This window comes from Idiotropiscis lumnitzeri, chromosome 8 (genome assembly GCF_059441095.1).
Source record: "Idiotropiscis lumnitzeri isolate Australia: NSW breed Sydney's pygmy pipehorse chromosome 8, RoL_Ilum_1.0, whole genome shotgun sequence".
Classification (NCBI taxonomy): domain Eukaryota; kingdom Metazoa; phylum Chordata; class Actinopteri; order Syngnathiformes; family Syngnathidae; genus Idiotropiscis; species Idiotropiscis lumnitzeri.
The window spans coordinates 1,586,517-1,711,078 of NC_142398.1; the positions used below are offsets into that span (position 1 = coordinate 1,586,517).

Below are 124,562 nucleotides of genomic sequence, written 5' to 3' on the forward strand. Positions count from 1 at the left end.
TCCTTCTTCATCAGCTTCGGAGTCCTCCTACTCCCTGCACTAGGGGTGCCCCTGTCTCCTGCTAGCGCCGCCCCTGGCGCCAGCACGGGTGACTCCACACTCCCCTGCTGTTCTCCGCGCACTCTCTTTCTCTCATTCTTCACAGCCTGTTTAATCAACTGTATGGTCGCTGGCGCCATCAGTGAATCGTTATCTTCTACATCTAAAACCATTCTGCCCCCCAAGGTGACTATAGGAGCCATTACTGGGGCCGTTGGATACGGCGGCGGCTCAAACACATACTGTCGCGAGTCTGGCAACTGTGGATAAATGCCTCTCAGACATTCCGTCTTTTCTTCCACTTTTTCAATCACTTCATCCTCTTTCTATGGAACATTAATTGTTCCTTTCTCTTTTCTACACATTCTCTATCTTTCTTTTCATGTTTCTTTTCTTTTCTACACATTCTCTATGTTTCTTTCTTTCTTTCTTATTTCATCTCTACTTCATGTCTTTCTTCGCTTTTTTTTATGTTTCATTTTTATTAATTTATTCTTAATCTCCGACCAGACTTCAGTCCGTTCGTCTGAAGTGCCACACCCGAGACCCGAGACCACTATTATACGTCCTCTCCTTCGCCACCTTGAAATCCACCCGTGCGTGTCCCAACCACTTTTTACGCAGAACAAATTTAGCCTTCACACTCACACCGCTTCCACACTGATATGTAAATCCCAGATTTTAAACCGTATCGTAACCACGAATAGTTCCAAACTATTCTAGTAGGTAAATCCCAGATTATACTCTACTATCGTCCACACTGTTACACTTTTACTTTTACGCCGTTCCGCTCCTCCTTCCTCTTATAATTTAGCGTTGCCAATGTGCAGAATTTGAAAAGGTTCTGCTTACCTTGTTTCACTGTGGGCCTAAGAGGAAAGAAGGTCGGATGTGTGGCTCCTTTATCAGGTCGTCACCTGGTCTGGATGTGGGTCCCAGACCCGAGTCCCAGACTCTTGTGGTTTTTCCGAAGTCCCAGACTTCTTGAAGCCCCAGACTTCTTTTACCTCTCATGCATCACGTCAGGGTCACCATAAATTGTTGGAATTTAATTTTAAATCAATGTAAACTCAAATTAGCAATCTGACTCCAATTTGTGACCTTACCCAACTCTCACTCATCCAACAATATGCGCGCTCGTTCTGCAATAGAAAGGTATCAGGAAGCCGGCATTTTCACACACGAGTGGATTTATTCCTAACACATAAAACTACTACTACTACTCAATACAACTCTGTACGCCTCTGTTGCCACCAGCAGACGTACTCTACATGCCCAGTAACGATTCATACTATACAATATGCAAATGGAACAGCAACAAAGGCATCCTGGCATGATTCTATTGGCTATGTGTATCCTGCAGTTAACTTTAGCTTGCTCTTATTGGTCTTTCTTCCCCTGAAGAATCACATAGTGGCTCCTCCTGGTTGTGCTTGAGTCATCTCGTCTCCGCCCCCTCCTTGCGGTTATAATTATTTAAATTATTGTTTTCCTGGTAATACTGTGGATTGTTGATTTATTCTAGTAAAGTCTGCTGAGGAAACAACACTCAATACTGTTGTGATTATTTCTCCCTGTTTCAGATGATTTCAGGGGGTAACACGTACATGGCAGGGAGGCCAGGACCCCTCTTGATGTGGTGTTGTGTCCTCTGACGCTGAGTTGGTTGCAGGCCTCCAGAGAACTTTGCTAGCTCTGTGCTCCGGGGCTTGGACACAGCTTTCAGTAAAACACAGGAAAACAACAAAACAGAACTCCCAGAGACGGACGGGATCCCTGAAGGAGGAACATTACACCTTCTTCTGGCAAGGAAAAGACACAGTGGGAGTGAGGGAACACGGTGTTGGATTTGTAGTACGTCATACATTGCTTCGCATGATTGAACTTCCCAACAAACGGCACAGAAAGGATTTCAATGCTGCGCCCGTCATCCATGCAGGGTCCGGTCAACATTGTTTACATCTCTGCCCAAACACTGCAAGCTTCGGCTGAAGTAAAGGACCAATTAGTTGAGTCAATAGAAACTGTTATTAGCAAGATTGCATAAGCGGAGTATATTTACCTTCTTGGCGACTTCAACCCGTGAGTTGGTGACGACCAAAAATCATGGCCAAACGTTCTGGCAGATCCTGGCATAGGAAAGATGAATGAGAGCGGTCACAAACTCTACGTGTACCAACACCTAATTCCAGAACAAGGCATGTCACAAGGTTTCCTGGAAACATCCAAGGTCAAGGAAGAACACTGGCATCAGCTGGAACGGATCATCACCAAGTGTGATTCCCTCTAATCTCGTTGCACACTGAGTACAATGACAATAAAGGGCATTCTGATTCTAATTCTGATTCTTAACGTTTGCAACACGAGGTCGCATCAAAGTGCTGATTGCGACACTGATCACTCCTTTATTGTCACAAAGGTGAAACTGAAACCAAAGAAGTTGTCAGGGTTGAGGAAGGTGAGGACCCAAACGCAAGGAAGCAAGGCAGGGGTAACTTAAAGGGCATTTAATTAACAGAAAACAAAGGCAAACAGGGAACTTGGAAAAACTAGACAACGACAGGAAACTAATGATCGGGACAGGCGACAGGGACAGGCGACAGGGACAGGCAACAGGGACAAGCGACAGTGAAAATGACAATGAAGCAACAAGAACTGAAAGCAACCAGGGAACTAAATACACACAAATTGACGAGACAACGAGGAGCACCTGGACAAGACATGGAGGGTTGGAAGGACCGGATTGGTTAACACTAGGGCTTGGGTAAACGAGCACAGGTGGACACAATAGACAAGACGAGACAAGACACATGAACAAGGCCAAAACATGAAACCAAATACAAAACCAAAAATAACAAATACAAATCATGACAGAAGTTTCATCATTCAAAGAGAAAGGGTCAGCCCAAGATCAACATCAGCAAGATGGCTCACCCAGAAAAGAACCAAGAGTTCAACGAATAACTTCAGTAGACTTTCAACACAGTTTATAGAAATGTACAACAAAACGCAGATGACATCTGGAACTTTCTTCGAGACACTATTTACAGCACTGCAGTTCTAACGTACAGCAAAAAAGAGCAAGAACACTGATTGGTTTGAAGCCAGTATTACAGCGATGGAGGCAGTCATTGATGCCAAATGCAGCACACTTATCAGCTATAAGCATAACCCAAGTCAGAGAAGTCTGCGGGCATTGCGAGCTGCACGCAGCAAAGCACAGCAAACAGCACGAGGTTGCGCCAACAACTAGTGGTTTCAGTTGCAAGCGTTGGATTGTGGCAACATCAGGGGCATGTATCAGGGCATCAAACAAGCGACAGGCCAACCCACAAAGGAAACTGCACCTCTGAATTCAAAGACAAGGGAAGTCATCGCAGACAAGCAGATGGGAAGATGGGTAGAGCACTACCTGGAACTCTACGCCAGAGAATACTCCATCACCAGAGAAGCGTTAGATGCAATGGAAGAGCTGCTCTGGTTTGTGGCAGAGCACCTGGTGAAGACAGCATTCCACCTAAGATCATCATATGGGGAAAGCCAGGCTTCTCTGAACCACTCTTATGTCTCGACTGGAGAGTAGGTAAAGTACTTCAGGACATGCACGAAGCCGAGATTATCACCCATTGCAAAAACAATGAACACCACAGTGACTGTAATAACTGCAGGGGAATCTTTACGCGGGTTGTTCTTGCTCGACTGCAAGTCCTAGCCAAACGCATTTACCCAGAGTCGCAGTTTGGCTTCAGAGCCGAGAGGTTGACAGTGGAAATGATTTTCACAGTTTGTCAGCTGCATGAGAAATGCAGAGAACAGCAAATGTCCCTCTACATTGCGTTTAATGACCTGACAAAGGCTTTTGACCTTGTCCGCAGGAAGGGCCTTTTCCAGTTACTAAAGAAGATTGGCTTTCCCCTCAAGCAGTTCAGCGTCATTACCTCCTTCCACGACGACATGAAAAACGCCATCAGCTAACTCTCAAAAAGTTTTACAAAAAGTTTTGCTTACCTTAACCAGAATCACTTGTCGCATTGTTGCCAAAGCTACAATGCTGGTGAATTAAAATGCTTCCCAGTCCTTGTGCAGAACGTATTCAAAGCTCCTTTATTACCTCTGATTAATTAGTTGTTGTTTTTCCCAGCCCAACTCTTAATTCTCTCTTTGGTGCACACCACCACCTACTGTACATATATAGTCAATGCAGTCTACTCAAGTATGCCTGCCGTCAGTAGGAATACATGCAAGACATGCCTTGCGGGTTTCCATCAATCATCAGCAAAATAAGCAACCGTCAGTGATGGACTTTGAGGTCTGTTGTTAGTGACGATTACACTGATGGACGAAAACCCACTTCTGTACGTGTTCAGGCCGTCTTTTTAATTAATTCTTTTTTTTAAGTTTCCTGTCTATCATCTACTATCAGGAAAAAGGGACGGACTGACGGAATGCCGGAAAACCTCAGCTGTTAGTGATTGGATCGCCACTTCACACTTGATATTGGCTGTAGCCAAATGTGCACATTATTCCTTATATCAGGGTTCGCGGTTAACCGCTTCCCGAGGCCATATTTCACTTGCCCCGGGCAAGGTAAAATTATGGGCAACTTGCCCGAACAGGCAAGCATTTTTTAAAGCAGCCAAATATCTTTAATTCCGACGAAAACTGTGGCGTGATCTGTTTGTGTGCACTGTATGGTGATGGTTTAACCCAGACACCCCTTATGTTGTGGTATGGTCCATTGGCCTTATCGGGGGCAATGGGCGGGCGCTACGGGGATCAGTTAGTTCAGTGAATGTCGAGTTAAAGTGGACGTCAATAAATCCCGCAGTATTGGAACTCGCTGTAGTTGCATCCTCATTTGAAGTTTGAAAAACACAACAAAAACCTACGATATTTCGGCCGAAAATTGACAGCCGGAAGTTTTCTTACCTTCTGCGCATGTTTACAAGTGGCGACGAGTTCGTTCAAATCCGAACATTTCGGATTCCTCTGACATGACTAAAATAGCTCGAATATTTTTAAGTAGACAATTCAGTTGTGAGTAAGGAAGGGAGTAATATTTGATTATTGGCTGTTAATTCATTAGCTCCATGATGTTACCTGACATAGTGTCAGTGACTGTGTTCTGTTTATGCTATGAAACTTATGGAGGCAGCGCCACAGGCACTGGTCTTAAAGGAATACACAAATTTCCCACACTCATAATTTTAATTGTGTGAATTTACTCATGTGATTCCTCAATTAATACGCTCTCCTGGACTTAAATTGATCATCTGGTTTGCTGTAATATCATTTTCCCAATTTAACATGCAGATTTGTTAATTATTAAAACTACAATTAACATTTTCAATAACTGCACAGGATGATACATTTGCTGTTGTGAGTAGGGTTTCATGGTTGATGATAGTGATGGGTAGATGAGGCATCCTGTCTCGTTTCGACACAGTGACACAATGTATTGACACTGTGTTGACACTGTGTTGCTGAATCCTCTCTGCACTGAAGAGGCCGGTGTGCACAACGCCTGTGTGGCTGATATAAATAGGTGAGGGAACGTTGCCTCCATGGACTTCCAGTATAAGAGCGGGTCTTCCATACGTGCAACGTGTCCTGCTGACATATAGCGCTGCACCTCTGAGTGCGCATCAACAGTGACGTCTTCCATCTTGCGGATCTTTAACGCAAAGTAACGCGCCAATAACTCGATGCTTGTTTTGAGCGTCCATCCTGTTGACAGATGCGCTTCCTTATGAACACAGTTTGGTGCGCGACCGCTGTGTCGACACGATTCTGGTAGTGGTCACGTGACTTTCTCAAAGCAGTACGCGCACCGACACGGGGTTTGCCCTGGAAGCTCGGCGCGCGCATCGACGCCTCGGTGTCGTTGGACCCATCACTAGTTGATGATGAAAACAAGATTAATTTATGCTTTTCAGATTGTATGTTTATTTACATTTGTGGCGCACATTTTACAACCATAAACATTTTATTCTTAGATAAAAAAAATGGTCACTTGCCCAAGTCGGGCAAGTAATTTGGCCACTCGGGCAAGGCAAATTTTAGTGGCACTTGCCCTATGGGCAAGCAGTTTTTAAAGTTAACCGCGAACCCTGCTTATATACAGTGCGGATTGAGTGTTTGGGGACCCCAGATAAAAATTTGTATTTATGTTCACATAGAAGCTAAGCAAGGATGCAGAAATCTCCAAAAGGCATACAATTACTCATGAGAAGTTCTTTTAATTGTCAAAAAAGTTAGATGTTATTTCCATCTGTGACAGAGCGGCGTTAAATGACGTCACTCCCTTACAGCATCGGCCATTTTGTTTCCGCGGACCCGTGCAAGTCTGCGGTCATACTTTCCATAAAGACTGTGTCATCATTGCCTGGACAATTCATGAAACTCATTGCTGGTGTTGGGGGTGCACACTCGACACTCGCTCGACACGCACACAATGATACGAGGATGAGGCAATCAGAGATCACGAAGAAAAACATAGCAAGGACTGGTGATCTCGCCAGAAAGATGAGTCAGCATCGAGTAATTGTCTCTGGCCCCTTGCCTGAGCGAGGCAATGATGAGAGGTTTAGGAGATTCTTCTCACTTAATCAGTGGCTGGCTAGCTTTTGTAGAAAGTAGGGACTGCAGTTTGTAGATAATTGGCCGTCTTTCTGTGGCCGAACCGACCTGCTGAAGATGGACGGCCTTCACCCTATCTGGGAAGGTGCCATCACTCTTTCTAGAAACAGATTGTTTGAGCCTTCCATGACAGTTCACATCAGAGCAGGTCGGGTTGCAGGCGATGTGTGAGCCTGTAAGGATGGGTGTGGAGTCTGCAAGGCTAGAGCTAACTCACGGCATGCTAGACTCAGACAACGCATAGAGCTTTTCATTTTGTAGATTAGAGCGCTACACACCACACACTATTGCATCACATACTGATACAGTTTCTATTGAGGGGGCAGTATGTGATGGGGTTAAGTATACTTCTTCGCGTCGTATTGACAAGGCATTCTTTCAAAATAATAGCACTCGAAAGCCGACCAACAATCACATCCCTACCGTTGTAATTTCCCGCCGCGCTTTTAGTTGCGCGAGGTACAGACGACACAATCTTATTAATATTATGACTAGGAATCCTGTCATGTGGAATAATTTAGTTAAATCGATTTCATTGAAACTCAGTTTTATAAATATTAGATCGCCCTCATCAAAAACGCTGTTAGTTAATGACCTCATTAGAGACTATAATCTTAACATGATTGGTCTTTGCGAGATCTGGTTAAAACGATTTAGTTTTTACCGCTAAAAACAGTGTCAGGCCTCAGCTTTCCAAAGGGAGTGGTGCAGGCTATAAACTTCATGAGTTTGCACGTCGCGCACCCTCGTAAGAAAGGCGGGGGCGTAACCTTCATTTCCCTCGTTCTGAAGTTCTTATGCAATCTGCAGCCGCGTTGACGTTTTGTCTTGGAGTTCTTCACCATCCCTCTGGCTCGTACTCTGGCTTTTGAAACAATATGGCGATTAAAGATAAAGATAAAGATAAAGATGTCCTTTATTAGTCCCACAATGGGGAAATTTGAAGTGTTACAGCAGCAAAGATATAGATCACACAGAGTCGGCGGCGTAATGTAGCCGTTAATGTATAACATTAGCAGCAGACATTCATAAAAAGCATGCAAATATACACAGTATAAACGTATCTAAGTGTAAGGAAACACTCCTAATGCCTGTCCATTATACAGAGGGGGAAACACTGTAATGATAAAAACTACTGAATGATTGAAAATACTGCAATGATAAAGATATTACACTGATAAAAGTACTGTAATGGTGAGAGTACTGAAATGACAGGAAAGTACTGCAATGATAGAAAATACTGCAATGATAAAAATACTGTAATGGTAAAAGTACTGCAATGATAAAATATACTGCAATGATAAAAGTACTATAATGGTAGAAGTACTGCAACGATGGAAAAATACTGCAATGATGAAGTATTGTAATAGTAAAAGTACCGCAATGATAGGAAATACCGTAATTATAAAAGTACTGTAATGATAAAAGTACTGTAATAGTGAACATCCTGCAGTGGTAGAAATACTACAGTGATAGAAGTATTGTAATAAGAATACTGTAATGGTAAACAAAATACATCATTGGTCGATGTTTAAGTACACCCTTGGCTGAAAGTAAAGTAGTAGTGTATATTGCATTCTAGGACTGCACAATTGCACTAATGCCCTCCTGTTTGTAGGCCTGACCCAATGTTCTTGTTAAAAAGCCTGACAGCAGTCGGCAGGAAGGAGCGGCGAAATCTCTCTTTGATTACGTTCACGATGACTGCCATTTCTAAAAAAACATTACAAACAGAGGATATTGACGGCTGAAAATGCTTTGCCATCTTCTTTCTGCCTTATCACCTGCGTTGAGTCATTGTGTTTTTCAGTTTGTGTTCGAGACAACTGCTTAGAGGAACCCAAGGTACTGATCTTTGGGGCAAGGTCAGGTTAGTCTGACCGTTTCCAAAGCTTGAAGAATGATACCACCTAATGTTTCCAGATAACCCTAGAGAACGATTGATGACAGTGTCAGGCCTCAGCTTTCCAAAGGGAGTGTTGCAGGCTATAAACTCTGCAAGGTGCCCAAACCTCGCAGACACATTATTTGGTTTTCTGTTGTTTTGAAAGAGTAAATGATTGAAATAAAACGATTTTTTTTGGGGGGGGGTCGGACATATTATGAGAATGTCTCATCTGTAATGTGATGCCTTTTGGAGATTTTTTTTTTTGCCTTTCCTTGGCTTCTTTGTGCACATGAATACAATTTTTTACCTACTATTAAGGGGTTCCACCATTTTGTAGGGGTGACGAAGGTCCAGGGAGGAGAAATGTAGTGCATTCAAAATTACCCACAACGCACTTGTAAAGTCAAGTAAAATTTATTTGTATAGCCCTTAATCACAGAAAGTCTCAAAGGGCTTCACATACCCACAGTCAACATCCCCTGATCTTAACTCCCAGGATAAAAGATAAAACTCAAATCCCCAAAAGTGTGCATTTTGTTCACTCAGCAGGCTGATATAAAGAACAATGCACAGTGAACAGGAAAACAAAATGTCACAACTGTGAAATATGTACAGCAAAGGAAATAAAATATTTAAAATATACATGTATTTTTATTCACATCAACAGTTACAAATCTTAATGCGCCGGGGCATCATGACGGGCACAGTGGTCACATGGTATGCGATAAGGCAACAGTAGTTAGCTAGTTGTCCGAATCGCCAAACAGAATAAGGGGACTACTATAACATGATAAACTACTATAAATGATGGGTTAGGGAATAAGACATTCAGACATGGCCGCTGATGAATATTTTGTGATTTACGCCATATTTACAATTTCATATGCACTATGGATGAAATAGTAGGATAGTGATTTTGCCAACGGCATGCAAAGCTCGCCGGCAGCGTTAATCCTTTTTAGGGAGGTCACTCATTCATTTGGCCACCTCTTTGATTCATCCTCACGCTGCGGCATCTGAAGCCATACGTCGGCCATCCAAAGTCACCCTCACCAAGACGGGGGCAACGATTGGTCAGGGAGGAGGCTTGCTGCTGGAGACCTCTCATTCAAATCAATGGGACCCTGCAAGCAAGCAGTGCTTCACTTTTTTTTTTTTAACCATTAATCATCAAAAAAGCATTCATACATACACATGGAAATTTAAATATTGTTCAGATTTGTTGTCAAACACTATTATATTTATTGTATATACTGTAATTCTAAGACTATCCGGTGGGCAGCTCCTCTAAAACCGTGTTGATCATGCGCAGTGGAGTTCCTTGCTGCATTGCTGTTGGCCAACATTCATACATACACATGGAAATTTAAATATTGTTCAGATTTGTTGTCAAACACTATTATATTTATTGTATATACTGTAATTTTAAGACTATCCGGTGGGCAGCTCCTCTAAAACCGTGTTGACCATGCGCAGTGGAGTTCCTGGCTGCATTGCTGTTGGCCAATAAGATAACATTGACAACATGGCCCCGCTTAGAACCACATGAGATGGTTCTGAAAAGCGGTCCGGCCCAAAAACATAAAATGTGAAAAAGAGATTATCAGGGGCCAAGCCAGGCCATGTCAGTGTGGAGCGTGGCCAATGGAATCGTGCCTGCACTCCCAAGTAAGGTTGCTCGCAATGATTTTGGCAAGCAAGTCACAAATCCCAAAAATGGCAACTTGAGTCTGACTCAAGTCTTATGACAGAAATTCATCTCTGCTTAAAGCACCACAAACAACCTGAGACCTGAGTGTGGGTGATATGGGAATACATTAAACCAAATTAATATTAAAAGAATAATGATCTAAAATGTGAAATATAAATAAAAGGTCACAATAGTTGACAGAAATACAAGAGGGGGAAGCCATTTGTTTGAGAAGGGCAGCAGGAAAGGGTTGAAAAAAAAAGTGTGTGAAATTCAGAATCAGAATCAGAAATCCCTTTATTTTCATTGTACAGTGTGCAACGAGATTAGAGAGCTCCCCTCTCCAGTGCAATACAACAATAATTTAATCAAATATATAAATTACATAAATAAGAGAATAAATAATATGATGGAAAATAATACGAAATTGGATAAATAAAACACATTACGCCGCTGTTCTGCAAGGTAAGGGTGGTCGTGTGTGTGTGTGTGTGAGTTCAGAATGGTGATGGCTCTCGGAAAGAAACAGTTTTTCAGTCTATTAGTCTTTGATTTGATGCACTTGTAGCGCCTGCCAGAGGGCAACAGGTCAAACAGGTGTCAGTTCGGGTGAGTATTGTCTTTGACGATATTGAGAGCTCTGCTGAGGCACCGGGTGGTGTAGATGTCCGACAGGGAGGGGAGAGGGCAGCCTATAATCCTCTGCACCGTTTTGACTGTCCTCTGGAGCCTCATTCGGTCTGCCTCAGTGCAGCTGCTGTACCAGGTGGAGAGACAGTACGTCAGCAGGCTCTCGATGGACGAGTGGTAGAAGGCCAGCAGCAGATTCTTATCCAGGTTGAATTTCCTGAGGACCCTCAGGAAGTGCAGACGCTGGTGGACCTTCTTTACCACTGCTGTGGTGTTGTGTGTCCAGGAGAGGTCATCGGAGATCTGTACTCCCAGGAACTTGAATGTGTGGACCCTCTCTACACATTCACCTCTGATGCAGAGGGGGGGTGGTACAGTCTTGTTCCTCCGAAAGTCGATGACGATCTCCTTTGTTTTTGCAATGTTGAGTTGCAGTCTGTTGTACTCACACCAAGCCGTTAGTCTCTGGACCTCCTCCCTGTAGCCTGCCTCGTCACCTTTCGAGATCAGACGGACCACTGTCGTGTCGTCGGCAAATTTGACGATGCTGTTGTTACCGTGGGCCAGGCTGCAGTCAAAGGTGTATAGGCCGTGTAGAAGAGGGCTCAGCACGCATCCTTGAGGGGAACCGGTGCTCAGCGTTCGGGTGGAGGACGTGTAGTGGCCGAGCAACACAGTCTGGGGTCTGTTGGTCAGAAAGGGAGGCCGAGAATGTCCAGTTTGGAGATGAGGATGTCTGGTATGATTGTGTTGAATGCCGAGCTGTAGTCCACAAAGAGCATTTTGGCATAGCTCTGCTGTTGTTCCAGATGGCCCAGCACAACATGCAGAGCAGTGTCGATGGCGTCCTCAGTGGATCTGTTTGCTCGATATGCAAACTGGTAGGGGTCCAGTGTGGGAGGAAGGTAGTCCTTGATGTGCTGGAGAACCAGTCTCTCGAAGCACTTCATGATGACTGGCGTGAGAGCAACAGGACGGTAGTCATTCAGGAGGGCTGCAGGTGACTTTTTGGGGACAGGAATAATGGTGGATGTTTTCAAGCAGGAGGGGATGACTGCTTGAGCCAGGGAGCGGTTGAAGATCCTGCAAAAAACATGTGATAGTTGGTGGGCACATGCTCCGAGGACCTTGCCTGGTATTCCGTCGGGTCCAGCTTTTCTGGGATTAATAGCCAGGAGCACACGCCTCACATCGTTTTTCTCCATGGTGAGTGAGGGGGAGTTGAGGCATGGAGTGCGGGGGTGTGACGGTTGGGGTGAGTCAAAGCGAGAAGCAGTTTAGCTCCTCTGCTAGCGCCGCACTCGGGTCTACAGACGCATTAGACGGAAAAAGGAGCAGTATATAATTTTAAGTATATGGTGGTGGTACTCCATTTGCAGGTCTGCAAATTGGTCTTTCAGTTGGTGATTGAGAATTGGAGGAAGCAGACTTGGATGAATAATTATTACCACCACCACGATATGACGCTGGGTAGACTGCGGTATTGCTCTGGGGGTGGCTTCTTGTGTACTGGCCAAAAGCTGATCCTGGGTTTGGGGCAAAGAAAAATGACTGAGTTGGATAAGGGCAAGGGACTGAAGCCATAGGCTTGATTGGTGATCTGGGGGCAGTAAAGCTCCCGGCTGGAACAAAAGGTAAGGCTGCATATGACAGTACCTGTGATGAGGAAATGACTGGACCAGTGTCTGTTGCCATTAACGCAACTGCTGGGGGAGTGCAGGAAGGAGAGAAAGGACATTGGAGGTTGGGGACGCCACAAGAAGTGCCTGCAGATGGAATAAGAGGTTGGGAAAACTTGTAGTAGCTGGAGGTTGAGCATTTGGTGTGTTGCTGCTGAATATTTGCTGTTGTGATTCGTGGATTCCATTGATTAACTTGAGGGCCTTGGCTGATGCTTGGTGATGAAGTTCTAGCTGTGGGTTTATCCTCTCTTTTCTGGAGTATGTCCTTCTGAAACTTCTCTAGTCTCACACGTCTTTTGTGAGCAAGGGAACGTAGAACCAGGAAGCGGTCAAGGAAAGAGTCCAATGGTAGAGAGCCCTCCAGAAATACATCAGCGAGAACCTGTAGACGGACAAGTGACGTGAGTGAGTGACTTTTGACCTCAATTGAATAATTGAATATTTGTTTTCAAAGCTATTAATTATGCTTCAATCAATTCGAGACTCTACAACAAAGTGATAGCAATGTAAAATATACGTCAGGTAAATTCAGTGTTCCAAATAACCCCCCAATAGCTCTCTCTCTGGCTGTCAAAATTAAAGCCGCTAACTCAAGATTAGTATTTTTTTAAATTTACACGATTAAATATTTTAACTCAGTTAATTCAGTTTTATTTACTTCAAGAATCAATTTGCATATCTTATAAAGCCAAGTTGAAACACTGTACCACATTCGCTGTACAACTTTAGCATATAATCTCATGCCTGAAGCGGAAGAAGCTCCACCAAACTTCACGTCTAGCGTTTGGAAGTAATTTAGTTTTCAAGTATGCACCAGACGGAAAGTGTGTCGTGGACTACAACTTCAACAGTAGGTCGCAAGTGTCACACAATGCTAACTACGTCGGTGGAAGTACAACAAACATGGTCACATTTACGCCGACATCACTTCAATGTGAAAATGAGTGGAAGGTTCTACGGTTCCTGCGCGGACCCATTTCACCAATACTGCAATACCAATACTGATATTCCTGATTTGTACAACAAGACGAGAGTCAAAATAGCAGCGGCTTTGTCAGCAGCCCCCGCTGCGCCAGCTGACCGTTACGGCACTTAACGTCACTGCGGAGTGGGACATCAAATGCAATGTTATTCAGACACGGCTGCTCGAAAGTCATACGACTGATGATTTAACCAGAAAAGTCTGAAAGAATTTGCGGAGGATGGAAATTAGTGCGCCCAAACGCAACTATACCTGTTTTATTTTAATTTAAAATATTTTGTAGTTGTACAATACACTCCAATACATCTTTATTTTTTATACAAAGTACAGTGGTTTAAAAACATAATTTAAGGGATGAAGTGTTTATTTTCTGCCTATTCTGAAAATACAGTCAAGCACCCACGATGATACACTACTGCATTTGGATGAGTTTGTGTTACAATGATTCAAATTTTAAAAACAATGATGTTTCAAATTATATGATATTAAGGAAGATAATTGTTTTTTATGTATACTCGACTGATAAATATGAATTGCAGAAAAATATTTGTAATTTGATATATAAAATAAAGAAATGTTCGAATAAATATTTTATTATTTTTTTACATACCATATATAGCCTATATCTTTAACCCAAGAGTTTAAGTTCAAGGTCCTGTTTTTGTTTAATAAGTTAATGGTGCTGAATATATACTTCACAAGATAAGTATAGTCTAAATTGTATTTGTTAAGGAGCTGTTTATTTGCCAAATATATTGTGATCTGTTGCTTAAAATGCACCACAGAAGATGGGTCATTTCTTTCTCAGGTAAATTATTTTGTATTCGCACAATATTCTTATTTTTTTTCATGGTGCTGTTTTTTTTAATATGTTGCTAAGTACGCGCAGCAGAAACCGAGTCAGGTGTTGCTAAAATAGATTTAATTAAATGAAAAAATGCGTGCTTTGGAGTTTAAACAAATGTAAGTAGCTTCAATAAACTATAAATTTTAAAAAATTGCATCGTAAAAATATCGAACCGTGACACTAATGTATCGAACCGACCCGAACCGTGAATTTTGTGTATTGTTACACCCCTAATATATAATATATATATATATATATTAGGCGTGCAACGCTACCCCGAATATATATATTCCTCTATGGTGAGTGAGGGGGAGTTGAGGCATGGAGTGCGGGGGTGTGACGGTTGGGGTGAGTCAAAACGAGCAAAGAAGCAGTTTAGGTCCTCTGCCAGCGCCGCACTCCGGTCTACAGATGTCATGCTGCCCCCTTGGTAGTTGGTGATGCTCTGTAGACCCTTCCACACCCCCCGTGGTCTGTTGCTGGCAAAGTGGGACGGTATGGAAAAACTATTTATTATATAATATTCATTTATTTTATATATAAAATTTAAAATATTTTTCTGCAATTCATATTTATCAGTCAAGTATACATAAAAAACAATTATCTTCCTTAATATTGTATAATTTGTTCAGAACTGTATTTTCAGTATAGAGAAAATAAACACTTTATCCCTTAAATTATTTTTTTAAACCATTGTACTTTGTATACAAATAAAGATGTATTGGAGTTTATTGTACAACTCAATACAATACAATACAATACAACTTTATTAATATAGCGCATTTCACAACGGCTGGAGCTCTAACAAAGCGCTTTTTTTTTTTTTTACAGTGGTATGGTGCTCTGTATAGCGGCCCCTTGGATTTTCTAATAAGGACGCAGAGAGTTTCAAACGGGTGTCGATAATCTTTCATCTATGAACAAGCATGTTCAGCATTCTGCACCGTGAAAACTACAGAACAACAGAAGAACACAAATTGTAATTGTAGTTTCACAAATAATTCATATATCAATCATGTAGACACAACACTCCCCTAACAGCAGAAATACACTTTTCTCGTAGGCGCCGTTAGTCAGTGCGGGCAGTCGAAGGTTGTTCTGACTCGTCCGTAGCGGCACATCATTTTATTCACAGCTTTCACTTTCATTCAAGTACTCACACGGACCCAAAGAAACTCTTTCGTATTCTAGTATTTAAAGTTTCACAATTCAGTTTTCATTCAGTGTCTTTTCCTTCTTGAAGAGAAAACAAACACGCAGTGAGAAAGTATAAATATTTAAGAGCTTGGCCCCGGTGTCCAGGATTTGTATGAGCCAGATTCCAGTAGGACATGTTTGTTACAGTGCAATGGGGAAGTAACAGCTTTCAGGTTTGATTTTCCATTACGCAATGCACTCTAAAATGTGTGACGTGAGCAGCGCATGACCACATTGTGAGAGAGATTTTTATAACTTCATACAGAATGATTGAAAAATTCCACGAATTGCAATGAATTTCCAGAAGGTTGAGACCTTGCCTTCAAGCGTCAATGCTCTTATCTTGTCAGAGGAGTACATACTAACTGGAATGCTTCGTGACACAGAGATGGATTTTTCCCTTTTGATTTTTGGGGACGCCGCTTGGTATTAAAAATTAGATTTTCATGAAAAACAGGGAAGAAAATACTGGGAAATAAATAAATCCATTCATTCATTAATTAAATGAAGAAATTGAAGAAATAAAGCGAAGAGAACATGCTAATTAACAGGTGCCGAACTGCAAGTATGAAGTGGTACACTGTACTGAATTAACATGGAGGTAAATTCAGTTACAGTTTTTGTTATTGAAGTTAAACTCACGTGAAGTGACCAGTGTATATGAATAAGTTAGCACTTACCTCTGACTCAGCTTCTGTTTTTTTTCCCTCAGTCTGTAGTCGGGAGAAGAATGCTTCTGGAGAAGCCTGGCCAACAATCCGATCTGTCCAAGTGATCAAGGAAAAAACATGAGGAATTAAAACAAAAATTAGGAAATAGTAACATCTGTTGGCAATCAAAGAAAAGTGCATTTTTTAAAAATATCTGGAAAAAGTACCACTCTGTTGTGTTTTATTAGGATTTGGGTTGGCACCTAATCCAGATTTACAGGTGTGTACTTTTGCAGTGTTTTTGTTTCGTTGTTTCATTCAGTTTTTGCAAGTTTTCTTCCAACACTTTTCATTCCTAATGGATCAACCAAAGAAGCAACCATATTGTGTAGGTGGGGTTTACTAGATTTACTAGGCTCAACTGTAAAGGGTTACATGTCAGGGAACCTACTTAAGCATTACTTAGACCAAGGAGGACAACTTTATTGATATAGCGCACTTCACAACAGCTGGGACTGTAACAAGCTGCCTGGACTTTTTCATTGCTGGTGTCGACACTCGCTCGACACGCAGACACACACGACAAAACAGTCACCTGCATTCTGCTGCTTCGGTTGGACATGTCATTTGGACCAAACCGAGACAATTTCTTATTGTGCCTAAATTGGCAATCGCAGGCGGAAGAGGTCACCTGACTATGGACTGAACCATTTTAACCAATTATTTGTACTATTTCATATTCTGTGTGAATAACATGACAGCTCTGATGTGAAGACATTTTCAATACATTGTAGCTTATATTTATGTGATTTTTTTTTGGTACTATTTAGTTAACGGACATTGAAACGAGAATATAATTTTTATTAATATCCCAACAACCCCGATTATGGCCTCACTTCACTGGCTCAGAGTGCATTTTAGAGTTTATTTTATGATACTTCTACTTTTCTTCAAATCTTTAACTCAGTTAATCCCAGCGATTTTCACTAGAACAAAACACCTCAATCCCCATTTTCTAGATTTTGACAGATTTTCCAAGGCCCACAGAATCTTGTGTTCTAATACTATACGCCTACCAAAAGAAAGATCTCTCTTCTTTCATCAGAAAAAAAGTACATTTATATCTTATTCCGTTTTTTAGCTGACAGTGTTAAAATACAGATACATTTGGTCAAAATTACCATTCCTGACAAAAAAAAGGAGAAAGAGGTTTTTGACTTTGACTATTTTTTTCTTTTGAAACAGATCAAACATCTAAATAATGCTTTTCTTCTAAAAAGAGGACTTGACTGGTTGCCAGCCAATCGCAGGGCACACAAAGACAAACAACGATCTATGCTCACAATCACACCTCGGTGCAATTTAGAATGTTCAATTAACCTACCATGCATGTTTTTGGAATGTGGGAGGGAACTGGAGTACCCGGAGAAAACCCACGCAGGCACAGGTAGAACATGCAAACTCCACACAGGAAGGCCGGAGCTCGAGCTGAACCATGCATTTCTGTATTGTGAGGCCATCGTGTTAACCAGTCGGAAATCGTGCCACTCTTATGGACATATAAACAATTTCAACGAAAAGTAAGACAAAAGTTAGGGTCCCTTTCACCCTTCTACTTTCAACCCAGTAGACCTTGGCCCCCAAGCATCTTATCTCAAGCCAACAGTCTCGAACTTGGGTTTCAATTGGACAGTGATTTTTAATTAGGTTGGCAAATCAGTGCTGTTGATCGATCCAGCTTCTTTCATCTTAGGCAGCTTGGGAAAGTGAAGCTTTTTCTTTCTCAGCAGCCCTTAGAAACAGTAATCCATTCCTTTGTCATATCTTGGATATGTAATGCACTTTATTTTGAACTCAGCCATCCTCCCTCAAGCGCCATTTTTATTCTTTGGCTTTCGTCTCAATGTGAGACTGTCGTTGTTCTGCTGTTCTTCCGGTATCTACTGTATGTGTTTGTGTTTTAATTCGTGTTATATTCCATCCATTATCCACCGCTTATCTGGGGTCGGGTCGCGGAGGCAGCTGCTTCAGCAGGGCAGCCCAGACTTCCCTCTCCCCAGCCACGTCTTCTAGCTCTTCCGGAGGGATCCCCAGGCGTTCCCAGGCCATGCGGGAGACAGTCTCTCCAGCATGTCCTGGGTCGTCCTCGGGGCCTCCTGCCGATCGGACATGCCCGGAACATCTCACCAGGGATGCGTCCAAGAGGCATCCTAATCAGATGTCCGAGCCACCTCACTGGCTCCTCTCAATGCAGTGAAGCAGCGGCGCGACTCTGAGTCCCTCTCGGCTGGCCGAGCGCCTCACCCTAACTCTAAGGTAGAGCCCGGACACCATTTTTCTTCACGACCACCGACCGATACAGGGTCCGCATCACAGCAGACACTGCACCGATCCACCTGTCGATCTCACGCTCTATCCTCCCCTCACTCGGGAACAATACCCCAAGATACTTGAACTTCCGCTTGACCAGCCGGGACCTGTTAGCTGCCTCCGGATAGGACTCTTTCTTCAACTTGACAGCATCCCTTATCCCCAGTGTCCACCAGCGGGTTCCGGGATTACCACCACGACAGGCACCGACCATCTTACGGCCAATGGAGGCACGAAACATGGTCCATTTGAACTCGATGTCTCCTGCCTCCCCTGGGACGTGGGCAAAGCTGGCCAATACATTTGCTGCCTTTTTCACCAATCCAGCTCTTTTTCAGTCTACTACTGTCTCTCAAATTGAGCTTCTTGCAAATAAGTTACATGTGCATCAAGATAGCGTCAGTCAGGTATGGGCAAATGGGCCTTTTGTCATTCTGGTTAGGAAGTGTGTGGTGCTACGTGGCTCCCGAGTCTCAACGATAAAAAATTGCGTTAAATGTCATACAGTGCGGTGGTGTGTTCGGCAACCCTCTTGATCAAAATGTGGGAGCAAACCAGAGTACCCGGAGAAAACACACACATGCACGGGGAGAACATGCAAACTCCACACAGAAAGGCCACAGCCGGAATTGAACCCTGCATGAAATCAAACGTACACAATAATATTTGCACCACATAGTACAGAGTTTCGAGAGCTACACAATAATAGGTCTCAAAATTGTATTATTAAACAATTAGTTTTTCTAAGGGACAATGATTTTATTGACATATATATACAAAGAACATGTACATTAGTACTAAAGGATTTAATACATTTGACTATAAAGGATTTTATAAGATTGACTACAAGTTACATATATTCAGTTTAATGCAATAAAGATATTTGCTGATTGTGCTTTGATTTGATGTATGGTAGAAGGTCAGAGCAGGCTGTGTGAAATGCATCGGTGGCAGATGTTTTGTGCAGGATGAGCCGCACGTCTGAGAACTGGGTGTGCTGACGCAGAACGTTCCAGACATCAAGGACATCAAGGCGCTGTTGTGTGAGATGATCAGACGGTCGACCGTGAAAGCGGAATAACAGATCCAGTGGCTCATGGGCAGTTGAGCGCACAAACAACTGCCTTGGCGCGTGTACTGGCCTCACAGAACCTTTCTGCTAACCAGTTAGTTAAACACCTCCACACAATCAGTCACTGACGCCAGGATGGGTTTAGACCTTCTCTTTATATGGCAGGTGTGAAACTGAAACAAATACATCACAGCAATAAATAAAATGGCGGCACAGTCAGCAATGCAAATAGTTCACATCCTAATTTGCGATTTACAAACTCTACTAAATAACATCAATCAATGGTTAAATATTTGGAAAACACTTACAGGGAATGCCGTTTTATGGACTTAAGCATCAGACTCAACCTAACTGCTACTTGGCTTCGTGTATAACAGACTTTGTGTGAGCAGGAAGCGCTTGTTCTCGCGCTGACTCTTGACACTCTCTTAAAGGGACAGTGCACCACCAAACTGGGACTTAAAGGGGAATGGCATGCAACAGTCTCTTAACTATAAACAATTGAAAAAATAATAACGGCCAAAACACTCCCCGTCTGGTATCTTAAGGATACCACATAACTTAAGTACCACCCGAACATAGCAAGACCATCTCTGAAATTGGTCGAAAATAGTTTCTAACAGTCCCTTGGGAAGCAACTTTAACTTCAGCCTTCCGGATGATCCCATCTTCACTGGGAACAGTCTTTATTATTCCGCCCATTGGCCACTCATGTCTTCTTGTTTGTTTATCCTTGAGAAGAATGACATCTCCTTCCTTAATGTTGGTTGTTTTGTGATGCCATTTCTGCCTAGACTGGAGGCTGCTCAAATATTCCTTACGCCACCTGCTCCAAAAGTTGTCCGCAAGGAACTGAACACGTTTCCAATGGCTTTTCAACATGTCCTTCTCACCGACGTTATCACAGATCTGAGGAGCTGCCTGCGTTTTTTGTGTCAGCAGCATCGCAGGTGACAAGATGTGAGGATTTTCTGGGTCTGACGATACTGGCAACAAGGGGCGTGCATTTATGATGGCCATTACTTCTGCAAGAAATGTAGTTAGGATTTCATGAGTCAGTTGCACATGACCAGCCTGCATGAGCATGTTGTCAAGTATCCGGCGAGCCACTCCGATCATCCGTTCCCACGCTCCTCCCATATGGGACGAATGTGGTGCGTTAAATATCCACTTGCACCTTTGGTCTTGCAGATAATTTTGTATCTTTTCTTCCTCCGATGTTGTTGTCATTTCCTTGTGAGCACCAACAAAGTTCGTGCCGCAATCGGAACGTAACAGCTTTGCGGGTCCTCGCAATGCATTGATAAACTTGAAGAGCTTATTTCCTCCACGACTTCAATATGGACTGCCCTTGTACATACACATGTACAAGGGTACTGCCCATCTTTTACTATTCGCTTGGGTACAGAGACGCGCAGAGATGTAATGGTAGGAACCGAGCCCCAGACTTTGTACTAGATCTGCTGTTAGGAATAAATCCGCTCCTGTGTGAAATCGCCGGCGTCCTGGTCATTTCTCTTTCAGAACGAGCACGCATAATTGTTGGATGAATGTAAGTCGTGTTTGGTGAATGGAGTCAGATAATAGTTAAAATTCCAACAATTTTTGGTGACCCCGACGTGATGAGAGGGAAGACTTCGAGAGACCACAGACCACAGGAAAGAACCACAGAACCACAGGGTTTGGAACCCAGCGTCCACATCCACACCAGGTGATGACCTGCTAAAACGGACATTGCAAATTGGACCTGTTTTCCTCTGGTGTCCACATCTAACAGGTAAGCAGAATACCTGTTACTTAAAGTCTAAATTCTGCACAATTGAGGACTACTAAATTGAACGGAGGAAAACGGCGGTAATTTGGATGTTGTATAATAAATGTGTGGATGGTAGTAAGGTGTAAAATTTGGTATTTACTTACTACTGAAATAGGAAGGTTTTGGTACTATTTTGTGGACAGTAGTGAGATGTAAAATTTGGTATTTACTCACTACGTAAATAGTTTGGTACTATTTGGAATAGTTTGGTACTATTCGTGGTTCGGTAGGAAGGTGTAAAATTTGGTATTTACGTCTTACGCAAATAGTTTGGTACTATTTGGAATAGTTTGGTACTATTCGTGGTTCGGTAGTGAGGTGTAAAATTTGGTATTTACTCACTACGAAAATAGTTTGGTACTATTTGGAATAGTTTGGTACTCTTCGTGGTTCGGTAGGAAGGTGTAAAATTTGGTATTTACTTCCTACGCAAATAGTTTGGTACTATTTGGAATAGTTTGGTACTATTCGCGTGTAAGGAAAAGCAGTGAAGATGGAACTCTTTAACCGCGGACACAGGAGATGATGTGCTTAACAGAATATTTATTAACACAAAAATACTTACAGTACAAAAAGGCGCGGAGCCGACAAAGTCTAACATAAAACGCTGGAGGGAAAACCCGCTCCAGGAAGAAAGTAACAACGATAACGAAAAGCGCTTGCAAATGCAAGGGAAAAGAACCAGAACCAAAATCGCTTGCCGCGGAAGGGCAAGGGGAATCAATTGGGACGAGCAAAGGAATCCGAGAAGTACAAGGCACGAGACGTAGTCAATTGGCGAAGCAAGGGTCATAATACACGAGAATCGAGAAAACGAGGAATCAAGATAACACAGGCGTGGTACGTAGCGTGAGCAAGGAGGAAGGAATAATCATCAGCGTCGGTGGTTTAAATATACAGTAAACCCCCGGTTATCGCGGTTAATGGGGACCGAGACCACCCGCGAAAACTGAAAATCCGCGAAGTAGCGGCGCACCTTCAAAAAAAAAAATAAATAAATAAAATAAAATACTTATATATACTTCGCACATATATATATAGTGTAGTAGTGGCGCACCTTCGAAAATGCTTAAAAAAAATAAATAAATAAATATATATATATATATATATATATATACGGGTAGAGAGAGAGAGAGTGAAATTCATGTTATAACAAAAAAAAAAAATATTATTAAAACTTTTTTTTTTATTCCCTAGCCATTATTTTTGTATTTATTCAATTACCTCTTTTTGTACTTGTTTAATTACTTCGACTTTTACCTGCTGGTACGCCGTCCGGTGTGCCCTGTGAAATGAAAGGTGGCATTTTTCATTTATTTATTTATTCATTCATAACTGACAGCCTCGCGCTCCCCTCATGCCCGGGCGGAAGGTGTTCCTCTTCGGCTTAACTACCACGCACGCCGGCCCGTCTCCTCCGGAGCTCTCGCACGGTCCCGAACGAAACGAAATGTCGCCGCGCGAGTGCCCGGGCGGAAGTTGTTCCTCTTCGGCTTGACTACCACGCACGCCGGCCCGTCTCCTCCGGAGCTCTCGCACGGTCCCAAACTAAACGAAATGTCGCCGCGCGAGTGCCCGGGCGGAAGTTGTTCCTCTTCGGCTTACCTGCCACGCACGCCGGCCGGAGCTCTGGTACGGTCCGAACCGCGCGAAACGTCGCCCCCGATAGTGCCGGGGGGAACGTGCTCTTCTCCGTCCACTCTCTTCTTCGCCCACGCTCTTCTTCGGCGCACGCCGGCCGTCTAACCGCTCCAGCGCCCCGTCGTGCCGCTCGGCAAAACTACAATGCCCCCGAATATTTTTTAGACCCGCGAAGCACTGAACCCACGAAAGGTGAACCGCGAAGTAGCGGGGTTTCACTGTACAAGGTAATCATGGGATAACATGATTCAGCTGTGTGGCCGGTGGGCGTGTCTCTCCGGCCGTGAAAACATGACATGACGAGAGTGCCGGGAGGCACGCCCACGCGCCAGCTGCGACAACAAACAAAAGACACGTGGCGTGACAGAAACGGATCATGACATCGCGGTCCTGATACGGTGTAAAATTTGGTATTTACGTATTACGAAGTCGGTGTAGCAACAAAAAGTTAGATTTTGTATTTTAGAGTGTGAAAGTGGAAGCGGTGTGACTGGTGTGATACAAATTGGACTGTTTTGTTTGATATTTGGCCGGGACGCACGGGGGTGGATTGTTCAGGATGAGTTGAGATAGGTGTGATATGGGGCTCGGTTGCGACGAACCGTATGAAAGCGATGGTGTGTGGCAAGAAATTGATGGACATTATGTGAAGTTGAAGACGCAATTAATGAGTGGAATTGAGGAGAAAAAGATTAAAAAAAAGAACAAGAGAGGTATCGGAAGGTGTTTTTTAAATTACAAAAGGATGACCTGTTCCGCGGAGAACCGGGAACATGGGATATGATTAAGTTGGCTAAGCAGTTGCAAAAGAAAGAGGAAAATGTTGAATGACATCAAACAATTGAAAGAGGAAAAAGGTAAAGCCAAATGGATTCGGATAGGTAAAATGGAAAAATAATTGGCAATGGTAGAGGAGGACAGACGTAGTGTGCATCAATTGGCGACAGTCGCGACATCATTGGCAAACATAAAATTGGAAGAAAAGGTTGGGAAGGTTGTGAAAGCGGACAAGAAGGAGAGGCACGTGAGAAAAAGAAGATGTTGAATGTTGTGGAAAGTTGTGCAAGTGACAAGATTGGTAAAGGGTGATATTGAACTGGTTGTTGAACCTTTGGCGTATATTTGTGGTCAATCATGTATGTCAGGGGTTTCCCGGAAAAAAGAAAATGGCAAAAGTTATTCCAGTTTAGAAAAATGGGGATAAACATGATTTTTTTTTCAAAACTACAGGCCAATGGCTGTGATGTAAGATATTCGAGAAATTGTTTAAAATTAGGTCAGACAAATCTATAGACCGATACAATATTTAGAAGTACGCACTCCACATTGAGGGTACGTATGGAATAAACGGAAGGAATATCAACCTTGAAAGGCTTTTGATACCTTGGATTATAGTGTACTCCTTAAAAACAGAGCAAATATGGTTGCGGAAGAGTTGCATTCAAAGGGATTTTCAAGTTATTTAGAAAATAGGGAGCAACTGCTGGGGATAAATTATATTTTTATGTTTATTTTAATTTTGGGGGGAATATATCACGTGCTGAAGGGGTTGAAACAAGAATTTAAAAGAATAAAAATCAGGTTAGATTAAAATAAATTATCTAATTAATTAGTGTAATTTTAATTATTAATTCAAAAGAAATTTCATGTTATTCAGTAACAGTAGGAGAGACATGAGTGTTCAAATTGACATTTATGGTATTGATATTACTAGAGTAAGAGAAACTGCTTCTGGGTGTCATTCTTAATTAGAATCTGTGTTGGAAACCACATCTATCGAGTACAAAGTAAAAACGATCAAAAAACAATAGCTCTGTTATGCAGAGTAAAAGATACACAGGATAAGAAAGCACTATATATATCGATATTTAATATAACGTTATGAGTGTTTCATATATGACCCATTGGATTGACACATGGGGAAGGCCTGCAAAACATACCGTCAGTCAATTTTTACTTTACAAAAAAGGGCCATAAAAAATTTTGTAGAAAGCAATATCGAGAACCAAAAAATCCACTATTTTTACAATTAAAATGAATAACATTTCATGAATTAACAAATACACACCAAACGATGCAAATCATTAGTTAAGCCATTTTGAAACGCTGATACCCTCAGTCGGAATTTGATCCTTGCATGCCTGACATGTTGCAGAAGACTAACATGTTGGAAAATATGTCTTTTTTTAATGTTATTATAGAGGAATTTCTCTCATGAGTTTAACGGCTCTTGTGTCCCTCTTGTGTTGTTCCAGTTCTGTTATATTATTGATTGAGCTCACTTTGCTTGTGGCTTGGTGCTCGGCTCGGCTGGTTAGCACGTGGCTGCCGCCATCCAGAGTGGAGTTCTTTTAAGAATACTATTTTGAATATTACAGTTTGAAAACTGACAAGTTTAAGACTACTTATTTTGAGACTATTGTCATTGATATGGGCCGACTATTATTTTAGTAGTTTTCTAAATCTGGTCACGTAAAATGTTCCTTTTCTATAGGCAGATAATATTATTTATTTTACTTGTGATTTTTCTGAGTTAATATTTTTTCCCTTAATAATTCCAGACAAATAGGAGGGGAAAACACTGAGGCCCTGAGTGGCCCGCGGCCCCTGTGTTTGTTTCCATACAACCCATCCCTTCACAGCCCAGTTTGTCTCTTTTCCTGACACTCATCTCCTCGTTTCACTGTGGGGGTGTGTGTGTCTGTGTGTGTGTATGTGTGTGTCTGTGTTCCCTCTGGCTGATAAACATAGCTGGTAGTTTGGTCTACTATAGTTTTGTTTACTTTCGTTGCTGCCTACTATCTGTAGGTTATTGTTAATTTGATTTTTCTTATTCTGTTGCATGAAGTAAAATTTTTAGGGATCCATTGGCATAAATAAAGGTAAGTAGAGGAATTTGTGTTCCCCATAAGAAAATTTGAGCCTTGATTGGGTCAAAGTGACGTCAAACTGCAGGTTCCTTGCAAGATTGATTTGTCACCCGCTGTTAAGGACTTTTTAGTGACATAAGCACTGGCCACTTATATAGCTCTTGATAAGACCTGTTAAATTTGTAGAATTAGTTAGTCCTATAGAAAACGAACATCTTTGCTCTGAGGCGTGATTCTAAACATCAACTCAAAGCATGAAAACCTTTTTCGATTTCCCTGCCCCAAACGCTCTCATGTTCTCTCTCTCTTTGTTTGTGCGGGCGAGTCGGGATTTAAAAAATTTTTTGGACATAAAGAATATACAATTTAATTGATGTAGCGCATTTCACTTTCCATATCAGGTAATAAAGTAATTAATAGATAAGATAAATATAAATTAGCAGGGAATTAGAACACAAACTAAAACACTAAAACAGAAGAAACCTGATTCAGGGCACCGGCAAGCCTTAACAGCACGTAGGATGCAATGGGAGTACAGGCCTGATCAACCTGAATCCCTATTGCACTCCCAAGTGCTGATTTTCAAATTGGTATTGGAGACAGATTGGAGTAATTAAATTCAAGCATCACGTGAATGATTGATTGACGTTATTACACAAAAAGTATGCAAAACTGAATGTTTCAGAAGGGAGGTAATTTATCCCTTCTCACTGGCAAGTACCACTCCTCCAGTTCTCTCCACAGGTTTGAGGTGACATGTGACCTGTGTGACCAGAAGGCCGGAGAACGCTTCAAATAGCGCCTCATCACGCCCATCCTGGAGGTTCTCCTCAACAAGGAGGGAGATATAAGATATTCTAATTTAGGGTCCACAAAACAGATTAAGATATACAGTGAACCCCCGGTTATCGCGGTTAATGGGGACCGAGACCACCCGCGAAAACTGAAAATCCGCGAAGTAGCGTCGCACCTTCAAAAAAAAAAAAAAAAAAAAGACAAAAAAAAAAACACCGTGTATATATATACTTCGCACCTATATGTATATATATAAATATATATAGGTGCGAAGTAGCGGCACACCTTCAAAAATGCTTAAAAAAAAAAATATATATATATATATATATACTGGTAGAGAGAGAGAGTGAAATTCATGTTATAACAAAAAAAAATTATTATTAAAACTTATTTTTTTATTCCCCAGCCATTATTTTTGTATTTATTCAATTACTTCTTTTTGTATTTATTTAATTACTTCGACTTTTACCTGCTGGTACGCCGTCCGGTGTGCCCTGTGAATGTTATGATCCTCCAGCAGAGCTGGAGGATTGAACAGGACTCTCCAAACGCAGACACGGGAAAAAAGGTGGTGAGACAAAGATATTTATTATAATCACAATATAGTCAGTGTAATCAGCGCGTCTCGCAGCAGCTGACGAGACGATCGCTGGAGGAACGCCCACACAGCTGAAAAAACAAAAACACACGCGGCATGACAGGCACGGATCATGACAGGCACGGATCATGACTATTTATTTATTCATTCATAACTGACAGCCTCGCGCTCCGCCGGTGCCCGGGGAAGGTGCTCCTCTTCGGCTTACTGTGACGCGAGCATGCCCTCCTCCTCGGGAGCTTCCATTCGGTTAAACTTAGGGGCCGCTTGGAACCGCCCGTGCCCGGGGAAGGTGCTCCTCTTCGGCTTACTGTGACGCGAGCATGCCCTCCTCCTCGGGAGCTTCCATTTGGTTAAACTTAGGGCCCGCTTGGCACCGCCCGTGCCTGGGGAAGGTGCTCATCTACGGCTTAACTGCCACGCACGCCGGCCGGAGCTCTGATACGGTCCGAACCGCGCGAAACGTCGCCACAAATCGTGTCCGGGGGAACCTGCTCTTCTTGGTCTACTCTCTTCTTCGTCCACTCTCCTCTTCGGCGCACGCCGGCCGTCTAACCGCTTCAGCGCCCCCTTGTGCCGCTCGGCGAAACTACAATGCCCCCGAATATTTTTAAGACCCGCGAAGCACTGAACCCGCGAAAGGTGAACCGCGAAGTAGCGGGGTTTCACTGTAGTTGTTGCTTTAGCCTGCTCATGTGCCCCGCAGGTTTTATTATTATTCACATTGGGTGCGCGACTAGATAAGACACACCAAGTCCAGGATAGGGCAAAATTTTGTTGTATTGTTTAGACTTTTCCATAATATACGGCACCACAGCGGTGATACTTGAAGTTAATTTCAGTTAAGGGGGCGGTGGCGCTGTTTTTATGAAAAAATTACTCACTTAACGCAAGGGCAGGTTCTCCGTAGGGGGATGCCAGAGTTACATTCGGGACAAAATTTACTTGTCAGGAACTGTCCTTACTTGAGGCTGAAGCCAGACCTACAGACCAGCATGACGGTCACCAGCTGAATGGGACACCTCAGGTGAGATTGGCCGTGCCGTGCATCAGATATTTCTGGCCCCGTTGGGGCCGATGTTGCTGTGTCTTTCAGGTGGGGAAGGAGGAGACAGGCCTGGTCTATGTGGCCAGGGCGAGACGTGAATGGAGTGAGACTTCTGGCAGTGACCCATCAAATAATGTCGTCGTTACACAGCTGTTCCAGTTGGCCGTCCACAAGGGCGTGCCCCTTCCGATGGCGGACATCATGCGAAACAGTCCATCAATGAAAAAAATGCTAATCGGCCTAAGTAGAACACATTTTGTACATAATTTTGCACGACATCAGAAAAGGAAAATATGGAATTAGATTAAGGAGCGTTACTAAAAATTGTTGTACTTGCAGGTTTAGGAGGCCAAGAGAGATAAAAATATTAAAACAAAAAAAGGAGGAGTAGCTAAGGCAGCAGCCGACGCATGCGGCTCCCATTGGACCTGCTCCTTCCACTTCTGCTGCTCCTCAGCAAGTTTCGGGTGACGTGGCGCCACAGCAGACTGGCTGTCCGAAGCAGGGCGGTCAACGAGGTCGGGATTGCGGTAACAGAGGTAGGGGTGGTTATAGACAGGGGTTGTGAGTGGGGTTTGTTCTTGCTTCGGGGTGTGGGGTCACTGGGTGATGAGCTGTCCAAACCGAGACACTTTCTGGAATCTGCCATCCTCTGGTCCGGTGCCATACCTGTCGCAAAGAGCTCCAACAGCGCAGGGGGCGCCACCGTTACCCTCTCCCAACGCACTCTTGACACTAACCCGCTGGTACCCCATTCCATGACAGGGGGCCACGGAGCTTCAGCGTTCGAGGACTGGCAGGTCCCTGCATTCCGGGGACGGTGGATGGACAAGTTTTCGATGGTGCTGCAGGGTTCGAAGTTAACTTTAAAAACTGCTTGCTCATAGGGCAAGTGCCACTAAAATTTGCCTTGCCCGAGTGGCCAAATTACTTGCCCAACTTGGGCAAGTGACAATTTTTTTTCTCTTGCCCGAAGATTAAATTACCTTGCCCTGAGTGACTTTTTGCATGACAAAGTGTCTAATTACAAATTGCATGAATTTTTTGTTCGGACAGTTCCTGCCTAGAAAGAATTAAAAATACGTTACAATCATAAGGGTTGCTTATATAAAAATGTATCATGTATTAACACATTAATTAGGTGTCTGCTGACCCAGGATTATGTTATTCCTTCATGAGTTCTATGTTGCAGACGTTGCAGGCATTAAGAAACAGTCAATGAAGCATATGTCCGTAAGGAGCTGGCAGCTGGCAGGTAGAACTGATCCTGTGAAAGCTAGACTAAGAATAAAATGTTTATGGTTGTAAAATGTGTGCCACAAATGGAAATAAACATATAATCTGATAAGCATAAATTAATCTTGTTTTCATCATCAACCATGAAAGCCTGCTCACAACAGCATGTATCATCCTGTGCAGTTATTGAAAATGTTAATTGTAGTTTTAATAATTAACAAATCTGCATGTTAAATTGGGAAAATTATATTACAGCAATCCAGATTATCAATTTTAAGTCCAGGAGAGCCTATTAATTGAGTAATCACATGAGTAAATTATGAGTGTGGGAAATTTGTGTATTCCTTTAAGACCAGTGCCTGTGGTGCTGCCTTCATAAGTTTCATAGCATAAACAGAACACAGTCACTGACACTGTGTCAGGTCACATCATGGAGCGAATGAATTAACAGCCAATAATCAAATATCACTCCTTTCCTTACTCACAACTGAATTGTCTACTTAAAAATATTCGAGTTATTTTAGTCATGTCAGAGGAATCCGAAATGTTCGGATTTTAACGAACTCGTCGCCACTTGTAAACATGCGCAGAAAGATGCGCAGAAGGTAAGAAAACTTCCGGCTGTCAATTTTCGGTCGAAATATCGTAGGTTTTTGTTGTGTTTTTCAAACTTCAAATGAGGATGCAACTACAGCGAGTTCCAATACTGCGGGATTTATTGACGTTCACTTTAACTCGACATTCACTGAACTAACTGATCCCCGTAGCGCCCGCCCATTGCCCCCGATAAGGCCAATGGAACATACCACAACATAAGGGGGTGTCTGGGTTAAACCATCACCATACAGTGACTACAAACAGATCACACCACAGTTTTCGTTGAAATTAAAGATATTTGGCTGCTTTAAAAAATGCTTGCCCGGTCGGGTAAGTTGCCCATAATTTTACTTTGCCCGTGGCCAAATTTCACTTGCCCCGGGCATTCGGGAAGCGGTTAACCGCGAACCCTGGTGCTGGATACTGGGGCAAGATTTTCCACGCGCTGTGAGCTCCTTCCGCAGCTCCCAGTGAGCAAGAACACTATCCTCCTTGTGGACTCTCGCGATTGCCTGAGTCACTGCCATTGACTAGAATTGGAGTGGCATTCCCGGATGGGACTGAACTTGACTGTGCACATCCGTCGGAGGGAGCATATGTCGTGCTCTCTTCCTTCCCAGTGGCTGAACTGAACTGAAACATCTGAGGGCAGCTCTGAAACCTGGTTCTCCATCCTCCCGTGGTGGGTATGCCCCGTTCCTGCTCTGGTCTGAGTGGTGTAGCACCCTCCACCCATTCAATTCACCAATTGACACATTACATTGTACATGTGATCACACACATGATTTGGTTTATCAAAATGCATTCACCCAAATTTAGTCATGAGTACATCTTGCATTAGAATTATATATTTGTTATGTCTACCGGCGTTGCCTCGCATGCGTGCCTTGTCCCTGAGCAGCGGAAATGGTATGAATTGTTTACTTTCGCAGAGCCACAAATCACATTGAATATCGATGCGCGTCATCATACTTAAGATCTAGGCCCCATAGTTGTTGAATACTCCGCGTCACTATCAGGATATCATACTTCAGCACCCACTACAAATTCTTCACTAAATTTCAAAATTTGCTGAGAAGGGTCACTCGGAAGAGGTAATTCTGTGTGTGTCTCTGCTAGAGGAGTTGTGGACCCAGGGCCCGACTGATTTGGGGCTCGGCTCCACAGCTCCGCGATTGTTTTTACAGTCTCTACACCCTCCCACAGTTGACAGAATCAGTGTGGGCACGGCCTGGAGGTGGAGGGAGGCATTCGGGAGACAATAGGGGGTGAAGACTGCAGCGGGCTTGGAGCTGTCTACGTCTTGGAGAGCACCTATTCTTCCCGTAAAAAAATGATTTAATTTGGTATCTGCGTTATTATAGTTTTGGGATTTTTTATTATTATTATTATTTTATTATTATTTTTTTTTTTTATATATAAATGGTTACTATTTCATTTGGGTTGCTTTAAAGATTTGACAAAAAATGGTCAAAATTGGAGCGTTAGCTTAATTTGTAATCCCTAAACACAGTTAGATATTTGAACTCAGTGAACAAAATTTTATTTAATTTAGGAATGATTTGCCCATGTTGCAAAGCCAAATTCTAATATTGTGGCATATTAGCTGGATATCATTAGGACATTTTTGCGAACCAACACTGCTTGTGGTGATTATCGGCAAAACTAAATTTTTTGGAGAATTGTTTCTGGGGGCAATGCCTGTGAGGATGCCACGGTCTAGATTATATTCGAAGCAAGCTTTTACAACAGTCTGGGAATTGAAATAGATCTAATATTTGGTGGGTTTACTTTAATTACAATATATTATTCAAGTGACTGATACAAGATTCACAAACAAATAGAAAAAGGTGATTAAATACAATTAATTATGGTATTATTGCGATTATTTAGTTAAGAAATTTAATCGCGGGACGGCACTAGTTAATTTGTTACTTTTTGTTGTCTAATATAACTTTGATCGGGATCGACCCGACGAGGGGGTGGAGTCGACAGGGGGTCATAGTATATTTTTTGCCGCATGCATTTTTTGAAGGATTGTATAACGATTGCTGGCATTATTTTAAACACTTACGGGACAGAAGGTCAATTATTTAATTTAGCAGGTTCATATTTACTAAATATGTTAAACATTAATTAAACGAAAAGCATTTATCAAATGAAAGTACGGTGCAATTAGACACGAAAGGTCGTAAGTGTTTCCATTACGAACAACTTCGACCTGCACCGGAGTTCTTTCCTCATTATGGTGACCCTGAAGGTTGACCGCCCGGACGGGCAGGTCAAGAGAGGGGGAGATACTAACCAATTGAAACACATACAAATCATACATAAAAATGGACACGGCTGTCCTTTTTCTTATTATTTCTGGAGGATAGGCTCGCTTTCTACGCTTTTAGTATGTTTGCTTCTGATGTATGTGACTGTTTTTCAGACAGACGGAGTGGAGACAAAAATTGTGATGTTACAGTACCACTGCAACCAGACGGTCATGTATGAGGAACGGGAGGACAGCTCGGATAGGTTGACAGACGCACAGGTGATATTGTTTTATAAAATTTGTGACCAAGAACCCGAGTTGGTATATATGCGAAATTATTCAATCACAATTGATTTGGAGAATTTAAGGGAACGATTGCACAATTTTGAACCATATGAGATAACCAAATGGCCTCCCCCGCGCATGAAAAGGGAAGTAAAAAACAATAAACAGATACATGGGGGTGACAAGCCCTGGGTGCCCTGGTTGGTGTGCTTACAATCATTCTGTACGAGTCACAGTGGCCATATTCTCCTGTTGTTTTTTGCAAAAATAAAACTATGACAGGTCAAGACTAACCACGTTCAGGCGATTATGCACAAATAAAAAGACTCAAGGAAACAGCGGTTGCTTCTGTGGATGATTGGTTTTCAGTCCACACAGGAGTAACCGCGATGACAAATAATTGGCTATTGATGGCGGATCAGGCCGCCAAGACGGTGAATGAGAGGTGCCTCGTTTGTTTACGACCACATCCTCTTTTGAAAGTCGTCGCGTCAGATATCGTAGGGCGGTTGTGTATATTACCATTTATGTACAATACAACATTAAAGGGAAATTGTACGTATCTGGACCAAATTTTCCCGCTGACAACCCCCGAGAAACAAAAGCCCATTTTTGATAATAAGGTGGCCAAGCAAAATTTTACGTGTTTGAAGTTGAATGGAGCAGGACACACAATCGGACAAATACCGTGGGATTGGTGTGAAACGAATGTGTCTCTTCCAGCAGGACCCCTGCTTTCCCGTGCAGACGTCTGGTTGTGTTGTGGTGGAAAATTTCTATTCGACAGGCTGCCGACCAGTGCCTCTGGCAGGTGTGCCCTGGTGACTTTAATTATGCCGGTGAGTGTGACACCTGTAGATTTGGACCAGTTAAATTGGGATCAATTCAATCAGGTCATCCCAATGTCCGGTTTGGATAGACAAAAAAGAGGTTACAACAGGGGGACCCACTTACATTGATGCAATAGGCGTGCCAAGAGGGGTCCCGGACGAATACAAATTGGCAGACCAAATCACATCAGGGTTTGAGAGCATTTTTGTTTGGGTGACCCCAAGCAAAAATGTGGATCGGATCAATTATGTTCATTATAATGTTCAGAGATTGAGTAATTTTACTACAGAAGCTTTAGAGGCGGTACATGAACAATTGTCAAAAACTTCATTAATGACGTTTCAAAATAGGATTGCTTTAGATATGTTATTGGCTGAAAAACAAGGAGTGTGCGGGATATTTCGGGATCAATGTTGTAGTTTCATCCCAAACAACATGGCATCTCACCAAGGCATTGGAAGGTTTGCAAACTTTGAACCAAAAGATGAAAGAACATTCAGGTGTAGATTCGGAAATGTGGTCAGGATGGTTGAATGTCTTTGGTAAATGGAAAGGTCTGATTAGCTCTATATTAATCTTCAGTGGCAGTATTTACAGCTATTATGATGCTTTGCGGATGTTGTTGTATACCTTGTATCAGATCTCTTACAGGTAAAACCCTTTGAGTGCACCTTGGGCCCGCTGCCACCGGGTGGCAAGTACATGATGATCCCCGTGTCGGACCCACAGCCGGTTCCTCTGGCAGCCAGCAGGTCCACAGGGTTCAGCGGAGTAAGTGGTAAGTTGTCTGAGGCCATGAGAGGGAATAAAATTTTTATATATCATTCTACGTTTTTTTTTTTACTGTTTTTATTTTTTTTCCATTATTATTTTAAATAAACTTTTATATATCATTCTACGATTTTATTTTTTACTGTTTTTATTATTTTTGTATTCTTATTTTAAATAAACTTGATATATCATTCTACGTTTTATTTTTTACTGTTTTTATTATTTTTCTATTCTTATTTTTGTAGGGGTGATGGCCTCAGTTCGCTGAAGCCATGAGAGAGATTAAAGGATTTAATACATTTGACTGCTGACCTGAGCAAAGGCATCAAGCTAGCCAAGGCAAACTACAAGAGGAGGCTGGAGTCCCACCTTGCCAGCAACAGACCGGCAGGGTCTACGGAGCATCACCAACTTCAGAGGCAGCAGCACGACCTCTGTAGACCCGAGTGCATCGCTGGCAGAGGAGCTTAACTGCTTCTTCGCTCGCTTTGACTCGCCCCAACCGTCACACCCCCGCACTTCATGCTCCAACTCCCCCCCACTCACCGTAGAGGAACACGATGTGAGGCGCGCGTTCCTGGCTATCAACCCCAGGAAAGCTACTGGACCCGACGGAATACCAGGCAAGGTCCTCGGAGCATGTGCCCACCAACTGTCACATGTTTTCTGCAGGGTCTTCAACCGCTCCCTAGCTCAAGCAGTCATCCCCTCCTGCTTGAAAACTACCACCATTATTCCTGTCCCCAAAAAGTCACCCGCAGTCCTTGCAGAACAGCAACGTGATGTGTTTTTATATATCCCATTCAGTATTATTTTCCATTGCACTAACTATTCTCTTATTTATCATATTTATATACTTAACTGAATTATTGTTGTATTGCACTGGAGAGGGGATCTCTCTAATCTCGTTGCACACTTGAGTAGAATGACAATAAAGGGATTTCTGATTCTGAATCTGATTATAAAGTATTTTATACGATTGACTTCAAGTTACATGTATTCAGTTTCATGCAATAAAGATATTTGCTGATTGTGCTTTGATTCAATGTACGGTAGAAGGTCAGGGCAGGCTGTGTGAAATGCATAGGTGGCCAATGTTTTGTGCAGGACGAGCCGCACGTCTGAGAACTGGGTGTGCTGACGCAGAACGTTCCAGACATCAAGGACATCAAGGCGTTGTTGTGTGTGATGGTCAGACGGTCGACCGTGAAAGCGGAATAACAGATCCAGTGGCTCACGGGCAGTTGAGTGCACAAACAACTGCCTTGACGCGCGCCCATGGGAAGAGCCGACACGCCATCTTGCGGGATGAAGATATCCAATAAGAGAAAGCTAAAGTTAGTTGCAGATGACACATAGCAAATAGGAGAGTAGTAGGATGTCTTTGCTTTGTTTTGTTGAAATGTATAAATGATCCTGGGCAACTCGGGGGGGGGCGTCGTCTTTTGTTGGGTACAGAGACGGGCAGAGCTGTAATGGTAGGAACCGAGCCCCAGACTTTGTACTAGATCTGCTGTTCGGAATAAATCCGCTCCCGTGTGAAATCGCCGGCTTCCTGGTCATTTCTCTCTCAGAACGAGCGTGCATAATTGTTTGATGAATGTAAGTCGTGTTTGGTTAATGGAGTCAGATAATAGTTAAAATTCCAACAGTACGAAATGTAAAACATTTTGGGGTTTAAAATATGCATTTTCATGCACACAATTATAGTATTTCCATGACCAAAAGACACGCCGCATCAAAGGGAGCAGCGTCAGTTGTGGGTGCTATTTCTGTCTTTAACACACACAATAGGCGCGCCGCACTATGAGGCGCATGCTAGATCGTGCATGCTAGCTCACGCATGCTAGCTCGCGCATGCTAGCTCGCGCATGCTAGCTCTCACGCAAAGAGAGGACCTTTGTCAATGGTATAACCATTGACGCTATAAGAGCTCCCATGTCAACACAGCCAATGTCAGGTGAGGGATGTCACTAGTCACCACACTCATTAGAGTCACAGTTTTAAATCTAAACCAAAACTATCACTGAACAGCAAACAAGCAAATAATGAAACAAAGGAATAAAATTAACACAAAACATTCATCGCTCATGCCATTCTGTCAAAGAAATTAATTTGTCATATTATCAGGTTTCAAACTATGCTTACAGGTCAATTGAAGTTCAAGTAAACCTCTTCGCAGTTTAGAATTAGCAGAAATGTCTGCGTTGGAAGCAGAACAGGAAACCGGTCAGCTCAAACTTAGCAGAAGTGTGAACCAAAAGATGTCTTGTAAACTGAAACTGTTAGAATAAGCAGGAAGCACCTGAGTGTGTGTGATAAAGTCAGTGTTCAAGTTTTCCATTCTGTATGAGCTGCATATTCAAGTTGCTTATGCTGTGATGCAAATAAAAAAAAACACACGGGAGCAGGAAGCTTTAGCTTCTTATCTGGGCCTTCTCACTGAGAGGTCCGGCGGACTGCTCCTCGTGAGTGACAAAGACAATCTTGGCTGGTTGATTCATTTGTTCAGGCTTGTTTTGACAGAAACTTCTTTGACACAAACATATCCCAAAAAGAAATAAAAATAACACAAAAAGAGTACTGAGGCATTCTGGGAGCCGATCAGCCTCAGCCAATCAGATGGCTGGTTAGAGAGATGTGAGTGGTGCTTTGGGCAGTGTTTTTTTCCCAGTCTGTTGTCTAAACGTGTGATGTTTCTCGCTTGCAATAACATAAATGATAAGAGAGACTAGGGCTGGGCGATATGACCTCAAATCAATATCGCGAGAAATTGAGCAATTTTATCTCGATAACGATCAATGCACGATAAATTCCCCCCCGTGGACTAAAATCAAAATAAATGCAGGAAATGCATATTGACTGTTTTTTTTATTGACCAACTGGTACACGTTACTTTCAATGGAAAATAAAAGTACAAAAATCATTTGGATAAACAGTCCAAATAGCTTGCTTTGCATGACTTGAACAATGTCACAAAGAAAAAGGGTACCTCTTGCAAAATCTTTTTCTGCAAATGTAAATAATGCCAAAAAAAATGCTAAATAAAATGAGAGAAAATGTCAATGCAAGCCAAATAAACGCGTGTGCATCATCTGGGAAAATGTGCCGTCTCGAGTACTCTGGTGCGCAGTCGCCACTTGTCGTCTATGTAATGCACAGTCAGGCTCAATCAGGGATCCATGTTGCGACCCGATCACAAGTCGGATGTAGATGCAAAATGCTTGACGTCTAAGCTCCCGGCCCGATGTAGTCCATATCGGGAAATACGGCTTTCATGAAGCGTTTAAATCCTGTGCGCGCCACTGTAACAAGAGTATGGTGTCGCCTCCGTTAATGGGCTGTTGTCACTTGTCGAACCTTGCTTCTCACTTGGAACTTTCAGCACAGCCTGGTTGTGTTGTGGGTGGTGAAAAGGCTTCTGGATTTGAATCGCCAGCTACGACAGCGACGTCTGTTTTCTTTCTCGATCAGACGGGTGGAGTCACGTGACTAGAGGCGCTGTAGCGGTCTTAAAGGGGCATTAACATTGCCGGAGACAGAAAAGGCTTTTCTTTTTTTTTTTAAACACCGAATTTACCGACATGGGCAAAATGATTTCGGTCATTGTAATAAATTTCTGTAACGGTAAATTTTCGGTTTATCGCCCAGCCCTAAGAGAGACTACGTCATCGTGGACAGCTGCCCTTTTGTCCAGCTTTCTCCCGCACGTACATACTGGTATGTTCTGATTGTGTAAAACCATCACCAAATGAGGTATTCACAAAATTTAGTTGTCACACTCTGCGCACAAGACTTCAACCAGCAGTGTGTGCTTACATACACTCTGAAATACTCAATGGGGCATCAGGCCCGTTGTTTCGAGTGAGTAGCATGTGTATAGATCTATGGGTCTCAGTCTGTACACAAGGCGCGTCGCAGTTCAGGGCGCCTCGTCTGTTTTGGGAAGATTCGGGACTTTAAAGTGCGCCTTATGCTTGTGAAAATACGGTACACAAATACAAAAATCTACTTGACAGAAAGTAATTTTTAAAAACTTCAAAACCTCTTAAGTGTCCTAGAATTATTAGAGGAGAGGCTTTTATTGTTTTTAATGGAATAATGGAGTTTTCCATCATGTTTGTAAACGTCACTATACTGAAAGAAATTTAGCACCGAAGCTTTAATTAAAAAAAAAAAAAAAAGAAAAATCGAAACCGTAATTAGCCAGAAGAATCTTTTTTTTTTCCATAAAAATCATTCAGCTCTAGACAGTATGTATATATATATATTTGGACTTATTCACCTTTCTTTGGACTAGTGCTTCACAGTTAGATTCTGTTACTCCCCCCCTGGCAAGAAGAAAACAATTTGTGCAGAAATAATAACATTTTCGTTGCAAAACAAACCGAGTTTATACTTGTTGCACACAATGGGTAAGGAGAGCGCCACTGCCAACTACTGGAGTGGATGTGCAATTACACTTTATTGTCGTACGGGGGGGTGAAAGCATGTTCCTCAGGGTCACACACGCCCCCCTCAGCATCGCACAACCCCACTATTTGAGAAGCACTGCTTTGGACCAACAATGCAGGGATCTCTTTGGCAGCTGAATGCTAATTAAAATAAATATCTTTCAATTACTATGCATTTTTTTACTGTTGATATAGACTTACATTTCCCCATTTCTGTCTGTCTATCTATCTATCTATCTATCTATCGCACTCTATCGCCCTCCCGGACACCCTGCGGAGGAAACCCATTCCAGCCGCTTGTATCCAAGAACTTGGTCTTTCGGTGACGACCCACAGCTCGTAACCATAGCTGAGGGTCGGAACCGGTAAATTAAGAGCTTCTTCACTAGGTGCTGCACCGATCCGCCTGTCATTCTCACGCTCCATCCTACCTTCACTCATGCACAAGACCCCAAGATACTAGAACTCCTCCACTTTGGGCAGGATCTCGCCCCTGACCGATACACCACCTATGATCTCAGACTTGGAGGTGCTGATTTTAATCGCAATCGCTTCACACCTGGCTGATCCGGACATTTTGGCTTGTCCGGAACCGAGATTTAAGAGGCATTTGATACACCATTGCCGCATCTACATGGAAAAAGCAAATAAAGATCAAAAGGAATCTGACACTCTGGCGACTAGTTTGGTTAAACTACAGTTGGCAAAGTTGCATGGTGAGGCAAAACAAGAAAAGGTGAAACAAAAACAGATGTATCAAACTCCAGTGGGGGCTGAACGGCGCCAAGGTCAAGGGTTCCGTGGTAGATACAGAGGGCGTGGTCGTGGCGCCCCCCCAGGCCGGGGGCGGAATGGGTTCGCTCCAGGGACTTGCTTCAACTGCGGGTCCCTTGACCACTGGGCACGTGATTGTCATGGCAACCCACCACCAGGGGTGGAGCAGCAGAACCAGCAAGCAGGGCCACCACACCAAGGGGGACCGCAGCAGCCCCGCCCGTGGCCACAGCCGAATCCAAGGGGTCAGTATTTCCAAGCTGACCAGTGCTACGGCCCGGACGAATAGGGGGGCCTGGGAAGCTCGGGAAGCACTGGCCAGGCAGAGCCAATGCTTCAGTTGACAGTGGCGGACACTCCAGTCCAGATGTTGGTGGACACTGGAGCAACACATTCATCAATCAACATGCCACTGCCAAGTACAGCGTGGTCGAGGCGAGTTACAACGTTCGTCGGCTTCTCGGGACGTCCTCAGACTCTGCCCTTTACTCGGCCACTGAAAACGGAAATTACAAACACTGGACAGAGACTATATCATTCATATGTTCATGCAATGGACACACCCATCAATTTAATGGGCAGAGACATGTTGTCAGCATTGAGAGCCCAGATATTGTGCGGCGAGAAGGGACTTACAGTGACATTTCCTGACGGACAGGTACTGGAATGCTTCCAGCCTGTGACACCTAGGGGTCAGTGGTTGATGGCACCACTCCCCACAGTACCTGAAACGGCACGGATCTACTGGGCTAGATTGAATCCTGAGACTCCACTTGGGGGAGGTGTCTACTCCACATACCTCTTGTGGAAACCGTGGATCCAGACATTGGCACCGTACCACCCCCCACTGGATCCATTGCACTGCACTCTATATTATGATAGAGAATCAGATGACATATATAGAGATGCGTTTGAAGAAATTGAGGGGGATGGTTGGATATTGTGCGCACCATGCATCTTTGTGGGCCCCGAGGGGGTGGCAGCATATGTGCAGTTGTCGCCGGAGCAAGAGCAATGGTATCAAATGAATGAGGAAGGTTTGCCTCACGTGTCACTAGGTGTGTCGCCAGGCCATGAGCCCCGCCAATTGGGGCCCATGGTGAAACGATTAACACAACAACATGACTGGATGATGACTGAAATTCTAGATGTGTGGCACTCTGCTGCAACCAAAAGTTACAGGATAATGGCAAAAATGGTAGATAAGTCAGACCTTGAATTGGTATTCTTGGACCGCCATCATGGGCGGGAACAGACGGACCATGAGTCTGCACAGGCAATGTTGGATCAAATGCCACAGACCGTGTGGTCACAGGGTCCATTTGATGTTGGTTTTTGTCGGACGGTTCAGCCAATCCAATTGGAAGTTGACTGCTCCATTCCGGTTCGCCGTCCTCAATATCGATGGCCGAAGGAAGCAGACAAAGGAATGGAGGACACAGTGGCAGGATTGTGGGATGCGGGGGTGTTGGAAACGTCGGCGTCCTCTTGGAACACACCTCTGAGGCCGGTCCAGAAGGCTGATGGGGTGACATGGAGGATGGCCCACGATTTGCGGCCAGTGAATGACATCACTATAACTCCAGTTTTGCCAGTTCCCGACCCCCATCGCATCCTGTCCTCCCTAGACCCTCAGAAACAGTGGTATACGGTAATTGATTTGGCGAATGCATATTTCTGTTTACCGCTGGCTGAATCAATACGACACGTGTTTGCATTTTCTTACAAAGGGGTGAAATTGCAGTACAAAAGACTCCCTCAGGGCTTCAAGAATTCGCCAGGAATTTTTAATCAGGTCTTGAAGGACTTGTTATTTTCATGTGCGCTACCCCAAGGCTCAGTGCTCCTGCAGTATGTGGACGATCTCCTCATTGCGGCCGAAACATCCGACCAGTGTGTGGAAGCCACACGAGCAGTGCTGTTGAAGCTTGCTGATCTGGGCTTCAAAGTGTCAAGTGCTGTCGTAAGTCTGTGATTTTTCTGGGGCGTGTCATCACCCCAGCCGGCTTGGCTATGTCCCCAAATCACCGCAGCTCCATCCTGCGACACCCACGTCCACACACAGTGCAGGACATGTTGTCATTCTTGGGATTGTGTGGCTACAGCCGAGCATACATCCCATGTTATGTGGATAAAACAGCAGGCTTGCGGGCCCTGGTCAAACAACAAGGGGTCCGAAATTTGAAGGCCACATTGCAGTGGACCCCTGAGGATGATGCATTGTTTGTGCAATTAATTCAGGAATTAGCATCAGCAGCAGCTTTGGCCACTCCAGATTACACTAAGGTGTTTTATTTAGACGTTGCGAGCAGTGAGAAAACAGTGAATGCGGCATTGTACCAAAGACATGGAACAGACAGGGCAGTTTTATTGTATTGTAGTGTGCCATTAGACGGAATTGAACAGAAACAAGCAGACTGTGTTAGGTACGCGGCAGGCCTGGCAAAGGTCCTACAGAAAACAGCTCATGTGGTCATGGGGTATCCCGTCCAGGTGTTGACAGATCATGGGGTGTCAGCTTTTGTAGCATCGGTGGCATTTACATTGACACCCCTGCGACAAACACGGATGATGAAAACATTGACGGCACCAAACGTTACTTATGTGCATGATGGTGTGAACATGGCTAATCACCTCCTGGAAGGGGCACATGAGTGCGCTCTGAAAGTACAGAAAAATCAGAAGGTCCGTGAGGACTTGTATGCGGAACCATTTGAAGGTGGACGGGTTATGTTCACCGATGGGTGTTGTTGGCGTGCCAAGGATGGGACACTCCACGCGGCCGCGGCAGTGGTGGAGTGGAAAGGTTCTTTCTTCCTCCCAGTGACAGCTCAGAAGTTGACAATAAAACCCTCCGCCCAGGCGGCAGAGGTGTTGGCGCTGGTGTTGGCCTTGGAACAGTGTCCAGGACAGCAATTAACTGTATATACTGATTCGGCATATGCAGAGTCAGCTGCCCTGATTGGCCTAAAGGGGTGGTTGCACAATGGCTGGCTAACAGCGAAAGGCAAAGAAATTGCTCATAGAACTTTGATGGCGCGATTGTATGAAGCAATTAAGGGTCCACACGAATTGGCGATTGTAAAGGTCCCGGGACACTCAAAGGCCAACACCATGGTGGCGAAAGGTAATGAGAGGGCGGATGCTCTCGCAAAAGAGGTGGCTGGATACACCCCTCAGGGCGAGATGATGTTAACAACCCCAGCTGTGGTCTGGGATGGGGAACCCCCGGATCTTCCAGTGGCACCCGAAGTGGCACTGGAGGATATTATGAATGCACAAGGTAAGTCATCGCCGGAACAAAAATCAATGTGGATTGCATCAAAGGCGGTCAGGCGATCGGATGGTCTCTGGGTGGGTCCCAGGGGCCAGCCGGTCCTCCCTGAGGGACAACTCATGACCTCAGTGTTGGCTGAGGCCCATACAGTGGCACATGTGGGGCCTCAGGCAATGCTTCCAAAACTTCGTCAGTGGTGGCATCCAAGGTTACAGGAGGTGGTCTGGCAGTTTGTGGCGGCTTGTGAACTATGTCAAACATTTAATGCACGACCGACATTAAAACCCAAGCCAGGGGCGTTCTCCCCTGTGGCCTGGCCTGGAGCAGAAATTGTAATTGATTTCACGGACATGATTGACAGGGTGAACGGGAAGCGGTTCCTTCTGGTCATTGTGGATTCTTATTCACGCTGGCCGGAGGCGTATCCGTGTGCAAAGGAAGATACCACGTCAGTCATTAAAGCTTTGGTAAATCATTATATTCCGACACATGGTTTCCCTGCTTTAATCAGATCTGATAATGGGACACATTTTAACAACAAAGCGCTGGCTAAAGTGGAGGCGCTGTTGGGGCTGAAGCATCGCTTTGGGTGTGTCTACCACCCCCAGAGCCAAGGCAAAGTTGAAAGGTTTAACAGGAATTTGAAAGAAAAATTGGCTAAGATCATGGCTCAAACAAAAATGACGTGGTTGCAAGCTTTGCCCCTAGCCCTGTTGGTCGTCCGCCAAACTGTTCACCAAATAACAGGTTTTGCGCCATTCGAACTATTAACTGGTCGCTTAATGCCAGGGCCTGCCTCCACCTTGGTCCCGCCAGTTGATGTACCGACACCTGATTTGTCGCACGCTGCGTATTGGAAGTATCTTCATTCACTTGTATCTAGTGTGTCTGCGCAGGTCGCCGACAAGGCAGTTGCAGATTCGTCATCAACACCGCTGGAGTTGGACATCACTCCGTACGTCTACCTCCGGATGCTTTCCCGGAAGTGGACTGAACCTCGCTGGAAAGGACCGTTTAGAGTTCTGGCTAGAACCTCACACGCTGTCCAATTGGAAACTAAAGGACAAAAGTGGTACCATCACTCACAGTTGCGCCCGGCCCCAATGGTGAGCATAAAGGTTGACCGCCCTGACGGGCAGGTCAAGAGAGGGATTGTGAAGATGGCGAGAATTGGATCAAAGTCGGACTCGAAAGTGTCTGAACAAAGACGAGGACGATGCAAATGTTTGACTATATTGACTATTTTGCTGGCTGGCTTGTGCTTTGTGTGGACTATGTTGGCGTTTGAACATAGGATGCAGGATGACAGAAGTGATGGAGTGAAAGGTGAACGAGTGATGGTGTACTATTCCTGTAATGGAACGGTATGGTATGAAGCAGAGCGAGATGGTGGTAAGACGCTGACACAGACACAACAACTACTGCTAAATCTGAAATGTAAACAACCGACACAGGTAAACCCTTGGGTGACAATTTTTAATTGGACACACACGTGGAATGATGTAGTCTATAAATTGGGAAATTATCAGCATCAATATCAAGAGTGGCCTGTGAAACCTCCAGTAACCCGTAAAGTGAAAAGACAGACAGGACAAGGTTACTGGGACCAATTTGAAAAGGGATTTCAGCCATGGATAGTTAAGTGGGCATATAATAACTCGTTGCGGTTTACAGTGGCTCCAAACACAACCACCCAAATTAGTGTGCCAATAAAAGCATTGAGAGGGTTCCAAGAAGCATGGTACTCCTCAGCATGGATAGCAATGTCTGAAGTAACGGGGGCTATGTTTTCGCGATATTGGTGGTATTTGACAGGACATGTGACAAATTTCGGGTGGGATGCATTAATAACAACACATGTAGGTGACTACTGTAGTCCCCCTCAAAGTGAGATAAGTAAGTACTATAGACATAAAGTGACTATGGGCAAGGAGGGGGAAGTGTTGAAATTAAAGGTGACAATGGGGAATACATCTATTGCATACCCACAGCAGGAGATAATGATTGTAAACACGTCATGCTGGGGATTCTTGTTATAGGCATACTCAGCAGGAAAGGATCCATATTTTCCTATCATAATTTGTGAAGATACTACTATGAATAGAGGAGATGCACCGTTAATGAATAAGTATACTGCAACAGCGGGAGCAACTGCTAAGACTATGGTGACGGTAAACGACTGGTTTAGGATTCAGACAGGTATTTCTATGGTCACTAATAATTGGCTCCTGATGGCTGAGCAGGCAGCTAATAATACTAATGAGAATTGTTTGGTATGTTTAGGTGCAAGACCAGTTTTGAAAATCGTGGCAGCAACTGCCATATCTAAAACCTGCCTCATGGGTTTCCTGTATAATAAGACTCTCCAAGGAGAGTGCGGCCAATTGGACTCAACCTTTCCACTGACAGGAATGGAAAAGAAAAAGCCTATTTTTGACCCCCAAGTTGCAAAACAAAATTTCACCTGCCTAAAGTTAAATGGGACTGGCCCTGGGATTGGAAATATCCAGGGGTCATGGTGTAATGAAAATGTGTCCTTGCCAGCAGGAATCCCTCTTGCTCGTGCTGATGTTTGGCTGTGGTGTGGAGAGAAAGTGCTGTACGATAGGCTTCCCACCAATGCCTCAGGTAAGTGCGCCCTGGTAACGCTGATCATGCCAGTTAGTGTGACAGCCTTAGATATGGCCAAAACGGAATGGGAAGACGTTAGAAAATGGGGAAGAGTCCCCTTCCTTAACAGGAAGAGAAGGGACATGCACGAATGGTTGAATGCAGGAGATCCCACGTATATAGATGCAATTGGAGTTCCAAGAGGGGTCCCTGACGAGTATAAATTGGTGGATCAAATTGCGGCAGGATGGGAGAGTATTTTCCTGTTTGTTACGGTAAACAAAAATGTGGACCGGATTAATTATGTTCATTATAATGTCCAACGATTGGCGAACTTCACCACCTCGGCACTCCAGGCAGTGCATGAGCAATTGGCTGCCACATCTCTGATGGCATTCCAAAATAGAATGGGCTTAGATATGGTGTTAGTTGAAAGAGGAGGAGTGTGTGGTATTTTTGGGGATCAGTGTTGTACTCTGATTCCCAACAATACATCTCCTGACGGTCGCCTTACCAAGGCATTGGAGGGTCTGCGCACGTTAAGTGACAAAATGAAGGAGCACTCAGGTGTGGACACCAGTTGGTACTCTGACTGGTTAAACATCTTTGGCAAATATAAAAGCTTGATTGCATCAGTACTGATTTCTATCGCTGTGTTTGCCGCTATTATGGTGTTATGTGGATGTTGTTGTATTCCATGTATCAGATCATTAACTGTTAAGACAATTGAACGCACGTTGGGGCCGCTCCCTCCTGGTGGCCAGTACATGATGATCCCTCAGAAGGACCCCCAGGAGGGGGAGACAGCTGTGGCCCTCCGGGAGTCCGGGATGTGAGTATGTGTAGATGGCCTCAGGGACCTGAGGCCATGAGGAGGGAATTAAATTTTCTACGGATTTTCTACTAGAATGACATTTTCTATTGATTTTTAAGTTTTACTAATTTTCTATTGATTTTTAATTTTTACTAATTTTCTATTGAGCTTTACCTCACCTATTGATTTGTAAGTTGTTACTAATTTTTCATTGTTTGATTTTTAGCTCGTGTGTAACAATAAAATAAGGGGTTCGCGTGATGACCACAGTTGTCTGAGGTCATGAGAGGGAATAAAGGAGTGGAAGAGTTGAAACCTGGCTAGTTTTATTCGATGTCCTGCATCTTGTGTCACTGTTATTCTGTGGAATGCTGAGTGTGTGGCTGGTGAAGCTGAACAAAGAAAGTGAAAGAATGTGAAGGTTTGGGAGGTTTTAGGTTGGTGCTTGGCGCAGACAGACACCTCGAGGGGGAAGGGGTCGACAAGAAACTGGACCCTTCAACCACAAGCAGGAGGAGCCACCACTTTAAGAAAGACCAAGAAAAGCAAGCTTAAGTTAACTGCAGCGTACACATAGGCCGTGTCCAAATTAACAGGCTGCGACCTCCGAAGGCCAGTTCGCAGGCTGGGTCCTCGAAGCCTAAGAAGGCTCCTCCTCATGTAGCCTTATATGGACCGCCTAACCCGTGGTGAATTTGGACAGGCTCGATAGCTACGTACAAATAATTAGGCTGCGTCCTTCGATGTCCAATATGGCGGACAGAAGACGTCACTTTCGGTGCGACAAGAACGCTTACGCCGGTGTCCAAATTCACGCGGCCTCCGAGTACTAGCCTTTTATCTGTCCTCGTTTCCATGGAAACTCCATGGAAACGGGCCCCGAGTGAAGGCTACGAGCATGCAACCTTCGCAACCTTAAAAGCACCGCTCTTCTTCTACGCCGTTCTACACTCGCAAGATGCAAACCAACGAAGCCAAGTGTTCCGCCTCATCGGAGTGCACTTTCAGATGTAAGTATACGTTGTTTATATGCAATATTAAAACATCACTAATGAGAAATATTGGGCAGCGATGTTTGGATATTTAGCTCCAGATTAAGATAATTTTATTAGTCGCAATATCGGCCAAATATAACTAAGGTAGCTCTAAGAACTATTGCATAGGAGGTACGGCTGAAACATTTGAATTGTCTTATTTTTATTTATTTTTTTTACAATATTTTTATTACTTTTTCACACATTATACACATGACAACAACAACAGAAAATAAACAAAAAAGTAAATAAATAAAATAAAACAGGCAGCTTCAGACTATGTTATAGCACAGTGGGTGGTTGAGCACCCCACTGGCCCACAAAATTTTGTAAAGGTTTCCACATTTCCTCAAACTCCTCTGCTCTCCCTCTCATGACATACGTCAGTTTTTCCATTGCCATATTGTTTGTCAGTTCTTTTATCCAGTGATCCAGTGAAGGTGCGTCCGTTTTTTTCCAGTATAATGCAATGAGTCTCCTGGCCTGTAGCAATCCAAAGTCAATCAAAGTAGTTATGTTTGTGCAAGCCACAAAGTCTTTGGGGTAGATGCCCAGCACAAAAAGTTTCACAACATGAGGTATGTTAATTCCAACTATAGTTGACAATGTCTGTCCTACTCCTCTCCAATATTTTTGCAATTTCGGACATTCCCAAACGCAATGGAAGAGGGAGCCCCGTCCCTCTACACATTTAATACAGGTGTCTGGTATAACAGGAGACCATGAGTTCAATTTTACAGGTGTAATGTATGTTCATTTATACTGTAATAGTCTCATTCTAGTATTAACAGTTTGTTTCTGGGCTTTAAGGCATGCCCTATGCCATTCTTCCTCTGTTACAGCCTCCTCAAAATCAGAATTCCATGCCTGTAATCTATCAATAGAGGATTCATCATCATGGGTTACCAAAAGGTTGTAATACACAGAAATTAAACCTTTATCATCACAGTGTGAAAGTGTCAGACGTTCCAAATTTGAAAGGGGAGGTTCTATGTTGATCGTTTTGTATTTTGCAGATATGAAATGTTTGAGTTGCAGATATTTAAAGAAATGCTTTTTATGAATTTGATATTTATGTACAAGTTCTTCAAATGTAAGCAATATACCGTTATTATATAAATCACCCACATTTCCAATACCCTTTTCTGTCCATATCCTAAAACCCCCATCTGCCCTGCCAGGCACAAAATTTAAGTTACCCCTCAAAGGGGTAAAACGTGAAATTAGAGGAGTGTCTTTAATATGATGATGTGCTTTATACCAGATATCAATAGAGTTTTTCACAAACTTTAGTCTCCTTTTTTAGGGTTTTATGGTTTGCTGAGTATAAGTAGAGCTTTAGGGGAAGTGACACTGAGGCTTGTTCGATAGACAGCCATGATGGATTCATCTCATTTGTAAAATAAAACACCATAGATCGCAATTGCGCAGCCCAATAATACCATTTTAAATTCGGAAACCGTTGTCCTCCTCGTTCATATGGGAGGGAGAGTAGTCGCAATCTCAACCGGGGTTTTTTACTACTCCAAATGAATGTACTAAAGGTGTTGTTAATCTTATTAAAGAATGCATTTGACAATTGCAGTGGAATTGACTGAAATAAATATAAAAACTTTGGTAGGATATTCATTTTTATCAAATTAATCCGTCCAATTATTGATATAGGCAAAGTCATCCAACGATCCAGCGTTTCCTTCATCTCTGCAATCAAAGGGTCATAGTTGGAAGGGACCACTGTTTTAATTGAAGGTGTTATTTGCACCCCGAGGTAAAGAAATCCTTCTTTTGCGTTAATAAAAGGTGTTTTTACGGTTGGGTTTGTCCTTTCTTCCTTGTTTAGAAATAGTATTGATGATTTTGAGTAATTGATATCATAACCAGATAATTTTCCAAATATGTCTATATAGCTAATAAGACTTGGGACGCTATTGTGTAAGTTTGTTAAAAAAAGAATGACATCATCAGCATATAGTGATATTTTATGTTCCTGCCCCCCTAAATTAATCCCTTCTATACTCGTATGCGTTCTAACCGTCATCGCAAAGGGCTCTATGGCAAGAATGAACAACATAGGTGATAGAGGGCATCCTTGTCTAGTAGATCGTTCTAGAGTGATTGGCTTTGAAGCAATGTTATTTGTTAATATACTAGCCATCGGGCCAGTATATAGAAGTTTTACCCATCTGATAAAGTTAGCACCAAGTCCATATCTCGGCAGTAAACTAAATAGATATGGCCATTCTATTCTATCAAAGGCCTGTCTGGCATCTAGTGACAGCAATGCCATATCCTGAGTATTGTACTTTTCATGTATTATATTCAAGACTCGTCGTATATTATGAAATCCCTGACGCTTCTGTACAAAACCATTTTGATCATGATGTACCAGATATGGTATGTGTTTTTCCAACCTCTCAGCCTTGTTCCTCACAACATCTCAGGTGAAGAACCAGCTGAGGAAGATGAAGGCGAGGAAGGCGGCAGGCCCAGATGGGATCAGCTCCCAGCTCCTCAAATCCTGCGCAGACCAGCTGTGTGGAATCGTCCAGCACATGTTCAACCTGAGCTTGAAGCTGGGCAGAGTCCCCCAGCTGTGGAAAACATCCTGCCTGGTTCCGGTTCCAAAGACACCCCATCCGAAGGAGCTCAACAACTTCAGACCAGTGGCGCTGACGTCTCATCTGATGAAGACCCTGGAGAGACTGGTCCTCGTCCATCTGCGCCCCCTGGTCAGCTCCTCAATGGACCCACTCCAGTTTGCATACCAGCCTGGCATCAGTGTGGATGATGCCATCATCTACCTGCTCCACACTTCACTCTTCCACCTGGAGAAGGCGGGGGGCACGGTGAGGATCATGTTCTTTGATTTCTCAAGTGCTTTCAACACCATCCAGCCCGCCTTATTGGGAGACAAGCTGGAGCAGGCGGGAGTGGCCCACCACCTCATCACATGGATTCACGACTACCTCACAAACGAGCCACAGTACGTGAGAACACAAGACTGTGTGTCTGACGTGCTCCTCTGCAGCACGGGAGCGCCGCAGGGAACTGTGCTGGCTCCCTTCCTGTTCACCCTCTACACCTCGGACTACAAATACAATTCCACAACCTGTCACCTGCAGAAGTTCTCTGATGACTCTGCGATTGTCGGCCTCATCACTGACGATGACGATCGGGAGTACAGAGGGGTTACGCAGGGGTTCGTGGACTGGTGTCAGCAGAACCGCCTCCAAATCAACGCTGGGAAATCCAAAGAGCTGGTGGTGGATTTCCGCAAGCGTCGGCACTCTCCACCTGCACCAGTGAATATCCAGGGAACAGACGTTGAGAGGGTCTCAACTTACAAGTACCTGGGTGTTCATCTGAACAATAAACTGGACTGGAGCGACAACACAGACGCTCTCTATAGGAAGGGTCAGAGCAGACTCTTCCTACTCAGGCGGCTGAGGTCCTTTGGCGTTCGGGGAACACTCCTCAGGAACTTCTATGACTCTGTGGTTTCATCAGTCATCTTCTATGGAGTGGTCTCCTGGGCAGGAGGCATCTCGGGCCGAGACAAAAAGAGACTGGACAAACTGGTGAGGAGGGCCAGCTCTGTCCTGGGCTGCTCCCTGGACTCTGTGGACTCAGTGGGGGGCAGAAGGATGACGGCAAAACTGTCATCAATGCTGGACAAACCAGCCCACCCATTCAATGACACTCTGAGAACACTTTACAGCTCCTTCAGTGACAGACTTTTACACCCTCGCTGTACCAAAGAGAGATTTCGCCGCTCCTTCCTGCCGACTGCTGTCAGACTTCTTAACAAGAACATTGGGTCAGGCCTACAAACAGGAGGGCATTAGTGCAATTGTGCAGTCCTAGAATGCAATATACACTACTACTGTACTTTCAGCCAAGGGTGTACTTAAACATCGACCAATGATGTATTTTGTTTACCATTACAGTATTCTTATTACAATACATCTATCACTGTAGTATTTCTACCACTGCAGGATGTTCACTATTACAGTACTTTTATCATTGCAGTACTTTTATAATTACGGTATTTCCTACCATTGCGGTACTTTTACTATTACAATACTTTCATCATTGCAGTATTTTTCCATCGTTGCAGTACTTCTACCATTATAGTACTTTTATCATTGCAGTACTTTTACCATTACAGTACTTTTATCATTGCAGTATTTTCTATCATTGCAGTACTTTCCTGTCATTTCAGTACTCTCACCATTACAGTACTTTTATCAGTGTAATATCTTTATCATTGCAGTATTTTCTATCATTTCAGTATTTTCAATCATTCAGTAGTTTTTATCATGACAGCGTTTCCCCCTCTGTATAATGGACCGGCATTAGGAGTGTTTCCTTACACTTAGATACGTTTATACTGTGTATATTTGCATGCTTTTTATGAATGTCTGCTGCTAATGTTATACATTAACGGCTACATTACGCCGCCGACTCTGTGTGATCTATATCTTTGCTGCTGTAACACTTCAAATTTCCCCATTGTGGGACTAATAAAGGACATCTTTATCTTTATCTTTAGCCAATAATTTGCACAATATTTTAGTATCACAGTTCATTAAACTTATTGGTCTAAAAGATGAACATTCCATTGGGGGCTTTCCCGGTTTCAAAATGAGTGTTATAATCGCCAGACGTAAGGAGGGCAGGAGTATCCCACTTTGAAGTGAGCCATTATACATATTCAATAAAGGGGTAAGTAATTTTTCTTTAAAAGTTTTATAAAATTCAATGGGCAGTCCATCATTTCCACCAGTTTTGCCACTTTTTGTACTTTGAATGGCTTCAGAAATTTCTTCAATTTCTAAATCGCTATCAAGTTCTTTTTTAAATTCATCTGGTAATATTTTAAACTGATACTGATCCAGGAATTCATTTTGATCTTCTGGTGTTTTTGACATGTCGGATTTATACAGAGATTGGTAATATTCTCTAAAGGTATCATTAATTTCCAATGGATCCATAGATATATTTCCCAATGAGGTTGTAATGCTCTTGATAGCTCTGTCGGTATGTCTTTTTTTAACTTGCCAAGATAACAACTTACCCGCTTTCTCGCCTTGATCATAATAGGCCCTTCTCAACCACAAAAGACTATTAGCTACTCTATCAGCCGACAATTTATTATATTCAGCTCTGAGAAGGAGCAGGTCTCTTTCTTGTGTAGGATCATCATTTGTATTAAGATTAGTTTCCAGCTCTTTAATGTGTTTTTCTAAACCATCCATCACTATTCTTTTTTGTCTCAACATAAAACGTGTATAGCTGATAATTTCTCCTCAGATATAGGCTTTAAATGCCTCCCATCGTATACCAGCCGAAGTTTCATGAGTATTCAGTTCAAAATAGGCATCAATCTTACTTCCTACATGTTTAACAAAATCAGCATTTTGCAACCAGGTCGCCCGCAGATGCCAATTCGGTAGATTATGAAAAAAATTCTCAATGTGCACAGTTAATGAGATAGCGGCATGGTCACTAAGTAAAATACTATCATACCAGCAATCTTTAATGTTGGATATAAGACCCCGAGAAACAAGAAAATAATCAATGCGGGAACGGGACTTAAATGCGGCTGAATGACACGAGTATTCTTTTTTACCAGGATTCCGTTCCCTCCATATATCCACCAAGTTTAAATCATCCATGTACTGTTTAATTAATTTCCTAGTTTGAGTCTTAGTGGTGTCAAGGCCTGTAGAGCGATCAATTGTGGGGTTCAAAGTGCAGTTAAAGTCTCCCCCAATGATACAACTTCCAGGTAGTGTAGATACAGTCAGAAAAAAATCTTCAAAGAATTTAGGGTTATCCTCATTAGGGCCATATAAGCATGCCAAGTTCAATTTAAGAGAAAGTACTTTGCCCTGAACAATTACATATCTACCTCCCCGGTCTGATATTGTTTTTTCCAGTTGAAAAGGTATATCCTTATGGATCAAAATAATAACCCCTCTTGCATAATTGTTATATGACGCATGTAACACCTGTCCAGGCCATCGATTACTAATAAATTTAATGTCTGAGGGTGTCAAATGGGATTCTTGAAAAAATACTATATTAGATTTAATATGCTTCACCCTATTCATGATTTGTTTTAAATTGCTTATTCGTCGCAATCCTCTAACGTTCCAGCTTGTCACCAATATATTTCTAACGCTGGGTAGATTTCTTTTTTCCATACATAGTTTGCAATAATATAGAGAACACTTTACATACATTGTATTCTTATCAAGTGAAGTAGCCTGACACACATACACACAAAATAACACACGTATAAAACAATAAAGACACAAATTTAACATTTAAAGCCCCACCCTTATTCAAAACTAAACTATGGGGGTGACACTGATCCACCATAAGGAGGAGCAGCTCGAGCTATGGTAGCCTGACCCTGGAGTTCCAAAAAAAAGATTCAAAAGAAATGTGTCACGCAACCCTGCATATTATAGCATTAAATATACTATTAACCCAAAGATATTGATAGACAATAAATATATAGATTAAACAAAAATTGGAACCATTTTCAAGTAATATGCATTTAGATATTAAAAAAAAAAAAAATGTTCCAGCAGTTCCACTAAGCTCTTGCTCACCGGAGTGTTATTGTGTGTCATCACATCCATTTTCACGATGGAACTCCTCTGCAGCTTTCGGTGACGAGAAAAAAAGAATTTTTCCTCTGTGGAGGACTCTTATCCTACAAGGGTTGTATGTGAATCCACGAAATGTACCCTTCTCAACGAAGACTTTTTTTATGTCATTGAAGTCGTACCGTTGTCTCATGGTTTCCGCCGAGAGGTCCTCTGTGAGAAAAAGCCTGTCACCGTTGTGAGCGATGTCACACCGTTTGGCTGTACGAAACACCAGTTCCCGATCTTGATACCGTACGAATCGAATGATGATCGGCCGGTTCCGACCCGGTCGAGGGGGGGCCAGGGTCCGGTTGGTTCTCTCTAGCATGAACGTTTGATTAGGCTCCAGCTTTAGCCAGCGTGGGAGCATCTCCCGTATAAATTCCATCAATGAATGACTTCCCTCTGCGCACTCTGGAAGTCCAATCAGTCGTAAATTATTTCGTCTGCTGCGATTTTCCAGATCATCTGTCTTTGATACGAGAAAAGAAATGCGTTTCATAGCTTGAGATAAGTCGATCTTGCTTTTTTCCAGCTGCTCTTCTGCTGACATAATCCGGTTTTCAGCTTCCTCCATTCGAGTGGCATTAGCGGCCACGTTTTTCTTGACTTCCGTCACATTGCTTTCCAAAGCAACTACTGAGGTGGTCATTTTCTCCAGACGTTCATTAATGTTGTCAAGCTTGGATCCAAATCCTCCGAATTCAGCGCGGACTTCAGTCCGAAGTAATTTTAGCTCCACAAGCACCGTCGCTAGTTCCGACATATCGGCGTCAGCCTCGTCGTTTTGTTCGTTCGGAGCGGCACTTTTTAACTTCTGAAGGGCGCGTTTTCGGGTAAATATTTCACAGTCTTTAACTGGGTTGACTTTAGACATATTTGTCCGGTGATGTAAAAAGTATATATTGGGTCACCAAGTATTTTCTTGCAGGGTTGTACAGAGACAGAGAGGCTAAGCAGCCATTTTGGATCGCCTTTGAATTGTCTTATTTCTGCATGTTAGCATTATTTTATTTAATCTTTTCCTTATGTTTTAGGGAGCAAGGAGATGACCGCGCGGCTGATCAAGCTGCGCGGGGAGTACGACAGCCTCTTTACGGGGGCCAAGTTCTCCGCAGCCACAGCATGGAGGTAAAAATACAATTACTATCGGGAAAAATATTTGACGGGTTATTGTCTTATTTATTACCATCCATTTAAACTCAAAATATCAAAAAGAAAACGCATAAGAATGGCGAGACCCACTATAGCAATTTTAGTTTCCTTTCATCAGCCATTTGTGTTTGAATTAGATTTGCGCTAACACGCAGCTGTTTATTTATCCTAGCACAGAATGTGCCCTGTATAAATTCCATGTACCCCCTGCAATGTGCTCCCCAATTACTGATAATAATGAATATATGAATCACCCTCCACATTAACATGATAAAATGCACTGAAACGGTCATGAACTAATGTAATGAAGTGCATAAATCTGCATGTTCCCCATAACACCAGGATTTCTGACTAATGTTTGCATCCTTTTTACCCATTTTTTCATCCTTTATTTTTGCATGCATTTTTATTTATTTAATACAGGACCATCGTGGAAAAGCTTGAGCTGCAGGGCAAAGTGACGCCCCTGCAGGCAAAAAAAAATGGGATAATTTAAAAATGAAGTATAAAGTATGGAAGTCTACATTTCTTTTTCTTGTGCGTGAAAATGAAGATATAATTGTTTTATCTTTTTGCTTCTTTTCATATAAAGGATTGCAAAAACCCAGGCACTGGCGAAGGGGTGGCAGGGAGAGCTACTGCCGATACTTGGCCCTGGTTCGAACTTATGGATGGAGTGCTCGGACAGAGACCGTCCATCACCCCCCCGTCCTAATTGCCTCCATCCCTGAGGAAAGACCAGGGCCAAGTCGGGCCAGGGTGACGCAAGAGGAGGAGGAGGAAGAAGAAGTAGTAGAAGAAGAAGAAGAGCGAGGCCAACAGCCGGAGCAACGACCGAGAGGGAGAAAGCGAAGGAGAGAGGATGAAATTATCAGACTTTACCGACTCGACTTGGCAATGCGGAGACAGGAATTGGAGAGACAGAGGTTGGCAGAGGAGGGAAGGGCAACTGAGAGGAGGGAGACATTTGAAAAGTTTTTCAGTTTGATGGAAAAGATGATAGATCAAAATAAAAAAAATTGTGAAATATGCTTGGTGTTCAAGACTGAAATTTAGATAACATTCATTTAAAAGTAAACAAAAACCGGGGTACTTTCAAAACAGATGAACTAGTTCGTATACCAGTCACATCTTGAGATCAAAAGTGAGAAAGCCCAGGTTTGTGAAAGACCAAAACTTCTACAATAATATGAACACTCCACCATGTCCGTTTTGCTTACAAACTTAATTTATTGAAAAACTGGTGGACAAACAAGGCATAAATTAAGTACATTATAATTCACAGTAACTATTCACAGAAAATAAAAAGCATTTCCCAGTTCATAACTGTTGCAGGATAAACCTGAGTGTGTCAGTGCTGTTTTGCCAATTTTCGCCTGAGCAGGGACTCATTTGGAGCATGGATGGAACCCTTGTTCCAGGACCCATGACATGGATGGGGCACGAGCAAGAGTCCTGATCTTCCTCTTGTGACTTGAAGTGGGGCATCATACCGGTTGCAGTGTCCACTACATCATCCATTACGTGGGGGTTTGCAGGGATGGTTGGGGCAATAGATGGCTGCCATGTCACTACAGAAGATGGGATAGATTTATTAACCATTCATTACATTGTATATGAATCGATTTTTCCATCTTCTGATATTTTGCCATGTTTGTGTGGCTGTGCTGTTTGATGAATCAGTTAAAGATTATTTTGTGGCATATTTGATGGGATGATTGCTCAAATACCATTGTGCAGTTAAAAGCATTTAAATACCTAAATATACTCGTGGTCCTCTGGTACCTCCTCCAGGGCAGACACCTGAGCAGACAGGTGGTCCCTCCACTGCACTCCAGCGACTGTGTCAGCCACCTCTTCCACAGCAGCCTCCTCTTCCCCTTCGTCCTCCGAGGCCATGAGGTCTCCCACCCCAAGGCAGATGTTGTGGAGGACGGCACAGGCAGCGATGACCTAAAAGAAATAAAAAGGAAATGCTGTATATTAGCTATATTTGATAGTTATTGCACTGAACAGGACATTATTTGATCCTGAATAAAGAGCAACATATTGAAAGTATAAGTATGATTTATACTTTTTTTTTTTTTTATTTACTTACATGTGGTGCAAAGGTGTGGTGCGCCGGGCCCCCACGCCCTGCACCGGCCGCTTGTAAGGAGTGATGAGGGGGAGTGGTCGCTGGAGGCACGGATACCCTCCATCTGCCAAGATGAAGTGCCCTGGAGGAGGATATAGCCCTCTTTGGTAAAGAGGGCTGTGCCGGAGGACCCTGGAGTCGTGGACTGATCCAGGCCAACCCACGTATATGTCCAGAAAGTGACCCTGATGGTCACACACAGCTTGCATGATTATGCTGCTGAAAAGCTTGCGGTTCTTGTCGTCATGACCATCAGGGCCACTTGGAGGCTTGATTCGGACATGACAACCATCTATTGCTCCAGCAGCTCTTGCAAATGCATGGTGCTTCGCCAGCCCTGCAAATCCCTGGGTCACTGCCTGAAGGTCTCCTGCAGTGTTGGGGAAGTGGATGACTCCGTGGCGAAGAGCCACCACTTCCCCAGTGACCCGGTGGATGATGTAGTGGACAGTGGACCGCGGCATCCCAAATGCTCGTGCCACCACCTGATATGATGCCCCACTCACCAGCCAGAAGAGAAAGACAAGGACCTCTATCTCAACACCCCATCTATGTCGTCGGTCTTGGTCCAGGAGGTTCAGCAACACTTTGAATGAGTCCCTGCTCAGGCAAAAGTCTGTTTGGAGATCCTCTCCATTGAAAAAACGATCCAACACTGGCACACCCAGGTTTATCCTGCAGTATGAACTTCTTGGCTGTTAATGTTTTGAATAAAAAAAAAAAACATGAACGCATTAATTATTGTTCTTGTTTCGTTTGCTTGCATCATTCCTACAGTATCACCAACTTAATGTTAATAACTCTGGCCCTAAACTCTCTAGTGGTATTCTGGTGTTTTGCCATATGTACAAACTAATCACGGGGACAATAAAGCCGTCACAAGTATCTATTCATAAAAACTCTTTCAGAATGTATATAAATATATCATTTCCATTCAATATTCGTTCTATTATGAAGCTAACACATGTACTACTGAAGTTGTGCTACTGGTGTTTTTAGTTCATCTGTAACCATCACGTTATAACCCTATTGACCTGTCAATGTTGGTAATAGTGTCAACATGCTGATAGACGGATTTAGAACTTACTTCATTCCTTCGATATAGGACAACTCTGCGATGGGAAAGCGTGATCCTCCTCTCCTCAAGAACAAAATGGAAATAAACTAAAAAGTGAAATAAAATGAAGAAAAGTTCGGGTTCCATCGTTTAAAATGAAATAATACAAATGTTTTGCTAAGATGATGCCTTCGGTCTGGCGCTCGTCGCAGATTATCCATTGATTATCCAAGCCGTTTAGAAATCCACCGCAAATACATATCACCTGTGTCGAACAGAGGAGCAAAGTATATGGGGGCGTAACGTAAATGTTGCGCCAAGCGCCCTTGGCTCCATGGAAACGAAGACCAATTCCAAGGCTGGATTCGAAGGTCGCACGTGACACGGTGAATTTGGACACCACGCGCGGTCGTGTCGCGCCGAAAGTGACGTCATGCAGCCGAAAAAGCAGCCTTCGGAGGTCGCAGCCTGTTAATTTGGACACGGCCACAGCCAATAGAATCATGCCAGGATGCCTTTGTCTCTGTGTCATTTGCATATTGTGTCTATAAATTAATGCTGAACAGCGGAGACAAAGAGAGCTGTATTGAGAGGGACCCAAGCTCAAATTGTAGATTTGTGTGTTAGGAATAAATCCACTCCTGTGTGAAAATGCCGGCTTCCTGATACCTTTCTATTGCAGAACGAGCGCGCATATTGTTGGATGAGTGAGAGTTGGGTAAAGTCACAAATTGGAGTCAGATTATTAATTTGAGTTTACATTGGTTTAAAATTAAATTCTAACATTGATTTAAAGATAAATTCCAACACTGCGAACTGCTTCAGTGAAAGTCACGGCTTGTAGAAGCCAACAATACGACATCCTCTGCAGAAAGCAGAGATGCAATACTACTGCACAATTTTTGAAAAAAAAAAAAAAAACTTATTGCAAACTTTCAGACCAATATTGCGATTGTGATTTGATTTGTAGTTTTTGTATTTTACACGTTAAAATGCATTAAAATGCTATGACTGAGAGTCAGTTCAGTTTCCAACAAGTAATTTGATCACTATTATAACAATACAAATAACTGTCACCATTTGATTAAAAGTACAAGGCGCTCTCTTCTGGCAATTGTGCTAAGGTGTGAGCTTTGACCAGCATTCTCAACTTGCCAATAAAAACAATACATTGGGGTTCTGGGTATGGTGAGATTATAATATATTAAAGTTGGATATCCAGCATATAAACACAGAATGGACAATAACATATCTATTATTTATTTTTTGGCAGCATCATTAAAATCAAACAAGGCAATCAGAACCATAACTTAATGTAAACTGTCACGATCCATGTGTTATTGTTGCAGCTGGGTGGGCGTGCCCGTCGGCGCGCTACCTCGGGACTCGGCCGCGAGCGAGACGCGCTCACGAGCCACACAGCTGCGACCCATGAAGCTAATGACTCACAGGCTATTTAAGCCAGCCACGCCGACACTCTCACGTCGGATTATTGACCGAACTTGCTCTCGCCCATGTGCCTTCGCTACAGTCTTCGCCCAAGTTTTTCCCCGTGTATGGACTTTGTAAGTTTTTGATGATTTCTATGTTTCAGCTATGTTTCGGCTCGCTTTTTGTTCTCGCTTCGTGCATTGGCTCTAACCTTACCCTTTTGTGGAAGGACACTCTCGTTTTCGGTTTTCTTGCGTTGCAAGCTTTTTCTGTTCCTCGTCTTGATTTTCCTGGTGTGAGTTCTCTCCACCAGCGCTTTTCGTTCTCGTCTTCTGGCGACGTTAATTATAGATACCAAAGTATTAGTGATAGCAAGTTGTCTTGCCTATTGAGTAATGATTGTGATTTGCCGGTCAAAATAAACCCTTGTGACCCAAACTTTTCCCTTGTCAGCGTTTTAAGAGTCCACGTCACCGCTTTCCAGCCCTGGCTGGAGAGCGGTCCTCACAGTAAACAATCTTCAAGTATCAAGTGTAAACGTTTAAACAGGTCAACATTGCACACATTTGCACTTATTCCAAGTAAACAAACCTTTAAAACTTATACTTAAAAATACTCATGAAAAAAACACTCTTCTCTCATCTATAAACAATACAAAACTTTGAAGTCTAAATATTGCACATTTTTTTAAAAGGATAGCTGCCTTTTCACAGCAGATGAACTGTATCAAGTACTAATTATTCTCTTACAGAATTGCACACATTTTAGGAACAGAAACAAAAAATGCATTTACAAGATTATAGAAATCAGAATATAAAGTGTATAAAGTAGTGCAATATGTAATAGTGCAAAACTCAGTTTTTTGGGGCGAGAAAAAGCTGCATATCCTTCATTGCTGGTCTAAGACATGAACGATCACAAGTTACAATGTTGCCATTAGTACTGAAAAGACGCTCTGAGAGGGAGATTGTCACTGGTATGGACAAAGACAAATCGGCGGTGGTGTTTTAAACGTTGAAATACGTTGGTCGTGTTGCCTCTGGATCTGATGCTTTTTTTTTTTTTATGCGGTTCATATTTGTCGAATCCGACAAATAATAGACGTAATGATTCTTGAGCACAACCTTCTCCTTCTCCTCCTCTTTAGTGGTAGAATTTACTTCCATTGCTTCCACTTCGGCACACAGCAATCACAGGAAAAACCCGAGGTGCACGTGGAGTGTGTAATTGTCGCGTAGGCACCGCAGCGCAAACTAACGTGTTAGGCAACAACACTGATTGGCCAGCGCCATTAAGACCTGAGCATCGACAATTGTGGTTGGCTAATTCACGTATCACTCAAATCCCATAGGTTGGGTGAGAGAGGAAACACTATACAAAACCGCTGTCTTGCGATTAGAAAACTGCATTAGGTCAAACCTTGATGTCGATTAGATTTAGATTTATCATGCAGACCTAATACTGAGGCCACCAAACCGGACCATTTCATTGCCTCGGCTGTGCCTAGAAATTCTGTCCAACAGCATCGTGACAAAGGGCAACCTTGGCGGAGTCCATCCCTCACTGGAAATGAATCCCACTTACAGCCGGCAATGCGTACTGTATGTGTAATGTACAAATGATATGCATACTAGAGAAGCAAAACAAAATGTGTTGTATGCAGGTTAAAGAAAAACAAAATAAAAAATTCAATTCAAATGATGATTTTAGTTTTCTTTAGCACAGTGCATTTCCTCAATTTTATTCACATGATTTCACTCCCTTCTATATTATAAAATGGATTGGTGCTCAAGAAAAGTGAAATATAATTATAAGTATTTCTTTTAGTATTTATCTGTAATTTTATAATAATAGTGCAACTCAGCAGAGTTTTTCAAAATGCACTAAACATTTACACGCTTCCACTAAACATCAATATTTTGTTTGCTGCAGCATCACACGAGCACACAGAAACAAGCGTGGCAACAATAAAATAAATAAATAAATAAAATATCGAATCGAAATCGGGAACTAAATGTCTAATCGAATCGGGGCTTGAGTTAATCATTACATCCCTAATTTGCACTATTTTGCATGACAGAGTACTGAGTTTTGAGATCCACAGAATAATAGGTCTCAAAATTATAAGTTTTAATCAATTTAGCTTTGCTAAGAGACAATGTCATATAATGAATAATAAATATAATTCGACATTATGTACAAAGAAAATGTACATTTGTATGGAAATTCGATGATCGACTTTGTAGTCGAATCAACTGTGGCCGAGAGTACACTGGTGCCACGTGCAAATACGGACACTGTGGTGTCTGGTTTGGTGCTTTTAAAATACACAACGCGTGTAAAAAAAAGCATAATGAGTTAAGTTCAGAGTTAAGAGTTGATCAGCACCAAGGACAAAGACCTTGAGCACCGGCCTAATTCTTTCGGAGATCCACACAGCGCACACACGTTAGATTGTGTCTAAATTGGGCCTATATGCCAGGTGCAAGGACCTGTTAACTCCTTCAAGCACTACACACGTAAATTAGGCATAAATTGGGTCTCAAATATGCGCAAGTTATGCGGCAGGTTAGCCCCTTTGAAAGCACCAAACAGGCAGGTGCGGAATTTTAAACTGAGGTCAACAGAAGGTTAGCCCCTTTCGAAAGCACCTAACAGGCTTGTTCGGAATCAAGATGAGCAAGTTTGGTCAAACACGTAGACCTACCGCCCATAAAATCACCACCATCCATAGGCCTGTTTATGCTAGAATGCCCCTTTCACTCAGAAAATACCAAAACATGTGCGCTCACCTCACACTCTAAGAGCAACATCACCACCATGCGGATCATTTTATGTGACTGCAAGTGCCTTAAAAACCTCAACTAGAACTATTAAAATACATAGGATATTTTAAAAAAAATTATACCAGAGCATATAGTCGCAATGCATTGTTTGAATGACTGTGTTACTGCCTTTTCAATGATACGCTGGCGAAAGAAAGTTTTAACGCGCACTCACTCACCATGGGTTGAAGTTGCGATGACGTTTGCTCGGCTTCACTGGTCTTGATGTTGATATGTAGTTATGTATGTCACGTCAAACAGTCAAGGGTTAGTCTTAATCGTAGTCATTTCAGTCCAGATGTCATGCCGTGAAGTCAAGTAAATCAAATAAATAAATAAATGGCTACGGTCTTCCAAACTTCAAATCAAAACCATACGCGCATATGCGGTAATCAATACAATATACTATCTTCTATCTTCCAGTTTGTACATAAATAATGCGTCTTGAGTAAGTGCGGTTGAAAAACGGTATCCGACCAGCGTTCCCCCACCTGTCCTGCATTCGTTATTTTTGGATGAACGCAACCAGTGCTGACGTCATCAATTGCCCTAGTGGCGGTGTTGCCATACTGCATTACTCAAAAGAAAACTGCTCCAACATACCGGCCCCTATTATTATGGGCAAAGCGAAATAATAATACTCAAAATTTGGAGCATCGTACAATATAAATAAATACCAATTTGGCCAATCGCACTTTCGAGAAGGTGCGTCATTGACTAGCTGGAACCAGCAGACAGATCTTGGTTATCGGTCTCTCTATAATACTGGTCGGCGTCTGAAGTTTCACACTTCTTACAGTTCCTCTTTGATCAGGGTTTGTATCTACCACTCTGGCAATAACCCAAGATCCTCTTGGGGAGTTGGCATCAGCAATCAGCACAACATCTCCTTTCACAAAGTTTCTTATGCTTCTGCTCCATTTATGGCGTTCTTGCATAAGTGGAAGGTATTCCTTTACCCATCTGGACCAGAACAAATCTGCTATATCCTGTACTTGTGGCCAGCGTCGTCTGGCATATGAATCAGTTTGCTTGAAGAGTCCAGGTGGCAGCAAAGGCTTTACCTTTAATAGCAGGAGGTGATTTGGGGTCAGCGGTTCCAAATCGTAAGGATCATCGGACAGGGTGGTCAATGGACGGCTATTAAGGATGGCTTCCACCTCACAGATGACAGTGACGAGGCTCTCATCGTCCAGAATTTGCTGCCTTGTAATGGAAAGCAAAGTCCCTTTCAATATCCTGATTAATTTCCCACACGCCTCCATGGTGGGCAGCGGCAGGGGGATTGAAGGTCCACCTTACGCCGTTCTGCTGCATGGCTTGGGTGATCTGATCCTGATTCCATTCCCCAATCGCTTCCTTCAATTCTCTTTCTGCAGAGACAAAATTAGACCCGTTGTCGGATCGTAGTTCATTCACTTGACCTCGTCGACAAATAAAGCGTCTGAGGGCGTTTATGCAAGAATCTGTATCAAGCGAATGGGCCACTTCAAGGTGTATTGCACGGCTGGCCAAACATGTGAAGAGGACTCCATATCGTTTCATTATGCTCCTCCCACGCTTGATTTCAATGGGGCCAAAATAATCAACTCCAACATTAGTAAATGGTGGCAGATCCGGAGTGATCCTGTCCGTTGGTAAGTCTGCCATCTTCTGCTCACCAGTACTGCCTCTTAGCCTCCTGCATACTACACAGTCGTTGATGACCTTTCGGCAAAGAGTGTTGGCACAGGGGATCCAATATTTCTGTCTTAATACTGATAGCGTGTGATTCCTCCCACTATGCCCCACTTGCCTGTGAGTATGTTCCATCAGGAGTCTTGACACGTGGTGTCCCTTTGGGAGAAGGATTGGGTGCTTCATGCCTTCTGGCATTGCTAGCCTATTTAGTCGTCCTCCGACTCTCAATATGCCTTTATCAAGCAGTGGGTCAAGCTTGGAAATTGAGCTTTGACGTTTGATGCTCCTGACTTGATCCATCTGCATAGCTATGCGCTTGACAAAACTGCACAATAGCCATCTCTGCTGACTTCAGGTCTTCCAAGGCAAGCTTCTGTGCTCGGATGGAATCTTTCAATGCCTTCATCTCAAGTTCTATCATGAGCTTTTGCTTTACTTGGTTCTTCTCTTTTGTTTGAACAGCGATAGTTACTTCCTTCCTATTGATTTTCAAACTTTGTAAAAATGTCTTTAAACGCAGGTACCATGCAACTGTCCTTTGGAGTTTGGCCCACGTTGAAAAATGATGAATGAGTCTATCAGTCGCATTTGATTCTGATGACAGTATCGCATTGGCTGTGGCCTTCCAGTCCCGGATTTCGGGGTCATCTTGAGGGATTGACCCAATGTCCGCAAGATAGTGTGGCCAGTGTTCCTCGGCACGAAATAGGAACAGAGGTCCTTTAGCCCAGTTATTTTGCTTCAAAAAGGCTTTGGCAGTCATACCACGGGAGGCACAGTCTGCAGGGTTGGCTTTAGTGTTAATGTATCGCCACTGTGTCCACTCAGTTGACTCTCTGATGACTCCAACGCGATTGGCAACAAATGTATGGAATCTCTGCGTGTCATTCCTTATATATTTCAGAACAGAAGTGCTGTCTGTCCAAAATGTTGATGTTTTTAATGGGATCTGCATCTCATTTTTTAGTATTCTATCAATCCTGACAGCCAGCAAGGCTGCAGTCAACTCCAGTCGTGGTATTGTCATCCTCTTTAGGGGTGCTACTCTTGCTTTTCCGAAGAGGAATGCCGTGTGTATGACGCCATCAGGGGTGGTAAGTCGGAGATAAGTCACAACTCCATAACCTTTCTCACTTGCATCACAGAAGTTATGGAGCTGGGCCGTAGTAATTTCTGTGATGTTTCTTGGCTTGATGCACCTTTCTACCTTATAGTTCTCCATTAGCTGTAACCCGTCAAGCCACTGTTGCCATTTCAGCTCATAAGCTTTGGGTATTGGGTCATCCCATCCACACTTCAGTTTGCACAGTTCCTGCAAAATGTACTTTGCGGTAAATGTGAATGGAGCAAGGAAAGCTATAGGATTGTAGACTGAGGATACAATGGAAAGGATAGCTCTTCTGGTGGATGAATTTGTCTTTAAGGAGACACAAAACACAAAAGAGTCGTCTTCAATGCTCCATCCCACCCCAAGAGCTCGTTCAACGGGTAAGCGTTCTTTGTCCAAATCAATATCCTTTACTTCTGTGTCACGTTCCTCTTCTGGTAGGTGTGCCAGCACCTTCTTACTGTTACAGACCCATTTGGCAAGTCTAAATCCTCCCTGTGCACAGAGGGAGGTTAACTCCTCACATAATTTAGTAGCTTGAGCTTCAGTCGATACAGACTTTAAACAGTCATCCACATAAAAATTGTGCAGCACTGTTTCGACAGCTTCCTTAGAGAACTTCTCCTTATTGTCCTCAGCAGTTCTTTTTAAGGCATAGCTGGCGCAGCTTGCGGAGGATGTCGCGCCAAAAAAATGTACAGTCATCTTGTACTCTGTAATTGCTTTTGTGATGTCGCCACCAGGCCACCATAAAAATCGAAGAAAATGTATGTCCTCTGGGCACACTCGGACTTGGTGGTACATCCCTTCTATGTCCGCCATCAATGCAAATGGCTCTAGCCGGAACCGAGTGAGTACTCCTAACAATGTGTTAGTGAGATTCGGTCCTGGAATTAGCTCGTCATTAAGTGAAACACCTTGGAACTGGGCAGAGCAATCAAACACAACTCGAAGTTTGTGCTTCTTTGGGTGTCGCACACCATGATGAGGAAGATACCAAACCTTTCCCTCCTCCAGCACCAACTGCTCCTGTGGGACAAGTTCCGCATGACCTTTCTTGATGACTTCTTCCAAAAAATTTGTATATTCGTGGTGAAAATGCGAATCTTTCCGCAACTTGTTTTTTAAGCTCCGGGCACGGTATTCCGCCAGCTCTTTGTTGTTAGTCAGAAAAATATTGGTTTTCTTGAAGGGGAGCTTCATCTGGTAATGTCCATTCTTCATTTCAACCGAGGCGGACATTATGTCCATGAACCTTTTGTCCTCCATGGACATTTCTGCCTTTTCTTCATATGATTTTTCTGGAAAGTCGTGATTAAAGTTCTGTTTTACGAGATCTTCTAAATTCATTACTGATATACAATGACTGTGTATCTCTGGAGGCTGATCACCTGTGCCATTGCAAGTATTCAGAAGTCCATTAACCACCCATGCTAATCTAGTTCGAACAGCATATGGACCGTTGTCTCTGCTGTTGATTACCTTCCATGGTTCCATGGTTTGAGGAGCGTTTGTTCCAATAAGAAGGTCCACATTTGAATCAATACGGGTCAATTTCACCTCCTTTAGGTAATCCCATTCCTTCAGTGATTCCGATGTTGGAATTTGCTCCTTTGTTACAGGTATCTCATCTTGGGTGTATACTGCCGGCAGCTTTATGAAGTCATTTTCCGCAAGATTATAAACTTCAAGGCCTGAGATTTTTTCCACAGTTATTGTCTTCTGGTGTCCAAGGGTTTTCACTAGAATTCTCGTTTTCCTTCCGCGGACATTTAGTCGTCTTTGCAAAGCAGTTGTGCAAAACGTTGCTGTGCCACCTGGATCTAGAAAGGCGTACGTTTGCACACAAGTATTGCTGTTTGCCATTTTCACCTTAACAGGAACTATGGCGAGTGTCTGGGTGTCACCGGCCCCGATATGAAGGTGCTTCTCTAAAGACACAAGAGCACTGGCTACTGTTGGCGTTTTGTCCGTACCTACGACTAATGTCTCTTGCTTGTCGTCTGTCTTTGTCCTTTCAATGTGTAGCATTGTAGGATGCTTCAATGTGCAGATTTTGCAGGTATGTCTTTTTCTGCAGTCCTTGCTAATGTGACCTTTGTTCATGCAGCCAAAACAGATTCCATTTGATTTGAAGAACTCAACTTTCTCTTCCCTCTTTTTGTTACTCAGTTCTTTGCAGTCTTCAATAGCATGGTTCCTTTTACAGCACAGACATACTTTTCTGGATGCTAGGTCTGGGGCTTGACCTTGAGCCGATTCCTCGGTTGCCATGGCGGTGAAGCTGCTCTTGTACGCCGTTGAGACAGGTTTTATTTTAGGAGGGAAAGTCATTTTCCTTTCGTTGTGGTATGGCAGTGTCTTGGATTGTCCCGAATGTTGGGTCACATGCCATCTTTGCTTGTTTTTCAACAAAGTTTACCAGCTGCTTGAACTTGGCTCTGGCTTTGGTACGTTCCTGGTACTCGAAGGCTACACTTCTCCATCTATCCCTCAGCTTAAAGGGAAGCTTTGAAACTATTGTGCGTAGGTGAGTGGTGGTGTTTAAGTCATTGAGGGACTTTACATCTACCATAGCATTTGCGCAACTCCGCAGGAATAAACCATATTCCTTCAGTCCGAAGGAGTCCTCTGATTTAAGCACCTGCCAGTTCAAAACCTTCCTTTGGTAGGCTGATGCAATGAGAATATCACTTCCATAGTGTCTCTGTAATAGTCTTTTTGCTTTTCCATATCCTTGTGCTGGTGGCATATGAATGCAGCTTCGCACAAGTATTCTCGGTTGACCATCACTATATTGGTCCAAAAAGAATAATAGATCACGAGCATTGTCCGTTTTGCATTCAATGCAGTGCTCAAAAGTGCGTATAAAGGTATGGTAATGCAGGGGGTCTCCCTTAAAAATTGTGAGCTCCTTCGCAGGTAAAGTGGAAAGTCTCTGCTCTTTAATTAGCATTTCGGTTATTTCGTTTTGCTTTTGCATTATTTTTAATAGCTCTGAACCGGAATCAGTTGGTTTCTGGGTCGGCTTGGCATTGGTGGTTTTGCTGTGTGTGGGCGATGGTGTTTGAGGCCTGGTCCCGTTAAAACAATCAAATGGTTGTGGTTGCCAACCTGTTTTTCCACTCCGCTCATCATTACCATCATCATCATCATTGTCACATTCATCATCAGCATCGTCAGTTTCCGTAGCACTGCCGTCATCAATATCCCATTCACCATTACCATAACCATAACGGAGTTCTAATCCTTTCTTTGGCCTTGATTTGTTGCCCTTTACACTTAAACTCATGTCCTCATAGGTTTTGAGTTTTGCATCTGCAGCAGCAAGTTGCATTTCAAGAACCAACATTTCTCTTTTCGCCTTTAATTTAGCTTCTTCTTGTTCAAGGGCCTGTGTTTTCTTTAGACCTTCGACCTGGACTAAAAGTGCAGCTTTCTCCACTTCAGCGTTGCATCTGGTTGAGGATGAGCGGCTGCTACATTTGCTCTTTTTGGTATCCCGCTCCAATTTGCTCATTATTCCCACTGACACACAAGAATCCTGACTTTCCCTTTCACAGTTGGACTGCGTTCGTTGTCCTTTGGCTTTCTTCAGATGTTGTTGTTGATTAGAAGGAAATTCTGTACTTTGTTGCACCCACTGTCCAACTGTTGTTGCCTTTTGCAGCCATTGTTTTACTGTTATTCTAAATTTATAGATCTGAGCAGCTTTGGGCACGTACCAACCAATGTGTGTGATCCACATCCCTTTCTTCCTCTTTGAGCAATTCATAAATTGTTTTTTGAATGGTTGTAAATTCTTCAGTTATTTCGTTGAAATTGCTGTATGATTGGGTGATTACTTCGATGTCATCATATCCTACTTGCATAATGGACTCAATGTAATTCATCTTTGATGTTAATTTACTATATTTAGCAGATCTATGTTTTACTAATCCCTCTATTTTATTCTTCAGAGCCTTCTCAGTTAGTTTGGGTTTTCTTTTCCCATGTTCGACTGGTTTGGGGGTCAACTTTCTCAGGTTCTGATGTCTTATTTTTGTCACACGCCATTTTATCAGCGTTGGAATGATTGGGATCAAATTCTTCCATTTCATGGGCGAGACACTTAACGATGTCATTTTGGGTTCTGCCTTTATTAATATCCTCAATCCCAATAGTTTGGTCGAGATTGCCATTATTATCATTGGTGCGAGACACCGTGTTAACTTCACGAATATGCGTACACGCAACCTACAGCGACAAGGCGGCGTTTGTTTTGACAGCGAATTGACTGGCTCGTTCGTTGTTCACAAAATAGCGTCTCTCTCACGATATACAATCGGCAAAGTCAACACGGGTGGCTGGAATATTTTCGTTCACTTGTACTTCGTTTAACATTTGCAAGCATTAAAAACAATACAAGTCATACCTCTATTTTTAAGCTGCATGCGTTTCAATAATGCGTCACGTCAATTCATTCCGCGTTGGCTGAACGATCACCATTAAACGATCCACTTTATTCATAAACGATCACGCCACTATCCACACGACAGCGTTCCGTCTTCAAACTTTTACTTCTTTCGTCAATTACTTTCCTTTCGGACGTTTTTCAACCTTTTGTTACTGCCGTTTCAATGATACGCTGGCGAAAGAAAGTTTTAACGCGCACTCACTCACCATGGGTTGAAGTTGCGATGACGTTCGCTCGGCTTCACTGGTCTTGATGTTGATGTGTAGTTATGTATGTCACGTCAAACAGTTAAGGGTTAGTCTTAATCGTAGTCATTTCAGTCCAGATGTCATGCCGTGAAGTCAAGTAAATCAAATAAATGGCTACGGTCTTCCAAACCTCAAATCAAAACCATACGCGCATATGCGGTAATCAATACAATATACTATCTTCTATCTTCCAGTTTGTACATAAATAATGCGTCTTGAGTAAGTGCGGTTGAAAAACGGTATCCGACCAGCGTTCCCCCACCTGTCCTGCATTCTTTATTTTTGGATGAACGCAACCAGTGCTGATGTCATCAATTGCCCTAGTGGTGGTGTTGCCATACTGCATTACTCAAAAGAAAACTGCTCCAACAGACGGTTTGGTTCATGCCTCAACAGGTGATGTGCTAAGCCAGGGGTGCTCATTACATCGATCGCAAAGGTATTATGGGTAGATCGCATGACATTAAAAAAATAGATGTCAGCCTAACATTATCATATGATTGATACAGAACACCCAGTCAGATGACACCTGATTTTTTTTTTTGTGACACAGGTCACCACGCATGCGCAAACAACGGTGCTAATTGCAGCACAACTAACAAGCTAACGAGTTGGTTATCTCCAATTTCAAGCCCTCGTTTTATTCTCTTGAACTCAAGAGGGGTATAAACATGAGTGGGGGTGCTGGACCAAGTAAGAAGACAAAAACGGATCACTTTAATAAGGAATGGGAGGAGTTGTTGTTTTTCACGATGACGTTTTCAAAGTGCGTTTGCCTCATCTGCCAGCCTACCATTGCAATACCAAAGAAGGGAAATGTGGAGCGGCATTTTCGGACTGTTCATGGGAAATATGATACCGGCTTTCCGCTGAAAAGCGAGCTGAGGAAGAGAAAGGTGAAGGAATTATATAATGTAAATTTGCATTTTTATAGTAGGTAGATCATTTTGCCTTGGTCATTTTATAAGAAGCTCGCATGCTGAAAAAGTGTGAGCACCCCTGTGCTAAGCTATCAATGACTGGGTTGGACAAAAGCTTAAGCTCATATTGATATTACAAAATAAAGAAAATACGATGGCCCAAAGAAGGCCATAAATGGTGTAATTATCACGCCTTGCGTACCACCAATATAAATAAGGTTTAATGGTAAAGAAGAAAAAGAAAAAAAAAGAAGCCAAGGAAAAAGGTTTTAAAACACCCTCGGACACCAAAATTGATCAAAGTTAAGGCCATCGAGGATAACGCTTTGGAGGCACCACCAGAGTGGATCAAAGTTAAGGTCTTTAAGCTTCATGCTTAAGAAACATCGTTTGAATTGACCAAAAGTTAGGCATCGCCCAATCAGAAAAAGGGGCATGCTCTTGAAAAAACTGATTGATTCAGACCTTTCTCATCAGTCTGGAAAACGCCCCCCCCCCTCATTTTTTTTTTAAAATTAAAACAACTCTCTGTGTGATCAGTTCGAAGCCTGGAGTCCTGCCTCAAATTATTTTCAGACCTTTTTACTGCTGCGTCAAGAAAGCCAGGGAGGATCCCGCTCGTGCTGTGATCCAGCGTAGTTTTCTATTTCCCCCCCCCACGTGTCAGGCCCCAATGTCCTCCCTCTCCCCCCGTCTTGGGGCGGCTGCTCCTATCCCGGCGCGGTGCGAGGAGGACTTGTCGGGCCGCTTGGGGATGACACAACAACACCCTTATGTTCAAACAAGGGATTCATTAGGGACAAAGCATGACGAGCATAGAATTCCAGTAACAGAACACCACTCCCCCAGCAAAACGAGGGAGTCCCCAGGGGGAGCGCTCTCCAGTACACCCTCCAAGGACTCCAAAAAGGGTGGGTACTTTGAACTGATGTTTGGTGCATAAACACAAACAAAAGTCAGGACCTGTCGCCCCAACCTAAGGCGGAGGAAGGCTCCCCTCTCATCTACCGGAGTGAACCCCAATGTACAGGCACCAAGCCAGGGGGCAATAAGTATGCCCACACCTGCTAGTCGGAATTTATCTGCCTCACACACCAGTTCAGGCTGCTTCCCTAAAATTCCACAAGTTTGTTTCTGTAGCCGGGGGATATGAGAGCTAAAGTCTCTGCCTCTTGCCGCGGCCCAGCTCACAGGGCACCCTTCCCCCTTTGGACTCTCCCACAGGTGGTAAGCCCATGGGAAAAAGCACATCAAGGAGTAACATTTCAAGTTCACTATGCAGCACAATGAAGAAAAGGCTATTATATTCTTTTCTACTGTATTATAACCGTATTTGAGATCCAGATATAAATACCTGTAAAATACTAAATTGCTGCTCTCTTGTCTCATTTTCATCTTCTGATGACAAACTCAAGGTGAATTCCATTTAAGCAAAACATTTTTTCTTCAGAGATGCAGACACACCAATCAAGATTGTATATATACAGTAGCTTCATATAAAAGGCTGTCAATACTGTGGATTACATACTGTTGTAATTAATTCTTTGATTTTAAAACTTTGGCAACCCCCCCGACCCTCCAAACAATGACATTGCCATAATGGGTGTTGTATGTCAAAAAATAATTATATCCATCTAGAAATGAGTCTGCAACATAAAATGTGGACAAACTGAAGCTATTTAGGGTTTCATAATGTCAAACATTGGCAACGTTTACATGCAGCCAATAAACCTTTAAAAACCCAAACATTGGCAATATTTGGGGTTTGAAAATCCATTTATAAACACACAAAGACCCAAATATGCACATATTCTGGATTTTGAAAACCGAAATATGCACATATTCGTGTTTAGGAAAACCGGAATATGCAGATATTAGTGATTTTGAAAACCCGAATATGCACATATTCGTGTTTTTGAAAACCCGAATATGCACATATTCGTGTTTTTGAAAACCCGAATATGCACATATTCGTGTTTTTGAAAACCCGAATATGCACATATTCGTGTTTTTGAAAACCCGAATATGCACATATTCGTGTTTTTGAAAACCCGAATATGCACATATTCGTGTTTTTGAAAACCCAAATATGCACGTATTAGTGTTTTTGAAAACCCAAATATGCACATATTCGTGTTTTTTAAAAACAAGAATGTGCACACATTCGTGTTTGTGAAAACCAGAATAAGCACACAGTTCATGTTTTTGAAAACCCGGATAAGGGGGGTTACTCCTTTTCTTACCTGAATATTGGGTCATGTAAATGAGATTGCAATACCTACTTTGAAAGCAACATGGGTTTGAGTTCTGTGCATGCTCTATTCAGGTCTTTGTTTTTGTAGTACAGCAAGTATGTGAGGCAATCAGCAGAGATGTTACGCGTTGCAGTGGCCATTTTAGGTTGCCGCTCACTAATCGAGCCTAACTTGAACACAGTGATTTCTTTGTAAGTTTTCACGTTTTTTTGTTGTTGTTTTTTTTTGTTTCTACAGCAAATATGACACAGTTTGTATATAGACACATAAGTGTGTTTAAATCTGTACATCTGGCAGGCAACTCACCAGAAATAAACTAAAAGAGGTTAACAATTATGACAAAACTCAGATATGCAGCACAGCAGCACACTTTGGAGTTAGGAAGAAAATTACAGTTTCATTCCAGAAGGACAGTGATTGAATGAATAGAATGTGTTATCGACAACACAAAGTAAGCAGCAAAAATTACATTTAAATGTGTCACGACTTTGGACGTCCGTAGTCATTTAAATTGTGGTACTTAAATGCAGAATAAACAGTAAAGAGGTCATTCCGAATGTTTCAAAAACCAAAATTTTGACCTTAACCCGAATATTGACTGCATGTAAACTTTACTTGGGCATACCTATAATGGCGTAGTGTTCTTTGTAGGTTTCTCTGATAGCCTCAAGTTGTGTATATCTCTCCACCAGAACCTCTCTTCTTGACTCCAGGTGTGGCCTCATGGCCAGGTTTTTCTCCGCAAGACTGCGATTGGATGCCAAAGCCATCTCTCTCTCCAACTGGATGTTCTGGATCTTTGCAATGGGATGTCAGAAAACAGAATTTTAACTTAATTCGCTTCTGTTAGAGAAACGTGAACAGACGAACTAGTATATGGTGAAAGAAAATCTGGATATACAATGGCCCCACCAGGGGATAGGGGTGGCCACGCCCCCCCCCCCCCCCCCACTAGCATCAGTTATGCATTTCATTCTAATTGCACACTCAGCCACACTAATCAACCTTGATCTTACGTCACACGGCTGATCTGATTACCAGAGTGGAACATTAATTGGCGGATCGGAAAAAAATCACATCACATGTAAACGAGTGACCAGAGATCTGCATTCGGAATGATTTTTAATCAGAATGCCAAACAACTCTGCAAGTAAAAACCGACTAATGTGTCTCAGTCTTCTTTCTTCATTTATTCAAGTAGAAGCTGCAGGCATGCGCAGACATTGACAAATGGGCAAGAATACTCAGTGAATAAATAACTCAAAATATTTTTTTATGAAAAGAAAAAAAGGGAGTTGTTAAAGAAATTTAAGTTTGTATGTTCATCTGTTAGTTTTGTTGTTTAGTTTGTCATCTTAGCAAGTTTCAAACTATAACTAATCTTACAGGCCCCCTTTGTTGCACATGCATTCGTATCTTTCTGGCCTCAAATTGAACTGTCCTATGGGTGCCAGGTACGGCTCCTCGCGAATGTGACTCCCCAACGCCAGAACCCTCTTCTGTAAACACCTATGCTTGGAGTGTTGATGACCTCTTAGACCCTTAGCAGATAAAGTGAGACTCACTCACTTCTAAGGCCGTAACTTATGACTTGGGGAGGTTCAGCACAAGGCTTGGTATCTCTGAAGCAACAATATCGTCATGGCCAGAAAGATAACTTGTATGTGTCAGGCCTTGTGAAAATACACCATCCACCAAAAGATGTCTTGTAATCTGAAACCATTAGAATAGGCTGGAAGAGTGTGATGGCGTCAAATGTCAAGTTTCCCATTCTGTATTGCATATTCAAATTGCTTATGCTGATGCAAATAAAAACCATGTGTGCAGTCGAACACGCTGGCTTCGCCTCGGAGTTCGAGGGCTGCCCCGCGCGTAAATGACAGACAATCTTGGCTGGTTGATTCATTTGTTCAGGCTTGTTTTGATAGAAACATCCTTAACATTACTTGGTCCTTCGAATGCCGGATGAAAACGTGTGATCTGCGGTGGACGATTGACGACGACTGAAAACGGCGCCATCGTGAAAAGTCCTCTCTTCCAGGAGGCCAGTCCTCGGCCATCCTCCACCGGAGAGAACACAGACTTCATCCATGAACCGCGAGTGTCTCGACCAGCGGAGAGATTGTCACAGGTCAGTGGTTGTATACAACAGGTAGTAAAAAACTTGAGTTTTCAGGTTTTTGAAGGATAGTAGGGTTTCAGGGAGTTCCTTTACCCGAAGAGATAGTACATCTTAGCTTCGTTATTTTCTGGAAGAAATACAGATTTAACTTTGCTATTTTGGAAGGCTTGTTGGAAGACTCGGATAGTACAGAATTAACTGTTGTTTTTTTCTGGAAGGCAGATTAAGGCATTCCTTGTCTGGTAGAGAGTACAAGTGTAGTTGAATATATCTGCTCGGATAGTACAGAATTAACTGTTGTTTTTTCTGGAAGGCAGATTTAGGGGTTCTTATTTCTGGCAGAGTACAGATGTAATTATTACTATATTTGGAAGTGATAGTACAACGTTTATTTATAGAAGACGAAAATAGTTTATCTATTTTCACAGACACAGAAATGATCAATCTGTGAGTGTGTATGTGCATTGTATGAATGTCCAACGTTTGAGAAAACTAAAACTGACCGAGGGTTGTGAGTAAAAACACCCAGGAATACCCGCTCCAAATTGGGAGTAGAAGCTTGGTATTCGACCCAAAGTCAGGCAATTTGAATTTTTCTCAACACCGAGGAACCATAACTAGACATCAAGAATAATTAAGACCGTCAGAAATGACGGCAAAATTGATGAAGGAAATTAACTGTCAACCTTCCGAATTTGAAATAAAGGAAAAATGTAGGTTAGCTGAAATTGAAAAATATTGATTAGCTTCTCGTTTGTAGCTGTTCAATGTTGAGAACCGTGTGTGTTGTTTTGTGGGCCCGTGTATATGTCTGTGTCTGAATGTGTGTGTGCGCGTGTGCGTGAGAACAAAGAAGAGAAAGGTGGGGGTTGAGTCAGTGAGCTGGAGTGTGTGCGAGTGTGTGGGGTGAGTAGATCATTTTGTTTGTGAATGTTTGAAAAAAAAAAACTGTATGCAAAGTGAGTGAATGGTGTGATTAGGGATTACAAATACCCTTTGGTATTTAATCCCATGTAATACAGTAGGATTATAAACAGCGGACTGTTGTGGATGTAATAGACAAGAAATCTCCACCTGAAAAAGTTGAAGTGAGAATTGCCACAACAGGAAAATTGAGTTGCTGTCCTACTGATAAGAAACCAGTTTTTAGAACACCCTATGTGTTGACAAACTGGTCCAATTTTCTAAAATTGAGGTATTCGGTAGTATAGTAAAGTTCAGGGAAGCTTTGCAGTGTAGAGATTGGAAGTTAATAAGAAAAGAAGAGGAATGTTTAAAGAAAAATGGAGAGTGTGTAGAGAAGGGATATGAACAATTAATGTGTGTCATAGTCAGATTTGCAAGTGGAAAACTGTAGAGAGTAACAAAATTAGAGCCTATGTGGTTGAGGTACGCAGAACACTGAGTTGGTTGCATGAGTTGAAGGAGAGAAGTAGGTGTTATGAAAGATTGAATGAAGGTTTTGAAAGTGAACATGAGGAATCTTTGCAAAAGCATAGGTGTTTCCTGATTTTGAAATTTTTAATTCAACACATTGGTAGCTTTGAGTGGTTGTGGAAAAACTACAGTGAATTTGGAAATTGGGAGAAGAAAAGCCTTTGCAGGAGGCAAAGAGGAGGGGTGGTCATAAATCAGGGGCGTGCAGAAGGAGCAGCCTGTGGAGAGGTCCCAGGTGCGGAGAAGGAAAGAGAGAGAGAGTTTAGTGATTGAAGGCTGTGTCATTTGAATGAGAGAAGGAGGATAGAAATTAGATCCTGCTTTTTGGTGAATTGAAGAAAGAGTTTATATTTCATATTTCAGTTGATAATTTTTGGATCAAAGTAGAACAGAAATGGAAAATGACACAGGAAAAAAGATGGAAATTTAGTTAGAAGGGCTATAAATTTCATTAAAGCATAGAAGGAATTAGAAACTACAATAACATTAATGGGCACTTGTCCACTTTAAGGTAAAATTGGTTAAAGTGAAATGAGTCAAAAGATTCGGAAAAATTGGAAATAAAATAGAATTAACAAGTTCACTTTTGTGATAAGAAATTTGTGATTAGGTGAAAAAGGAAAAGAAAATCACAGGTTTTTCGAATAGAACAACATAATTTAAATTGGCCAGCTTGTAAAATGGAAAAGAAAATCCTAAATTATGCAGAAAATAATGAACGTGTCGAACAGGAAAAGAAAAAAACTGAACGTCTTGATAAAAACATAAATTTTTCGGGACCGAGTCGTGATAACAAAGAAGAATTACGTGGACAAAAATACAAAAAAAGAAGTCCAGTTGACTTGTCCAAATTGTCACCCAAACATCAACAGTGGTTCAAGGAAGGCAAGTGTTTCAATTGCGGAAAAAAAGGTCATCTTGCTCGTCATTGTGGGGGAAAAGTTAAGCCTAGTCGACGCCGTGTTGACGAGTCATCTGATAATGAATGACTAGGCCGGGACCCCAGAGGGGCTTCGGACTGCGAGTTAATGTCCAAACCTCTGGATTCCCCCTCTGACAATGACAGCGGGGAAGACATCGAGGAAGATATTAAACATATGTTTGACCACGAGAATTACTTAATGTGTCATCAAATTGAACCGACGATATAATCTGAACCGATGAGATGCAGCTGTTAAAAAAGGAAGTCACATATTTAGGCCGCATTTTGACTGAAAAGGGGCGCATTTTTGGGGACAAGCAAAAAGAAGTCGTTGCCCGAGCCCTAAAACCAATAACAAAGAAGTAAATAATGACCTTTATAGGTGTATGCAATTATTGCCAGACATGGATTGCGAATTACTGAGAAATCACACGACCATTGCTGGACATCATTTATGACAAGCCAATGACATTTGAGAAGAAAAAAAAAATGTTTGAACACTTGAGGCTGACAAGCTTTTGAACTTGTCAAGCGTGAACTCATTGATTAAGATGTATTAGCACTACCAAATTACTATGAGCCATTTGAGCAAACAGTGACTTCAAAAAATGGTTTCATGACCTTGTGTGGCTGCAGACGCGCAGGGCTCATGAAATCACTTGCATATTAGTCACAACAATCGGATCAAGCAGTTTTCACTGCTGCTTTAAGGAATAAAAAAATGACATTCCATCCCACGACATTCACATTGCACAGCGACTTAATTGTCACAGGGATATTACACTAATAAGGTGCGATGCATTTCAGCCCAGCGTCATTTTGTTTTCCGCACCATTAGAAGGCATCACACGACTGTGGAGCCGCTCCAAATTATCACGAACCCCCGACTTGACCTTTTTTTTTTTTTGACATTCTTTTTCCTTTTTCCTCCCGACTTGAGGAAATCAGACTTGTAACACAGACCAGGTGCGCTTTCAGACTGATAAGAAAGTGACTGAGAACCAAGGTTGTAGGAAGAAATCACGCTGACTTTTATGCGATGGGAGTATTAGTAGTCTGATACCAGCAGATAACTTGTAAAAGAGAAATTGTTCGGATAAGCAGGAAGAGCGTAGGCGGTTGTGAGCTCATTAAGATTTGGGGTTTTCCATGTTGTATGAGTTGTATGGTTACAATGTGGACTGACAAATGTTTATGTGTTCTGTCGACATTGGGCAAACGGCGCTTTAAAAAATCACAGAAGATGAAAGAAAAATTGTGCAAAAAGCACGTCTAAATAAGTATTTGTAAATGCAAAATTTTCTGAACAGAAAATGACACGATTACGATTGAATAAAGGTTGGAGCCAAGCCATAATCCCAAGGTCGACCTAGCACAAGAGGGTTAATGAAAACACACACACACAGTAAATCAACTTGACAAGTTGATCTCAGGCCAGGGAAAAATACACCACTAATTGAATGCACACGTTGGGAGAAAACAAAGGTGAAAAAATTGCTGAGGACAGGATCAGCAAATTGGCAGATGGCAAATCCTGGCTGCCTAATTCATTGATTAGAGGAATAAGATGATTGACACACGAGCAGATAGTCGTGTGTCAACAGGGGGAAGTATGATATGAAATTGTTCCCACATATAGACTTTTCAACAAAAAACTTTTTTTAGACAAAGTGTTAGTTCTTTGGGTTGCAATATTGTTTGGTTATAATTAATGTGTTTTCAAAATGGATTACGTTGTTTCCAACAACACATGATGATGTTAAAACAGTTGGAAAAAGTGTTGTGTAATCGAATTATCCTGACATTTGGAATTTCAAGAGTGATTTAAAGTGAAAATGATGCATTTTGTGAATAATGTTTGTAACAAGTGGGACAGTTGTTGCAAAATTGACTCAAAGCGTCATTTTGCATACAGTCTGCAGGACTTGTGGAACGCACGAATGGAACTGACTTATCAAGACAAAGAAAAAAAAAAAGAGACAATGGCCAGACTGTGTTTCAATCACAGCAATGAGGATAGTGACAGCCGAAGGAAGGACACTATCCCCTTTTTATCCTATATGGCCTCACACATAGACTCTCAGGTTCACCAGAACCACCAGCGACTGGCACGTCTGTCCCAGTCCACATGAAAGACATGTTTGACCACAATTACTGGCCAGTGTGTTTTGATCCACAGATAAACCACGTCCATGTGGGAGACCAACTCTTCCTCAAGGTGCTGAAACGACCTCGTTGGGACAGTGAACGCTGGGACGGCCCTCATCAGGTGATTGCAGTGACCCCGACGGCAGCAAAAGTTGAGGGGCGTGGCGGCTGGATCCACCAGTCGCAGTGCAAGCTTCTCCGGTTCCCTGCTGACAGGCCGAGCGACGCTGGTCCCTCCGAATAGGATCTCCACCACGTACACTCTCAGTGTACCGACGAAAGACCACAGTTGGAAAGAGGGTTTTCCGTGGCAAACACACCCCTCTCGGAAAGATGGAGCGAGCCGCCGAACGGCGACTGGGCACAGCCCTGTCGACCAGATGCATCATCTACTTCCTTGCAGGGCTGTGCCTGGTGGAAATCAGCGCACGACCTCGAGACCAGGACGACATCGACGCATCCAAGTTCCACAGCCGCAGATTGCTGTCTACACTCATATCGAAAAACCTGCAGCTTCTGACAAAAGACTCAGGGACACTGATTAATGTAACCTCTCTTTCATAAGAATATGCCATTACCATTCCTCTGAATCAATTGCAGGCCCGCCGAACCCAGTTTGAACAAGTCTAAACCCTTACACTGCTCAGGGCCTACAGGGAGAAAACTCAGAATATGGAAGGTGTTGATTCTCACTCAATTTGGCAGTGGTTACAAAATGAATCCCCATTTTTAAAATTTGTATTTCCAAAGTCATGAATACTATGGAATTAAAGGTAGCTGCTCAGGTTTCTGTGGCCCTGTCCGAACACCAACCTATGTATACTGACTCCGAAAATGATGAGGACTTTACTGATATGTGAACCCTTTTTGATGACTTCACAGAAAAGCGTTGCAGTTGTGAATGTTTGATGTTCTGGGTTTATTTTGTACATACATGTATTGGACCAAAAACAGCTTTAGCTTTGCCTTATTAACTTTTACTTGTTATTATTTTTGGGCTTTTCGCGTGGGGCATGGGTTTCTACCCTTTTTCTCTGGAGCTTTGGAGTTTTTGGGTAGTTTTTCTCCCCCCTCAAGCGACAGCCTTTGATGATGAGGTTTGAAACTTGATAAACAGGAGGGATATGTTAAAGAAATTTAAGTTTGTATGTTCATCTGTTAGTTTTGTTGTTTAGTTTGTCATCTTAGCAAGTTTCAAACTATAACTAATCTTACAGGCCCCCTTTGTTGCACATGCATTCGTATCTTTCTGGCCTCAAATTGAACTGTCCTATCGGTGCCAGGTACGGCTCCTCGCGAATGTGACTCCCCAACGCCAGAACCCTCTTCTGTAAACACCTATGCTTGGAGTGTTGATGACCTCTTAGACCCTTAGCAGATAAAGTGAGACTCACTCACTTCTAAGGCCGTAACTTATGACTTGGGGAGGTTCAGCACAAGGCTTGGTATCTCTGAAGCAACAATATCGTCATGGCCAGAAAGATAACTTGTATGTGTCAGGCCTTGTGAAAATACACCATACACCAAAAGATGTCTTGTAATCTGAAACCATTAGAATAGGCTGGAAGAGTGTGATGGAGTCAAATGTCAAGTTTCCCATTCTGTATTGCATATTCAAATTGCTTATGCTGATGCAAATAAAAACCATGTGTGCAGTCGAACACGCTGGCTTCGCCTCGGAGTTCGAGGGCTGCCCCGCGCGTAAATGACAGACAATCTTGGCTGGTTGATTCATTTGTTCAGGCTTGTTTTGATAGAAACATCCCTAACAGGAGTGTTGAAGGGGGGCGCGTGCGCTGTTGAGCAATGCCAACTTAAATATGAACGCTAAACTATGTAAATATGTGATCAGAAACAGCAATGGTGTATGAAAATATACGCAAAACTAATCTTACTGTAGCGGAAAACAAATGATGTCGAAAAAAGGGTAACATCAACCAGTCAGATGCAGGTTCTGACCTATCCTTGGACGCGAGTGACACAGCTATCCCTTAAGAGGTGTGCAATGAGACTGACCTCCAAATCGTGCGATACTGGCTGCCATCTGTGCCCTCAGTGGCAAAGTTGCCCAAATTAGAGACGCTATATGTGCCTCCATTGATGTACATATACAATACTGTTTGCACCTAACTCAGAGGCAAATTGACCAAAATTAAAGAGACAATAACTTCAATCACTGCACGCAAAGGTACTGCGTTCTTGAGAAAATGATTGGTGAGCTGGAGAAATAGGTCTCAACCTACTCTGACGTTGTCACCACTCTCCAAAGCTAAGTTATGCGCCAAAGTGATGACCTGAAAATATGAAGGCCTGAAAATGTGAAGACTTAGAAGCCATATCTAGGAGACACAATATTCAGCTCAGTGGAGTCCCCGAGGGAGCAGAAGGATCCGCGCCATGAGACTTTGTAACCACTTATTGACCGAGCACATCGGACAAAAGACCTGACCCACAAGAGCATCCCAGACCCTTCGTGCTAGAGTACATTATTATAGTGTGCTTGAAAACCTCCTACTACCATGACAAAACAACTACAATACAGGGGTAAGATCATTCAAATATTTCCAGATTACCCTGAAGCAGTGGCTAACCGAAGAGCGTTATCCAACCGTGTCAGGGGAAATTATATGCGGCAAGACTCGAGTCATTTATGGCCTTTATGGCCTTATTTATCCTGCCTGACTGTTGGTCATACACAACGGCATACAGACTTCCTTCATGGACCTAAAGGGCAGAGGAATATGGTGAGAGACTTTCTGCTGAAGAGTCATCAGGGCTTTTTTTTTTTGGCTCAGATTGAGGCAGTGGCGGTACGATTTGACCATGTGCCATGACGTGCATGTATTCTGTAAATTCAACTGACTGACTCTCTTTTACAGGCAACATACAAAAGAGTTCCAATAAAAATATGACTATAATGTCAATGCATTTACTTATTAAAACTATATACATACACAAATCAGATGCCAACTTTAAATTGAAATTACATTTTATCCACACATCTCGCAACCAGAAAACATTTGAGCTTCCTCTTTTTCCATTCTGTAGACACTCCTCGCCTGCTCCTTATAGAAAACGATATTATTTTAGTTTTTTGTAACTTTATTCGTTGAGTGTTTTTAGGTATTATTGATACTTCTCCTTCACTTCTGCTGCTTTGTGAATGGGCGCCACCTCACGTTTTTTTAACGTGTTCAGCCTCATAGTCGGTTGATTTGGCTGTCTCGAGAGAGGCAGCAATTGCCTGCTGTGTCGGGACAATGAGCTTTTGGCATAAATAACAGTGTATGCCTGGGGGACAAAATTAGCTGAAGGCGACCGTCAAGTACAGAATTTTTACAGCCAAAAGACGCACTGTATCCAAGGGGGCAACACCAGTTTAGGGTGCTATTTACTAGGGGTGCAACGATACACAAAATATACGGTTCGGTTTGGTTCGATACATTAGTGTCACGGTTTGATATTTTTTCAATACAATTTTTTAAAATTTAGTTTATTGAAGCTACTTACATTTGTTTAACCTCAAAAGCACACATTTTTTCATTTAATTAAATCTATTTTATTAACACCTGACTCGTTTTCTGCTGCGCGTACTTAGCAACATATTAAATAAAACAGCGCCATGAAAAAAGATAAGAATATTGTACGAATACAAAACAAATTAGCTGAGAAATGACCCATCTTCTGTGGTGCATTCTAAGCAACAGATTACAGTATATTTGGCAAATAAACAGCTCCTTAACAAATACAATTTAGACAATACTTATCTTGTGAAGTATATATTCAGCACCATTAACTTGTTAAACAAAAACAGGACCTTGAACTTATACTCTTGGGTTAAAGATATGGATATGGATATATGGAATGTAAAAGAATACTAAAACATTTGTTAGAAAATTTCTTTATTTTATATATTAAATTAAAAATATGTTTCTGCAATTCATATTTATCAGTCGAGTATACATAAAAAAACAAGTATCTTCCTTAATATCATATAATTTGAAACATCATTGTTTTTAAAATTTGAATCCCTTAAATTATTTTTTTAAACCACTGTACTTTGTATACAAATAAAGATGTATTGGAGTGCATTGTACAACTACAAAATATTTTAAATTAAATAAATAAAATAAAACAGGTATAGTTGCGTTTGGGCGCACTAATTTCCATCCTCCGGAACTTCTTTCAGACTTTTCTGGTTAAATCATCAGTCGTGTGACTTTCGAGCAACCGTGTCTGAATAACGTTGCATTTGATGTCCCACTCCGCAGTGAGTGCCATAACGGTCAGCTGGCACAGCGGGGGCTGCTGACAAAGCCGCTGCTATTTTGACTCTCGTCTTGTACAAATCAGGAATTGCAGTATTGGTATTGCAGTATTGGTGAAATAGGTCCGCGCAGGAACCTTAGAACGTTCCACTCATTTTCACATTGAAGTGATGTTGGCGTAAATGTGACCATGTTTGTTGTACTTCCACCGAAGTAGTTAGCATTGTGTGACACTTGTGACCTACTGTTGAAGTTGTAGTCCACGACACGCTTTTCCGTCTGGTCCATACTTGAAAACTAAACTACTTCCAAACGCCAGACGTGAAGTTTGGTGGAACTTCTTTCGCTTCAGGTAAGATTTATAGCCATGTTGCATCCGCTAGCGAGCTTCTCGTGTATCTTGAGCCAAAATGAATGTGGGAGGGGCAGTTACGTACAGTGAATGGGTCTGCGCTCGCAAATCCAGCATATAAAAGGCGGAGTAGGGAGCATTGCTCCTCATCGTCATAACATTTTGCGTATTGTTCGTTCCAGTGCGCACCGAACCATGACCACTATATCGAACGATTCAATACAGATACACATATCGTTGCACCCCAACTATTTACGTATGTAATACTCATACTGGGCGCGCCGCACTATGAGGCGCAAGCTAGCTCGCGCTAGCTAGCTCACGCATGCTAGCTCACCAGTTCTCACGCAGTACTCACGCGAGTAAGGGATCACTTTCAGAAGCATCACCTCAGACCAATGAGAGATGTCACGGCAACATGACGGATCACTGCTAGTAGCATCGGCTCAGGCCAATGCAAGGCATCATGGCAACACGTCGAATCGACATCGTCAGGGGAGGGATTTCCCTGGTCACCACACTCCTTTGAGTCATGGTTTCAAATCAAAACCAAAAAAACTCAGCATACAAGCAAACAATTAAACAAAGATGATTAACACAAAACATGTATCTCTCATGCCATTCATATCCCCAAAGGAAATAAAAATAACACAAAAAGAGATGCTCAATCAATATAATATGCTTGTCGCATTACAAGGTGACTAATTTGTTTTGGGGAAGATTTGGGACTTTATAGTGCACCCTATGGTCTCGAAAATACAGTAATTTTGAACGCAAGAAAAACCCTGGCCATCAGCAACTTGGATCATTAAATTGCATGCCTTGAGTAAGTTTTGCATACTTGCAGGATAGTTTTGGCCTTCATGAGAATTACTGAATGATCACTACAGTGAACCCTCGGTTATCGCGGTTAATGGGGACCGAGACCACCCACGAAAACTGAAAATCCGCGAAGTAGCGGCGCACCTTCAAAAATGCTTAAAAAAAAAGTGCGAAGTAGCGGCGCACCATCAAAAATGCTTAAAAAAAAATATATATATATATATATATATATATATATACGGGTAGAGAGAGTGAAATTATAACAAAAAAACAAAACAAATTATTATTAAAACTTGTTTTTTTATTCCCCAGCCATTATTTTTGTATTTATTCAATTACTTCTTTTTGTATTTATTTAATTACTTCGACTTTTACCTGCTGGTACGCCGTCCGGTGTGCCCTGTGAAATTGAAAGGTGGCATTCTTCATTTATTTATTTATTCATTCATAACTGACAGCCTCGCGCTCCGCTCATGCCCGGGCGGAAGTTGTTCCTCTTCGGCTTAACTGCCACGCACGGCGGCCGGTTCCGGAGCTCTCGCACGGTCCCGAGCGAAGCGAAATGTCGCCGCGCTCGTGCCCGGGCGGAAGGTGCTCCTATTCGGCTTAACTGTGACACACGCCCGCCCTCCTCCCCCGGAGCTTCCATTCGGTTAAACTTAGGGGCCGCTTGGAACCGCCCGTGCCCGGGGAAGGTGCTCCTCTTCGGCTTACTGTGACGCGAGCATGCCCTCCTCCTCCGGAGCTTCCATTCGGTTAAACTTAGGAGCCGCTTGGAACCGCCCGTTCCCGGGGAAGGTGCTCCTCTTCGGCTTACTGTGACGCGAGCATGCCCTCCTCCTCCGGAGCTTCCATTCGGTTAAACTTAGGAGCCGCTTGGAACCGCCCATGCCCGGGGAAGGTGCTCCTCTTCGGCTTACTGTGACGCGAGCATGCCCTCCTCCTCCGGAGCTTCCATTCGGTTAGACTTAGGAGCCGCTTGGAACCGCCCGTGCCCGGGGGAAGGTGCTCCTCTTCGGCTTACTTTGACGCGAGCATGCCCTCCTCCTCCGGAGCTTCCATTCGGTTAAACTTAGGGGCCGCTTGGCACCGCCCGTGCCCGCGGAAGGTGCTCCTCTACGGCTTAACTGCCACGCACGCCGGCCGGAGCACTGGTACGGTCCGAACCGCGCGAAACGTCGCCACCAATCGTGTCCGGGGGAACGTGCTCTTCTTCGTCCACTCTCTTCTTCGTCCACTCTCCTCTTCGGCGCACGCCGGCCGTCTAACCGCTCCAGCGCCCCCTCGTGCCGCTCGTCGAAACTACAATGCCCCCGAATATTTTTTAGACCCGTGAAGCACTGAAGCCGCGAAAGGTGAAGCGCGAAGTAGCGAGGGTTCACTGTATTGCCATTTTTCATCTTCAAGAAAATTTATACAATACCAAGCAACACGGTCAAAAATTGCAGGGAGTAATTTTTACAAAACAGCAAATAAGCCTATAATAAATTGTAAATATAACCCCAACTCTATTGAGGTTGGGACATTGTGTAAAATTAAATAGAATAATTTGCAAATCATGTTCAACCTATATTTAATTGAATACACTGTAAAGACAATATATTTAATGTTCAAATTGATAAGCATTATTGTTTGTAGCAAATGATCATTAACGTTGAATGTTATGGTTGTAACACAATGCAAAAAAGTATTTAATAGATCTTAGTATTTACGGTCCATAATATCGTCAAAATGACCAGAGAATCTGGAGAAATCAGTGCATGTAAGCGGCAAGGCCGAAAATTAACATTGAAGGCCTGAGAGCTACGATCCTTCAGGCGGCAAAAACAACAAAAACCAACATCAATATGTAAAAGGATATCGCAACATGGCTCAGGACCACTGTCAGTAATTATAATTCAGCGCTCCCTCCGTAAGTGCAATTTAAAACTCGACTATGCAACGCAAATGCCATTATTCCACAACACACAGAAAAGGCACCAGCATCTCTGTGTCCAAGCTCATTTAAGATGGACTGATTTCTAGATGTTCTGAAAAAGTGTGGCTTATTTTGAAGTGCAAAATGTGACATAGACCCCGAACCGTCGAATAACTGAACAACTGAAGCGGTACATCAAGCAAGAATGAGAAAGAATTCCATCTTCAAAGCTTCAACAATTAGTGCCCTCAGTTTCCAAGCATTAATTGAAAGATGTTAAAAGAAAAGGTGACGTAACAGTGGTAAACATGACCCTGTCCCAGCTTTGGACCCGACGGAATACCAGGCAAGGTCCTCAGAGCATGTGCCCACCAACTGTCACATGTTTTCTGCAGGATCTTCAACCGCTCCCTGGCTCAGGCAGTCATCCCCTCCTGCTTGAAAACTTCCACCATTATTCCTGTCCCCAAAAAGTCACCAGCCGTCCACCTGAATGACTACCGTCCTGTTGCTCTCACACCAGTCATCATGAAGTGCTTCGAGAGGCTGGTTCTCCAGCACATCAGGGACTGCCTTCCTCCCACTCTGGACCCCTACCAGTTTGCATACCGGGCTAACAGATCCACTGAGGACGCCATCGACACTGCTCTGCATGTTGTGCTGGGCCACCTGGAACGACAGCAGAGCTATGCAAGGATGCTCTTTGTGGACTACAGCTCGGCATTCAATACGATCATCCCAGACATCCTCGTCGCCAAACTGGACACTCTCGGCCTCCCTGCCCTCACACGCATCTGGATTAAGGACTTTCTGACCAACAGACCCCAGACTGTGTTGCTCGGCCCCTACACGTCCTCCACCCTCATGCTGAGCACCGGTTCCCCCCAAGGATGCGTGCTGAGCCCTCTCCTGTACGCCCTCTACACCTACGACTGCAGCCCGGCCCACGGCAACAACACCATCGTCAAGTTTGCTGACGACACGACAGTGGTCGGTCTGATCTCGGAAGGTGACGAGACAGCCTACAGAGAGGAGGTAAAGAGACTGACAACTTGGTGCAAGGACAACAGACTGCACCTTAACTCTGCTAAAACAAAGGAGATTGTCGTCGACTTCAGGAGGAACAAGACGCTGCCGCCCCCCCTCTGCATCGAAGGCGTGTGTGTGGAGAGGGTCCACACGTTCAAGTTCCTGGGAGTACAGATCTCCGATGACCTTTCTTGGAGTCACAACACCACAGCAGTGGTAAAGAAGGTCCGCCAACGTCTGCACTTCCTGAGAGTCCTCAGGAAATTCAACCTGGACAGGAAGCTGCTGCTGGCCTTCTACCACTCGTCCATCGAGAGCCTGCTGACGTACTGTGTCTCCACCTGGTACAGCGGCTGCACTGAGGCGGACAGAGTGAGGCTCCAGAGGACAGTCAAAACAGCGCAAAGGATTATTGGCTGCCCTCTCCCCCCACTGTCGGACATCTACACCGCCCGGTGCCTCAGAAGGGCTCTCAACATCGTCAATGACAATACCCACCCAAACTCACACCTGTTCGACCTGTTGCCCTCTGGCAGGCGCTACAGATGCATCAAATCAAGGACCAATAGACTGAGAAACAGTTTCTTTCCGAGAGCCATCTCCATACTGAACTCTCACACACACACGAGACCACCCTAACCTCGCAAAACAGCATTGTGATGTGTTTCTATATGCCCTATTCAGTACTGAATTCCATTGCACTGTCTTCTTTATTTATCTAATTTATATATTTGTCTGTATTATTGTTGTATTGCACTGGAGAGGGGAGCCCTCTAATCTCGTTGCACACTTGAGTACAATGACAATAAAGGGATTTCTATTCTATTTCTATTCTATTCTATAATTTCTTTCACTGCAGCATGATTGCTGTATGAGCTTTATTTGTACTATATGCAAGTCCCCCTAACAAGTAGCGTTTTAAATGAGGACTTTTGCACCGAAGCTTGAATTTAAAAAAATAAAATAAAATATCGCAAAAAATCAAAATTGCAATAACAGCCAGAAAAATCTCAATTTTTTCTTAAAACCGTTCATCCCTAGTCAAGACTGAATAAAGTTCATTCTGTTTCTTATTCGTAATTAAAATAAAATTTTGAAGAGCGAAAGACTGCCGCAGAATCATGCCAGGTAAATAACAACCTAAATCACCTCGTCTGAGATCAAAGAATGAACGAGTTAAATCATTTGGGTCAAGTTACAATAGCTTTTGTAGTCAAGGTGACACTGACCATTAAAGTAAATTCAAAACGGCGAACTTCCTGTTAGGTTTAGAATCTGTCTCAGAGGTCTTGGCCAGTTACAAACATGACCACATTTTCGTTATCTAGGTGAAACGTACAACAGGGCTAATTATTAAAACATTTCTAAAGGGTGGTAGCGAGCCATCTTTTAAAAATTCCCCAATAATCGAATACATTTGAATATTTTGCTATGCCTGCTATGGGTGTAAGCGTTTCATGAGTTTCCGTGCATATTAAGACCCTGAAAATTACAGTTGTTTTATTGGCGAACAATATGCAATATTTACTTCCTTTTGCCAGTAAGCTGCGGAACCACTATGATGTAAAATAATTTCATGGAGGTTTACAGGCCTGTAATATTATCAAATGTGAGAAATCTTAAGAAGAAATTATAGTTTGGTTCAAGTTACACAAGCTTTTCTCGCTCCGACCGTCAAAATAAATTCAAAATGGCTGACTCCCTGGTAGGTTTAGCATATGGCGGCTCTAAGTGACTATTTTGTAGGTCTTGGCCTATTAAACATAGGACCAAATTTTCACACATCTCACAACAAACAACAAGGGCAGCTATTTAAAAATTTTTTAGGGTGCACTAACGAGCAATCTTTTAAGAAATTGGAAAATAAACGAATAAAATATTGAAGATTTTACCACGCTTGATATGTGTGCAAAGTTTCATGGGTTTTCGTGCATAATTAGACACTCAAAATAGGTGTTTGTTTTATTGCCGAACACGCTAAATTGTTCCTAGGTGTGACTGTGAGTGTGACTGTTTGTTCGTCTGGGGCCCGAGCAGACGAACAAACAGTCACACTCAAAGTCACACCTAGGGACAATTTAGAGTAATAATAATAATAATAATAATAATAATAATAATAATCATAATAATAACAATCATAATAATAATAATGAGATTAATTTCTCCAAAAACAATGGGAACCTCGCAGCAGTCACTGCTCAAGCCCTAATAACAAAATCTACAATAACAATAAGTACCTAGTAGCAGCCGTAATAAACATGAACAGTTGCATGTAAATGTCTCTAAACAATGGTAATAAACAGGGACGTAATGATTCGATGCTGGTGTTGCTGCAGCCATCCACAAACACAATTTGCATTGTGTAAAGGTTGAGTGTATTTTAAATGGAACCAAAAACTATACAGTAAGCTGAGTTCCACTAAGTATATGAAGCTACCAATAAATACTAAAATAAATACTTAAAAACATATTTCACCTTACTTGGGCACCGATCCATTTTCTGAACATTTACTGCTTAGGGAAATGTACTGTGCTTAAGAAAACAAAAATAAACACTTGCATTGATTTATAATTTAGTTTTTATCTAATAAGGATAATATAATCTTTACATTCAAAATCCTGTATGTTCCTAAAGATGTAGGTTATGTTGTTTTGCTTGGTGTTAACATTAACAGCTTGTGGCAAAAGGGTCATGTTCCGTTCCTTAGAGTGCTGAGATTTCCATGTTTATAAACGTAACACATGGTACGTGTTCACCGATTGACCGTAATAGCATCATAGCACATGTGCGATTTCTGTTTGATGTAAAGCATGGTTATAGAAGAACTATGTTTTGTTTTTAATAAATGTGATTTTGCCGTGCTGCTATGAAAGGGAGGTGTACATTGTAACACTTGTAATTTGGTAAAATGCTGGTTGAGTTTTCACAAAAACTGCTTTAAAGCTCCTGCGAGACTGCTAATGATGTATGACAAGCACAGTTTGCCCTTTCTAAGCTGTTTTTTTTTTTTTTTTTTTTTTCAAAATGCGAGCTAGCATGCGTGAGCTTGCATACGCCTGATACTATGGTGCACCCAGTGTGTGTATTAAATACCAAAATAGCACACAACTCAGACTGTGCCCTTTAATTCGGTGAGCCATATGGTCGCGAAAATACGGTACTCTATCTTTTGAGTGTACTCAATATTTATAGTCAATTCATAATTTACTTGCCGGATTCGGACATGCCTAACACAGGCGCGAACACGATGAGACAGGGAACTCTTTTACTTGTACACCATGTCTCCAGTTGGAGGAGTTTCATCTGTTTAATATGCCAAATAATATCTTATTGTACTGAGTCGACTGGTCATTTATTTGAACAAAGTTACGCCGCAGTTCTGTTTATGACGCACACCCGCACTGTTTGTTTAGCTCCTTCTTTGTTGGTTTGGATGCTTCTTCGTTGGTTTAGCGGCTTCTTCTTCGTTGATTTAGAAGCTTTTTCACGTTTGGACGGAATGCATTTTCTATTTATATCAATCACGTCACTATCACAATACATTGCTAATGAATTATCACCCAGATGTAAGTTAACATGAACCTCAATGTATATAAATGATCTACAATCAGGGTTCGCGGTTAACCGCTTCCCGATTGCCCGGGGCAAGTGAAATTTGGCCACGGGCAAGGTAAAATTATGGGCAACTTACCCGACCGGGCAAGCATTTTCTAAAGAAGCCAAATATCTTTAATTTCGACGAAAACTGTGGTGTGATCTGTTTGTAGTCACTGTATGGTGATGGTTTAACCCAGACACCCCCTTATGTTGTGGTATGTTCCATTGGCCTTATCGGGGGCAATGGGCGGGCGCTACGGGGATCAGTTAGTTCAGTGAATGTTGAGTTAAAGTGAACGTCAATAAATCCCGCAGTATTGGAACTCGCTGTAGTTGCATCCTCATTTGAAGTTTGAAAAACACAACAAAAACCTACGATATTTCGGCCGAAAATTGACAGCTGGATGTTTTCTTACCTTCTGCGCATCTTTCTGCGCATGTTTACAAGTGGCGACGAGTTCGTTCAAATCCAAACATTTCGGATTCCTCTGACATGACTAAAATAGCTCGAATATTTTTAAGTAGACAATTCAGTTGTGAGTAAGGAAGGGAGTGATATTTGATTATTGGCTGTTAATTCATTAGCTCCATGATGTGACCTGACATAGTGTCAGTGACTGTGTTCTGTTTATGCTATGAAACTTATGGAGGCAGCACCACAGGCACTGGTCTTAAAGGAATACACAAATTTTCCACACTCATAATTTACTCATGTGATTACTCAATTAATAGGCTCTCCTGGATTTAAAATTGATAATCTGGATTGCTGTAATATAATTTTCCCAATTTAACATGCAGATTTGTTAATTATTAAAACTACAATTAACATTTTCAATAACTGCACAGGATGATACATGCTGTTGTGAGCAGGGTTTCATGGTTGATGATGAAAACAAGATTAATTTATGCTTATCAGATTATGTTTATTTACATTTGTGGCACACATTTTACAACCATAAACATTTTATTCTTAGTCTAGCTTTCACAGGATCAGTTCTATCTGCCAGCTCCTTACGGACATATGCTTCATTGACTGTTTCTTAATGCCTGCAACGTCTGCAACATAGAACTCATGAAGGAATAACATAATCCTGGGTCAGCAGACACCTAATTAATGTGTTAATACATGATACATTTTTATATAAGCAACCCTTATGATTGTAATGTATTTTTAATTCTTTCTAGGCAGGAACTGTCCGAACAAAAAATTCATGCAATTTGTAATTAGACACTTTGTCATACAAAAAGTCACTCAGGGCAAGAGAAAAAAAATTGTCACTTGCCCAAGTTGGGCAAGTAATTTGGCCACTCGGGCAAGGCAAATTTTAGTGGCACTTGCCCTATGGGCAAGCAGTTTTTAAAGTTAACTTCGAACCCTGACAATGACCAGCCATTCATCCATTATCCAAGCCGCTTATGCTCACAGGGGTTGCGGACGTGCTGGAGCCGATCCCAGCTGTCTTTGGGCAGTAGGCATGGTACACCCTGAACTGGCTGCCAGCCAATCGCAGCTACCATGACTAATAAGACGTAATATCGACTCTTACTTGCTAATGCACACACACATGAATTGGGTCAATTTGTGGAAACATAGGTGGCCAAATAAATAGAACCAATAAGCAACCACCAGAGAGTACAGTAACAGCCAGTGTTGTTTTGTCAATGATGTCGAAAATGGCCCATGACTTTAGCATAGCCAAATATCCGAAATATAACCAGCTGGAGTTTGTGTGCGGATACTTGCTCTTGTCCGTTTTAGCCTGTTTGTAAGTGGAGAATCGATGGGCACAGTATTTTTGATTTTGTGGAGGCGATCACATGAGCTCACGTTTGATATCAATAAATCCAAACTATTGTGCAGAACGCTTTTATACTTTCACTGGTTGAAGTGGACATGAGTAGTAATAGGCATTTGCGATTTGGTGCCGATCGGTCGCCGTTCTCTACAAGAGAACTGACAAACCGAGCAATATTATCTCGCTTGCCTCCCTGCTGTGACGTAGACCGCTAGACCGGAAAAAATAAGATGAGCTCCAAAAGGGGGCGTGCTAATTTGTTGTAAAACTAATAACGAAAAGAAAAAGCCCTTAAATCACTATAGAGTCTTTTGGTTCGGGCATTAGTACTGATGTCATTTTTACATGCAAACCTATTATATAAGTGGCAATGTTAAGCTTATAAATGTGTCCAATTAAGAACTTGAGACCAAGCGTGTCAAACGTATGGCCCGCCGGCCGCATCAGTCCAGCAAAGGGGTTTAATCTGGCCCGCGAGATTTGGTAGACTGTATTAATAAGTATGGCCAGACTCAACAAACAGCAACCTCACATTAGACAAATGGCCGATGTATACGAGTAATATGTATCTATACCTAAATCAACACACTGTCATAATAACATTAAATCTTTTCATTTGCATTGAACATTTCAATGAAGTGGTACGTCATGACGTGGGTGCCACCCAGTGTTCAGACTGAGTCATCACAGTTGAATGAAACATTTGCTGAATAACATGACAAACCTGTGTTGGCAAAACTAAAATTGTAAAATGGGAGGTATTCTTCAATGTTACTGGAAGTCTTGCTGTATTCAATTCATTTCCTGGCATTTCAACTTATATATTTTGATTGGGACATTCTCCAGGCACTGGATATTTGAGCTTCATTGTATTTATTTATTGATTGATTGATTGATTGTTCATATTATTCTGTGTTCTATACAAAAGGTGTAGTTTATGAAAACATTTTATATATATATATATATATATATATATAAAATATATATATATATAAAATATATATATATATATATATTTATTAGTGATAGGCGGCACGGTGGCCGACTGGTTAGCACGATGGCCTCACAGTGAGAGACAGCTTCGGGCGTGGGTTCAATCCCAGCTCCGGCCATCCTGTGTGGAGTTTGCATGTTCTCCCCGTGCCTGCGTGGGTTTCCTCCGGGTACTCCGGTTTCCTCCCACATTCCAAAAACATGCATGGCAGGCCGATTGAAAACTGTAAATTGCCCCTAGGTATGAGTGTGAGTGCGGATGGTTGTTCGTCTCTGTGTGCCCTGCAATTGGCTGGCAACCAGTTCAGGGTGTCCCCCGCCTACTGCCCGAAGATAGCTAGGATAGGCTCCAGCACCCCCCGCGACCCTAGTGAGGAGAAGCGGTACAGATGATGGATGGATGGATATTAGTGATAGACCAATATGCTTTTTTTGGGGCCGATGCCGATACGGATTATTAGTAGTCATAGAGGCCGATAACCGATATTTTAAGCCGATATTCATTTCAACAATGAAAACTATTTTGTTTAAATGCTTATAAGCGCATATTTATGAAACAACTTTAGTTATTTACAACATATTAAAGCTATTTTAGATGTTGGAAAATAAACTACTTAGTTTTATAAGTCAAACAAAAAGTGCACGGAAGTCCCAGGCTCAGCTGCATGTCTCATAGTTCAATGAAAACAAACATCTCCACGGCAAATTGTTTTCTATTAGTTGTGAGTTGTAGTAGACTGACATTTATTAAATTTTCGGCAAAGTCTGTTTCCTTTCCTTCCTTTGCTCGCTGGACCTCTCCCGTAGTGCGTGTGACTCGTGGTGAAAAAGCAAACAGGCAGCTTACTGCTGATTGACTGCTACAAGGAACCAATCAAATAGTTCTGTGGGCGAGACAATCTGCTACTGCATGCAGGGCCACGAGCCCAGTAGAGAGAGAGAGAGAGAGAGAGAGAGAATGAGAGAGAGAGAGAGAGAGAGAGAGAGATGTGTGCTGCAGCGAGCCAAAATAAACCAGCGTGTAATTTATCGGCCTTGAAAGTTAAAAAATGCTGATGCCGATAATGGCAAAATGCCAAATATCGGCCAGGCCGATATTTGGCATTTGGCTGATAATCGGTCTATCACTAATATATATATTTCTTTTATATATTGCAATATATTTACAGTTGAGCAGGACAGCATACAAATGGCGCTAATCTGCATATTTACATATTGATTTCGTTATGATTATAACGATTGACTGGTCCGGCACTTGTTAATAGATTTCCCTCCATGTGGCCTGAGTTTGACACCCCTGCTTTAGACTGTCCTGATGAAACTACTTCATGCACAAAAACTTGACTATGTGTTGAATGACTGACTTCTGAGATGCATGACAGCTTTCACCTTGTCAGAATCGCGGGCCAGAGACGCCACCTTTTGTGGGTGATCCAGAAGTTCCAGGAGCTCCAATTGACTCAGGTCAAGAATCCTCTCCATTTGATTTGGCAGGATTTCTAGTCATCAAAGGTATAAGGACCAGAAAAATCATAACTCATTAGCATGTTTCTAAGTGGCTGCATACATATTTCGTAATACTGCTCAGTTTATTAGGCCTTGACAATAAGTAAAAAAAAATCTCAATATAGCATATAAACAATATATTTAGAACAGGTTTAGTCATAGGTTGTCAAAAACGGTAGATAGGGTAAGTACAAGTACTTACACGGTACTAGCAAACCAAATTCCCCTTGAGATTGACTGGAAGTGACACTCAAACACCACTGAGATTAACTGTCAGGCAAGTTTAAGTGAACGTCCACCAGGGACGCCGATCTATTCTGCCTGAAATAAGTGCATTCCACGTTCCTTAAACGATTTAATTCTTATTAATCAAGCGATCTCCAATTTCACCTGTCGGTTTTACCAGTAAAATTACAACAGTTGGAATAATAACAACGCCAGTCTCCATCAACTGGGTTTGGAAGCCCAGGCTTTGACCATTAAAACGAAGCACAAAATAACGCCGCTTGTTTCTGACAATTATTTGAAGCTTCTGCGTGTCCTTCTTTCACTGAATTGATCAGATGATGCCTGACTCCCAGAATGTCATTCCATTTGATTAAAACGTAAAGTTTCGCGTTACACCAACAGTTAACTGACGCCATATTAAGAAGAATCCATTTCCAATGTGCATCGGTAGCGTTCGAAAATTATAAGAAACATAATTGGGAAAAATGACAAAAAGCACTTAGAATACTTAAATGTTTTATTAGTCGTTTTTCTTCACACGCTTGAGAGGTTACGGTCATAAGATTTCCTTGTGCTTCGTATTCATTCACTGAAAGGATAATGGTACAGTCCTATCTCTTTTTTTTGTGATATAACTTTATTTAAAATCTAGGTTTTCCCTGACAAACGTAGCCAAGGGCCAACGACATCCCGCTGTGAACAAACATAGATAGGCTGTTTACCCTATTTTGCCAGTCGGTCCAGCGTCCTCTGTCTGCACCCTTCCTTATACTTTCGCCCTTATCCATAAAAATAGTCGTCCTCCGTCGCCGCCCGTCTTTGTCCTTTTAAAGCCCTTCCATCCTTCCAATTAACACCACCCCCTCAACCTCAAGCAAAACTAAGATAAGTAAATGAATGAACAAATCTAAAAATAAAAAAGCATGCTGGGAGCACATAGGACCAGAATGTTTCTCAGACACGAGACCAATTCACAGATAAGCTCGCACCGGGGTCGCAGTATACAGTTAGATGGCTGTGTTTATTGAACTTTATTCTTTCGGTCAAATTAAATGCCACTTAAGATGCTTATTTTGGCTCTCAATTGTTTCTTGAAGAAATTACCCATATGCCTCTTACACAGCCGCCCTGAACCCCGACTTCACCAATGGGACGGGGCATTCCCATTAAAAAATGTGAACACCCATTTGTGGCTGCAGCTGGACCATATTGATACATTCGAAATGCCCCATTCTGACAAGGAGTTTGTCAAGGCCATGGAGAATAACGAAGGATGGCTTCGAAGAATTTCTGATCCACCATTGGGTGTCTCAGGAGGGGGAAGCAACATCAACACTGAATATAGTGGTGACGGCGTGATGTTGACTTCAGCACGGGGCCCTGCGAATAAGTGGAGAGAATACTTCAAAGAGCTCCTCAATTCCATCGACACCTGCCCGCTGCCTCAGGGCTGTGGACCAAAAGCTGGTGGTCAATACGATACAGTACAATCCATCCATCCATTATCTGTACTGCTTCTCCGCACTAGGGTGTGGGGGTGCTGGAGCCTATCCCAGCTATCTTCGGGAAGTAGGCAGGGGACACCCTGAACTGGTTGCCCGCCAATTGCAGGGCACACAGAGATAAACAACTATCCACGCTCACACTCATACCTAGGGGCAATTTAGAGTGTTCAATCGATCTGCCATGCATGTTTTTGGATTGTGGGAGGAAACCGGAGTACCCGGAGGAAACCCACGCAGGCACGGGTAGAACATGCAAACTCCACACAGGATGGCCGGAGCCGGGATTGAACCCACAACCGGTGCTGTCTGTCCCTGTGAGGCCATCGTGCTAACCAGTCGGGCCACTGGAATCCAATCAAAGTACTTTCCTCAAAATCTGATGTGGCATTTCAAAATAAAACGCAGAAGAAATCTTAAAATTTTACAGTTACACCCGATTTTGAAAAATCATTAAAAATTAGGTTTTTGTTATCCCGCAATCAAACTACTGCTGAGCACACCTGGCCACCCCAGGTATCCAACCAAAGTTTTTTTCATCAAAATCTGATGTGGCATTTCAAAATAAAAGGCCAAATAAATATCAATGTTTGACCTTTACACCTAAATTTGAAAATCATTAAAAATTAAGTTTTCGTTATCCCGCAACCAGACTACTGCTGGGGCGCACTAGGCCAACCCAGGTATCCAACCTAGGTACTTTCATCTAAATCTGATGTGGCATTTCAAAATAAAAGGAAGACGAAATCTCAAAATTTGACAGTTACACCGAAAGTTGAGATTTCTTCTGCATTTTATTTTGAAATGCCACATCACATTTCATTCAAAGTACTTTGGTTGGATACCTAGGGTGGTCTAGTGTTCCCCAGCCCTAGTCTGGTTGCGGGATAACGACATTTTAATTTTTAATGATTTTTTGAAATAGTGTCATGGTCAATTTTTGAGATTTCGTTTGCCTTTTATTTTGAAATGCCACATCAGATTTTGATGGAATTACTTTGGTTGAATACCTGAGATGTAGTGTGCCCCAGCGCTCATCTGGTTGCGGGGTAACGAAAACTTAATTTTGAATGATTTTTCGAAATTGTGTGTTATGGTCAAAAGTTGAGATTTCTTCTGCATTTTATTTTGAAATGCCACATCAGATTTTAATGAAAGTACTTTGGTTGGATACCTGGGGAGGTTTAGTGTGTCCCAGCACTCATCTGGTTGCGGGATAATGAAAACTTAATTTTCTATGATTTTTTTGTTATCGGGTGTCATTGTCAAATATTGTAATTGTCAAATATTGAGATTTTTTTTGGCCTTATATATTGAAATCCCACATCAGATTTTGATTAAAGTACTTTGGTTGGACTTCCGGGTTGGCCTAGTGTGTGTCACGATCCGTCTGCGGCGTCTCCAGCAAGTGGGCGTGGCCCGGCGGCTCCGCCCCGGGAAGCGGCCACGAGCGAGACGCGCTCCCGATCGCCACAGCTGAATGTCATTAAGACACTAATCATTGGACTACTTAAGCAGCCGACGCGGACATACCCGCGTCGGATTATTGTCCCACGTTGCTCATGCTATTGCTCATGCTCTTGTTCACAGATTGTTCTGCTCGCGATTTGCTCTTGTTCTGTTGTTTGCGTTTTCATGTTTTGATTTTCACCAGCTACTTTTCGGCTCGCTTTAAGTTTATCGTCTCAATTGGATTTTGTCTTCACCCTTTCGTGGTGTTTTGAAACAATTTCTGATACTGCTTATGATCAATTACAGCATCAATAAGAGTGACTAGTAGCGAGACTGATGCCCAATAGCCAGGCTACAATGGGTTAAGCTGTCTGTTATGTCCAATCAGACAAGCGTGAGCCCTTGAGTAGACACTGCTTACAATCAATTACAGTATCAAATAATATAATAGTCACAACTCAGATCAATTGCTATGACTTATTATTAACTTCAGGATCGCGGATCGTCGGCGACTTACATGGACAACAAACACTTCACTGCGTTAAACAAGCGGCACATTTTATTTAACCCACAGTATAAAGTGTACAAGCAAGCAAGCAAGCAACAATTGTATTTCAGCTCATAGATTACATGCAAGACATAAATCTCATTACCGTGTGCTGGAAGGACGGAGAGCCCCGGCGTCCTCAGTAATGCGAGCAAAAAATACGATGCTGGGCGTCCGCGCGTAAAACCCTCAGCCGACTCTACTTTCGTTTTGCCTTCGTCACATTCTTATAGCCAATATCGCACCCCATCCCCTCCCGTTCGAGTGCGCTTTGATGGTTCGCATGGCCCTTCGCACAACTTTGGCCTCTGCCAATCCTCACTCCCTTTTCGTTATCGACTGTACCTTTTCACATGAGTCAGACATTCCTGGTGCTTAGGCCCTGTACAAATTCTTTCCAATTATTCCCGTTCTCATAACACATAGATACAACCTGTGCAAATTCTCATAACACATAGATGTAGCCTGTGCAAATTCTCATAACACATAGATGCAGCCTGTGCAAATTCTCACAACATATAGACACAGCCTGCGCAAATTCTCATAACACATAAACACAGACATCTACTAACGCGTGCATATAGGTATAAAATGGTTATTATGCAGCATTTATGTGGTAAAACAACATTAATAAACCATATTTCACTTCATTCCACTCCTGGTGTTTTACCACCAATTGATGCAAACAGGTTCCACTAATTTATTAACCCGTTAACGTGTTGTTCCCAATTATCCAATATCCACTGAAACCATGGTACATTATATGAGTGAGCAAAGCAAAACCAATGATCCTGTAAAACATTTACCACCACATGAGTCAACATGTCTATGTGCGTGGTACAATGGATTTCTCGCCTGGTATATTCATTTCCAATCCGGCGGACATATTCAAAGATATGCCCTTCTTCTTCTAAATTTAAAGTTAGTTCACACACATAACGGTTATACCAAGAATTGACAGTTTCAATTTTTATTCTCATGGTTCCATGCAATGATATATTTCTTTTTCTACTTCTAATCGAATTCGTCGAACATAAACACAAATTCCAATATTGCATAGCGTAGTCAAAGCGATAGCTATTAAAACCAAAATCATTGGTGGAAGCAACGTTGCCCTAGCAGTTTGTGACAAGCCTGAAAATATGTCCCACCAATGATGAGCAGACTGTTGCTGAATGATTTTAGCAGCATGCAATGTCGATACCATCAGTTGGGAAACATTGGACGCATGTGACTTTATCAATTTCTTTACCTCAGTGGATCGTTCCAATGCGCATTTGAAACGCTCCAAAGAGATTTGCCATGGTGTGCGTAGCACTTCCCATTGTACAGCCGTAAACCGGCTAGCAACTGTGTAATTTGTCAACCAATACGTCCCGTTTCCCCACTGAGGTATGCGGCCCCACCTGCCACAAAATGTCCCTACTAGGTTCCCTCGACCAATCGCACAAGGTGAAGTTTACGTTGGTTAAGCAAGGATTAACAAATTCATGATGCAATTTACAAGCTAGTCCTTTATCAGTGTTTTCGCAAAGATCGGTATTAAAGGTCTGGTTTGTGTTTGGGTTCACCACAACTCAGAGGATATATTCCAGACACTACGCCACTCCTGGTAATTTCCTGTAGTCATTACTCGTACGAAACGCTCTTTTTGCGTCTGCGCATGTAGGTTTTGTATGCTACATGTGGTCCAGTTTAGCTGTTTAGTTACATTGGTTAACACTTCACTAGTGGCGTTCCACATATTTAATTCCCATTTAAATACATTTTGCCACAGTTTAGCATTTTCGTTTTGTCCCACTATTGAATTAGGAAGCCACATTCCTACTTTTAGTAGGGCATCATGAGTTCCCTGTCCGGTCCCAGCTAATTTATAGCGTGCCACTTCATTATCAATGGTGTTAGATACCCCCAATAACGTTCCGGTTCCCCCCAATAAGGTGTCGTGTTAACACTCTCTCTTCTTTCGAACACACGTGGGAAAAACAGGAAATACAATACATTTTCGTAGTTATTGCTGATTGTGCCAAGGGTGTACATGTATCAATTATAGGTACCAGCTGGGTGTTTGTAATGTGTGTGTGTGGGGGGGGGGGGTCGCTTTACTAACGCCTCTCCCCTTCTCTGGGATGAGTCATTTGGTCCAGTTCTTTCCTTGACGGGTCGGATCACACTCTGCTCTGAACCAAAAGCTCTTGACATCTCCTTCCATCGTACCTGGTTTCACTGCGCACAGCTCCACCCTGGACTTGATCCAGATTCTAGTTCCGTTACGAAACAGCCATTGGGTTGATTCTTTTCCAGGACTCCAGAATACTGCATCAGCGGTGAGGTTGGCCACCGCACACAGCCCGCCCCCCGGACACGTCACTCCATCCTGGGTCACGTTGACCCCCTTGACCCTCTCACTGCCGGTCAGATTCCATGACAGCGGGCCCTGCATTCGGGGGTACAGAAGGCGTCCGGTCGTTTGCTCCCAGGAGAGTTGGACGATGGCACCAAGGTCAAGGAAGAGGATGACCAAGCAGCCGACACCACCGTACCGGACTTCGATAACGGCCATGGCGTCTTGATCCGTTGCCGGCCCGTCCCACAAACAACTCCCACCACGTCATCCACACCGGCTGTAATGAACACAGTTAGTTCCTACAATTGAAAGGCACAGATTAGTTTTCACGTAAATAACACATTTTTCTTCTCCTTCAAATAAGACGCTCACTGTAGCGTCGTCTCCTTGTGCAATTATCTCAGCAGCCCGGGGGGGCCCTGAGTTTTGTTTTACCCAAACCTTAGCTCCGGCCCTGTCGGTTGAGCCAAAGCCCCCTGAGCCTCGTCCAGATCTTATCACTGGTTTAGGAATTTCCTGAACTGTTGTCATATTGCACGGTTTTATTACCAACTGGGCGATTTTACTGCCCTTTCAGGTGCAAGGTCATTCCAGCCAGTATGTCCATTCCAATTATCCATTCTGCGATGGGTGTAACCACCACTTCATATTTCCGAATTGGCATGTGTCCAATTTTCAAAGGCAAAGTTACTGCCTTTCCATTTATAATTTGCCCCCCTATTCCTTGTACCGGGACTAGGGTGCCCTTCATTTTGTTGGGATTTCCTTGAATCAACGAGGCCTCCGCCCCTGTGTCAACCAGTGCCAAAACACATTGAACCGAATTATTCCAATAAATTTCTAGCTTTACATGGGGTCGAATATCACCGACACTCCATCGTTCTGACAATTTTGACTGGCTGGCAACAAAGGCTTGACCTTCATCCTATCCTAAGAGATCAAAGACTTGAGACCTCTTGCCTTTTTTTTTTCTTCGAACGGCTGCAACATACCTTTCATCCTCACTGCTGCTTTCCAAACATTCCTCTCTGTTCCCCTCCACGGGAGGGGCAGAGGGCACAGCTGGTTTTATCATATCTTTAAGCAGTCCTGCCAATTCTGCAAGTTCAGAACGACCGGATCGTTCTTCAAAGCGCAAACAATTAACTTTAAGTCCTCTTTGTCTGCACCTGGCCATCAAAAACTCGTTTGATTGTCCATCAATCTCCGAATGAGGGACTCCCGCGTCTATTAACGCTCTCCACATAGCGCGTCTGTCCCCCTGATCCAGCCGAATTGCATCTGCACCTTCCTCGTACAGACGTCTGATCCATGAGTCAGTGGGCTCCCCACCACGCTGTTTATATTTGGTGGAAATTTGTGTGATTTCGTCCTGTGAATAATCTTCCTTAGTTACAGTTACTCGCGGTGCGGGTTCAGGAAACTCCTGTCTCCGCACAATGGGGTTTCCTTCAGCGTCCACTACGACAACCCCATTAGCATCCCGCTCGACATCCACAATAGGCAATACCACATTTTGCTCTTCACGCCTGCGTGCTATCGGTTTTATTTGCAAATGTGATAATTTTGGATAGAGGGACTGCCCGGTGGCAGGGGCTGTTACTTCAACGTCACCATCCCCCCATATATCTCCTTCCCAGCCCTCCGGCTCCCATTCGCCCGCAAGATCTCTCGTAAACGCCCGTATTTGTTGCGTTTCAACGCGGCGATCAGTTTTCCGCTGGTTAGCTCGTGCTTTCTTGGAAATATGCACAATTGTTTTTTCCAACACAGAATTTAATCTAGATATTTCCTTCTCTAGTTCTTTGATCTTATTGTTCTGCATTAGAATTTCTTGATCTTTACGCGCACCAGCGAGGAGAGCAGCGTCTAACGCCTTATTCTTCTCCCGCCATGCTTCTGCACAAATCCACATCATCTTCCGCACACCCCGCAAAGGCGCTCTTTTACAGACCACCACCTGAGTCAGTAAATCCTTAACTGACGTCGGGCTGGCCCCCACTGGCATGTTAACCCACGGACCAGGGCGTCCCCCATTCCGCGTCAACAATTTCCCAATTTCTCTAAACTCATGACTGTCCCACCCCGGCACTCCCGAGACGCAGTCAACAAACCCCCCTTCGGGTCCTCTAAACTCACGACTGTCCCACCCCGGCACTCCCGAGACGCAGTCAGCACGACTGTCCCACCCCGGCACCCCCGAGACGCAGTCAGCACGACTGTCCCACCCCGGCACTCCCGAGACGCAGTCAGCAAACCCCCCTTCGGGTCCTCTAAACTCACGACTGTCCCACCCCGGCACTCCCGAGACGCAGTCAGCACGACTGTCCCACCCCGGCACTCCCGAGACGCAGTCAGCACGACTGTCCCACCCCGGCACTCCCGAGACGCAGTCAGCAAACCCCCCTTCGGGTCCTCTAAACTCACGACTGTCCCACCCCGGCACTCCCGAGACGCAGTCAGCACGACTGTCCCACCCCGGCACTCCCGAGACGCAGTCAGCACGACTGTCCCACCCCGGCACTCCCGAGACGCAGTCAGCAAAACCCCCCTCGGGTTCATCCAAACTCAAACAACAAGCCATGTCCAAGTCGCAGTTTTCCCGAGATCCTGCCGACAACGCCAAAAATGTTTTGAAACAATTTCTGATACTGCTTATGATCAATTACAGCATCAATAAGAGTGACTAGTAGCGAGACTGATGCCCAATAGCCAGGCTACAATGGGTTAAGCTGTCTGTTATGTCCAATCAGACAAGCGTGAGCCCTTGAGTAGACACTGCTTACAATCAATTACAGTATCAAATAATATAATAGTCACAACTCAGATCAATTGCTATGACTTATTATTAACTTCAGGATCGCGGATCGTCGGCGACTTACATGGACAACAAACACTTCACTGCGTTAAACAAGCGGCACATTTTATTTAACCCACAGTATAAAGTGTACAAGCAAGCAAGCAAGCAACAATTGTATTTCAGCTCATAGATTACATGCAAGACATAAATCTCATTACCGTGTGCTGGAAGGACGGAGAGCCCCGGCGTCCTCAGTAATGCGAGCAAAAAATACGATGCTGGGCGTCCGCGCGTAAAACCCTCAGCCGACTCTACTTTCGTTTTGCCTTCGTCACATTCTTATAGCCAATATCGCACCCCATCCCCTCCCGTTCGAGTGCGCTTTGATGGTTCGCATGGCCCTTCGCACAACTTTGGCCTCTGCCAATCCTCACTCCCTTTTCGTTATCGACTGTACCTTTTCACATGAGTCAGACATTCCTGGTGCTTAGGCCCTGTACAAATTCTTTCCAATTATTCCCGTTCTCATTACACATAGATACAACCTGTGCAAATTCTCATAACACATAGATGTAGCCTGTGCAAATTCTCATAACACATAGATGCAGCCTGTGCAAATTCTCACAACATATAGACACAGCCTGCGCAAATTCTCATAACACATAAACACAGACATCTACTAACGCGTGCATATAGGTATAAAATGGTTATTATGCAGCATTTATGTGGTAAAACAACATTAATAAACCATATTTCACTTCACGTGGTAATCATTGTTTTTCGGTTTCTTGCGTTGCAAGCGTTTTCTGTTGATTCCTTATTTTTTCCTGGAGTGACTCGGTCTCCCAGCGTTTTGTGTTTCGCCTCCCCGGCGGCTGTACTCATAGAACCCTTGCGGTTACTAAATTCATAGATACTGCATCATAGTGATTATTGTGTATTGCTTGACGGCTTCCAATAAACATCCTGTCAATCAATTCCTCCTGAGTCTGCGATTAAGGATCCACCTTCCACCGCTTTCCAGCCTCGGCTGGGAAGCGGTCCTGACAGAATAATCCGACCATGGATCCCGCTGACTCAGCGAAGGTATTTTCAGCTATAGCCAGTCAAGGACGCATGATAGGGCAGCAGGCGTCCGAACTCGCGACGCTCCGCGATGCGGTCGGCCAGCTGACCCACCAGCTCACGAGCCTCGGTGCCCATCTGGGCACCTTGGCAGCCCCTGTCGCCCCGACCCCCGTGGCGGCCCCGACCGGGCAACCGGTCGCGGGCATGCCATTCCGAGAGCCCAGTTTGCCCCATCCCAACCGCTACGGCGGGGAACCCGGTCTCTGCGGTCCCTTTATCCATCATTGCCGGCTGATCTTTGACCAGCAGCCCCTTACTTACGCTCACGATAATGCGAAGGTAGCGTTCATGATGAGCCTCCTGACTGGCCAAGCTAGCGCCTGGGCAATGGCTGTGAGCAACGCGCGCCCGGAAGTCCGCTCTTCGTTCCCCGCGTTCATTGCGGAGTTCGAGAGGGTGTTTTACCACCCGATTCGGGGAAAGGAAGCAGGAGCGGAACTTTTGGACTGCACGCAAGGCTCCCGTTCGGTAGCGGATTACTCAATCACCTTCCGGGTCCGCGCCGCCGAGAGTGGCTTCGACGACTGCGCCCTGCGGACGGTGTTCCGGAGAGGGCTGAGTCCCGCCATCAAGGACGAGCTGGCGGCGCGAGACGACGCCGAGACCTTGGAGGAGCTCATCACCCTGGCCATCCGGCTCGACAATCGTCTGCGAGAGCGCCGCCGCGAGCGAGGGTTGGAGCTGCGACGCCACGAGCCGCCACGCTACCTGGTGCCCGAGCCACTGCCAGCCGACGAGCCGATGCAGCTGGGAGCCAGCCGCCTCGACGACCGGGAGCGAGAGAGACGCCGTGGTTCCGGGGCGTGCTTCTACTGCGGTCTCCAGGGTCACCGAGCGGTCGCCTGCCCCCGTCGGGCCAACCGTCGAGGGTCGCCCGCTCGCCGCGAGGAGTGCTGTGAGTCCGCGGACGCTTCCACCGCGAGCTCCAACCCCCGAGAGGAGCAGCCTGAGGTCCCAGAGAACGGGCCGGTCCAGACCGGCAACACACGGAGGTTGGAGGTGGAGGCGGAACTCATAGGTCGAAACACCACCATTAAAATCCGGGCGTTAATCGATTCGGGCGCGGATGACTGCTTCATAGATGCAGGGTTAGTCGGCCAACTCGGGTGCACCGTCACGGACCTCGACCGGTCCGAGAAGCTGTGCGACCTTGACGGTCGCTTGTTAGCCGACATTCGGCGGTTAACCGAGCCCCTAACGCTAAAACTTTCCGGTAACCACCTAGAGAGGCGCTCGTTTTTTGTTATGCCGGCTAGAGCAGCCCCGGTCGTCCTAGGGATTCCGTGGCTGAAGGCGCATAACCCGGACATCGACTGGGGTCGGCTAGTGATCCAAAGCTGGAGCCCTTCCTGTTACGCTCATTGCCTACGGTCGGCCGAAGAGGGCCGCCAAATTACTGTAGCCCCGAACAAGGCGGTCAATCTAAAAAACGTGCCGGAAATTTACCATGACCTCCGCGCCGTGTTCAGCAAGGAGCGCGCCAAATCCTTGCCCCCACACCGCCCGTACGATTGCGCGATCGACCTCCTTCCGAATCCGGTACTCCCTTCAGTTCGCCTTTACAAAATCTCCCAACCCGAGCAAGGCGCCATGAAAGATTACATTACCGAATCGCTGGCCGCGGGTCTGATTCGCCCCTCCACGTCCCCGGTCGGGGCGGGTATGTTTTTTGTGGAAAAAAAAGATAAGAGCTTGCGACCATGCGTCGATTACAAGGAGTTAAATGCGATCACGATCAAGAATAGATACCCGCTGCCATTACTGGACTCCGCGTTCGCCCCCTTACAGTCCGCTACCATCTTCTCGAAACTAGACCTGCGAAGCGCCTATCACCTGGTCCGGATCAGGGAGGGCGACGAGTGGAAGACCGCGTTCAAAACCCCCCTCGGGCACTTAGAATATTTAGTTATGCCTTTTGGCTTGTCCAACGCCCCAGCCGTATTCCAAGCGCTCATAAACGACGTCCTGAGGGACATGCTAAACACATGTTGCTTCGTTTACCTGGACGACATCCTGATTTTTTCCCGCACCGTTGGCGAGCACCAACGGCACGTTCGCGCCATTCTGCAGCGGCTGCTCGAAAATAAGCTCTTTGTAAAAGCCGAAAAATGCGAGTTCCACAAGGCCTCCGTCCCCTTCCTGGGGTTCATAGTAGAGAATGGACAGCTCAAGGCCGACCCGGCCAAGACTCGTGCGGTGGTGGACTGGCCGGTGCCAGCCACCCGCAAACAACTCCAACGCTTCCTGGGCTTCGCGAACTTTTACAGACGATTCATTAAAGACTATAGCCGCCGGGCCCTGCCGCTCACCCGTCTCACGTCTACAAAGACTCGCTTCACATGGGACAGTATCGCCGAAGCAGCGTTCACGAGCCTGAAAGAAACTTTCACTAACCCACCTGTGCTTCACCACCCTAACCCTGATCTTCCCTTTGTCGTAGAGGTGGACGCCTCTGATTCAGGAGTGGGGGCCGTCCTCTCCCAGCGGTCTCCGGTCGACCAGCGACTCCACCCCTGCGCCATCTTCTCTCGCCGACTCACACCCGCGGAGGCCAACTACGACGTGGGCAACCGGGAGCTTCTGGCCGTGGTTCTGGCTCTCCAGGAATGGCGGCACTGGCTGGAGGGCACCAAGGAACCGTTCACCATCTTCACCGATTATAAGAACTTATCCTACATCCGCTTCATGAAGAGACTCAACCCCCGACTAACGCGCTGGGCGCTTCAACTACACCATGACCTACCGCCCCGGCGTCCGGAACACCAAACCCGACGCGTTGTCCCGCATCCACGACCCCTGGGAGGAAGTGGAGGGTCCCCCGAGCGTGGTGCCGGCCCACCGATTGGTGGGGGGCGTGCAGTGGGCAATGGAGCAGAGGATCCAGGAGGCACAGGAGACCGGCGGCGCTCCAGCGGGATTCCCCCCGGGAAGACTGTACGTGCCCACGCAACATCGGTCGGAGGTGATCGAGTGGGGCCACGCTTCCAAGCTGGCCTGCCATCCGGGAGTTCGCCGCACCCTAGGACCGATCGGGCAGCGGTTCTGGTGGCCGTCACTCACGGCCGATGTCACCCAGTACATCCAGGCCTGTCCCGCATGCGCCACCAGCAAAGCGTCCCACCAGCCACCGGCGGGCCTGCTCCGCCCGCTCCCCGTTCCGGCGCGTCCATGGGCAAACATCGCACTGGACTTTGTAACGGGACTGCCCGCCTCCAAGGGTCACACGGTCGTTCTCACCGTGGTGGACCGTTTCTCCAAGGCTGCCCACTTCATCGCCCTGCCCAAGCTGCCGTCCGCCCTGGAGACCGCCCACCTCCTGGTTCAGCACGTGGTCCGCCTACATGGGATTCCGGACGACCTGGTGTCCGACCGTGGGCCACAGTTCATTTCCCGCGTCTGGAAGCTCTTTTGCCGGTCCCTGGGGGCCACCCAGAGCCTGTCCTCCGGCTATCATCCCCAGACCAACGGGCAGTCAGAGCGGGCTAACCAGGACCTGGAGTCAGCCCTCCGGTGCGTGTGCCGCGACCAGCCGGCATCCTGGGTCGACCACCTCCCGTGGATCGAGTACGCCCACAACACCTTGGTGTCATCCGCAACCGGTAGGTCGCCGTTCATGACCGCGTACGGCTATCAACCCCCCCTGTTCCCGACGCAGGCCAGCGCTGAAGAAGTTCCCTCGGTTCAGCATCACCTCAAGCGGGCCCACCGGGCCTGGAAGGAGGCGCGGGCGGCGCTGACCCGAACAGCCGAGCGCAACCAGAGAATCCCTGATCGCCGCCGGCGCGCGGCCCCTACGTACAAGGTCGGTGACCAAGTGTGGCTGTCCGCCCGTGACCTAAACTTGGCAGGAGCATCCCGCAAACTGGGGCCGCGCTTCGTGGGGCCCTTCCCGGTCGATAGGCTGATCAACCCGGTCTCCGTCCGGCTAAAGCTGCCTCCCACCATGAGGATTCACCCGGTGTTCCACGTCTCGCTCCTCAAGCCTGCACCCACCTGCCCGCTCATGCCGCCCTCCGCCCCGCCGCCACCTCCTAGGATCGTCGACGGCGACCCGGTCTACACCGTCCGTGAGATTTTGGACTCCAGGCGCAGGGGGAGAGGGTTCCAGTACCTGGTTGACTGGGAAGGCTACGGTCCAGAGGAGCGGCAATGGATTCCCCGCTCCTGGATCATGTGTCCAGACCTGCTCCGCGACTACCACAACGCCAACCCGTCAAAGCCAGGTGGTCCGCCAAGGGGCGTCCTTTGAGGGGGGGGTACTGTCACGATCCGTCTGCGGCGTCTCCAGCAAGTGGGCGTGGCCCCGGCAGCTCCGCTCCGGGAAGCGGCCACGAGCAAGACGCGCTCCCGATCGCCACAGCTGAATGTCATTAAGACACTAATCATTGGACATACCCGCGTCGGATTATTGTCCCACGTTGCTCATGCTATTGGTCATGCTCTTGTTCACAGATTGTTCTGCTCGCGATTTGCTCTTGTTCTGTTGTTTGCGTTTTCATGTTTTGATTTTCACCAGCTACTTTTCGGCTCGCTTTAAGTTTATCGTCTCAATTGGATTTTGTCTTCACCCTTTCGTGGTGTTTTGAAACAATTTCTGATACTGCTTATGATCAATTACAGCATCAATAAGAGTGACTAGTAGCGAGACTGATGCCCAATAGCCAGGCTACAATGGGTTAAGCTGTCTGTTATGTCCAATCAGACAAGCGTGAGCCCTTGAGTAGACACTGCTTACAATCAATTACAGTATCAAATAATATAATAGTCACAACTCAGATCAATTGCTATGACTTATTATTAACTTCAGGATCGCGGATCGTCGGCGACTTACATGGACAACAAACACTTCACTGCGTTAAACAAGCGGCACATTTTATTTAACCCACAGTATAAAGTGTACAAGCAAGCAAGCAAGCAACAATTGTATTTCAGCTCATAGATTACATGCAAGACATAAATCTCAAGTTTATCGTCTCAATTGGATTTTGTCTTCACCCTTTCGTGGTAATCATTGTTTTTCGGTTTCTTGCGTTGCAAGCGTTTTCTGTTGATTCCTTATTTTTTCCTGGAGTGACTCGGTCTCCCAGCGTTTTGTGTTTCGCCTCCCCGGCGGCTGTACTCATAGAACCCTTGCGGTTACTAAATTTATAGATACTGCATCATAGTGATTATTGTGTATTGCTTGACGGCTTCCAATAAACATCCTGTCAATCAATTCCTCCTGAGTCTGCGATTAAGGATCCACCTTCCACCGCTTTCCAGCCTCGGCTGGGAAGCGGTCCTGACAGTGTGCTCCAGGGCTTGTCTGGTTGCGGGATAACGAAACCTTCATTTTTAATGATTTTTCGTAATCGGGTGTAATGGTCAAAAGTTGAGATTTCTTCTGCCTTTTATTTTGAAATACCACATCAGATTTTAATGAAAGTACTTTGGTTGCTTACCTGGGGTGACCTAGTTTTCCCCAGCACTGGTCTGGTTGCGAGATAAGGAAAACTTATTATTATTATTATTATTTTAAACCAGTTGTAATGTTAGCCATTGATGCACAGTTAACATTAATTTCTCTTTCTATCTCAATTCAGAAAATTTCTTGGTGCAATTCTGAGACAGCTTGCATTCCCCCCGGTTGAACAGAGATGTTTAATAGCATTATTTTAAATCCAAACCACGGTCGTGCGTACATGAGTTTCTGAGCTTTTAGTTTGAAGGTGGCCAACAGCACGCACTTCCGGCGCATACCGTAATGCACCGTGATGCACAGTATTAAAAATGACAGTGGCGGCTGGCTTGCGTCGTCTTTGCGAGTGGAGGCTGGCCTGACTGCAGTGACATACCACAGTGTCGTACCCTTCGTTTATCGCGGGGGGATACGTTAAAAAAATAACCCGCGATAGGTGAAATCCGCGAAGTAGTCAGCTTTATTATTTTTTAAAATTATTTTACAATGCATTTGAAATGATGCATTGTTGTGGTTTGTTTGTGCGTGTAGATGGGAAGTTGTGGTCCTGCAGTGACACCTTGTGGCATTGCTGCGTTTATTCTAAGCGTGGAATTTGTTCTTCTACCTTTTTTTTTGTTATTCAACTTCCGGGTTGCTTCACTTTGAGACGTGTGCTCATATGTTGACAGAGGAGCGGTAAAAAAGCCACCTACATTAACACACACTAGGTATAGAGCAATAATTTGATTGTTTTGGGAAAGAATTGACATTGTGATATTTTGTTATTTTACATTGTCCGTAGCTCAGAATCTCGATGTGTATCCCAAGCTAATTCAAGATAGCTGACTGTTAACTAGCGCCCATGGAGATCGGAATGAGGTGGTAGTGTGTAAAATGTTAAATATATTAAAAATGTGAATTATTAGTTAGATGGCAAATTGAGTTGATAGTCGCTGTAAGAGCCAGTTCTTATTGTCCTATATTTCATTTTATGTCAGGAATTTACAAAGATTCATGTTTAGTGCTTATGGGTAAACTATGGGATTTAGAATTTACTGTGCAGTAAATAATGGTGCAGTTAATTTGATCATTCTGATTTGTGATCGACTGCGCATGGATTGTGAAACTTTTAATACAAGAAGACGAAAGAGTTCCTTTGGATAAAATGATGTGCCGCTACGGACGAGTCAGAATGACCTTCGACTGCCCGCACTGATTAACGGAGCTTACGAGAATCAGGGTTCGAAGTTAACTTTAAAAACTGCTTGCCCATAGGGCAAGTGCCACTAAAATTTGCCTTGCCCGAGTGGCCAAATTACTTGCCCAACTTGGGCAAGTGACAATTTTTTTTCTCTTGCCCGAAGATTAAATTACCTTGCCCTGAGTGACTTTTTGTATGACAAAGTGTCTAATTACAAATTGCATGAATTTTTTGTTCGGACAGTTCCTGCCTAGAAAGAATTAAAAATACGTTACAATCATAAGGGTTGCTTATATAAAAATGTATCATGTATTAACACATTAATTAGGTGTCTGCTGACCCAGGATTATGTTATTCCTTCATGAGTTCTATGTTGCAGACGTTGCAGGCATTAAGAAACAGTCAATGAAGCATATGTCCGTAAGGAGCTGGCAGCTGGCAGGTAGAACTGATCCTGTGAAAGCTAGACTAAGAATAAAATGTTTATGGTTGTAAAATGTGTGCCACAAATGTAAATAAACATATAATCTGATAAGCATAAATTAATCTTGTTTTCATCATCAACCATGAAACCCTGCTCACAACAGCATGTATCATCCTGTGCAGTTATTGAAAATTGTTAAGGATGTTTCTATCAAAACAAGCCTGAACAAATGAATCAACCAGCAAAGATTGTCTGTCATTTACGCGCGGGGCAGCCCTCGAACTCCGAGGCGAAGCCAGCGTGTTCGACTGCACACATGGTTTTTATTTGCATCAGCATAAGCAATTTGAATATGCAATACAGAATGGGAAACTTGACATTTGACTCCATCACACTCTTCCAGCCTATTCTAATGGTTTCAGATTACAAGACATATTTTGGTATATGGTGTATTTTCACAAGGCCTGACACATACAAGTTATCTTTCTGGCCATGACGATATTGTTGCTTTAGAGATACCAAGCCTTGTGCTGAACCGCCCTAATTCATAAGTTACGGCCTTAGAAGCGAGTGAGTCTCACTTTATCTGCTAAGGGTCAGCCATTTGAACAGGGGTCATCAACGCCCCAAGGAAGGTGCCTACAGAAAAGGGATCTAACGTTGGGGAGTCACATCTGCAATGGAGCCGTACCTGGCACCCATAGGAAGAAGTCGGAAAGTTCAATTTGAGGCCAGAAAGATACGAATGCATGTGTAACAAAGGGGGCCTGTACGATTAGTTGTAGTTTGAAACTTGATAAGATGACAAACTAAACAACAAAACTAACAGATGAACATACAAACTTAAATTTCTTTAACATATCCCTCCTGTTTATCAAGTTTCAAATCTCATCATTAAAGGCTGTCGCTTGAGGGGGGAGAAAAACTACCCAAAAACTCAAAAATTCTTGGAGAAAAGGGTAGAAACCCATGCCCCAAACGAGAAGCCCACAAAAAATAATATACAACAGTGTGATCAACAAGGGAGGGACGAAAAACCTCTCATTAGGGCAAAAATTGCCCTGCTCCCTTCCAGCGTGGAACGAGATTCTCATGGTGCGTTGATCACTTGGGAATAAAACATATGTGTAAAAAACATATTAATATGCCTAGTGAAAAATAGCAAAAGTGTTTTCACGCAGAATTAGCCTCTGTGAAAACTCGATGGAGGCCCTTTTGCCTTGTGGCAGGAGAAGGCAGTATCTCCAGGATCTTCGTGTGTGGTGTATGTGTGCGCACGTGTTTGGGCAGGGCAGAAAGTCCATGTGTTTTTACGTTTCAGTGTCCAGTTCGTCATTGTCCAGTTCGAATTTGTCATTCTCAACGTTAAAGGATAATGTAAATGGCAGTCAATTTAAAAACTGAACAAAGAGTAGACTGCTAGGAGCCATTTTTGTGATCCCGGCATGGAAGTCCATTGTTTCAGAGGGGTCTCGTTCACACCTCCTGTGGTGCAGCTGTGATCCAATCTTCCTGCATTCCAATCCTGAGGGTTTGGTCATTAGCATGGTCTAAACTTCAGTTACACTTAAAGGATTTCATACATTTGACTATTAAAGGAATATAAGAGTTTGAGCTTAACATAGTTCATTAGATGTTGGTGCATCCAATGTATGAAAATGTGATATTGTAAAATGCTGAGAGTGTGACTGGTGAAGCGAAACTGGTTGCGGGGGTTGTGCAAGAATGGAATGTTTTAGAAGCAGAAGGTGCTGAGCGAGACGAGATGACTCCGGGAAGGAGCGGCCATCGGGGGATCGCACGCAGGAGGAGCCACGGGATTCGGCGGGAGGAGAAAGACCAATGAGAGCGAGCTAAAGTTAACTGCAATACACATAGCCAATAGAATCATGCCAGGATGCCTTTGTCTGTGCCATTTTTGCATGTTGTATAGTATGAATCAGTACTGGGCAACTCGGGGGTAGAACACATTCGCTGGTGGCAAGAGAGGTGTAGAGTTGTATTGAGAGGGACCCGAGAACCAGGTGCCATGTAGAAATTCTGTATTGGGAATAAATCCACTTTGTGCGTGAAAATGCCGGCTTCCTGATACCTTTCTATTGCAGAACGAGCGCGCATATTGTTGGATGAGTGAGAGTTGGGTAAGGTCGCAAATTGGAGTCAGATTACTTATTTGAGTTTACATTGGGTTAAAGTTAAATTCTAACATTGATATAAAGATAAATTCCAACAACGTCAATCAGGTTGTAATGGTACATTTGAACAACAAACATTTGGTTAATCATCATCTTTTGTCATAAAAATAATGCAACATGAACAGTCTACACAAAACAAAAATGAAAACTATAATTATCTCGATATATTGTGTCTTTCAAATTCTTCATAGAGGTCATAACATCAATAATTGTTTCATTTTCACTAAAAATTAAAATGCAAAACTGTTCTTCAATCAAGGCTGAAATTTCTTTGTTATGTACGTCATTAATTTCCAAACAATATCTAATCCTTTTGTTCTGTGGCTCCAACATTCGTATCTGTGGATGGTTGTGTGGTTCTGATGTGCGTGTGGTCCGAGATTGTGACTCAGGTGAGCTCCTGTTCGAGGGATTCGCGTTGCTAGGCCTTTAGCTGGAAAGCGGAGAAGCTTGTACTGCAACTGGTGGATCCAGCTGCCACGCCCCGCGACCTTTTCTGCGTCGGGGTCACTGCCATCATCTGGCGAGGGCCATCTCAGCATTCACTTTTCCCAACGAAGTCGTTTCAGCACCTTGAAGAAGAGTTGGTCTCCCACACGGACGTGATTTCTGTAAATCAGAACATTCTTGACCAGCATTTGTGTTTTTTGTGTCTTTTTCGGTCAAACATATTTTTCGTTGGTGGTTCTGATGAACCTGAGAATCTATAGGGGATAGTGTCCTTCCTTCGGCTGGCATTGTCCTCATTGCTGTGATTGAAACACAGTCTTTTTTTTCTCTTTTCATTGTCTTGATAAGTCTGGTCTTCACAATTCCATTAGTGCGTTCCACAAGTCCTGCAGACTGTATGCACAATTACGCTTTGAGTCAATTTTACAACAACTGTCCCACTTGTTACAAACATTATTCACAATATGCATCATTTTCACTTCAAATCACTTCTTGAAATTCCAAATGTCAGGATAATTTGATTACACAACACTTTTTCCAATCGTTTTTAGCATCAGCATGTGTTGTTGGAAACAACTTAATCCATTTTGAAAACATATTAATTATAACCAAACAATATTGCAACCCAAACAACTAACACTTTGTCTAAAAAAAAGTTTTTTGTTGAAAAGTCTATATGTGGGAACAATTTCATATCCTACCTCCTCCCTGTTGAGGCACAACGTCTGCTCGTGTCTCACTCAATGTTTGCACCTTTGTTCATTTAGTGGTGCCTTTTTCCCTGGCCTGAGATCAACTTGTTAAGTTGATTTACTGTGTGTGTTCATTACACCTCTTGTGCTATGCCGACCTTGGGATTATGGCTTGGCTCCAGCCTTCATTCAATCGTAATCGTGTCATTTTTTGTTCAGAAAATTTTGCATTTACAAATACTTATTTAGACGTGCTTTATGCACAATTTTTTCATCTTTTGTGATTTTTAAAGCGCCGTTTGCCCAATGTCGGCAGAACACATAAACATTTATCTTGACTGTCAGTCCACATTGCAACCATACAGCTCATACAGGATGGGAAACCCCAAATTTTAATTAGCTCACAACCGCCTACGCTCTTCCTGCTTATCCTAACAATTTCTCTCTTTTACAAGTTATCTGTTGGTATCGCACTACTAATACTCCCATCGCATAAACGTCAGTATGATTTCTTCCTGCGACCTTGGTTCTCAAACGTTTCTACTTCTTATCAGTCTGAAAGCGCACCTGGTCTGTCTCTCACCAATCTTAACTCCTCCAGTCGGGTGGAAAAAATGTCAAAAAAGTCAAGTCATGGGTTTGGTGAAAATTTGGACGGCTCCACAGTCGTGTGGTGCCTTCTAAATGGTGCGTGGAAAAAGAATGACGCTGGGCTTAAATGCATCGCACCTTATTAATGTAATGTCCCTGTTACAATTAAATCGCCGTGCAATGTAAATGTCGTGTGATGGAATGTCATTTTTTCATTCCTTAAAGCAGCAGTGAAAGCTCTTGATCACACTCTTAAGTGATTCTCTGCCACGAAATCCAAATTGTTGTGACTAATATGCAAATGGATTCACTTTCCTGTGTTTCTGCAGCAACACAAGTCCATGAAGCCATTTTTTGCAGTCACTGTTTGCCCAAATGGCTTATAATAATAATTTGGTAGTGCGTTAAGATGCTTTGTTAATACAATCTTGCAGTGTATCTTCACAAGTTCCAACATACACAACCCATTTTATGGCCATGATACTGTTGTTTTAAACTCACCCCAAGCCTGTTGGGCTCTTTCTCTGCCACATAAATTACAGCCCTGAGAGACCTTGGGCTCCAACCTTATCTATGAAAGGTCAGGGACTTAATGGAGGTCATGAAAGTCCCCAGGAAGGTGTTTACACAAAAGTGGTCTGGCAAAGTTTTATTACTATTTTTCTTCCCGCTCATCACTGACAATGCGTCCTTTTAAAGTTTTGACTTTTGTTTAAATTCGCCCTTGCTTATTGATTCTGATATTAAAGTCCAATTGTCAGTGTATCACGGCCTAATAAGCAAAACGCATGTCGATGTAGAACTCCTTCTACACACACTTTTTGTTGTGTATTGATTGTAGTCGTTGCTCGTCGAGAATGCAGCGGTGCCCCCTGGGTAATTTGTTGATGACGTAAGTTGTTGTTGAGTGCGGAACAAAAATATACAGACGTAGTTGAAATGGCTTCCTGTCTCCCGAGTCTTTACTTTGGATATTAACCCTCCTACCCAAGTTATAACAAACTGGCGACGAGGTATGGCCCTGCGCTGATTGTTTTTGGCCGTGAGCCGACGTTGTCGAGTTTTTTTTTCTCGCCGAGTGTGCGGCGCGTCGTCGCGGCTAACCGAACGGCTAACTGCCGCCTCCGTCTTTCGGGAGTCGCCGCTGCCTCGGAGGAGGAGGGATCCCCGCGGTGGACGTGAGGAGTGTTCGTTACTGAAGGAGGAGGAGAAATCTCCGGGAAAAAGAGAAAGAAAAAAAAAAAGACATTTTCCGGAACTAACTGTTGAAGGAATATAACCGAGGATGGCTCTGGTCGGACATATGGGGCCATTTGACGAAACTGAGGAACAATGGACTTCATACACCGAGAGGTTTGAATACTTTATTCTGCCGAACAAGATAGAAGAGAATCTTGTCGTTCCAACGTTCCTAAGTATTGTGGGAGGAAAGACATTCAACCTACTGCATAGTCTTGTTCAACCTGACAAGCCAGGGAACAAGACTTATGTCGAGATTGTGACTATACTGAAAAATCATTATGCACCAAAACCGTTGGTCATAGCAGAGAGGTTTAGATTCCATAAGAGAAACCAGGAAGAGGGGGAATCTGTTTCACAATTTGTAGCTGTATTGAAACAGTTATCTGAACATTGTGAATTTGGACTTTCACTAAATGACACTATACGTGACCGGCTGGTGTGTGGTCTGCGCTGTGAGTCAATTCAAAAACGACTATTGACAGAAGCTAACCTGCGACTGGAGAAGGCGGTGGAAATTAGCACATCAATGGAGATGGCTACCAAAGAAGCACAGTTGTTAAGCACTTCGACCCAAATACACAAGGTGGCAACGGAATTTACAAAGAAAACAGCATCAAACCAACCCTGTTATCGTTGCGGAAAATCAGGGCATCAGCCAACAGAGTGCTGGTGTAAGGACTTGGACTGTAGAAATTGTGGTAAGAAGGGCCACATTGAACGTGTCTGTAGAAGTAAGAAGATTCAGTCACACAAACAACACAATGAGAGACAAAGAGGTGGTGTAACCCGGGAGAAATATGTAAATAAGATGGTACATGAAGAGGATGAACACAGTGATTGTGAGTCAGAAGGAGATACAGTACATGTCTTATCTGTTATGGATGACCCGGATGATGGATATTGGGTCACACCGTTACTTGAGAATGTGCCAGTCCGAATGCAGCTGGACACAGGTACACGTGTGTCCATGATATCGGAAGTTGTTTACAAAGAAAAATTCCAACACCTTGTCCTCCAAAAGACTAGACTGAAGTTAAGAACATACACTGGTGCGCCTGTCCCAGTGCTAGGAGTTGTGTATGTGATGGTGGAACATAACAAACAGAAAAAGACTCTTCCCTTGTATGTTGTAAAAGGAAATTATCCAGCTTTGCTGGGCCGCTGGTGGCTCAAGAAGATCAAATTGAATTGGCAACAAGTGTTCATAATCAGGGAAGGAGAAACAACCTGCCTACAGAAGATCTTGAAAAAGCATTCCAAGGTTTTTGATGGTGAACTTGGCAGCATGAAAGACATTACTGTTACGCTGAAGGTTAAACCTGGGAGTTCCCCAAGGTGTCTAAAAGCTAGACCCGTCCCATATGCCATCAAACCGAAAGTGGAAGCAGAATTGGATAGATTGGTAAAGAGTGGGGTCCTAGCCCCTGTAAGCACAAGTGACTGGGCTACCCCAATTGTTCCTGTCATAAAAAAAGATGGCAGTCCCAGAATTTGTGGTGATTTCAAAGTCACTTTGAATCCAGTTTTGTCAACTGAAAAGTATCCATTACCCCTCATTGATGATCTTTTCTCATGCCTGGCTGGAGGGAAGAAATTCAGCAAAATTGACTTATCGCAAGCATACCTCCAAATGAATGTGGAACGTGAGTCACAGGAGCTGTTGACCATTGTGACTCACAAAGGACTTTACCGGTATCAGAGACTCCCTTTCGGAATCACCTCTGCTCCAGCACTGTACCAAAGGGCAATGGACCAGATACTGAGTGGTCTTTCTGGGGTTCAGTGCTACCTGGATGACCTGCTTATCACCGGACCTGATGAGCAGTCCCATTTACAAAATCTGGACGCGACCCTACAGCGACTGGAAGAATATGGATTGAAGGTCAGACGAGACAAATGTGAATTTTTCAGACCAAATGTTGAATATTTAGGACATGTGATTGACAGCACAGGACTGCCCAAAGCACCGTCAAAGGTAAAGGCTATTGTAGAGGCTCCAGCTCCCAAGAATGTGACCCAGTTGAGATCTTTTCAGGGGTTGTTGACATATTATGCCAAGTTTGTGCCCAACCTTGCGAATATGTTAAAACCACTACATGTGCTACTTAATAAAACCACGCCATGGAAGTGGACAGCCAGATGTGAGTCGGCATTCCAGAATGTGAAGACGGCCCTTGTCGACTCTCGGGCCCTCGCCCATTTTGACCCCAAACTCCCTCTTCAGCTGGCTTGTGATGCTTCGCCTTACGGGGTGGGTGCTGTCGTGTCACATATCATGCCGTCTGGGGAAGAGAGACCGATTGCTTTTGCGTCAAGGACGCTTAACAAGGCGGAAAGCAATTATGCACAGATTGAGCGTGAGGCACTTTCTATAGTCTTTGGAGTAAAAAAATTTCATCAGTACCTATATGGCAGGAAATTCACGCTTCTGACAGACCATCGACCCCTGACCTCTATTTTTGGTTCGCATAAGGGCATTCCGTCACTGGCAGCCAGTCGCATGCAGCGTTGGGCTCTGCTGTTATCTGCCCACCAGTATGTCATCAAGTATAGGAAGTCGGACCTTCATCAGAATGCTGACGGGCTTTCGAGACTCCCCTTGCCTGTCACGCGCCCAGAGCCTGCGAACGCCGAAGTGTTTTACTTCGAGGAATTGTCTGTTACTCCAGTTACCTCGACGCAGGTGAAGAAAAAGACTCGCACTGACCCAGTCTTGTCCGAGATCGTGGATATCATCACTCGGGGAAGGGGAGGAGAGATGACACCAACCTTCAAGCCTTACTTAGTTAGACGAGATGAGCTTTCAGTCCAGAATGGATGCTTATTGTGGGGCTATCGTGTAATAATTCCACCACCCCTCAGAGAGGAACTACTTGCGGAGTTGCATGTTGGACACTGCGGTGTGGTTAGGATGAAGGAAATTGCACGCAGTTATTTTTGGTGGCCAGGCTTGGATGCAGCCATTGAGGAGAAAGCAAGATCGTGCATTGACTGCCAGAAATCGAGAAACCTCCCACAGCTTGCACCTTTACACCCATGGGACTGGCCTGAGGAACCGTGGCAAAGAGTCCATATTGATTTTGCTGGACCACTCGAGGGCCACATGTTCCTAGTGGTAGTCGATGCTCATAGCAAATGGCCTGAAGTCGCTGTCATGAAAAGCACCTCTTCAGAGAGAACTGTCGAAGAGTTAAGGTCTATGTTCTGCAGGTTTGGTCTTCCTCAACAGCTTGTCAGTGACAATGGCCCACAGCTGGTGTCGGAAGAGTTCCGAATGTTCATGGAAGAGAATGGTATTCAGCACATCAGGTCTGCACCGTATCATCTTGCTACAAATGGGCTTGCTGAAAGATTCATACAAACCATGAAGCAAGCGCTAAAGTCCTCCCCAAGTACCCAACCTCTAAACCGTCGCCTCAACAGATTTCTGTTGTCATACCGAAACACGCCCCACGCCACAACTAAGGTGTCTCCGGCCGCATCAATGTTCAAGAAAACACTCCGCACACGACTTGACCTCTTAGGACCTCAAAAGACAAAAGACATTGTTCATTACCAACAGGAAGCTCAAATGGGACAACGGGCGAAAGCCAAGTTACGGTCCTTAACGGCGGGGGATAAGGTTCTTGCTCGGAACTATGCCCGCGGTGATAAGTGGACACCTGCAACAGTTGTTGCGAAAACAGGCCCAGTATCATATACAGTGAAGACCCATGATCACCTCGTTTGGAGACGACATATTGATCAATTGCTCCTGGCTTCCGGCGCTGGGGAAGACTCATCTCGTGCTACGCCCTTCAATCCAGCGCCAGCGGTCTATCAAGAGCTACATCCACCTTCAGAGGAACCTCAGGAGCGACCCTCTGAAATGGACAATGTCCACGGAACACCTAAGCCTGCTCAGGGGACTATGCCCGGTACCCCTCTCAACCCAGGAGTCATTCAGCCATCTTCAACAGACACTGTAACTGATTTATTGATCGGTCGTACTTATCCTAAAAGACAAAGACGACTCCCTGACAGACTGACGTTGTAGTGTAGTGACTAACCCATTTTATGGGGCAGAATAATCCCCAGGGTTTAGTCCGGATTGAGGTAGTCCACCCTCTCTCCGTAGTTAGCGCCCGGTTTGAGGGCTAGTTAAAATTGTTGTGTGTTGAATCACAATCTTTACATGGTAAAAAAAAAATAAATAAATAATAAGAATAATAATAAGGTTGACTTTTGCTAAGGGGACCTTAACAGTAAGGGGGAAGGAATATGTTGTGTATTGATTGTAGTCGTTGCTCGTCGAGAATGCAGCGGTGCCCCCTGGGTAATTTGTTGATGACGTAAGTTGTTGTTGAGTGCGGAACAAAAATATACAGGCGTAGTTGAAATGGCTTCCTGTCTCCCGAGTCTTTACTTTGGATATTAACCCTCCTACCCAAGTTATAACATCGTTTTATGTTTGTTTTTTACGTCACGTGATCCTCCGTTGCTACCACAACTCGTCCTGAAAAAGTAATGTCTATCACAAGATTTACTGCTTTTTCCTTTTTTTTTTTTCTTCTTCTGCTCAATACGTTCATGCTTTTTGTGCATAATTTAGAATTTTCTTTCCCATTTTACAAGTTGGCCAATTTAAATTAGGTTTTTTGATTTGAAAAGCCTGTAATTCCCTTTTTCCCTTTTCACCTAATCACAAATTTCTTATCACAAAAGTGAACTTGTTAATTCTATTTTATTTCCTATTTTCTAATCTTGTGACTTATTTCACTTTAACCAGTTCTACCTTAAAGTGGACAAGTACACATTAATGTCATCTGTAATTTCTAATTTCTTCTCTGCTTTAATGAAAATTATAGTCTTTCTAGCCAAATTTTTTCTTGTGTCATCTTTACCTCTGTATTTCATTCCATTTTCTGGTCTACCTTAATACAAACATCATCAACTGAAATATGATATATAAAATATTTATTTCTTCAATTCACCAAAAAGCAGAATCTAATTCCTATCCTTCTTCTCTCATTCAAATGACACATTCTTTAATCACTAAACTCTCTCTCTTCCTCCTCCTCACTTGGGACCTCTTCACAGAGCTGTTTCTCCTACACGCCTCAGGATTTACAACCACCCCTCCTCTTTGCCTCCTGCAAAGGCTTCTCCTGCTCCCAATTTCCAAATTCACTGTAGCTTTTTCAAAACCACTCAAAACTACCAATGTGTTGAATAAAAAATTCAAAATCAGGAAACACCTATGCTTTTGCAAAGATTCCTCATGTTCACTTTCAAAACCTTCATTCAATCTTTCATAACACCTACTTCTCTCTTTCAATTCATGCAACCAACTCAGTGTCTTACATCCCTCAACCACATAGGTTCTAATTCTGTTACGCTATACAGTTTTCCACTTGCAAATCTGCCTATGACACCTTTCTCACTTGCCCTATCATTTGGACTTCATCAATCCTTTCTATGGAACATTAATTGTTCCTTTTCCCTTTTCTACACGTTCTTTTTCTTTCTTTACACATTCCTTTTCTTTTCTTATTAACTTCCAATCTCTACACTGCAAAGTTTCCCTGGACTTTACTATACTACCTAATACCCCAATTTTAGAAAATTGGACCAGTTTGTCAACACCTAGGGTGTTCTAAAACTGGTTTCTCATCAGTAGGACAGTCACTCAAATTTCCTGTTGTGGTAATTCTCACTTCAACCTTCAACCCAGGTGGAGAATTCTTGCCTGTTGCTTCCACAACAGCCTGCTGTTTATAATCCTACTGTATTACACGGGATTAAATACCAAATGGTATTTGTAATCCCCAATCACACCATTCACTCACTTTGCATACAGTTTTTTCGCAAACATCCACGAACAAAATGATTAACTCACCCCACACACTCGCACACACTCCAGCTCACTGACTCAACCCCCACCCTTTCTCTTCTTTGTTCTCACACACACACATAGTCAGACACAGACATATACACGGGCCCACAAAACAACACACACAGTTCTCAACATTGAACAGCTACAAACGAGAAGCTAATCAATATTTTTCAATTTCAGCTAACCTACATTTTTCCTTTATTTCA

General features: G+C 43.5%; 1 protein-coding gene and 1 pseudogene across 1 annotated transcript; both read right to left on the reverse strand.

Moving 5' to 3' along the window:
- Window positions 1–12,233: 12,233 nt before the first annotated feature.
- vps37c (VPS37C subunit of ESCRT-I) lies at window positions 12,234–96,233 on the reverse strand. Its single transcript, XM_088303394.1, has 4 exons — window positions 96,126–96,233; window positions 73,957–74,128; window positions 16,275–16,357; window positions 12,234–12,950 (listed from the first exon to the last, which is right to left on the reverse strand). Exons 1-4 carry the CDS (start codon window positions 96,216–96,218, stop codon window positions 12,234–12,236), a joined length of 1,065 nt encoding a protein of 354 aa, XP_088159520.1. The 5' UTR covers window positions 96,219–96,233.
- A 3,723-nt stretch (window positions 96,234–99,956) lies between these two features.
- Window positions 99,957–105,609, reverse strand: LOC148331477 (uncharacterized; annotated as a pseudogene).
- Between the last annotated feature and the right edge of the window lie 18,953 nt (window positions 105,610–124,562).

What these genes read in the sequence shown, in the direction of transcription:
- vps37c (XM_088303394.1), bottom strand. Translation starts at nt 96,218, where the DNA reads ATGGAGAGGATTCTTGACCTGAGTCAATTGGAGCTCCTGGAACTTCTG. An exon ending in AGAACACTACGCCATTATAG is followed by an intron (nt 16,358 to 73,956) that starts GTATGCCCAAGT and finishes TCACTTGGACAG; the next exon opens with ATCGGATTGTTGGCCAGGCT. An exon ending in AAACAGAAGCTGAGTCAGAG is followed by an intron (nt 12,951 to 16,274) that starts GTAAGTGCTAAC and finishes GTCCGTCTACAG; the next exon opens with GTTCTCGCTGATGTATTTCT.